The 144,179-nt window shown below is 37.7% G+C and overlaps 4 protein-coding genes across 4 annotated transcripts; all 4 read left to right on the forward strand.

Moving 5' to 3' along the window:
- The first annotated feature begins 5,875 nt into the window (after positions 1–5,875).
- On the forward strand, positions 5,876–6,811 carry LOC138916884 (olfactory receptor 4D11-like). Its single transcript, XM_070230489.1, has one exon. It carries the CDS (start codon positions 5,876–5,878, stop codon positions 6,809–6,811), a length of 936 nt encoding a protein of 311 aa, XP_070086590.1.
- A 20,001-nt stretch (positions 6,812–26,812) lies between these two features.
- Positions 26,813–27,748, forward strand: LOC138916525 (olfactory receptor 4D10-like). The gene has a single exon (XM_070229154.1). It carries the CDS (start codon positions 26,813–26,815, stop codon positions 27,746–27,748), a length of 936 nt encoding a protein of 311 aa, XP_070085255.1.
- A 23,071-nt stretch (positions 27,749–50,819) lies between these two features.
- Positions 50,820–91,661, forward strand: LOC138916885 (olfactory receptor 4D10-like). The gene is made up of 8 exons (XM_070230490.1): positions 50,820–51,117; positions 63,096–63,150; positions 71,762–71,845; positions 74,147–74,190; positions 74,831–74,971; positions 79,364–79,600; positions 88,579–88,633; positions 90,229–91,661. The coding sequence occupies exon 8, from the start codon at positions 90,454–90,456 to the stop codon at positions 91,387–91,389; it is 936 nt and encodes a 311-aa protein (XP_070086591.1). The 5' UTR covers positions 50,820–51,117; positions 63,096–63,150; positions 71,762–71,845; positions 74,147–74,190; positions 74,831–74,971; positions 79,364–79,600; positions 88,579–88,633; positions 90,229–90,453; the 3' UTR covers positions 91,390–91,661.
- Positions 64,912–65,847, forward strand: LOC138916886 (olfactory receptor 4D10-like). Its single transcript, XM_070230491.1, has one exon. It carries the CDS (start codon positions 64,912–64,914, stop codon positions 65,845–65,847), a length of 936 nt encoding a protein of 311 aa, XP_070086592.1.
- Positions 91,662–144,179: the final 52,518 nt, after the last annotated feature.

The following is a 144,179-nucleotide window of genomic DNA, read 5'->3' on the forward strand; positions in this document are numbered from 1 at the left end:
CTCTGATTAATTTCTCAAACCACTATCCTGGGAGTAAGAGACAGCTATCTCTTTTCTCCACGGTCATTTCTCTACATCCTCATAGACGCTTAACTCTATTAGAGGGAATATAGAAACAAAAAGAAGAGATGAGGTTGAACAACATGAGATATTGGGCTTGCAGACTGGGGAGAGGAATGAGGTATAAGACTAAAATCAATAACCTAATGCTATTTTGTTGTAATCTGTGACTCTCATGCCAACATACTTTACCTCACTTTTACCACCTGTAATATGGAAATAACATTGTCTCCTCACAAGGTTGCCAAGAGAGTGAAGAATTACAAATGTTGAGAGGATGATAGCTGCAAAAATTAGCATTGCTCCTGGAATTAATCAGGCATACAAACGATTTCCCTGTTATAATATTCCTAAATGTGCATATATACAGAATATGGATGTATTTCTTTCTCACATGCTTTCTCTAGTGTCTCTGAGATTTCTCTGCCTTCTCTGATTATTCCCAGTTGATTATTAAAATCACTTCTTGATTTAATATTTTGAGTACAGAATCTTCAACATATTTCAATATATTTCACCATTCTCAGATCCATTCTACTGATTTTCTCACTCAAATTAATCTCAAAAGTACTTGTACAAATTGGGGCTATATCTGCACAAAATCCACAAAGATAATTTATTTTTTGTTAACTTAAACTTCTTTATTCCCTCTATCTTCTCTCCACTTCACTCCCAGGGCTTTTATAGCTGGAGCAAAACTATAGTTTTGTCTATATATGCACAGACAATTCAAGATAAATCACTGGTAAAAAAAAAATACCTTTTCACACACTCAAGATCCATTTTTTGTAGCAGGAGAGAAAAGAAACACATTGTAGGCAGGGCCATTTAGGAATAGCCACTGGGTCTTCTTTGTAATCCACCTCTCTCCAAAGAGGACGATTCTAAAAATGTAATTATGTAGAGAGACAATAAATCTCCCTTCTCTCTTTATTCCTGCTTCAAATTCTACCCTTCAGCCTCCAAAAGTCATTAAAAAATTGGCCAAGAGGAATAAGAAATCTCAGGAAACTTCAACATATAGACCATTCTTTTGAAGTTGTTATGATGCATTAATACTTGCAAAATGGTCCTAGTAGATGACATACATTTGTGATTTTCTCTGAGTCCTACAAGACAGAGACATTGGGCCAAGACTCTTAACCACATGGCAGTGCTTCTCAAACTTTTTAAAATTATTGCCCCCCCCAAGGAGCTTTATTAGGTATTTTGACTAATTGCTTTCCCACAAGAAAATGTAATACCAAAGACATACTGTATATCTTTTTACACACCAAAGATCTTTGAAGGACCACACATCATTGCAATATCTAAGATTTTTTGGCTACCAATAACCAATTTTTGCCCTCTTGGTCACATTGCCCACACTGAGAATGAATGATAACATGGCATTAGATATTTCTATTAACATGTTTCCCCGAAATTCAAAGAATCACAGAATAAATAGCATATGTCTTCTGGGGCCTTGCAAGAATTTGGAAAGCATAGAAATGTGGGCATCTTTGTTTGTGTGTGTCTGTAAGTGCATGCATATGTATGTGTGCACATATGCGTGGATTTGTGTCCAATAATGACTTGGAAAATATTTAATAACTCCCACTGGAACTCCAACACTGTCATAAGAATGTCCATTCTATTTCCACACTCAGATATAATAAAATTCCCTTTGCTAATTCTCATATTAGGCTTGAGCCTAAGGGACTACTGTATGTGATAGGGATGCTTTGGGACCAGATGAACAGCCATGATGATGTAACTCCCTGAGTCTGCCCTTTCCAATGTGAAGTTTTAAGAGAAGATACCGAAGTCTAATGTAACTAACCTGCAGAAGGACTTCAACTTCTAACATGATATTTCCCCAGAACCATACACACTGAGGCCCAGCTATCCAGTCTCAGATGGCATAAATTCCAGCTTGGATACTGAAGGATTTGGGTAAGAATATTGAACTGTCAGAGTGTGAGACATTGTGGATTATACATGGATAGGATGTGCATGAAAATGTACCTAGTGTATAAGATATTGCAAAAATAGCTGAAAATTTTAGTAACGGAAAACAAAGAAGTAGATTTTAAATACTGGAAAAGGACGAATGTCTCCTTAAGAAGAAGGAGCCACAGAGATGGAGTCAGCATGGTAAAAGAGAAAGCAGCTCGTATTTGATGGAACAATTGAGTTGCATATAAGGAGCAGATTTTATTCTAGCTTAGGGTTTGTCCATGGGATCATGGAGCCTCTTTCCACAACATTGGTGCTTCCTTAAAAAACATAATCTTAACCTCAAATTATCTTAAAAACTGTGGAGGTTTCAAAGGCAACCCTATTTCCATACACTGCCCATGACTCACTGGGTCTCTTTAGCCTTTGATCCAGAGCCTGTCTTATTCCTGAACCCAATGACCCAGGGCTGAAGGCTCAAGTCCACTTGGTTAATTCATGCAAGTTCATGGAAACAAAAATAGTTAAGTTGGTTCAAAGAGAAGTTGTACTTCTACTGAATCACATTTTATTGCTATTCAATAGAATATTCTACATATGTCTTCATAAATAACCCTCATGATAGGCAGGTCAGATTCTGTTTTCAGGAAAAAGGGAAAGGAATCAAGTTAATTGAATGTCCACTCTGATCTTGGTACTTTACAAACATGATCATAGTTACTCCTTATGCCACCCATTGATGTAAGTGGTATGCTTCCCAGTTTGCAGAGGAATAAATTGAAGGAAAATAAAGAACTTGCTCCACGTAACAAATGAGGAAGAGGCAAAATTCCAACCCAAATTTGCCCTACCTGAAAACTCTTAACATTGCCCTACACCACATCACATTAGATTGCCCTCACATTTTACAACTGAGGATCCAAGGAACAGAGAGGCAATGGGACTTTCTCAAGGTCACAAAGGTGTTTTATAGCCTGGATCAGAAAACAAATCTCTATCTGGCATCCCTCAGGCCATGTCAAAGATGTTAACAAAAGAGTTTCTTAGCCTGTGTTCGTCAAGATCCTTCTCCCTCACTCACATTCCAATGCCAATGCTTATAAGTAATGATGTGCACTTACCAGCTAGATTTATAAATTTAAGAAACATTTATTGAGGGCCTGGCCCTGTGGCCGAGTGGTTAAGTTCATGCAATCTGCTTGGGCAGTCCAGGGTTTTGCCGGTTCAGAGCCAGGGCATGGACATGGCACCCCTCAGGCCACGGTGAGGCAGCATCCCACACAGCACAACCAGAGGCACTCACAACTGAAATATACAACTATGTACTTGGGGGCTTTGGGGAAAAGAAGGGAACAAAAGAAAATTGGCAACAGATGTTAGCTCAGGTGTCAATCTTTAAAAAAGCAACAAAACATTTATTGAGCACCTAACGCATGCCCCATACTAAGTGAAGATTTGATGATATTAGGATGGATGAAATACTCAGCAGACAGGATGAACTTGAGGTATAATAGGGAAATTATAGTGTGCTAAGGGAAAAGAGACATATAATTAGAAGAAACTGTTAAAAATACCAGAAGAGAAGTCAGTGCAGGGAATGAGTCACAAAGGGGTGTCAGGGAAGTTTTCACAGAAGAGGAGTCTCTGGACCCGAGCGTCGAAAGGTCAGTGTTTGTGAAGATGGATAGATGGGAGATTCTGAGAGTAGGGAGGATACGGTAGGTAGAGGGAGCAACAGGATCACAGATCCAAAGGCATAAGAATGTGTATAACATTTAAACACCTGAAACAGAATCAAAGGAAACAGGGCACTAGATAATATCGAAGATGGAGGGAAGTCTTAGATGCTATAAGAAAAGTTTAATCTTTATTCTATAAGCAATAGGGAACTACTAGAAATTTTCCAGCAAGGGAATAAATGGTCCCATTTATGACTTGTGAAGATATTTCTGCAAACAACAGAGAGGATGAATTAGAGAAAACTACACCGAAGAAAAGGAGACCAGTTACAGAACTCCTGCAACAATCTGAGGAGAAGCGATAAAGGTTTAGGTGAGGATGAGGAGAATGGGACAAATTGAGAGAAGTGAAAAAAGTAGTACCCTCAGGAGAGTTTTAACAGTGCCCAGGTCTCTTGCATGTGGGTGGCTCAATATAAGTCTTTTGGATAAAACATACTGCCTATCAGTACATGCTGTGGAGGTAAGTGTGTCCTCAGAGACTGAATAAACTGGGAAAACAAGACAAGTCATCAAATTCTCCAGAGCAAATGAGAGGCAACATGTGTTTTGGGCTTATTTATCCACATAGTTTTTCAAGACTCTTACCTTCCCAAAGTTTGTTTTTACACAGACCAATCATGATGCTTCCCAGTTGGGCACTGATCTGGACAGTGACCATCTATCAATAAGGTAATGCCAGGTGATTCAGGCAGATGCTTAGGCTGAGGATGGCTTTTACCTATAACTCTGAGTTAACTTTGTGACCACTGCCACCATCATAAATCTTCTTATAAATTATTGAAATGACATGGGCTGAATGTCAAAGTCTAACTCCATCACTAGCTTCCTGCGTGATCTTATACTTGTCACTTGGGCCTCTTAAGAACTTTATTTTTCCTTAATTGATCTTCAAACAACCAAGGGTTGCTTACTCCTGACTCATATGGGAAAAATACAAGGAAATAAAAATCCTCTAAGTTGGATCTGCCCCTTCCTCCTCAGCCACGACTCTATGGTAAGAGAACATACCAACCCTCAGGGATGGGGAACAACCATTGCTTCCATCTTGTGTTTATTTTACTCCATCAGAAAGTGAAAATCCCAAACTCACTGGAAACTGTTTATCTTTTATAGGAAGGGCACAGGAGGAAATTCACATTTACCTGTACTGCCTACATTTCTGTGGTAACCTTGAATTTCATGCTCGTTCTCTATGTATGCATGTCTGGACCTTTGTGAACATAATCATCTCCATCACCATCTTTGTCAACTTCTTTGTGTTAAATTCATCATTTACCCTTGACCTCTTAGTATCTATGAAATGAAATAAAACATTGAAGAGAAGATGTCATTTCTGAAAGGTCTAAAATTCCATTGATGGAAAGAGGAAATTGAGGAGCTAATAAAACTCACCACTGAAAGTTCTGTAGAGTGTTCCTTACACAAATTATTCATGGATTTATATATTTTGAAACTGGCAGGCAGTGTGGTATAATGGAAAGATCCTAGAACTAAGAGACAGAAGAAAACTGTGTTACTTTTTCTCTGCCACTGGTTTTCTGAATTACTTTGGAAAATTGGCTTATACTTATTGATTTCAGTTTTGGTATTATTAAAGTGGGAATAACAGCTTTCTCCCTAAACTCAGAGGGATATTAGGAAATTTTATTGTAATTAAGTGTGCAGTAGCTTTTAAAACAATAATATGCTGTTCAAATTGACCCATATCATCTTGTTACTGAAAGGCATTTGAGGGTTGATTTATTCCAATGGCTGTTAAGCCATAGAAACAAAGTGAAACTTGAATAAAATCAGAGCTGCTCTGATTCATGAAGATGTAGGGAACCCATAATTCCTTCCATAAAGCCTTCCTTAGATCTCTTCCTCAGCAACTTCTAGGGGTGAACTGTAAAAGATCACAAAGTCCCCAATCAAGTACGGTAGGAAAGCAAATGATCTAGCTCAAAACTCAACTTGTACTAATGAGGGAACTGAAGCAAGTAGAACTGAGTGATTTCCCTGGTAACACAGCTAGATCATGAAGAATAAGATATATTTATGTATGTTCATTTTCTGTATGAGGTAAAACTTTGATTTCATTACCTAAGTAATATTATTTCTTTCCAAGCTGTACTTGGAGGAGGAAATATCATCCAATGGCCCTGAGAAATCATACCAGGGTGTCTGAATTCATTTTTTGTGGCCTTACCCAGTCTCAAGAGTTAAGCTTGCTCTTATTTTTATTTTTAGCTGTGATTTATGTAACAACTGTGTTAGCAAATGTTGCCATCATGGTCACTGTGACCTGTGAGCCTCGCCTTCACACCCCCATGTACTTCCTGCTCCGCAATCTCTCTGTCTTGGACATCTGCTTCTCCTCCATCACTGCTCCGAAGGTCCTAGCTGACCTTCTTTCAAGGAGAAAGACCATCTCCTTCAACGGTTGCATCACACAGATGTTTTTCTTCCACCTCCTCGGTGGAGCAGACATTTTTTCTCTCTCTGTGATGGCCTTTGATCGCTACATGGCCATCTCCAAGCCCCTGCACTATGTGACCATCATGAGTAGGGGGAGATGCACTGCCCTCATTGTGGCTTCCTGGATGGGGGGCTTTGTCCACTCCATTGTGCAGATCTCCCTTTTGCCACCCCTCCCCTTCTGTGGACCTAATGTTGTTGATGGCTTCTATTGTGATGTCCCGCAGGTGCTCAAACTCGCCTGCACTGACACCTTTGTCATTGAGCTTTTAATGATTTCCAACAATGGCCTGGTCACTACCCTGTGGTTTGTCCTTCTTCTTGTGTCATACACAGTGATCTTGATGATGCTGAGAACTCAAACTGGAGAAGGCAGGAAGAAAGCCATCTGTACCTGCACAGCCCACATCACTGTGGTGACACTGCACTTTGTGCCCTGCATCTATGTCTATGCCCGGCCCTTCACTGCCCTCCCCATGGACAGAGCTGTCTCCATCACCTTCACTGTCATCATCCCTGTTCTGAACCCCATGATTTACACCCTGAGGAACCAAGAGATGAAGTCATCCATGAGAAGACTGAAGAGAAGAATCATGCTTTCTGAAAGGGGATAGCCTGATTACAGATTGTGGATCAAGCTGCAAGAATATAATTGAGATATTTTCTTAAAATATTAGCTGTCACATATTGTCATGCCTCAACCAGAAATAGACGAGTATAGCAAGATGGCACAGGCACAAAGGATCAGCTACCTGGCACAACGATATTGAGAAGGAACACCAGCAAGAAATTAAGCAGATAGAACATAGTCCTTAAAGAGCAATTGACAGCAAGCAGGGCACAAACGTGAAATACTGTAGAAGTTCTTGGTGTCCAGGCAATGGGATGAAAGATAGGACTGTGGTGTCCAGACATGCAGTAGGCAACAGGGACACAACCATTCAGTATGTGTAGAGACTTAGTTTTAAGGATCTTCATTGTCTTTCACTCCCTGTGACTTCCTAACAGTTGGATGTGACCTAGAACTTATACAGTCTTATTTTTAAAGCTCCAATATATGCCTACAGCAAGGGTAAGAATCTGGAACTACCTGTCTAACTGTTCATACTATTGCCTCAGACATAAGTTAGTTTGACTAGTTGAAAAAGGAAAAGCTGTATCTAAGCCAATAAATATTTTTTTCCTATGTGCACTTCTTTGTCATTTCCCTTACCACAGTGCATTAAAGAGCTCCAGAGAACTTAGCAGATCTAATTCTCCATTATATTCGCAGTGTCTAGAAAAGTGCCTGACCTGTAAGAAGCTATTAGTGTTTGTTCATTGAATTTGTGGCATGGAAGGAAAGGAATTTATATAAGAGTATGACATCAGTTCTACTTAATCATGGTTTTTAGAAATTGTTTATTTATTTTTATTGAAGTAACATTGGATTATAACATTATAAAACTTTCAGGTGTACATTAAAATATATTTCAAATTCTGTGTAGATTACATCATGTTCACGACCCAAAGACTAATTACAATCCGTCACCACACATGTGTGCCTAATCACCCCTTTTGCCCTCCTCCCTTCCCACTTCCCCTCTGGTAACCAGAAATCCAGTCTCTGTTGTTATCTTTTTGTTTGTCCTTTCTTTTAATCTTCTACTTAAGAGTGAGATCATAGAGTATTTGACTTTCTCTGTCTGACTTATTTCACTTAGCGTAATACCTTCAAGGTCCATCCATGTTGTCACAAATGGCCAGATTTCAACATTTCTTATGACTGAGTAGTATTCCATTGTGTATATATACTACATCTTCTTTATCCATTTGTCCCTTGATCAGGAGCTAGGTTGCTTCCAAGTCTTGGCTGTTGTGAATCGTGCTGCAATGAACATAGGGGTGCATGTATCTTTATGAATTTGTGTTTTCAAGTTCTTTGGATAAAGACTCAGCAGTGGAATAGCTGGATCATATGGTAGATCCATTCTTAATTTTCTGATTTCATAATTTTCTGAAACTCCATACTGTTTTCCATGGCAGCTGCACCAGTTTACACTTCCACCAGGAGTGTACAAGGGTTCCCTTCTGTCCGCATCCTCCCCAACATTTGCTGTTTCTTGTCTTGTTAATTATAGTCATTCTGACCAGAGTGAGGTCATATCTCATTGCAATTTGATTTATTTTTCTCTGATAGTTAATAATGTTGAACATCTTTGCCTGTGCCTGTTGGCCATTCATATGTTTTCTTTGGAGAAATCTCTGTTCAGATCTTTTGTCCATTTTTTAATTGGGTTGCTAGTTTTTTTATTGTTGAGATATATGAGTTCCTTCTATATTTTGGGTATTAACACCTTATCTGATATATGGTTTGCAAATATCTTCTCCCAATTTCTAGGTTGTCTTTTCATTTTATTGATGGTTTCTGTTGCTGTGCAGAAGCTTTTTAGTTTGATGTCATCCTGTAGGTTTATTGTTTTACTATTGTTTATCTTGCCTGGTCAGACATGGTATTTGAAAGACTGCTGGAAAGACCAATGTCAAAGAGGGTACTGAGTATATTTTCTTCTAGAAGTTTCATGTTTTCAGTTCTCACATTCAAGGATTTAATCCATTTTGAGTTGATTTTTGTGCATGGTGTAAGATAATAGTCTGCTTCCATTCTTTTGCATGTGACTGTCCAGTTTTCACATGATTTATTGAAGAGACTCTCCTCTATCCATTATATTCTCTTGGCTCCCTTGTCAAAAATTAGTTGTCCATAAATCTGTGGGTTTATTTCTGGGCTCTTGATTCTGTTCCATTGATCTGTGTGTCTCTTTTTGTGCTATTACCACGCTGTTTTTTTACTAAAGCTTTGTAGTGTATTTTGAAATCTGGGGTTGTGGTACCTCCAGCTTTATTCTTTTTCCTCAGCATTGCTTTGGCTATTCGGGGTCTTTTGTTGTTCCATATAAATTGTAGGATTCTTTGCTCTATTTCTGTGAAAGAATGATGTTGGAAGTTTGATAGGAATTGCATTGAATCTATAGATTGCTTTAGGAAGGATGGATATTTTAACTATGGTAATTCTTCCAATCCAAGAGCATGGAATATCTTTCCATTTCTTTGTATCTTCTTCAATTTCTTTCAACAATGTTTTATAGTTGTTGGTATACAGATCTTTCACCTCCTTGGTTAAGGATATTCCTAGGTATTTTATTGTTTTTTTTGCACTTGTAAATGGTATTGTATTCTTAATTTCTCTTTCTGCTACTTCGTTGTTAGTGTATAGAAACGGGACCGATTTTTGTATGTTGATGTTGCATCCTGCAACTTGACTGTATTCATTTATTATTTCTAAAAGATTTTTTAGTGGATTCCTTATGGTTTTCTACATATAAAATCATGTCATCTGCAAAGAGTGACAGTTTTACTTCTTTTCCTATTTGGATCCCTTTTATTTCTTTTTCTTGCCTGATTGCTCTAGCTGAGACTTCCAATACTATGTAAAATAAGAGTGGTGACAGTGGGCATCCTTTTCTGGTTCCAGTTCTTAGACGGATAGCTTTCCGTTTTTCTCCATTGAGAATAATATTAGCTGTGGGTTTGTCATATATGGCCTTTATTATTTTGAGGTATTTTCCTTCTATACCCATTTTATTTAGAGTTCTTATCATAAATGGATACTGTATCTTGTCAAATGCTTTCTCTGCATCTATTGAGATGATCATGTGATTTTTATTCTTCATTTTGTTAATGTGGTATATCACATTGATAGATTTGCACATGTTGAACCATCCTTGCATCCCTGGAATGAAACCCACTAGATCATGATGTATGATCTTTTTAATGTACTGTTGTATTATATTTTCTAGTATTTTGTTGAGTTTTATTTTCATCGATGTTCATCAGTGATATTGGCCTTTAATTTTCATTTTTTGTATTGTCCTTGTCTGGTTTAGATATCAGGATAATGTTGGCTTCATAGAAAGATTTAGGAAGCCTTGCCTCCTCTATAAATTTGTGTAACAGTTTGAGAAGGATAGGTATTATGTATTCTTTGAATGTTTTGTAGAATTCACCAGGGAAGCCGTCTGGCTTTTGATTTTTGGTAGGCAATGATTACTGTTTTGATCTCCATACTGGTGATTGGTCTATTCAAATACTCTACTTCTTCTTGACCCAGTTTTGGGAGGTTGTATGATTCTAACAATTTATCTATTTCTTCAAGATTATCCAATTTGTTGGCATATAGCTTTTCATAATATTCTCTTATAATCTTTTGTAATTCTGAGATGTCCATTGTAATTTCTCCTCTTTCATTTCTGATTTTGTTAATTTGAGGCTTCTCTCTTTTTTTCTCGGTGCTTCTAGCTAAAGATTTGCTAATTTGGTTTATCTTTTCAAAGAACGAGCTCTTGCTTTCATTAATTTTTTCTATTTTTTTTTTCAGTCTCTATTTCCTTTATTTCTGCTCTGATTTTTATTATTTCCTTCCTTCTACTGATTTGGGGCTTTGTCTTCTTCTTCTTTTTCCACTTCCTTTAGGTGCACTGTTAGTTTATTTGGGGTATTTCTTGTTTGTTGAGGCAGGCCAGAATTGCTATACACTTCCCTCTTAGAAGCACTTTTGCTGTACCTCATAGATTTTATCATGTTGTATTTTCATTTTCTTTTGTCTGCCAGTATTTTTTTATTTCTCCTTTGATTTCACTGACCCAATCGTTGAACAGTAGCATTTTGTTTATTCATCACATTTTTGTGGCTTTTCTGATTTTCTTCCTGTAGCTGATTTCTAGTTTCTTACCTTTGTAGTCTGAAAAGATGCTTGGTATTATTTCAGTTTTGTTAAATTTATTGTGACTTGTTTTGTAGCCTAATATGTGATCAGTCCTGGAGAATGTCCCATGTGCATTTGAAAACAATATGTATTTTGTGGTTTGGGGATGGAATGTTCTATATATATATATATCTCTACTAAGTCAATCTGGTCTAATGTGTCATTTAAGGCCAATGTTTCCTCATTGATCTTCTGTTTGGGTAAACTATCCATTGGTGTAAGTGGAATGTTAAAGTCCCCTATTATTATTGTGTTACTGCATATTTCTCCTTTTATGTCTGTTAATGATTACTTTATATATTTAGGGGCTCCTATATTGGCTTCATAGATATTTACAAGTGTTGTATCTTATTGTTGCTTTGTTCCCTTTATCATTATGTAGTGCCCTTCTTTGTCTCTTGTTATAGTTTTTGTTTTAAAATCTATTTTGTCTGATATAAGTATTGCTACCCCTGCTTTGTTTTCTTTGCCATTTGCATGGAATATCTTTTTCCATCCTTTCACTTTCAGTTTGTGAGTGCCTTTAGGTCTGAAGTGTGTCTTTTATATGCAGCATATATATGAGTCTTGTTTTTTTTATCCAGTTGGCCACCCTATGCCTTTTGATTGGAGCCTTTAGTCCACTGACATTTAAAGTAGCTATTGATAACTATGTATTTATTGCCATTTTGCTACTTTTCGTTTTCTAGATGTTTTAGTAGTTCTCTGTTCATTCTCCTTCTCTTGCTCTCTTCCCTTGTGGTTTTATGGCTTTCTTTAGTAATGTGTTTGATTTCTTTCCTCTCACTTATTTGTTCACTTATTATAGGTTTCTGATTTGTGATTACCATGAGGTTCCCATATACTATTCTACATATACAGCAATCTATATTGAGTTGATAGTCTCTTTAGCTTGAGCTCTTGTAAAATCTCTAATCTCTTACTCCCCTCCTCCCACATTTTATGTTTTTGAAATAATATCTAATTTCTTATTTTGTGTGTGTCTATTCATTACCCTCTTATTGTTGAAATAGGTAATTTTAGTACTTTTGTCTTTTAACCCTCATATTATCTTCAGAGGTGGTTGATCTGCTGCCTTTACTGTATTTTTGCCTTTACCAGAGATTTTTATTATCTGTTTGGTTTTTTGATAATTTTCTTATCCCTATTTGTGATCTTCTCTTTCCCACTTAAATAAGTCCCTTCAGCATTTCTTTTAGAACTTGTTTCATAGTAGTAAACTCCTTTAATTTTTGCATGTCTGGGAAGCTCTTTATCTCTCCTTCCATTCTGAATGATAATCTTGCTGAAGAGAGTATTCTTGGCTGTAGCTTTTTTTCCTTTCAGCACTTTAAATATGTCATGCCACTCTCTTCTAGCCTTTAGGGTTTTGGCTGAGAAGAGCACCAATAGCCTTATGGGCTTTCCTTTGTATGTCATTTATGGCCCTTCTTTGCTGCTTTTAAGATTCTCTCTTTATCTTTAATTGCGGACATTTTAACTATAATGTGTCTTGGTGTGGGTCTCTTTGGGATTATCTTGTTTGGTGTTCTCTGTGTTTCCTGTACTTGGGTGTCTGTTTCCTTCCTTAGGTTAGGAAAGTTTTCATCTATTATTTCTTCAAATAGATTATCTGCCCTTTTGTCTCTATCTTCTCCTTCTGGGACACACATAATACGAATGTTAGTGTGCTTGATATGGTCCCAAAGTTCTCTTAGACTGTCCTCATTCTTTTAAATTCTTTTTTCTTTTATGTGTTCAGCTTGGGTGATTTCCTCTAGTCTTTCATCCAGCTTGCTGATCCTTTCTGTATCATCTACTCGGCTATTAAGTCCCTCTAGTGAATTTTTCATTTCCAGTATTGTATTCTTCATTTCTGACTGGTTCTTTTTTATATTTTCTAATTTTTTGTTGATGTTCTCAGTGTGTTCATCCAGTCTTCTCCCAATATCTATGAGAACCCCTATGAGTTTTTGCTTGAAATCTTTGTCAGGTAGATTGCTTATTTCTGTTTCATTTAATTCTTTTTGCGAGGGGGGTTGTCCTGTTCCTTTGCATGGAATGTATTCCTTTGCCTACTGATTATGCCTCTTTCTCTGCACTTATTTCTATGTTTTAGGTGAGTCAGCCATGTCAACTGATCTTGGAGAAGTGGCTTTATGTAAGAAAAGCCTTTAGAGGCCCAGTAGTGTGCTTCCCTCTCATCAGCAATCCAAATGACCCATGAGTGACCCCTGTGTGTGCTATTTATGTCCTTCTGCTGTGTCAGGGTTGCTGTTACTGCAGATACTCAAGGAGTCTAGTCTTTCACTCCCTGGCCAGCTGTTTGTAAATTGGGTTTGGGGAGCCCCAGCAGCATTGGCAACAAGATCTAATAGCACACTCTTGTTGCAGTTTTCCTGTTATTTGAGTAGGTACCCAATATAGTTGGTTGCTAGGCTCAGGGGATAACAGTTGCTGTAGGCCTCAGGCTTGCAAGGCTATTGTCAGCTCTCTTAGAATCACAGTTCTGTGGGGCAGGCCCTAGGCATGGGGAGCACTCAACTGTTTCAGGCTTCAGAAGGTGGGGCAAATCTTGTTTGTGGGTTTTTGTGAAGCACAAGTCTTCTGCCACTGATAAGCCCCCCCCGCCCCCCGCCCCCAGTCCACACACACCATAAACACAGTCCTGGATCATGAATACTTCCTGATCTCCTGAAGGGTACTCTGTAACCCCACTGTAGATGCCCCCACCCCTCCACCAATGCCCCCCACAGTTCATCTGGTCCTCACACAGGCCCTGCTCCACAGAGGTGAACACACCAGCCTGTCTGTAGAGGATTAAGGTACCCAGTCTACGCAGGCTGACAAGTAGCATGAGGGCTTGTTGTTACGTGGTTCCAGTCCCTAGAGTGGGCTGCCTGCCTGGGATGAACTGAATTAAATCCATTCTTTATTGGGTGCGGGGGTGTGGCAGACCCTTGAACTAACAAGCCAGGGGAAGAACTCCAATGGCATCTGCCAGCATCTATGTCAGCTCTCCTGTACTTGGTCACAACAATGGCTGCCACTAATGTCTCAGTCTCTGGAGAGGTCTCATCACTCACTGAGATGCACCCAGAGCCTGCCAGGTGAGTCTCTTTTCACCAAAGGACTGTGGAGCTTTCTTTTTGGTGATTTTAGGTTGCTGTCTGAGATGGGTGAATCTATGTATGGGCCTTTTAAGAGCTGGATATTTCCAGCTTTCTTCTGATAGCTTTTCTGGGGTTATTCCCCATTGCAGTTAATAGCCAGTGGAGCCAGATAGTAGGAAACTTATCTCAGTTGTGCTGAGTCTGAAGGATGCTTATAGTGGTACAGTGCCCTTACTAAGGGTCCTACTTCTCCAAGGGAGGCTGCATACCTTAGGATGGCTCCCATCTGGCTGGCTGTGAAGCTCCACCACTCACAAAGGGGGCTTCATTTTCTCTCCATAAGGAATTTCTCCCTCTTCTGCCTCAGTCAGGACAGTTTCTTGTTGTGGGTGTTCTTTTAATCCACATTTCAGTTGTCTGTCTGGGATAATTTTTCCAAGAATAGCTGTGATCTGGCTGTGTTTGTGGGAGGAGGTGAGTTCAGAGTCTGCCTATGCTGCCATCTTGACGAGATCCTCCTTGGTTTTTAGTATTTAAAATTGTCTCTGTTTCTTGAACAGATATTTCATCATGGAAGTCAAAGGAAATGGAATTATTTGAATCACAGTATCTGCAACCTTATACTCAAGATCTGGGCATCTGTGTGTGTGTCTTTATGAGAACACCAAATCAAATGTTAGAGTCAATAACATTTGTTGAGACCCATGTACACCATAGAATAGAAACATCCCAGGAAAAATGAGTGTTTTGCAATATTCATGGAAAATGAATGTACAAATTCATTCAATCGGAGTTTCAATAAACCAGTGCTTTGAGTATGTCCAGACAGACACTTGAAATACCTGACAATCATATATGGGAGGATGGAATTTTTTTACTCTCTCTTTCTTCTGGAGCACAAATCCTAGTAAGATTGAGTAAGTAAACAGATTCATTGAAATGTAGCAGTAGGCTAATTATTATGATAATAATAATGATAATGTAAGACTGCATTCCTTCATTTTCATTTATTGGAAACAGCTAGATTTTTTAATTTATAATTTCTTATATTTTAGAAACATAATACAGTGCATGTATTATGTATTATGTAATTTCTCCCATGGGAAGCATCTGATACACAAACACTTTAATATTTCTGCAGGCAAATGTATGAATATTTCCACAAACATGCAATAAATAAAAACTGTGCATGGTGTCACATAAATTCAGATCAAATTTTGCAACAAAATTAATTCATGTCAGATCAGAGTTTACTGCCAAATGTATTCCTAAAAATTTTCCAGCATTCAGAGTTTTGAGATTTCAGAATGACTTGCAAAAAATGCAGAAGCTGAGTAAGAGGGAGTTGTAGTAGGAAGAGTAATCCCCCCACAAAGATATTCACATCCTAATCTTCAGAATCTGTGAGTATGCTATTTAGATAGTAAAGGAAATTAAGGTTGCAGGTGGAATTAAGGTTGCTAATGAGCTGACCTGGAAGAGGGAGATTACCCTGGATTATCTGGGAGAGGGCCAATAAAATCACAAGGGCCTTCAAAAGTGGAAGAGGTAGACAGAAGAGGAGGTCAGAGTAAGCAACGTGAGGAGTACTTGAGTTGACATGGTTGGCTTTAAAGACGGAAGTATCCACAAGCCAAGGAATGCAGCTAGACTCTAGAAGCTAGAAAAAGAGAAGAATGGGTTCTGCCTTAGAACCTCCAGAAAAGAATGCATCCTGCCAACACCTTGATTTTAGCTTTGTGAGGCCCATGTCAGATTTCTGACCTACAGAATTTTAGGACAATAAATTTGTGTTGTTTTAAACAACTAACTCTTTGTAATTTTGTAACAGGAGTAGTAGGAAACTAATATAAGAGAAATGCTTCAATTGGAGATGAAGGGGCTGTATGGACTGAAAAGGGAAAGAAAGAGAAAAATGAATAAAAAGGGTCAGAGGTGGGACAGGGCTCAATCAAGGGAAGGTGCCCACATATTTCTCCCAAAAGCCTAAGAATGAGCAACACACCATGCGCAAATCTCAAGTACAAGGGCAATGGGCTAGAGAAGCCAGTCCCAAGCTGTCACCACTTTAAAACTCTGTATAGGATGAAATCGACCTTCAAATCTGAAGTAAAGGTCTAATTTAACACTCTCATAAATTCCACATGTAATTGGCTAATAGTGAGATGACTTGATATCAATTGAAGTGCCCCTAGACTTTATGAAAAGAGACTCAGAGATGGAGTCTCAAGCATTTTGTATATTGACTATACTTACCATATTAGAATTTAAAATGTCATCCACTGTAAACTGTATTTGCCACTTTAATGACAGCTAAGTAGTAAAAATGAAGCATTTCCATATCACATGTACTCACTGATTGTAAGACAAATCTTAATTTCATGGATGTTAAAATATGAAAGAAAAGTTCATCTTAGAACTCAAGAAATTGAATATTTAAAAATACAGTCATGTGTCACATAATGGCATTTTGGTCAATTCAGACCACATTAATGACTGTAATCCTACAAGATTAATACCATATAACCTAGGTGTATAGAAGTCTGTATTATCTAGATTTGTGTGAGTACACTCTATGATGTTCACACAATGACGAAATCACCTAAAAATGAATTTCTCAGAATACATCCTCACCATTAAGCAACACATGACTGTATGAGGTAATCAGTCCCTGTCACACACACATACACATGCAAACACACACAGTCACACACAAAGACTTTTCCAAAGAGAGACAGGTAAAAAGTAAACAAGTTTTATTTTGTCAGCCATTTATTTTAGGAACACAGAAGACTGTCGTCAACTCACTAGTACAAAACAGATTTTTATAATCAAATTCTGATCGTCAATAACACATTACCTTATTTATGTGCAGTTCATCATTTTCTTGGTATTAAAATAAAGTGTGAAACTTCTATTTTTGCTCACTTTAGGGGACCAAAGATGCTACAGCTACAGTTCCTCATTTTGGAAGACATGAAGATACTTATCTTATGGGAACCTGATAAGATATTCTCTTCTAGACACCCTCCTTTTGTTTCCCAAAGATCCAGGCACATTCAGGAGTTACACTTTTCTCATTGAACATATAAACAAATGCACTCTATGGACTTGCAGCCTTTCAAGAGAAAGAAGTAAAGACTCAGTGCATTGAAATGTAATTTTTAAAATTTCCAGGATATACTAAAGTATATAATTTTCATGGGAATTATAGGTTACCAAAATGGACTAAAAGAAAGTAGAAAAATCTTAACAGAAAGTGCCCCTCCTCCTGCCCAGCACTCCAGCTCTGCCATCAGACAGACCACCGCACAGAGAGAAAAGTAGCCAGCAGCTGATGGGATCACACAGGTGAAAGAAAGTGCCCCTCCCCCTGCCCAGTGATCTAGCTCAGCAACTGGCCAGAGTGCCACACAAACAGAAAAGGAGTCTGTTTTGAGCTAGGGAGCTGCAGATTGTGGCAAGCTCAGAATACACAGTGCCTGACCCCATTCAGTGGTGGCAGTTGGAAACTGTGAACAGATAATATCATGAGGGGCCGGCCCAGTGGCACAGCAGTTAAGTGTGCATGTTCCACTTTGGCAGCCCTGGGTTCACCAGTTCGGATCCCGGGTGTGAACATGGCATTGCTTGGGATGCCATGCTGTGGTAAGTGTCCCACATATAACATGGAGGAAGCTGGGCACGGATGTTAGCTCAGGGCCAGTCTTCCTCAGAATAAAGAGGAGGATTGGCAGCAGTTAGCTTAGGGTTAATCTTCCTAAAAAAAATAAAAGATAATATCACGAGATGGAGACAAAAATCCAGGCCATCAAGCTGTATGAAGATATTAAATCTCAAGAACAGAAGGAAAATGACAAGTACCCAGCAATCAGCCCCAACAGCATGGAAATTCACAACCTAAATGACAGAGAATTCAAAATAACTATCATTAAAAAAATACTCAACGAGTAACTAGAAAATGCAGAAAGGCAGTTCAGTGAAATGAGGAACTTCTTCATAAAAGAGATTGAAACTATAAAAAGAACCAATCAGAACTGTGTGGAGATGAAAAACACAATGAATGAGATGAAGAAAAATCTGGATTCCCTAAACAATAGAGCTGATATTATGGAGGATTGAATTACCAACTTAGAGAACAGAAATATAGAAATGTTTCAGATGGAGGAGGAGAGAGAACTGAGATTAAAAAGAAATGAAGAAATTATCTGAGAAATATCAGACTCAATTAGGAAATGCAACATAAGGATTATAGGTATTCCAGAGGGATAAGAGAAGGAGAATGGAGCAGAAAGCTTGTTCAAAGAAATAATAGCAGAGAACTTCCCAAACATGAGGAAGGAGTTGGAAATGCAAGTGAAATAAGCCAATATATTTCCTAACTGTATCAATGTAAAAAGACCTTCTCCAAGGCATATATTAGTAAAGCTGGCAAAAGTCAATGACAAAGAGAAAATATTAAGGGAAGCAAGGCAAAAGAAAACAACTAACAAAGGAACCCCTAACAGGCTTTCAGAGGATTTCTCAGCAGAAACCTTACAGGCTAGGAGAAAGTGGAATGATATATTCAAAATTTTGAAAAACAAAAACTTTAAGCCAAGAATAGTCTATCAATCAAAAATATCCTTTAGATATGACAGAGAAATAAAAAGTTTCCCAGATAAACAAAAGCTAAGGGAGTTCATCACCACATGACATTCCTACAAGAAATCCTCAGTAAGGCCCTCATAGTGGAAAAATAAAAGGAAAGGGGCTACAAAGTCCTGAGCCAGGAGATAAATAGGTAGGCAATAATCAGGAAAATGCAGCTGTCTATTAGAACAGATTAGTAAACACTTAACTATAACATTAAAGATAAAGGGAAGGAAAACACCAAAATAAATATAATCTTGTCATTTTAACACAAACTCACAACGCAAGATGGAAAAAGATATGACAATGATAACCTAAAAGGGGAGGAGGAAAGAGATGGAATTGGTTTAGTCTAATGAAATAAAAGGCTATCAAAAATGCACTAGCTCATCTATAAGATATTTCTATAAACCTAATGGTAATCAGTAAACAAATAATTAAAACAGAGACATAAGGAGAAAATCATCATAGAAAACTACTTAACCCAATTGGTAATCCAAAATACATGGGACGAGAAAAAAGGGAAATGCAGAAAATAAGCAATGAGAGGGGAGCATTAAGCCCTCATATATCAATAATCACTCTAAATGTAAATGGATTGAATTCTCCAATCAAAAGACGGAGTGGTAGGATGGATTAAAAAACAAGACCCAACAATATGCTGCCTCCAGGAAACACATCTCAGCCCCAAAGACAAACACAGTCTCAGAGTGAAGCAATGGAAGAAGATATCCCATGCTAATGACAAATAAATGACAGCAGATGTTGCCATACTTGTATCAGACAAAGTAGATGTCAAGATAAAATAGGTAAAGAGACACAAAGAGGGGCAGTATATAATGATTAAAGGGACACTCCACCAAGAAGAATTAACATTTATAAATATTTATGCACCCAACACAGGAGTCCCAAAGTACATAAAGCAACTGTTAACAAACTTAAAAGGAGATATTACCAACAACACAATAACAGTATGGACCTGAACACTCCTTTTAAATCAATGGATAGATCATCCAGACAAAAATTCAACAAGGAAATAGTGGAATTAAATGAAAAGACCAGATGGTCTTTAGAGATATATATATAGAACACTCCATGCCAAAACAGCAGAATACACATTCTTCTCTAGTGCGCATGTAACATTCTCAAGGGTAGACCATATATTGGGAAATAAGGTAAGCCTCAATAAATTTAAGTAGATTGAAATAATATCTAGCATCTTTTCTGACCATAATGCTATGAAACTAGAAATCCACTAGGAGAAAAAAGCTGGGAAAGGGACAAAAATGTGGAAACTAAACAATATGCTACTGAACAACAAATGGATGATTAAAGAAATTAAAGGAGAAGTCAAAAAATACTATAGACAAAGGAAAATGAAAATGCATCAGACCAGCTTATACGGGATGCAGCAAAAGTGATCCTAAGATGGAAATTTATAGCAATAGAGGCCCATGTTAACAAACAATAAAAATCTCCAATAAGCAACCTTAAACTTCTCCTAACAGAATTAGAAAAAGAAGAACAAATAAAGCCCATACTCAGTGGGTGGAGGGAAAAAAGAAAAAGTAGAGCAGAAACAAATGATATTGAAACAAAAAAGACAGTAGAAAGGATCGATGAATCAAAGAGCTGGTTCTTTGGGAGGATAAACAAAATTGACAAACCTTTAGGGAGACTCACTAAGAAAAAAAGAGAGAAGTCTCAAATAGATAAAATTAGAAATGAAAAAGGAAAAATTACAATGGCTACCACAGAAATACAAAAGATTATAAAAGAATACTTTGGAAACCTATACGCCTACAAATTGGACAGTTTAGAAGAAATGAATAAATTCTTAGACTCTTACAACTTCCCAAAACTGAATCAAGAAGAAATAGAGAATCTGAATAGACAAATCACAAGTAGAGAGGTTGAAATAGTAATCAAAAACCTCCCCCAAAATAAAAGCACAGGAACAGATGGCTTCTATGGAGAATTCTACCAAACATTCAGAGAAGATTTATTAACTATCCTCAAACTATTCCAAAAAATTGAGGAAGCCAGAACACTTCCTAACACATTCTATGAGGCCAACATCACCCAGATACCAAAAGAAGACAAGGATAACACAAACAAGGAAAATTGCATGCCAATATCACTGATGAGCATAGACGCAAAAATCTTCAACAAAATATTGGCAAACTGAAAACAGCAATACATTAAAAAAATCACACACCATGATCAACTGGGATTCATACCAGAGACACAGGGATGGTTCGACATCTGTAAATCAATCAAGGTGATACACCACATTAACGAAATGAGGAATAAAAACCACACAATAATCTCAACAGACACAGAGAAAGCATTAGACAAGATATAACACCCATTCATGATAAAAACTCTCAATAAAATATATATAGGGGCCGGCCCCATAGCACAGCGGTTAAGTAAACATGTTCAGCTTCAGCAGCCCGGGGTTTGCCTGTTCAGATCCCAGGTGCAGACATGGCACTGCTTGGCAAGCCATGCTGTGGTAGGCGTCCCAAGTATCAAGTAGAGGAAGATGGGCATGGATGTTAGCTCAGGGCCAGCCTTCCTCAGCAAAAAGAGGAGGATTGGCAGCAGTTAGCTCAGGGCTAATCTTCCTCAAAAAAAAAAACGTTTATAGAAGGAGAGTAACTCAACATATTAAAGGCCATATATGACAAACCCACAGCCAACATCATACTCAATGGAGAAAAAATGAAAGCCATCCCTCTGAAAACAGGAACAAGACAAGTGTGGCCACTCTCACCACTCTTCTTCAACATAGTATTGGAGGTTTGGGCCAGAGCAATTAGGCAAGAAAAAGAAATAAAAGGAATCCAAATAGGCAATGAAGAAGTGGAACTCTCACTATTTGCAGATTAGATGATTTTATATGTAGAAAACCCTAAAGAATCCATTGGAAAATTATGATAAATAATCAACAACTACATCAAAGTTGCAGGGTGCAAAGTCACCTTACAAAAATCAGTAGTATTTCTATATTCTGATAATGAACTAACAGAAGAGAACTCAAAGATACAATCCCATTTAGAATTGAATCAAAAGGATAACACGCTAAGGAAGAAATTTAACCAAGGAAGTGAAAGATCTGTTCACTGAATCATAAGCCATTGATGAAAGAAATTGAAGAAGATATATATAAATACAAAGATATTCTATGCTCATGGATTGTAAGAATTAATATTGTAAAATGTACATACTACCCAAAGAGATCTACAGATTCAATGCAATCCCTATCCAAATTCCAATAACATCTTTCACAGAATTAGAAAAAGCAATTGAGAGAAAGAAAAATAAATTCGGAGGCATCATACTTATGATTTCAACCTTTATACTACAAAGCTTTAATAATCAAAACAGTATAGTCTGGCATAAAAACAGACATACAGATAAATGGAACATAATCAAGAGCTCATAAATAAATCCATGCATATACAGGCAATTAATTTACAACAAAGAAGCCAAGAATGTACAATGGGAAAGGGATACTCTCTTCAATAAATGATACTGGAAAAACTAGATAACTAGATGCATAATAATGAAATCAGACCCCTGTCTTACACAGCTCAGAAAAATTATTTGAAATGGATTAAATATTTAAACATAAGACCTGAAACAATAAAACTCCTAGGAGAAAAAGTCATGGAAAATCTCCTCAACATTGGCCTTGTCAATAATTTTTTGGATATGACACCAAAAGCACAAGCAACAAAGGAAAAACTTAATAAATGAAACTACATCAAACTGAAAGCTTCTGCACAGCAAAAGAGACAATCAAAACATGAGAAGACAACCTACAGAATGGGAGAAATTATTTGCAAATTATGTATCTGATAAGCTGTTAGTATCCAAAACACATAAAGAACTGATAAACTCAATACCAAAAACCACACAATCCGATTTAAAAATGGGCATAGGAACTGAATAGATATTTTTTTAAACAAGGCATTCAAATGGCCAATAGGTACATGAAAATGTGCTCAACATCACTAAGCATGAGAGAAATGCAATTCAAAACCACAGTGAGATATCACTTCACGCCTGTTAGAATGGCTATCATCAAAAAGACAAAAGATAAGTGTTGGTGAGGATGTGGAGGAAAGAAAATCCTTGTGCACTGCTGCTGGAAATATACATTGGTACAACCACTGTGGAAAACAGTAGAGAGGTTCCTCAAAAGATTTAAAATAAGACTACCATATGAACCAGCAATACCATCTCTGGATATATACCAAAAGGAAATGAAATTAAGGTCTTGAAGAAGTATCAGCACTTCTATGTTCATTGCAGCATTATTCACAACATTCAAGATATGAAAGCAATCTCAGTGTCCATCAATGGATGGATGGATAAAGAAGGTGTGGTCAGTCACAAAAAATAGAAAGTCCTGCCGTTTGCAACAACACAGATGGACCTTGAGGGCATTATGCTAAGTGAACTAAGTCAAACAAAGACAAATATTCTATGATCTCATATATATATGGAAACTAAAAATCTGATCTCATAGAAACAGAGTAGAATGAATGTAGGTTACCAGGTGTTGGGGATGGGGAGAAGTAAGGAGATGTTGGTTAAACTGTACAAATTCCCAGCTGTAAGATGAATAAGTTTTGGATCTAATGTAAAGATGGTGATTATAGTTAACAATATGGTAACAATACTTGAAAGTTTAAAAGAGAGTATGTCTTAAATGATCTCACTACCAAAAAGAACGAGTAATTATGTGAGGTGATGAAAGTGTTCGCTAACACTAAGATGATAAGCATTTTGCAATTATAAATGTATCAAATCAACACATTATATGCCTTAAACACACTCAATGATATATGTCAATTAAATCTCAGTAAAGCTGGGTTGGGGGAGGAATTACCCATCTCAAACACATAACCTGCATCATGCACTTTTTAATCTGTGTAGGCTAGTTTACAGTACTAAAACAAAATGGAAAAGCAAGTAAATCCAAACCCATCAGCATTCTGCAAACAGTGGAAGTTCATTTTATATAAGATCACATCATTCAATAAATTCAGGTAATCTTAAGTAACTATTATGATTTTGTAGACAGCTTTACTAACATACTTATCTAGATGTATCCAAATTGAGAGTTTCCATTTGAGTAGAGTGTTGGAAAAAAGGAAAAACGTGCATTCCCCAAACGTCATCTAAGTCTTGTTTCTCTACATGCAGAGACTTAGAGCAACGTCATGAGACTATAATCATTCTGCATATAATTAGAAACTAGACTGGTAGCAAAGGATTTGAGGTGCAGTTTTTTTTGAGATTTTTGACAATCAAAATGAAACTGATTTGTCTATACTGTCCTCTGAGCCTTACAAGCAATGAAAACTGGACCCTTTTTCTCTCTCAGGTGCAGTATTTGGCATGTTTTAACAAAGTTCTTATTGAGCTATGGATAAACAGATAGATTTCCTCTACTGCCTCTAAAGAATTTGGATATCAATCAAAATGTGTCCATCTGTGTATGCGTGAATGTGTGTTTACACATGTGAATGTTTCAGTAACTTCTTAATAACTCCCTTTGAAACTTCATCACCAACAACAGAATCAGGCACTGAATTCCACTTCCTTGTCCAATATTATTCCCTTTGCAATTCTCACATTAAGCCTGAGGCTGAGGGATTTGCACGTAAGATAGGGACACAGAGGAAGTTCTTGAAGATGTGATTCTTTGAATCTGCCCTTTCTTTCCTGAAAGGAGAATAAAGACACTAAGATATTTAGTCTTCCAAGAGGCTCTGCCTTCAGAAACAATATTTTCAAGAATTAACGTCACTAGTGTCACTAGTGTTCTATTCTGGTCTGTACCTGATGACATACAATTTGTAGTTGGAGTTTCAGGATCAAAGGTATTGGGTAAAGATGTTAAGATTTAGCTAAGGTTAAAGTTATCGATAGTGACATTGAGATGTTGTTATTGATTATACAAACTATGTATGAATAGTTTGACTTTGATATTTTCCAGGTATACTAAATGCTTCAGAGCCAAGATGATCTTCTCAGTGACAGAAACAACAAAGGTGGGTGTTAACTATTGGAAGAGAGGTGATATGTTAAGAGGGATTCAGAAATGTGGTCCACTCAGTGTGAGAGAAGGCATCATTCATTTGCTGTGATCATTTGAGTTGCTTCTTGATGAGATAGTCTCAGACTAAGCTCCACATAAATTGGGTTTCCAGAACCCCTTTCTGAAAAATTCTTATCTTCAGACAGACTTTACCAAATTTTCTTTTCTTTGTTTTGTTTCTCTGAGAAAGATTATCACTGAGCTAACATCTGCTGCCAATCCTCCTCTCTTATGCTGAGGAAGATTGGCCCTGAGCTACTATCTGTGCCCGTCTTTCTCTACTTTTCCTATGTGGGACGCCTGCCACAGCATAGCTTGATGAGCAGTGCATAGGTCCATGTCCAGGATCCGAACCAGTGAACCTGGGGCCACCAAAGCAGTGCATGCAAACTTAACCACATGGCTATCAGGCACACCCCAAAATATTCTTGTTATACAAAATGAGACCCTATATACATAAGGTTGAAGAGGCAAACAAAACAATGTTTTTTCCATCCTATTTCTATCTTTTCCTTAACTTCAGTCAAACATAGATTCACACTATATTCCATCTGAAAAACAGGAATAACATTAATACTTTCTAAAGGATAGTGGTGAAAATTCAATGTCAACATTTCATAACTCTTCACACACAGTAAACACTCAAAAAGTAGCAGCTTTTATTACTGCTAGAAATCATTATATCTCTTAGCATAGTTCCTATCCCAACCAAATCAATCTCTACTTTTCTCTTGACATTTTACATTTTATCATGCATTATGTTCATCAATTTATACAAATCATTCACTTTCGCTAAGCTGCAAACACTTTGACAATGTGGTCCCATTTGTTCATATACATTTGAACATTGCAATAAATGTTGACTTGCTAAGTATAAGGTGGAATAAGTAATAATTATAAAATTTCCTAAGAATGACCAATAACAGCTTATAAAAAATAGGTATTATTCTAATCATATCTACATCTCTCCCTCCTGTGTGAACCCTCCACTCTCTTAGCTTTGATCCACACAGAGAAAGAGGCAGAAGAGAGTGTGGTTGACAGAGTATGGATGACCTTTCAAAAGTGGGTCACTATCTTTATTCTCTCCCCCACACTCAAGCAAGGATCACAACAGTTACATGAGATGAATAAGTTCTAGAGAATTGCTGTGCAGCACTGTGGCTATACTGTATTGGCACCCAAAAATTTGTTAAGAGGGCAGCTCTCATGTTTAAGTGTTATCACAATAAAAGAAATTGAAGATATTCTTTGATATTTGTATTTATATATTGTTTCAATGTGTTTCTTAAAAATAAATTTTGAATATTTTAAAATAATTAATAAAAAGTCTGATTCATATAAGGTAATGACAAAGAAAAGCTACATATATGGAATAACAGGTGACAATTTTAAGAAATTGAACATAGAACAGCCAACAGTAAGGAAACTGACTCATGCCACAGCAACATTGCAGTAAGAAACAGAATGATACTCTTTTTTTCTTTTTAGCAAGACAAGACCCTGTGGAAGTCAACAGAAAGTTCGCTAATATGAATATTAAACTTTCATACTATGAGTCTATAGTGGCTGGAACCTCATTGTACTTATCTTTCTGTTTATGATTCAGACATTTTGGACATTCGATATATTTGGATGGAAGAAAACAATAACAAAATTTTAAAACTAAAATAAATTAATTAAATAAAAAGTTATGCAAACATCACTGCTGAACATAAAGTTTGTTCTTTTCAAAAATAGTTTTATAAGAACAGAATTATTGAATGACTTTACATGGGATAATTTGATTTGATCACCAAACTGATTGCAATCTTAAAAATTTAGACAAAACAACAAATCACAAACAGTGCAACCACGCGAGGAACATTCTGAATTGTATTCTTAGTGCTTGAGAAGAAAACAAAATAAAGAGCCAAGTCTTTTCAAATGAAGAAGCTTGAAACAAGAGAGAGAGAAAGAAGTTGACTCAATGGAGCTAAAAAACTGCACGAGGGTCAAAGAATTTATTTTCCTTGGCCTAACCCAGAATCAAGAACTGAACTGGGTCTTATTCCTTTTCCTGCTTTGGGTGTATGTGACAACTCTGCTGGGAAACCTCCTCATCACGGTCACGGTGACCTGTGAATCTCGCCTTCACACCCCCATGTATTTTTTGCTCCGTAATTTGTCTGTTGCTGACATCTGCTTTTCCTCCATCACAGCTCCCAAGGTTCTGGTGGACCTTCTGTCAGAGAGAAAGACCATCTCCTTCAATGGTTGCTTCACTCAGATGTTCTTCTTCCACCTTGTTGGAGGGGTGGATGCATGTTCTTTGTCGGTGATGGCCTTAGATTGGTATGTGGCCATCTCCAAGCCCCTGCACTACGTGACCATCATGAGTAGAGGCCGTTGCATTGGGTTAATAGTGGCCTCGTGGGTGGGGGGCTTTGTCCACTCCATCGTACAGATTGCCCTTTTGCTGCCCCTCCCCTTCTGTGGACCCAATGTTCTTGACACTTTCTACTGTGATGTTCCCCATGTCCTCAAACTCGTCTGTACTGACATTTTTATGCTTGAGCTGCTGATAATTTCCAATAATGGACTGGTCACTACAATGTGGTTTATCTTCCTGTTTGTGTCCTACACAGTCATCCTAATGATGCTGAGGTCTCAGGCAGGGGAGGGCAGGAGGAAGGCCATCTCCACCTGCACCTCACACATCACTGTGGTCACCCTGCACTTTGTGCCCTGCATCTATGTCTATGCCCGGCCCTTCCTTGCCCTCCCCACCGATAAGCCCATCTCCGTCACCTTTACTGTCATCTCCCCTCTGCTGAACCCCTTAATCTACACTCTGAGGAACCAGGAGATGAAGTCAGCCATGAGGAGACTGAAGAGAAGATTTCTGCCTTCTGACAAGGTATAGGCTGGTCTCTCATCACCTTTGAATATGTTTGTCCATCAAATAAAATGTATTGACTAAAGGATTTCTAAATAGTTTTTATATTTCTACTAAGATACACATTATTTTCAAAGATTCTGGATCAGGCTGCAATAACAATGTAAAAAGATGGGTTTAATGTTCTAAAACGAAGTAGAGAAATCAAATTGTTAGCTGGAGTGGTGTTCATTGCTTTTGCAATAGGGCCTTGCAAGAAATAAAGGAATCAGAATTGAAATAAACTCAGACAATTTTATCATATTGCAATTATTGTGGGTTTTTTCCCCAGCTCCTTTGTGATGTAATTGACAGATAAAAAAAGGTATATGGTGAAGATGTACAACTTGAAATTTTGATATACATATAGATTGTGAAATGAACATTGAGGGAAAATGGGTTAAGGTGGGCTATCTCTCTATTATTTCTTACAACTGCATGGGAATCTCCAGTTGTCTAAATAAAAATATCAATAAGAAAAAGTAAAATATATATATGCTGAAACATTCCAAGTACATTACTTGCTCCCAGGAAGGGAGCTGAGACACATATTAGAAAATAATACAGGGGGCCTGCCCCGTGGCTGGGTGGTTAAGTTCATGCATTCCACTTTAGTGGCCCAGGGTTTTGCCATTTAGGATCCCAGGCATGGACCTAACATCACTCATCAAGCCATGCTGAGGTAGTGTCCCACATAGCAGAGCCAGAACGACCTGCAACTGGAATATACAACTATGTCCTGGGGTGCTTTGGGGAGAAGAAGAAAAAGAGAGAGAAGATTGGCAACAGATGTTAGCTCAGGTGCCAATCTTTAAAATAAAAAAAAGAAAGAGAGAAAGAAAATAATACAGATTGGGCATTGGATTCTAATGGTCTTTCATAAAGTAATCAAATCTTAAGGAAGTAAACACATTCAAATTAAGTTCCTCCTCTGATTCTATTATGCGATAAATTAAATAACTATTATCTGAAGATTTTTCCGTCTAAAGCCCACAATCCAGTGATTGAGAGCAGGTGTCTTGAAGTTAGCACAGCTTGATTTAGAATACAGACCTCAAAAATTATGAGTTCTGTGACCTTGTGCAGGGTCCTTACCCTGACCTTCCTCTGAACACCACGCCTGCTTGCCACCTCTACCACTTTCCCTCAGTGCCTTGGGCTTAGCTTGGGCACAGAACTCATGACCTTGTTTCCAATTCCCTGTCCTCCTTCTTCCTATCTCCCCCAGTAGAATTATGCTTTTATTGTATCCCCAGCATCTATCACAGCAAGCAAAACATAGAAAACACTCATAAAAATTGTTGAATTACAAAACTCAATGAATGAATATCGTCTCTAACTCCTTTCTGCTCCTCAAGTCATTGGAGAATATGGTTAAGAAAACAATTGCTTCATGGTTATTATTCTCTCTTAATATGATGACCTAAAAAATGACAGAAACCTAATGAAGCTACATCAGACTATGCATATACATTCAAAAACGTTGGCTTGAGGTGGAAAACATTATTCAATATATAAGCTTGGCTTTTATTGTTTACTTTTTATGCTATTTACAGCTGCTGGGAGTTGTGTTTTTTCCTCTCACGTCTGGAGGTAGATCCCAGATGTTAAAATCTTTGAAACTAGAAACATGTTCATGTCTCAGTACAAATCTCAGTCCAAAAACCAGACATGCAAAGGCCATGAGATGGTGATGTTCCCAGAGATCCAAGAAACAGCAAGGAGGCCTTTGTAAGTGGATGAGAAGAGGAGAGGTGTAGTACTAAAGGTAAGAGATATTATGGGGCCATAGGATGACCATCTTTAGATGATTGTGAGGATTTTGACTTTCACATTAAACAAGATTGGATACATTTGGAGGGCTTGAAAGAGCAGAATAGTGATGCATGCTTTAACAGAATTGCAGGAGCTACTGTTATTAATAGACTGAAGAGGAGTGAGGACAAAAACAAGGAGATGAGGCAATAATCTCATGAAAGAAATAATGAAGACATGATTTAGGGTAGTAATTGTGGAGATGGTGAGTATTTTGAAAAACTTTGAAGGTCAAGCAAGTGGGATTTGCAGATGGATCCAGTGTGGGTACTCCGGTTGCGTGTGTATCCTGTGAGAACTGCATCACCCACTTTGTTCACCAGCTCTTTGAGAGCTCCCTCACTCTTGACTAAACAACCTCTTCAGGTCCAAGTGCTGCTTCCAAAACTTTGTGTCAAACTTCAGGAATCACCCTGCGTGCATGAAACTGCCTAAGGAAGTTGCTCAGAATCCTTAAGAATGGACATTTATTTCCCAGTACAAAAACCACTAAAAGGAAATGTCAGGAGTAATGTCAAATTCTGGCTAAACTGACCTAATAAAATTCTTGCCAAAGTCAGGTCAGGGTGATTAGACATCACTGGGGGATGGTGGAGGATGAGGAACCTGAACAGAGGGTGATAGGATATGGAGGATGGGGGATTTTGGCTAAACTGATGAAGCAGGATTTTTGTTAAAATTGGACAATGCAGAGACAAGGATGGGGTTCCAAAAGTCAAAGCCTAGTTGAAAAGTTCAGGGGAGCCTGAATATAGTCAAGGAGAAAATCTTTGTCCATTAGAAAATTTTAGACACTAGACAAAAAGTGTGTTACTAAGCATATGTGCCTGAATCACAATCACTCCCACTGAAACCACCTCACTATCAGAAGAATTTTTCCACAATCACATCCAACTATAGTCCCTGTGATAATTCTCACTCCAATCCTGGGATCAAGGAATTGGCAAATATGGTGTAGCACTGTCAGACGTTGTGAACAAACCAAGAAAATATTATCTTATGTCTGCCATTTCCCACATAAAGATAAAAGGGAAGCCACTGAAATCACTGGCTTTGAGAGGGGTATTTAACAGAATTTTACGAAGTTGAATGATTCCCAAGATACGTGTGAACATTGTTTAAGATGTTGGAGGAGAAGGTTGGAGACTTTAGGTAAGAAATATAACTCTACATGGGTGTGAATGTCTGTGGGGTCTCAGTGTCTATGCATAAGTGTGAGAAAAGAAGAGTGAGAATAATTGAACTCTAGATGTAATTGTTAATATTCATAAATACATTCTGCCTAAAAACAATGTGATAAGTACACAAAGTGCTACATTCCAGGGTGAAACTTCAGTGACAGAAAGCACAGCTAAGAAAGGTGAACAAAGAGGATATTGTGAAATGAGAGTCACAGAAATGAGTTCACTTTGGAATTGACGAGAAAGCAACTCTTTTTCTGGAATCCCTTGTATTACACAAAGAAGAGATTTCTCTCAGGCTTATTTCCTGTAGATGGATCTCCTCAGACTGAATTCTACACAGATATGTCTTATGTTAAATTAAAACTAGAGAGAAAATAAAATATGTCAAACCTTCAAAAAAAAAACTTGAAAGAATAGTGCAATGAACATCTACATACCTTTCCCTAGATTTACCAAAAAATAAAAATTTATAGCAATGATTTTCCTTCCTATGTCTTTCCATGCCTTCATATTTGTATCCTTTCTTTGCAGCCAAACTTCTGACTCGTGAGCAACTTTTATATATTCAAGAGGTCCCCTAAAGCCAGATCTCCCATTCTGTCCACTCCCGCATGCCCCAAACATAAGTGTCACCTCCTCCAAGCAGGGTTCTCTGAGCCTTTTGGTAAGTTGTCTGTTTCTCACACATGGCTCATCTGTCTTTAGACAGTCTCCATCTCTCCCATATTACTATTAGATTTCAGTTGTTTTTCCACTGGTTTGGATTATATTCTTTTGTCTTGTGTAACATAGAACACTGTCAATTTTCTATAAATATTTACTAAATAATTAGATGGATTTAAAAAATAGCAGAAACATGAAACAGAAGGTATAAGATGTTGTCTGAATTACCAAAGGTGGCTTGTGAACATGGGACCCATTCCTTTCTGACAAAGAAGCCTGACCTGGTGTCTGAGGTACCATCTACCTTCTACCATTCTGTGTAGATCATAGTCTATTATTTACATGGCATCCCTCTGGAAGGTTTTCATAACTAGGATGGACCTCCTCAATATCTCTAGTAACTATATTGAATTGATGTTTTCTGGTGATCGATTCCTCTCTTTAAACTAGTCAGAATTGATGACTCACCTATCATTACGTCAACACACTCCATTTCTTGATGAACCTCCAGTGTTAATGCTACTCAACATAGTACTAATCATAACAGATAACCAGCAATGTGTGCTGAGACTCTCCATATGTTAATTCACCTAATCCTCATATAACTTCCCTGTGTGGTGGGTATTATTAAAACCCCCATTGTATAGATGAAGGAGCAGAGACTCCGTGAGGTCTCTCACTTACCCACACACAGTGACAAAACCAGGACTTGACCCCAGATGGCTCTCAATGCAGAGAACGACACTCAACTTCTCTGGTCTGCTAAGATGATGTCAGATAATAAGCCCAACCAAGCAAGCATTCTCTTTACTACCATATACTGTCACCACCCTCTTGGCCACTCTCATTGACACTGAAAGAAAAACACTTCAGATTTCTCCCAAGACAGTATGTTCTGATGAAGCTGTTTTAGAATCCATGTTCTACGAAATGAAAGGCTTCCATAATAGATTGTCAGTACATTTAAAGAAGCTGTGTGTCTGTGACACTTACTAACCTGGAGTTTTTCTTTAAGGTAACATAAGTATAAGCACACGTCATCGGTTAGACAACACTCTAAGTATTCTTGCTTTTGCCTAGATTAATTCATTTAGTCTTTACAAAAGTCACATGAAGGAGATGTTATTGTTTCCAAATACTGATGCAGAGCCTGAGGCCAAAGGGGTAAATTAACTTCTCCCGTAGCACAACCAGTCAGTGCCCAGTTAGGAGCTGAACAGGCTGTGTGATGCCAGAGGCTTCCAAGTTTCTCCCTGTATGCTATGATACCTCTTGGTAGCTTTTTAAATTTTCCATATTAAGTAGACTTGGGGGACAAAATTGCATTCAGACAAAAGAAAACTTGAAAGGAATGTGTACGAGGTGAAAATAAATATCTTCATCTGAACTGGGAAACACACCCAAAAAATGGGAGAAATGATTTTCACCTTCTATTTCTGATTATGGCAAGAAAAGGGAGATAGACTGCAAAGAAAGAAATTAAAATCCATTTCAAAGATTCAAGAAAAAGAAAGGCATTCAAAAGCAATAAGATTATATGTTAAGTATACACTTAACATTTTAAAAAACTGACAATATGTTTTCAAAACTGGTTGCGCTGTTGTACATTCCCACCAGAATTCCATTCCTCTACATTTTTCTTGATTCTTGATATATGCCTTTTTTATTTTAGCCATTCTAATTGATGTGTACTTTTATCTCACTATGGTTTTAATTTACATTTCCCCAGTGAGAAATGATGTTGAGTATCTTTTCTTGTACTTACATGCTATCTCTGTATCTTCTAGTTGAGATGTCTGTTGAAACCTTTTCTTCATTTTTTTAAATTCATTTGTTTTCTTTCTTATTGAATTTTAAGACTTGCATCCATTGTACTCCTAGGTACTTACCCAAGAGAAATGAAAACTTATGTCCACACGAAGACCTGTATATGAATATTCATAGCAGCTTTACGTGTAATAGTCAAAAACCAAAAACAACCCCAAATGTCCATCAGCATGTGAAAGAATAACAAAATGTGGCACGCCCATACAATAAAAAAGAACAAAATATTGGTAGACCCAAAAGTATGGATGAATTCTATGAGTGAAACAAGCCAGACAAAAAAGGAGAACACATTGTAGGATTCCATTTGTAGAAAATGCAAATGAATGGATAGTGATAGAAAGAAGATCAGTGGTTGCCTGTAGAAGGATGGGAAGAGTGGACATATTACAAAGGGCCACAAGGACACTTTTGGGATGACACAAATGTTAACTATCTTAAATATAGTGATGATGTCATGGGTATATGCTTATATCAAAACATATCAAAGTGTATACTTCAAATACTTGAGTCTATTGAATGTCAATGATAGTACAATAAAAAAATAACTTTTAAAAATAAATTTGAATAATGAACAGAAGAGAAGCTCTAAGTTATCACTTTTCTTTTCATAGCTGAAAAGCTCTTCAACACCCGGGTGGTTTGATACCTAAAGTAGTTTAAGGTAAAGACAGAAACAAAGTAATCCCCTTAAGGAAGAATAGAGCAACAGAGAAGAATTCTTAGGGCTTTAAAATTTTCTAATTTTTCATAGCATTACATCTGAGTTTTAAAAAGGGAAGAGTGCTTCTGTTGAATTCAGTCCAAAGACAACCATTTTGCAAATAGGAGCTCTTAAACTATTTAAATGGAGATTTCAGTCTGGAAAAAAAACCCAACGCTCTTGTGGAACCTCAAGGAACCCCAGTCATACCAAATAGGCACTTTCTTATCCACACACCAAACTGCATCCATTTTTATATCCCTCCTTCCACAATAGTCCATCTCTGAATATTTAACACCCACTTGTTCATCTTGGACACTTAGAACGTATATGCTGAGAAAACTATTTTTATGCATTTTCTAAAATACTTATAATTTACAGAAGAAATAATGATTAAATGCATGCTCGTGTAGGGGATGTCATTTTGGACACATCAACTATAATCTCGGAACAACTCTTCATGTGCAGATAACACCTCGCCAGTATTCAGACCTAACACCTGACTCTGTAAACCTGAATATACTAAGGGAGTGTAAACCCTTTCTGAAATAACACTTTTAATTTTTTTCCAAGCTACATAAAGAAGAAATGTGATTCAATGGAGTTGGGAAATGGCTCTAGGTTAAAAAATATATATTTCTAGGACTTAGTCCAAAGACCTGAGCTTGGTATTATTTCTCTTTTTATGTTTTGTGTATCATACAACTTTGCTGGGAAACTTCCTCAACACAGCTACTGTGACTTGTGAGTCTTTCCTTCATGCCCCCATGTATTTCCTTCTCCACAATCTAACCATTCTTTACATCTTCTTCACCTCCATCACTGCTCTAAAGGTCCTAGTAAATCAGCTATCAAACATAAAGACCATATCCTATACACACAGCATGACACAGTTGTTTTTCTTCCACCTCCTCAGTGGAGCAGACATTTTTTCTTTGTCAGTGATGGTGTTTGACCACCAGATAGCCATCTCCCATCTCCTGCACTATGTGACCACCATGAGTAGGGGGTGATGCACTGCCCTCATTGTGGCATCCTGGATGAAGAGTTTTATACATTCCATCATGCAGATTTCCCTGTTGCTGCCTCTACTTTTCTGTGGACCCAAATATCTTGACACTTTTTACTGCAATGTCCCCAGGTCCTCAAACTCGTCTGTACAGACACCTTTGCACTTGAGCTCCTGATGATTTCCAACAATGGCTTAGTCACTACCCTGGGATTTGTCTACCTGCTTGTGTCCTACACAGTCATCCTAATGATACTCATGTCTTATGCAGGGGAGGGCAGGAGGAAAGCCTTATTCACCTGCGCCTCACACATCACTGTGGTAACACTGTATTTTGTGCCCTGCATCTACGTCTATTCCTGGCCCTTCACGGCCCTCCCACAGATAAGGCCATCTCTGTCATGTTCACTGGCATTTCCTCTCTGCTGGGCCCCTTGATCTACACACTAAGGAACCAGGAAATGGAGTCAGCAATGAAGAGACTGAAGAGAAGACTCAAGCCTTCTGTGAAAGAATAGGAGTCTCCAACCTCTTCATCACCAAGGACTCCTTTCATTATTCTTCACATAGAGTCATACTTATATACTCAAATATATTGTCAATAAGCCAAATACTCTTACTAGGTAGTGATTTATTTTTCTAGTTAATAGGTAGCTGGTAACTCAAGCTTCTGGTAAGCATGAAGTAACTAGCGTTATAGGATTGAACTGATTGATGTATTTCCATTTAAAGAGCAAAGGAACAGTGTGTCAATGATGACAACAATATGGCAAGTGAAGAGAATGATTGAATTCAATTCTTTTTTTCAAGAGGTAAGTAAATAGAAACCTAGAAATAGAATGATTTGCTCAAGATTTCATATCAACTTAATTACAGAGATAACTCTTCAGATACCCAATTGATTGCTCTTCTACCATTTGAATGTAACTTTTTACGTTACTGGGCCTGTCTATGCCAAACTGCAATCCAGTTCTAGAAAGATCTCATGATCAGTGCATCTGAAGTACACACATATAGGGACACATTTCCCATCACAGTTTAAGACATTTTTTCTGCTTAGTTAAACTCCAAAAGAGTTTGTGACCTTGAGGACCTCAAAGGTACATAATAGTTATCCATCTGGATTCCTATCAGGAATTACTAAGCTTTGAAAGATTTCACAAAATGGCCTAAAAGGACTGATCTGATGTAGAATTAGATGTGCCAGATTCACATTCTTGTGATAAGTTTAGACAAAGGCAGAATCTCAGGGATGCTACACAAAGAGTAAGCCATTCTCATTATTCAAGAACTGATTTTCCTGTTGCAGATTTACCAGAGCTAATCTGAGATTGACTTCATAATTGAGGATTAACATTCTTCCCACTTCCCATTTCCCAATTCCCAAAGAGACAGAGGAAAATTTGAAGAGGATAAAACTTTAATGAGTCTATTTTTCAGCCTGTTGGTTTTTGTGAACAGGAAGTACTGGCTAGTGTTTTTGTCTGGGAAAACTTGGTAAAAGTAAAGCATTATAGCTGAAAGCTCTAACTTCAGAGTCATGCATACCTGGGTCTGAATCCCATCTCTGCTATCCACCAGTGGTTGGATGTGGAGCAAGTTATTTTATCTCTTAACAGGTCACAGTTCACCTATACAAAGATACTTATAATATCCATCTCATGGTCTTGTTGTGAAGGTTAAAGTGTGATGGTATATGTGAAACATACAATGACTGGAAATTGTAAATGCTCAGGGAAAAACTAATGTCATTTTGATATCACCTGTATTGCTCTGCCTAACACACATGCTTCCCTTCATTGACCTCTTATATTCTCCTCCTATATGGCCCATACTCCTCATTATTGGGAAAGAAACTGATGGGGTAGAAAACATGGGAATGAACATTGAATTCAAAGCAGCTTTCATCCTAGAATTTCTAGCTTTCTGTAATTAAAATATGACAATAAGTTTGCTTGTTGTTTTGACAACTTAAAGAGTTATCCTGGCTCAGTGATATCAACAACATGGTAGAGTGAGTTATTCCTCTTCTCTCTCCCTCTTTTGAACTATAACTAAATAGACATTCAATGACCAATGGAGGAAGCCCACACATCACAACAGGAGGCCTGAGAGACACTCGGAGCTATACATCTGAGGGTGGATGGACCGGCCCCCTGGGAAGTGGCAGAGATAGGTGAGCACATGCTGCTCTCCACCAGTAGCCCTATGCACACACATGAATACTTTCCAACCTGGTGCAAACACTTGGAAATTGGGAACATGCAGCAGGGCAACTGTAAGAAGAGGAGGTGGTAACCCTTATCCCGCACTAGTGGTCACTATCCCAGTGGAGAGAGGAAGCCCACCACACCCTTGTGTTGTAAAGGAGCAACCATAGCTGGGGTTCCAGCAAGGAAGCCCTGCCCACCAAGCACAGTGGCCTGTGGACTGTGGATAATAAACAGGGACCTCAACAGATTCCTGCACTGGGGCAAACACTTCCCAGGCACACGGAATGCTCACAGTGCAACTGCGCTCCCACAGAGCAAACTGGTAAGGGCTACTGTGGGAATAAGAGTGGCACCTTTGAACCCACAGGCGCTCACTTTCCTGGCAGGGAATGGGAGCCCATCGTGTCCCAGTGCTGTCAAAGAATAACAATAGCTCAGGTCCCACAGAGGAAGCCCTGCTCACCAAGCACAGTGGCCCCATATATTGTAGAGTGTAAACAGGGACCTCAGCAGATTTCCATGCTGGAGCAAACACTTTCTAGGTGTGTGCTAACGCTCACAGTGCAGCTGTGCTCCCAAAGAAGGAATGGGTCTGGGCAGCTGCAGGAATAAGCACAGGAGCTTTGAGCTCACTGGTGATAACTTTCTGGTGGGGAGGGGGAGCTCAGAGCACCCCCTAAGCTCCAAAGAGTGGCACTGGCCTAACAAGGAAGCCCTCCTGACAAGGACAGCCCACATCAGTGCCTGAATGCATCCCAAGCTGGGGCAAGCACCCATAATACCCCCACAGCTTCCAGCAGATTGGGTGGGGCCAGAAATACTGCTCCTGCTCCCCCCTAGTGGTAACAGGGTGAATCAGCATCCTAAGAATACCACAAAGGATTAGTTCATCAAATACCATGAGAAACTGCAGCAAAAATTCAGACCAGAAGGAAAATGACAATTCTCAACAAACTAACACTGAAGACACAGAAATATACAACCTAAATGACAGAAAATTCAAAATAGCCATCATAAGGAAACTCAATGACTTGCAACATAACACAGAAAGACAATTCAAGGAGCTCAGCAATAAAATGAATCTCTTCACCAAAGAGATTGAAACTGAGAAAAAAATCAAGCAGAAATTCTGGATGTGAAAAACACAACTAATGAAATAAATAATAATCTAGAATCATTAAGAAACAGAATTAATCTTATGGAGGAAAGAATTATCCTTCTTGAGGATAAAAGTGTAGAAATTCTACAGGTCACCACCTGTAGAGGTGACAGAACTAAGATTTTTAAAAAATGGAGGAATTCTTCAAGAACTATCCAACTCAATTAGGAAAAGCAACACAAAGACTATACGTATCCCAGACAGCAAAGAGAAGGAGAAAGGAGCAGAGAGCTTGTTCAAAGAAATAACTGCTGAGAACTTCCCAAACATGAGGAAGGTTTCAGATTTACAGATAAATGAAGTTAATCAAATGCCCAAATTTATGAACCCTAAAAGACCCTCTCCAAGGCATATAATAGTAAAAATGGCAAAAGTTTGGGATAAGTAAAGAATATTAGTAGCAGCAAAGCAGAAGAAAATAACTTACAAAGCAAACCCTATCAGACTTTCAGTGGATTTCTCAGCAGAAACCTACAAGCTAGGAGAGAATGGAATGATATAGTCAAAATACTGAAAGACAAAAACTTTCAGCCAAGAATACTCTATCCAGTGAAACTTTCCTTCAGGTACAATGGAGAAATAAGCTTTCCTAGATAAACAAAATCTGAGGGAGTACATTGCCGCAAGACTTCCCCTACAAGAAATAATTAAAGATTCCTTCACACTTGCAACAAAAAGGTAAAGGTCTACAAATCTCTGATCAAGGAGATAAATAGACAGACATGACCAGAAACTTGCAGCTCTCTACTATAACAAGTAGGCAAAGGCTCAACTACAACTTAAAAGAGAAAGGGAAAGAAAGGATCAAAAGTAACAATAAACACTTCAACTTAACCACAAACTCACAAAATTAAAAAGAGAACAATGCGTAACAGCAATTACTCAGAAAGGGAGAGGAAAGGGAAGGAACCTACTTATGGTAATGGAGATAAGAGGCTATAAGAAAATGGACTATCTCATCTCCAATATCTTTCATACAATCCTCACAATACCACTAAACAAAAGATCAGTGCACAGCCGCAACTCACAAACTGAGAAATCCCTCTCAGAAAACCAACAAAATGAAACAGCACTCAGAAATACAAAGGAAAAGAAACAGTGGGAACATAGAACAACCAGAAAACAAGAGATAAAATGGCAGCATTAAGCCCTCATATAACAATAATCTCTCTAAATGTAAATGGACTGAACTCTCCAATAAAAAGACACAGAGTAGCTGGATGGATTAAAAAATAAGACTCAACAATATGCTGCCTCCAGGAAACACACCTCAGCTACAAAGACAAACATAGGCTTAGTGTGAAGGGATAGAAGAAAATACTCCAAGCTAAGGGCCAACAAAAGAAAGCAGGTGTTGCCATACATTTATCAGACAAAGCAGACTCCAAGTTAAAAAGACAATGAGAGACAAAGAGGGGCAGTATTTAATGATAAAAGGGACATTTCACCAGAGGACATAACACTTATTAATATACATGCATCTAACATGGGGTACGAAAGTACATAAAGCAATTATTAACAGACGTAAAGGGAGAAATTAACAGCAACACAATAATAGTAGGGGACCTCAACACTCCACTTAATTCAATGGACAGATTATCCAGACAAAAGTCAACAAGGAAATAGTAGATTTAAATGAAACACTTGGACAGATGAACTTAATAGACATATATAGAGCATCCCATCCAAAATCAGCAAAATATACATTCTTATCAAGTGCCCATGGAACATTCTCAAAGATAGACCATATGTTGTGTAACAAAACAAGCCTCAATAAACTCAAGAAGATTGAAATCATCCCAACCATCTTCTCTCACCACAATGCTAGGAAGCTAGAAATCAACCACAAGAACAAAACTGGGAAAGTCAGAAATATGTGGAGATTAAACAACATGCTTTTTGAACAACCATTGGATCATTGAAGAAATCAAAGAGTAAATTTTAAAAAACCTGGAGACAAAGGAAAATGGAAACACAGTACACCAACTATTATAGGATGCAGCAAAAGCAGTCATAGGAGGGAAATTCATAGCAATACAGGCCTAGCTCAACAATCAAGAAAAGTCTCAAATGAGTAATCTTCAAATGCATCTAACAGAGCTAGAAAAAGAAGAACAGACAAAGCCCAAAGTCAGCATAAGGAGAGAAATAATAAAAATAAGAGTAGAAATAAATGAAATAGAGACTTAAAAAACAGTAAAAAGGATCAATGGAACTACGAGCTGGTTCTTTGAGAAGATAAACAAAATTGACAAACAGTTAGCCAGACTCACCAAGAAAAAAAGAGATGCAGCTCAAATAAATAAAACTAGAAATGAAAGGGAGAAATTACAACAGATATTGCAGACATACAAAGGATTATAAGATAATACTATGAAAAACTATATGCCTGCAAATTCGATAACCTGGAAAAAATGGATGAACTCCTAGACTCATGCAACCTCCCAAAACTGAATCAAGAAGAAATACAGAATCTGAATAGACAAATAACAAGTACAGAGATTGAAACAGTAATCAAAAACCTCCTAAAAAACAAAAGTCCAGGACCAGATGGCTTCTATGGATAATTCTACCAAACATTCAAAGAAGATTTAGTACTTATTCTTCTCAAACTATTACGAAAAAGTGAAGAAGACGGAACATTTCCTAACCCATCCTACGAGACCAACATTACCCTGATAGCAAAACCAGACAAGGACAACACAAAGAAGGAAACTACAGGCCAATATCACTGATGAACATTGATGCAAAAATCCTCAACAAAATCTTGGTAAACCAAATACAGCAATACATTAAAAGAATCATACACAATGATCAAGAAGGATTCATTCCAGGGATGCAAGGTGGTTCAACACCTGCAAATCAATCAATGTGATACAAGACATTAACAAAATGAGGAATAAAAATCGCATGATTATTTCAATAGATGCAGAGAAAGCATTTGACCAAATTCAACATCCATTTATGATAAAAACTCTCAATAAGATGGGCATTGAAGAAAAGTACCACAACATAATAAAGGCCATATATGACAAACCCACAGCCAGCATCATATTTAATGGTGAAAAACTGAAAGTCATCCCTCTAAGAACAGGAACCAGACAAGGATGCCCACTGTTACCACTCTTATTTAACATAGTATTGGAAGTCTTAGCCAGAGCAATCAAGCAAGAAAAAGAAATAAAAAGGATCCATATTGGAAACAAAGAAGTGAAACTGTCACTCTTTGCAGGCATGATTTTATATCTAGAAAATCCTAAAGAATCCACTAAAAAACTTTTAGAAATAATAAATGAATATAGTCAAGTCGCAGGATGCAAAATGAACATACAAAAATCAGTTGTGCTTGTATACACTAACAATGAAGTAGCATAAAAAGAAATTAAAAATACAATCCCATTTACAATTGCAACAAAAAGAATAAAATACCTAGGAATAAACTTAATCAAAGAGGTGAAAGATCTGTACACCCAAAACTATAAAACATTGTTGAAAGAAATTGAAGAAGACACAAAGAAATGGAAAGATATTCCGTGCTCTTGGATTGGAAGATTTAAGGTAGTTAAAATGTCCATCCTTCCTAAAGCAATCTATAGATTCAACGCAATCCCTACCAAAGTTCCAACAACATTTTTCACAGTAATAGAACAAAGAATCCTAAAATTTATATTTAACAACAAAAGACCTCAAACAGCCAAAGTATTCCCGAGAAAAAAGAACAAAGCTGGAGGTATCACACTTCCTGATTTCAAAATATACTACAAAGCCATAATAACCAAAACAGCATGGTACTGGCACAAAAACTGACACACAGATCAATGGAACAGAATCTGGAGTCCAGAAATAAACCTACACATTTATGGACAGCCAATATTTGACAAGGGAGCCAAAGAGCATACAATGGAGAAGGGAGAGTCTCTTCAATAATTGGTGTTGGGAAAACTGGACAGCCACATGGAAAAGAATGAAAGTAGACCATTCTCTTGCACCATACTTGAAAAGTAACTCCAAAGGGATTAAATATTTGAATGTAAGAACTGAAACCATATAAATCCTAGAAGAAAATATAGTCAGTATATTCTTTGACATTGGTCTTAGCCACAGCTTTTCAAATACCATGTCTACTCAGGTAAGGGAAACAAAATTAAAAGCTAACAAATGGGACTACATCAAACTAAAAAGCTTCTACAAAGCAAAAGAAACCGTCAACAAAATGGAAAGACAACCCACCAATGGGAGAAAATATTTGCAAATGGTTTATCAGACAAAGGGTTGATATGCAAAGTATATAAAGAACCCACATAACTAAAAAATAACCCCACAAACAACCCAATCAAAAACTGGGCAGAAGATATGAACAGACATTTTTCAAAGGAAGATACACAGATGGCCAACAGGCACATGAAAAGGTGCTCAAAGTCACTAATCATTTGGGAAATGCAAATCAAAACTACCATGAGACATCACCTTACACCAGTCAGAGTGACTGTAATTACCAAGACCAATGACAAAAAATGTTGGAGAGGATGTGGAGAAACTGGAATGGTCATGCACTGCTGGTTGGAATGAAAACTGGTACAGCCACTAGGGAAAACAGTATGGAGATTCCTTAAAAAGCTAAAAATAGAAATATCATATGACCCAGTTATCCCACTACCTGGTATCTACCCAAACAACTTGAAATCAACAATCCAAAGTAACATATGTACCCCTGTGTTCATTGCAGTACTATTCTCAATAGCCAAGACATAGAAACAATCCAAGCGTCCATTGACTGATGATTAGATAAAGAAGCTGTGGTATAGATATACAATGGAATACTACTCAGCCATAAAAAAGACCGATTCATCCCATTTGCAATAACATGGAAGGACCTGGAGGAAATTACGCTAAGTGAAATAAGCCAGTCTGAGAGAGACAAATACCAGATGATTTCACTCATATGTGGAATATAAACAAGCAGACGGACCAAGAAAATAGTTCAGTTGTTACCAGAGGAAGGGAGGTGGAGGGTGGGCACAGAGGGTGAAGGGGAGCACTTATGTGGTGTCAGTCAAGAAATATTGTACAACTGAAATCTCACATTGATATAAACTATTATGAATTCAATTAAAAAAATAAAGAATAACAGATAAGAAAAAACGTCTCCTTCAATGGCTGCATAGCTCAAACGTTCTTCTACCATCTGGGAGGTGCAGATGTTTTTTTCTCTCTCTGTGTTGGCATTGCATTGCTATACCATTTCATTACCATCTCAATACCCTCCATCATATGACTATAAGGAGTAGGCAACGATGCACTAGCCTAGTTGAGGCCTCCTGGGTGGGGGTCTTTGTCCACTCCATCGTCCAGATTTCTTTATTACTTCGCCTCCCCTTCTGGGGACCCAATGTTCTTGATCCATTCTACTGTGATGTCCCCGGAGCACTCAAACTAGCCTTCACTGACACCCTCACTCTGGAGCTCCTGATGATTTCCTATAATGGATTACTCAGCTGTTATATATTCTTCTTTCTCCTCATATACTACACAGTAATCCTGAGGATGCTGAGATCTCATTCTTGAGAGGGCAGGAGAAAAGTCAATACACCTGTACCACACACATCACTGTGGTGACACTAAACCTGGTGCCCTGCACCTATGTTTATACCTGGACCTTCACTGCCCTCCCCCCAGGCACTGCCATTTCAGTCACCTTCACTGTCACCTCTCCTTTGCTCAATCCTATGATCTTCACCTTAAGAAATCAGGAAATGAAGTCAGCCATGAGGAAACTAAAGAAACAAGGCATTAAGAAATAACCCAAATTCTATGAGGATGAGATAACACTTAAATTTAAAGATAGATTTTAAATATCGCTTTCTCAAAATGGAAAGAGATCAACTTAATGCAAAAAACAAATGAGCATCTATGGATACCATGGAGTCTTAAGAGAGGCCTGTCCTACAGTATGTGCTGGGGACCTATGGGTGATGCTATTTAAGGTGAGACCCATTCATGTCTTCCACTACCCACTTTCAATTATTCACCCCACATATATTGACAGGACACATGTTATGTGCCTGACAGTGGTAGGATTCAGACTTCTTCAGGACGATTAAAGATAGTCACTGACCTACATGCATACTCCAAGACGCTTTAATGAAGATATGAACAAGGTGCTGTGGAAACATTGTAGGCACTTTACTTGAGAACTTCAGAAGACACTTGAGCATGAGTAGATCTTTTCAAGGGAAAAAGGCAGAGAGGAGCAATCTAAGGAATCACTATGTGCAGAGGGAGAGAATAGTATAAAAGTGTGCCACATTATGCAACAGTCAGCTCATTGGAGCCATGAAATACTACACTCATGGAGTCAATACCTGTATTTGACATTCAAAAGGAAAGTTCAGAAAGAAGAGCTCCTTCTGTGGTCCCCTGAGCAAAGCAAATCCATGATTTCCTCCAGGGAGAGAAGATTCCCAAATCATTCCAAAGCCATGATTACCTCCTGGTCAGAAGGAAGTAGTGCTATAGGTGGGAGTATTGATAAAGAAATAACACTGATGTGTAGATGTTGTGACAGCTCACATGGATTTATGAAATGCTTAAGCAAACATAGATGCTAAGCACTCTCATGGGAAACAACTGACTCCCCATTATGTAGCAGAATTATACCAATCACAGAATGGACAGGCCAAAATTTCTCATTGTTTCTGTTTTTTCATTTTGGGTTTTTTCCAGCTTTGTGGAGGCATAATTGACATGTAACATTGTGAAACTGAAGCTGTACAACATGCTGATTTGATAAACACACATATTGTAATATGATTACCACCACAGCATTAGCTACCACCTCAATCACATCACATAATTAACATTTCCCTTTTGTGGTGCTTGTTGTTTCTCACATAGAGACCTCACAACTTTTTTGCACTTCCCACTCACTCCATTAGAGGGAAAAGAAAGAGTAATGAAAATCATGCAGGTTTACTCAGTGAATCAGAATTTGCTAGTCTCTGTGAAATGAGAATGGTTCTAGGAGAAGGTTTATATAACAATCCAGCTGGTATTTTGATGGGATCTATTGACTTTACTGCACAGTGTCTCCCATTATAGAGCTTAAGCCATAGAAGCTGGCATTCATGTATTAATTGGACACATCAACACGGGGACAAAAATGTTCGCTGGTCTTCAGAAACAGCTGTTCCATGTAGTCATTTAGAGAAACAGACTTCTGTTTCTTCTGTCTTAGCCTCTACCTGTCTCTAGATCCCCAGAATCCTTTCCATTCATCCAGCAAATGGAGAAAGGGAGAGAAGATTAAGAACTATGCGGAGAAAGGGGGCAGAGTGATTATGGGCCAGTCCTGAAAGTAATGTGTATCACTTTCGACCACATTTCACTGGCCATCTCTTAGTCATATGGCCCCAATTAACTGCAAGGGAGTCTGGAGAATGTAATCCTGCTCTGTCCCCAGAATAAAGAGGAGAACATGAAAAACTATGAACTCTGCTGGTCTTTTCCACAGATGTGACTCATTACTAGGAAATCACAATGGGATTAGATGACAAGGACTGAGAGTCTCTAAAAGGATTCACTTAATACATAAAACTGTTTGCTGGAAGTACTACTGGTCCCTTGGAATTCACAGAGAACCAAAGTGAAATGAGAGAGATATGGAGAAAGGAAATGTAATTGAAAAGAAGAGAAAGTTGATCAAGGTAAGCCTAGGAACTAGGATGACAATAGACTAGAAGGACAGGCTCCAAAACATAGAACACTGGAAGAGAGTGTTCAAAGAAGATTGGTCAAGGAGACAACCCTCACTTATCCTCGTACTTTCTACAGGCAAGTTGTAAATAAACATTTAATCATGCAGATGCTCCTGTAAAGATGAGTGTCATCTTCTTTGTTGATTGTTTTTTCGTGTGTTCTATTTTATGCCCATCAATAAAACATTTCCTGAATTATTTTCTAATATTAGGCATACTTGCTCAAGCATAAAACTAAATAAAGATGTACATTTGTCTTTAGCTGCATCCATCTGCAGACCACATGACCACTTACTCCCTCACTGAATGTTTCCTCTGGCATTACTGTTCTTCAGATCGTGCCTACTTTTCACAAGTATGCCTTTTTCTTATTGCTTTGTTGAATTGACCTTGAGCAAACCTTTGTGACTGGGAAAATTTTAAGTAACCAAAGATCAATACAATCAGAGTTTATGTTCCCAAGTGTAGGACCGTGCAAATGACAGAAACCCAGCAAAAGCTGCCCAGGAAGCTGCCTTGGACTGTTTACACATGCAAAACAACCTGATCACACACAGTGATGAAAAGCAATGGAATTCAGGGCACCATTAAATTTACTTCTCTTTCAATGTGGCACCAAATAATTATTTGGATTAATCTATATTTTTCTCTACGTAGAGCTTTTTCTTAGAGAACTATTAGATATTAAACTGATTATAGTTTATCCTAGAAATGTCCCATATACTTGGTCCTACCATCCCTGATTTTTTTCTATAAAAGGTTGTTTGGTTTTAAACTTTTACAATATTTTTCATAAGCAAATCAATGTATATAAATACACAAACTGACTTGTTTAGGAGTGATCCTGCCATTCTGGACTTATTTGAGAAATTCAAAGAAGGTTTTGGTTGTTGAAGCTTAATTTCTAACATTCTAGGTTAGTCAGCAAAACAGGAACTATATTTAGGCATCCATGAAGCTCCAGTCACAAGACACTACCCTGGAGGGATCTGAAGAGTTTTCTTGTTCTTATTGTTGTTGCATATCTGGTCTTTCAAGTCTAAAATGGAATGTCATCCACATTGCTCTTATTCAATAAAGTAAACTATTAATTTAGTACTGTATTAGTAACATATTGCTGCGTTACAGATGAAGCCAAATCATAGTGGCTTAAAATAACACACATTTCTCAAGTCACAGTTTGTGTGGGATGGGAATCAGGCAAATCTTAGCTAGGTCTTCTGCTTGATAGTCTCTCACAAAGCTATAGTCAAGGCGTCAGCTGGGAGCTGCAGTCTCATCTGAAGGTTCAACTGGTGAAAGACCCACTTCCAGGCTCACTCACATGATTGTTGGTCAGAATCAAGAGCTATCGGTCTGAAGTCTCAGCTCCTTACCAGCTGTTGGCTGGAGGCCTTCCTCAAGTCCTAGACTTGTGAGTCTCTCCAACATGGCAGCCTACTTCATGAAAGGTAACAATCAAAGAAAAAGAGAGTGTGTCAACAGGATAAAAGCCATAGTCTTTTATAGCCTCATCTTGGAAGTTACATCTTATCACTTTTTCTACATTCTCTTCTAAAGAAGCAAGTCACTAAATCCAATATACACACAAAGAGAAGGAATTGTGCAAGATTTTGAATATCAGGACAGAGACTGCAAAGTTCTAGAAGTAAACTATTGCAAAAAATCATTGCAAATTATGAAAGAAATGCAAAAGTTATTTATTCAAGATGGGTTACAAAAGACCAAAAGAAGGAAGAGGGCATAAGGGAGAGGGTCATAGATAATTCAAGGAGAATGATAGTGCCTGCTACAAAAAGGAAGTACTTAGTTCTTGAAAATGATAATATCGATTTTAGACATTTTAAGTTAGAGGTGTGCAATATAACCAAGTGAGACTATCCATAGATCTATGGTGAAACAAGGTTTCAAAAATGACATTGGGACTGAGACAAGGGGGAAAATGGAATTCGTTGCTTTTAGCATCTCTGAAACCAGAGGGTCTAGAACATGGAGGTGGTCAGTAAACATATCACAATTTAATACTTGGTGAATAAATAGTACCACCACAACCTTTGTCTGCCTTTATCCCTTCTTCATGAAAGCAGTTTTGCGGAAAACAGGAGCAAATGCATTTTTCAGTCTTTCTGATGTTTCTGATTACGTATCTTAATAGAATAAAAAGCAAACTGTCTGCCTAGAAAAAAATGGAATGGACTGCTACACGGGGGCTCTATTCATTTTTCCTCAGCTCCTATCTCCTAAGGAGACAGATTCCTATTTCTCCCCTATGATCTCTTCAAGCAAAGATATCTGCACTTTAAGTACAAGGTTCATGAAAATTCATCTTCTCCTTTACATTAAGGGAATTTCAAAACCAAAACGTACATGTTTGCACACATCTTCCAGTGCATGTTTGACTTCTCAATAACATTCAAGGGAGCATCACCCCGAATGGAAATTCTGAATACTCAAGCTCAATAATCACATCCAAAAATATTCCCTTTGGTGATTCTTCTACCAGCTCTGGGGCTGACAGACTGGTAGTCATGGCAGGGGAACCTTGCAGCAGTGTGGTAGGACCATGCATAGACAATTAAGCATAGCAGGATGGTGCAGACACAAAGGATCAGCAACCTGGAACACTGACGTTGAGAAAGAACACCAGCAGGAAATTAAGTATATAGAACATAGTCCCTAAAGACTAATTGAAAGAAAGCAGGACACAAATGTGAAATATAACAGAAGTTCTTGGGTGCCCAAGCAATGGGGTAAAGGATAGCACTATGATGTGCATACACACAGTAGACAACAGGGACATCTATCTCAACATAGCAGATATCCAGCAGCTAGGTCTAGCTTCAATAACAGTTACCCTATGACTACTTATTAAGCATATACTACATACCAAACACTGTTTTTAAACATTCTTCTATATTACTTCTCTTGTGAAAGCAACTTTGCAGCTTCTTTTTCATTGATTCACCTATAAAATACATGGCACAAACTCTAACAACCATTCAGTCTATGTAAAGAGCCTTAGCTTTTAAAGATCTCCATTGCCTTTCACTCCCAATGACTTTGTCCAAGTTGGATGTGACCTGGGACTTATAAAGTCAGACTTTGTAAAGCCCCATTACATTACTAGAGTGATGGCCACAGTCTAGAACTACCTGTCCTACTGTTCATACCACTGCCTCAGGCATAGGTTAGTTTGACAAATTGAAAAAGAAAAGTATTTAATGGCAGGGGCACCTTGCAGCAGTGTGGTATGACCATGCATAGACAATTAAGAATGGCATTATTAAATACTTTTGTTTTTCCTATGTGAAACACTTTATCATTTCCTTTACTACAGTATATTGAATACCCCATAAAACTGCAAGTAGATCTAATTCTCCTTTATATTTTCAGCGTCTACAATAGTGTCTGACATGTAAGAAGCTATAAGTAAGTGTTGGCTGAATCTGTGGAATGGAAGGGAATGAATGTATGTAAGAAAATGATTCCAAATTCTACCTAATCTTGGATTTTAGTATTTAAAATTGACTCTATTTCTTGAACTTCTACATGCAAGCCAAAGAAAACGGAAATTATTGAGTCAAAGTGTCTGTGATTTTATATTCAAGACCTTGGCATCTGTGTGTATGTTTATGATATCACAAAATCACGTGTTATGTCCAAAAACATTTGTTGAGACCCATGTACACTATAGAATAGAAACATCACAGGATAAATGAGTGTTTTGTGATATTCATGACAAATGAATGTACAAATTTATTCAAACAGAGTTTCAATAAACCTGTGCTTTGAGTATGTCCAGCTAGACATTTGGGATGCCTGGTAATCATATATGGGAGGATGGCATTCATTTCCTCTCTTTTCCTTCTGGAGCATGGAACCTAGTAAGACTTAGTAAGTAAAATGATTCATTGTAACATAACTATATGCTAATTATTATGATAAGAATAATAATACAAGACCACATTCTTTTATTTTGATTTATTGGGAACAGATAGGTTTCAGAATTTAGAATTTCTAGATTTTAGATTGATAGTGCAGTGTACGTATTGTATATTACATCATTTCTCCCATGGGAAGCATCTGATACCCAAACATTTTAGTATTTCTGTAAGAAAATGTATGAATATTCCCACAAAAGCAATTTAAAAAATTGTGTATGGCCTCACATTAATTCAGATCAAATTTTACCACAAAATTAGTTCAGGTCAGATAAGATTTTACTACCAAATGGCTTTCTAAAAATCTTTCAGCATTCAGAATTTGGATATTTCAGAATGACTGCCAACAAATACAATAACTGAATAAGAAGGGCTTGTAGTAGGCAGATTAACCCCCGACCAGGATATTCAGATCTTAATCCCCAAAATCTGTGAGTATGTTACATTATATGGCAAAGGAAAAGGAAACTAAGGTTGCAGATGAAATTAAGGTTGCTAATGAGCTGAGCTTTAAATAGGGAGATTATCCTGGATTATCTGGGTGGGCCCAATGTAATCACAAGGGCCCTTAAAAGTGGAAAAGGTAGACAGAAGAGGAGGTCAGGGTAATGCAATGTGAGGAGTACTTGACTTGACTTGGTGGCTTTAAAGATGGAAGCATTCACAAGCCAAGGAATATGGCCTTTAGAAAGTAGAAAAAGGAAGATAGTGGATTCTGTCCTAGAACCTTCAGAAAGGAATGCAGCCTACTCACAATGCGTCTCACAGAACACATCTCCATTGTTAAGTAACACATGAGTGTACCAAGTAATCACTTCCTGCAACATACACATATACACACAAGCACACACTCACACACAAACACTCTTCCAAAGAGAGGCAGAGAAAAAGTAAATAAGTTTTGAAGAGGTGATGTCATCAACATGGGGGAGTGAGCTGTTCCCTTTATCTCACCCACTTAGAACCAAAACTAAATGGACATTCATTGATCAATGGAGAATTCCCGAAACAGTACAACAGGATGTCTGAAAGACCCATGCAGCTATACATCTGAAGGTTGAGGGACTACCACCAGGAAGGTTGCAGAGATAGGTGAGTAGTCTCTGGCCACCCAGCAGCCCTTTGCATGTGTACAACTTCTTCCCCTGCTGGAGCACCCATAGTACCGTTGTGGCCCCAAGGGTGGGAGTGCACCACAGTGTGACTGTAGGAACAGGTGATGGCAGGCCTGATCCCCCACGTGATAGGTTTCACATCCAGCAAGAGAGCCCACAGTGCCACCATGGAAGTGGCTTAGGCTCAAAACCAGTAGGAAGCCAAGCACAATGGCTCGTGAGACCAAGGAGGAGACAGTGGTAGATCTGCACACCCAGGCGAATGAGCTTCCAGCTGCTGTGAATAACCACAGTACTGCTGTGGACCAGAATGAGGGAGTGTGTCATGGCAGTACTGTGGGAGCAGGTGGTGGCAGCCCTGAACCCGCATGTGATCACTTTATCTTTGGTGGAGGAGCCTACAGGGCCACTGCAATCCCAAGGAATGGCTCGGGATCAGATAGACACAGCTGATGTGGATCACGGCAGGTTCAGAAAACACAGCTCCTCCCTCCCAAGTGGCAGCAGGTGAAATCAGCCACCAGATACTATCAATATGCAAAGGGACAAATCCACCCCATCAAATATTATGTAGAGGTATATATAATCCAGACAAGAAGGAAAAGACAAACACCCAGAAATCAATCCAGAAGACACAGAAACTTACAATCTAAATGACAGAGAATTCAAAATAGCTATCATAAAAAGATTCAATTAGTTACAAGAGAACTCAGAAAACAGATTAATGAAATCAGGAATAAAATTAATGAACAGAGAGAATTCTGCACAAACGAGATTGGAACATTAAAGAAAAAAGCATCAGAAATGTTGGAGATGTAAAACACAATGAACAAGATAAAGAGAAACCTGGAGTCTTTAAACAACAGAGCTGATATTATGGAGGACAGAATTAGCAATTTAGAGGATAAAAATATAGAAATTCCTCAGATGCAGTAGGAGAGACAATGAAGACTAAAAAGAAATGAAGAAATTCTCTGAGAAATATTCAACTCAAGTAGAAAATGCAACATAAGAATTATGGGTATTTAAGAGGGAGAAGAGAGAGAGAATGGAGCAGAGAGCTTGATCAAAGAAATAATAGCTGAGAACTTCTGAAACCTGGGGAAGGAGCTGGAACTACAAGTAAAAGAAGCTATTAAAACTTCTAGTTACATCAATGTAAGAAGACCTCCTCCAAGACATATATTAGTAAAACAGGCAAAAGTCAATGACAAAGAAAAAATACTAAGGGAAGCAAGGAAGAAGAAAACCTACAAAGGAACCCCTATCAAACTTTAAGATTTCTCAGCAGAACTCCTACAGGTTAGGAGAGAGTGGAATGATACATTCAAAATTCTGAAAGACAAAAACTTTCAGCCAAGCATACTCTATCTAGTGAAAATATCCTTCAGATATGATGGAGAAATAAAAACTTTCCCAGATAAACAAAAGCTGAAGGAGTTCATGGCCACAAGACTTCCACTACAAGAAATTATCAAGAAGGCCCTCATATCTAGAAAAAAAAAAAAAAAAGCACTTACAAAGCCTTGAGGAAAGAGATATAATAGGCAGACAACATCAGAAAATTACAACTCGCTATCAGAACAGATTAGCAAACACTTAATTAGAAAACTAATGATAAAGGGAAGGAAATCATCAAGAATAAACATAATCCCTTCATTTTAACCACAAACTCATAATACAAAATGGGATAAGTTGTGACAACAATAAGTTAGACGGGAAAAAGAAAGGATGGAACCTGCTTGGACTGAGGAGATAAGAGACAATCAGAAAATAGACTCAAGATCTTTTATACAAACTGCATGGTAATCACTAAACAAAAAATCAGAACAGAGACATAAAGGATGAGTAACGAGAAAATCATCCTGGAGAGCCACTAAACTGAATTGATAGTCTGAAATACACAGAATGAGAAACAAGGGGAATACAGAAAAATTGTAAATCAAGTAATAAAACGGCAGAATTAAGCTCTCATCTATCAAAAATCAGTCTAAATATAAATGGATTGAATTCTCCAATCAAAAGACACAGCTTGGTTGGATGGATTAAAAAACAAGACCCAACAGTAGGCTGCCTCCAGGAAACACACCTTAGCTCTAAAGACAAACATGAGCTAGAGTGAAGGGATGGAAAATGATATTCCAAGCTAATGGCACACAAAAGAAAGCAGGTGTTGCCCTACTTATGTCAGACAAAGCAGACTTCAAGATAAAAAAGGCAGAGAGACAAAAAGGGGCATTATATAAAGATAAAAGGGAAACTCTAGCAAGAGGACATAACTCTTATAAATATATACGCACCTAACACAGGAGCACCAAAGTATGTAAAGCAACTATTAATTGACCTAAAACAACATATTAAATGCAACACAATAACATTAGGGGACCTGAACACCACACATACACCAGTGGATAGATCATCCATACAGAAATTCCATTAGACGGTGATTAGGCACATATGTGTGATGATGGATTGTAATTAGTCTTTGGGGGGTGAACATGATGTAATCTACACAATAATTGAAATATAGTGATGGACAAGTGAAATTTATATAATGTTATAAACCAATGTTACTGCAATAAGAATGGAAAGCCATAAAAAGATTATAAAATAGAAAAAAGAAAGTCAACAGGGAAATAGTGGAACTAAATGAAAAACTAGACAAGATGGACCTAATAGATATAAAAATAACACTCCATCCAAAATCAGCAGAATACACATACTTCTCAAGTGCACATGGAACATTCTCAAAGATAGAGCCTATATTTGGAAACACAGTAAACCTCAATAGATTTAAGAAGATTTTCCAACCATATCAACCATAATGATATGAAATTAGAAATCAACTCCAAGTAAAAAGCTGGGAAAGACACAAATGTGTGGAGACTAAAGAACATGCTACTGAACAACAAATGGATAATTGAAGAAATTAAAGGAGATGTCAAAAAATATCTGGAGACAAATGAAAATGGAAGTACACCACACCAACTCACTTGAGATGCAACAAAAGCAGTTCAAAGAGGGAAATTCATAGCAATACAGGCCCACATTAACAAACAAGAAAAATCTCAAATAAATAATCATAAACTATACCTAACAGAACTAGAAAAAGAAGAACAAACAAATCCCAAAGTCAGAAAGATGGAAATGATAAAAGTTAGAGCAAGAACAATTGAGATTGAAACCAAAAACACAATAGAAAGGATCAATGAAACTAAGAGTTGGTTCCTTGAGGAGAGAAATAAAACTGACAAATCTGTAGCAAGACTCACTAAGAAAAAAAGAGAGAAGGCTCAAATAAATAAAATTAAAAATTAAAGAGGAGAAATTACAATGGATACCGCAGAAATACAAAGGATTATAAGAGAATACTATGAAACTATGTACCAACAAATTGGATAACATAGAAGACATGAATAAATTCTTACACTCATACTTCCTCCAAAACTGAACCAAGAATAAATAGAGAATCTGAATAGACCAATCACAAGCAAAGAGATAGAAACAGCAATCAAAAAAATGCCAAAAAATAAAAGTCCAGGACCACATGGCTTCTCTGGAGAATTCTATCAAACATTCAAAGAAGATTTAGTACCTAGCCTTCTCAAATTATTTCAAATAATTGAAGAAGACTGAACACTTCGTAACACATTTTACAAGGCCAACATCACCCTGATCCCAAAGCCAGAGAAGGACAACACAAAGAAAGAAAATTACAGGCCAATATCACTGATGAACATAGGCACAAAAAGTCTCAACTAAATAATGACAAACCAAAAACAGCAATACATTAAAAGGATCATAGACCATGATGAGGTTGAATTTATACCAGGGACATAGGCATTGTTCAACATCTGCAGATCAGTCAATGTGATACACCACATTAACAAAATGAGGAATAAAAATCACATGATCATCTCAATAGTTGCAGAGGAAGCATTTGACAAGATCCAACATCCATTTATGATTTAAAAAAAACACTCTCAACAAAATGGATATAGAAGGAAAGTACTTCAACATAATAAAGGCCATATATGACAAACCCACAGCCAACATCAAACTCTGCTGAAAAAATGAATACTATCCCTCTGAGAACAGGAACAAGACAAGCGTGCCCACTCTCACCACTCTTATTCAACATAGTACCGGAGGGTTTGGCCAGAGCAACTAGGCAAGAAAAAGAAATGAAAGGTATCCACACTGGAAAGAGAGAAGTGAAACTCTTGCTGTTTGCAGATGACATGATTTTATATATAGGAAACTCTAAAGAATCTATCAGAAAACTATTCAAAATAATCAACAACTAGAGCAAAGTTGCAGGGTACAAAATCAATTTATGAAAACCAGTGCATTTCTATACTCTAATAATGAACTAACACACAGAGAACTCATGAATGCAATCCCATTTACAATCGCAACAAAAAGAGTAAAATATCTAGGAATAAATTTAACCAAGGAGGTGAAAGACCTATACACTGAGAATTATAAGACATTATTGAAAGAAATCAATGATGACATAAAGAAATGCAATGATAGTCCACGCACATGGATCAAGAATAAACATGGTTAAAATGTCGATATTACCTAAAGCAATATACAGATTCAATGCAATCCCAATCAGAACCCCAATGACATTCTTCATGGAAATAGAACAAAGGATCCTAAAATTCATATGGAGGAACAAAAGACCCAGAATAGCTAAAGCAATCCTTAGAAAAAAGCACAAAGCTGGAGACATCACAATCCCTGACTTCAAAATCCACTACAAAACTATAGTAATCAAAACAGCATAGCACCAGTACAAAAACAGACACAAGATCAATGGAACAGAATTGAAAGTGCAGAAATAAAACCACACTTCTATGCACAGCTGATCTTTGACAAAGGAGCTAAGAACATATAATGGAGAAAGGAAATTCTCTTCAACAAATGGCGTTGGGAAAACTGGACAGCCACATACCAAAGAATGAAAGTAGACCATTACTTTTACACTGGTCTCTAGGTAAAAATTAACTCAAAGTGGATTAAAGACTTGAAAGTAAGACATGAAACCATAAAACTCCTAGAAGAAAACATAGGCAGTACACTCTTTGACATCCGTCTTAGAAGTACCTTTTCGAATACTGTGTCTAATCGGGGAGGGGAAACAAAAGAAAAAAAACAAACAAACGGTACTTCATCAGACTGAAGAACTTCGGAAAGGCAAAGGAAACCATGAACAAAAAGAAAAGACAACCCACCAACTGGGAGAAAATATTTGCAAATCGTATGTCTGACAAGTGGTTAATCTCTAAAATATATAAAGAACTCAAACAACTCAACAACAACACCAAAAATCCCAATCAAAAAATGGGCAGAGCATATGAACAGACATTTTCCAAACAAGATGTACAATGGCCTAACAGAAATATGAAAAGATGTTCAACATCGCTAGTCATCAGGGAAATGCAATCAAAACTACAATGATATATCGCCTTACACCTGTTAGAATGGCTACAATTACCAAGACAAAAACAACAAATGTTGGAGAGGTTGTGGAGAAAAGGGGACCCTCACACACTGCTGATGGGAATGCAAACTGGTGCAGCCACTACAGAAAATGGTATAGAGACATCTCAAAAAATTTAAACAATAGAAATGCCATAAGACCCAGTTATCCCACAACTGGATATTTATCCAACAAACTTGAAATCAACAATTCAAAGCAACTTATGCACCCCTATGTTCATTTCAGAATTATTCACAATAGCCAAGATGTGGAAGTAACCCAAGTGCCCTTCTATGGAAGAATGAATAAAGAAGATGCGGTGTATATATATAGATAGATGTGGTGTGTGGGTATATATATATATAATGGAATACTACTCGGCCATAAAAAAGACAAAATCATCCCATTTACAACAAAATGGATGGAAGTTGAAGGTATTATGTTAAGCAAAATAAGCCAGACAGAAAAAGATAAGCACCGTATGATTTCACTTATATGTGGAAGATGAAAAAAAAACAAAGACAAAGAGAATAGTTTAGTGGTTACCAGAGAGGAAGGGGTTTTGGGGTGGGCATATTGGGTAAAGGGCCACATATATATGGTGAGTGACAAATAATAATGTACAACTGAAATTTCTCAATGTTATAAACTATTATGACCTCAATAAAATTTTTAAAAGAAGAATAAAAAAACAAAAAAAAAAGGAAACAAGTGTTATTTTGTCAAGCACATGTTTTAGGAACACGTAAGACTGCAATCAACTCACTAGTACAAAACAGATGTTTTTATAATCAAATTCTGATCATTGACAACACATTACATTTTTTATGTGCAGTTCATCATTTTCTTGGTATTAAAAGAAAGTTTGAAAATCCTATTTTTCTTCACTGTAGGGGAGCAAAGATGCTACTGCTACAATTCCTTATTTTGGAAGCCATGAAAATACTTATCTTATGGGAACCTGATAAGATACTCCCTTCTAGACACCCTCCTTTTTTTTCCAATGATCCAGGCACATTCAAGAGTTACACTTTTCTGATTGAACATGAAAACAAATGCACTCTACGGACTCACAGCCAACTAAAAAAGAGAAGTAAAGTCTCAGTTCATAGAAATGTAATTTTTAAAATTTACCGGATAGAATGGAGCATCTAATTTTCATGGAATATAGGTTATGAAAATGGACTAAAAGGAAGGGAAAACAATCTTAACAGATCAATAATTATAAAAGAATTGAAAAGGTTGTCAAAGACAGACCATTTAAAAAGGCATCAGGCTCAAATTTGTTGTGGGTGATTTCCAATAAATATTTAAGGAGCCAGTAACTTTCAATTTTCTTACGAATTTTAGAAAGCTCTTAATACTATATATGGACAGCATAACTATATCTGCAAGCTAGATGTTAGCATCAAATATACCTAATAATATCACACATCTAATAAATGTACACACAAAAATCACATCTTTGAACAAAGACATAAAGATCTTATACAATATTAACAAATTACATAGCAATGAAATACAGCAATGTCAAATAATTAGTGAGAAGTGTTTATTCCAGAAATTCAAAAAGAAATAATGCTGAATATTAATATTATCATTATATTAATATTCAGCAGTAATATTGTTCCCAAAATAATAGATTAAAAGGATAAACAATGTGATTATCTAAGTGTTGCAGAAGATATTCAATACAATTTAACCCACATCCTTGTGGAAAAAAAGCACCTAACAGCTCAGGAACTGAAGAAAAAACATATCTTGATAAAGAACATCTTTATTCTTTATCAAATAAGATAGAGAAGATAAGGAATAAAGATAAAGAATATCTACAAGAACCATATAGTAAACATTATACCTAATGATTAAAGATTAAAATAATTTCCATTATTATCCATGACTACACATTGATGCACATCATCACCACTAATATTAATCTTTAAACTTGAATTCACTTACACTTCAAAAACACAAGAAAAAAATAAGAAAGTATATAAGTTTTGGAAAGCTGGAGGAAAAAGTTATTCCCAGTTATTGAAAATATGTTCTCTAAATAATATAAAGGAATTCACTGAAAAACTATTGATGATAGTAAAAGAATTCAATTAGGCGCTCACACATTAAATCAAATTGCATACAACATTGGTTTCCTACACACCACTGATATCCACGGAGAAAATGTAATAGAGCTATTTCAGGCAATATGAAAGACCACATATACTGAAATAAAGTCCTGGTTTAAACACTCACACACAATAGAAGTGCTTCTAGCAAACATCCACTTAAGTGTATGTCAAGACTCACAGGAAAGGAAGGGAAAGGCTCAGGACCAAAAGCAGATAGAGGGCAGGAAACCAGAAAATTGAATACTCCTCCATCAGTGAAAGGGTAAACTGGAAAAAAAAATCCACCGACCAGCAAAGAAGATAAGAGTAAAACTTATCTGCCTCAATCTGGGCTTTGAGTGGAATAAAGATAATCTCTTCTGACAATTGAAAACCCTGGTGCGAGTTTGGGGTTCAATTTTGTAATGGCTACATGGAATGGGAAGCCCCAAAGTGAAAAATTAACTAAGAGTGATGCAGTGTTAGTAATGCCCTATGATGCCCAAAAGAAACAAATATTTGCCCTCTCTGAAGGAATGCACGCTGAACCCAAGCCTTCCAAGATTTACACATAAATAGCTCAGCATAAATTCATAATTCAAAACAGAAAAAGCATGAAGAAACAAGTCCTTATTAGCAAGAATCAAAAGACACAACCAAAACACAATCAGGCTCTCAAGGACTTTGACTACTGGCATAACCAGATATATAATATAATATAAATATTAAAGCTAAAAGAAAAAAATTTAAAGGAGATATTTTTAAAACATGAGCAAGAAACAAGGTGATAAAAGAAAAGAAGGAGATTTGTAAAAAGATAAAACAGAACTTCTAGGGATGAAAACTATAAAGAACTGAAGAAACTCCCAGAAATGGATCATATACGTGATGGAATACGTGATAGAATACCTGAGAACGGTGGTTAGGAGACATGGAAAAGAAAACAAACTAGTTCAATTAATGATATATGTGACATGAGTTTCAGGAAGAAAAAATGAGGAGGAAGAGTCACTATTTTATGAGATATAACTGAGAAATTTCCACAACTAATGAAAAATACAAATTCTCAGATTCACAACATATCATGACAGAATACATAAAAAGTAATCCACATATACTCATATTGTAGCAAAATTGAAAATCATCAAAGACAAAAAGTTAATCATCTCTATACACTAACAATGAACTATGAGAAAAAGAAATTAATAAAACAATGTCACTTACAATTGCAGCAAAGGAATAGCATACCTAGAAAGAAATTTAACCAAGGAGATGAAAGATCTGTTCACTGAAAACCATAAGACACTGATGAAAGAAATTGAAGAAGATATATATAAATGCAAAGATATTCCATGCTCATGGATTAGAAGAATTAATATTGTAAAAGGTCCATGCTACTCAAAGACATCTACAAATTCAATGCAATCCCTATCAAAATTCCAATAGCATTTTTCACAGAAATAGAAAAGGCAATCCTGAGAAAGAAGAACAAAGCTGGAGGCATCACACTTATGATTTCAAACTATATACTACAAAACAGTAGAATTCTGGCATAAAAACATACATACAGACCAATGAAACAGAATCAAGAGCCCAGAAATAAACTCATGCATATACAGTCAGTTAATTTACAACAAAGCAGCCAAGAATATACAATGGAGAAACGATACTTTCTTCAATAAATGATCCTGGGAAAACTGGATAACGACATACATAATAAAGAAATCAGCCCTCTATCTTACACAACTCACAAAAATTACTTGAAATGGATTAAAGATTTAAACATAAGACCTGAAACCATGAAGCTCCCAGAAGAAGAAACAGTGGAAAAGCTCCCTGACATTGGTCTTGCCAACAATTATTTGGATATGATAACAAAAGCACAGGCAACAAAAGCAAAAATAATAAATGACACCACATCAAACTAAAATCTTCTGCACAACCAAAGAAACAATCAACAAATGAAAAGACTAGCTACAGAAAGGGAAAAAATATTTGCAAATTACATATCAGATAAAATATGTAAAGAACGAATAAACTCAATATCAAAAAAATACACAATCAGATTCAAAAAGGGACAGAGGAACTGAATATTATTTCAAACAAGACATTCAAATTTAATAGGCACATGCAAAGGTCCTCAACATCACTAAGCATGAGAGAAATGCAAATCGAAACCACAATGAGATATCACTTCACACCTGTTTGAATGGTTATCATCAAAAAGACAAGAGATAACAAGTGTTGATGAGGACATGGAGGAAAGAAAACCCTTGTGCACTGTTAGTAGAAATATACGTTGGCACAACCACTACGGGAAACACTATAGAGGTTTCTGAAAAAAATAAAAATAGGACTACCATATGATCCAGCAATCCCATCTCTGGGTATATGTCCAAAGGAAATGAAATTAAAGATCCTGAAGAGGTATCAGCACTTCTATGATCATTGCAGCATTATTCACAATATTCAAGATATAATAACAATCTATATGTCCATCAATGGATAGATGGATAAAGAAGATGTAGTCAGTCATAAAAAATAGAAAATCCTTCCATTTGCAACAACATGGATAGACCTTGAGGGCATTATGCAAAGTAAACGAAATCAGATAAAGACAAATACTGTATGACCACATATATACATGGAATCTAAAAATCTGAACTCATAGGAACAGAGTAGAGGGAATGGAAGTTACTAGGTCCTGGGGAGTGGGAGAAGTGAGGAGATGTTGGTCAAAGTATACAAACTCAGGTTATAAGATGAGTAAGTTTTCAAGATCTAATGTACAGATAGTGATTATAGTTAACACTGTGGTAACAATACTTGAAAGTTGCTAAGAGAGTATATCTTAAATGATCTCACCACCAAAAAGAACAGTGAGGTGATGAAAGTGTTAGCTAACACTAAGATGATAATCATTTTCCATTTAAAAATGTACCAAATCAGGGCATCCAGTGATGCAGTGGTAAACTTTGAACGCTCTGCTTGGGCAGCCTGGAGTTGCAGGTTCAGATCCTGGGTGCAGACCTACACACAGCTCATCAAGCCATACTGTAGAGGCATCCTGTTTACAAAACAGAGGAGGATTGGCACAAATGCTAGCTCAGCAACAATCTTCCTCAAGCAAAATGAGAGGATTGGCAGATGTTAGCTCAGGTCCAATCTTCTTCGCACACAAAAATGTATTAAATCAACACATTGTATACCTTAAACACACTCAATGATATATGCCAATTATATCTCAGTAAAGCTGGGGGGAGAAGGAATTACCCACCTAAAACACACAACGTGTTTCAAGCAGTTTTAAATCTGTGTAGACTAGTTTAATGTACTAAAACAAGATGGAAAAGCAGGTAAATCCAAACCCATCAGCATTCTGCAAACAGTGGAAGTGCATTCTACATAGGATCAAACCATTCAATAATCTGAGTTAATCTTAAATAACTATTGTGATTTTGTAGACAGGTTTACTAACATACTTATCTAGTGGTAATCCAAATTGAGAGATTCCATATGAGTAAAGTGTTGGAAAACAGGAAAAATGTGCACTCCCCAAAGTCATCTAAGTCATGTTTCTCTACATGTGGAGACTTGTAGCAACATCAGGGGACTATAACAATTCTGTGTGTAATTAGAAACTGGAGTGGTAGCAAAGGATTTGAGGTCCAGTTCTCTACTATTTTTTTGGCAATCTAATTGAAGCTCATTTATATATAGTGTCCTTTGAGCCTCACAAGCCATGAAAACTGGACCCTGGTACTCTCAGGCACAGCATGTGGCATGCTTTAACAAAGTTCTGATTCAGCTATGGATAAGCAGATAGATTTCCTCTACTGACTCTAAGTAGTTTGGATACTAATCAAAATGTGTCCGTCTGTGTGTGTGTATGTGTGTTTACACATGTGCATGTCTCAGTAACTTCCTAATAACTCCCGATGAAACTTCATCATCAAAAGCTGAATCAGGCACTTGACTTTTGCTTCCTTGTCCAATATTATTCCCTTTGCAATTCTTATATTAAGCCTGAGGCTGAGGGATTTGCACATAAGACAGGGACACCGGAAGTTCAAGAAGATGTGATTCTTTGAATCTGCCCTTTCTCTCCTGAGAGAAGAATAAAGACACTAAGATATCTAGTCTTCCAAAAGGCTCTACCTTCAGAAACAATATTTTCCAAATTAACATTACCAGTGTTCTGTTCTGCTCTGTACGTACTAACATACAATCAGCAGTTGGAGTTTCAGAATCAAAGGTATTAGGTAAAGATGTTAAGCTTTAGCTAAAGTTAAAGTTATGGATAGTGACATTGAGATGTCGTTATTGATTACACATAAATAGTTTGACTTTGATATTTTCCAGGTATATTAAATGCTTCAGAGACAAGATGATCTTCTCAGTGACAGAAACAACAAAGGTGGGTGTTAACTATTGGAAGAGAGGTGATGTGTTAAGAGGGATTCAGAAATGTGGTCCATTCAGTGTGAGAGAAGGCATCACCCATTTGCTATGATCCTTTGAGTTGCTTATTGATGAGGCAGCCTCAGTCTAAGGTCAACATTTATTGGTTTTCTGGAGCCCCTTTCTGTGAAATTCTTATCTTCAAACAGGCTTTACCAAATACTCTTGTTATGCAAAATTAGACCCCATATAAATAAGATTGAAGGGGGAAACAAAACACTGTTCCTTCCATCCTTTTTTCCATCTTCCCCTTTGTTTCAGCCAAACATAGATGCATAACATATTCCATGTGAAAAAAAAGAATAACATTAATACTTCCTAAAAGATGGTGGTGAAAATTCAATAAATCAGCATTTCATAATTATTCACACACAGTAAACACTCAAAAAGTAGTAGCTTTTGTTACTGCTGGAAGTCATATCTCCTAGGTTCGCTCCTATCTCACCCAAATCTACCTCTACTTTTCTCTTGACATTTTACATTTTACCATGCATTATGTTCATCAATTTATGCAAATCATCCACTTTTGCTAGGCTGTAACCACTTTGGCAATGTGATCTCATTTGTTCATATACATTCGAACACTGCAATAAATGTTCACTTTCTAAGTGTAAGGTGGAGTAAATAGTAATTATAAAATTTCCTGAGAATGATCAATAAGAGCTTATAAAAAATAGGCGTTATTCTAAAGATGTGTACATCGCTACCTGCTGTGTGATGCCTCTACTCTCTTGGCTTTGAATCACAAAGGGAAAGAGGCAGAGGAGAGTGAGGTTGATACTGTGTATGCACCACCTCTCAGAAGTGAGTCACTGTCTTCACTCTCTCCCCCACATTCAAGCAAGGATCACATCAGTTATGCAAAATGAATAAGTTTTAGAGAATTGCTGTACAGCTCTATGGCTATACTGTATTGTGCACTCAAAAATTTGTTAAGAGGGTAGCTCTCGTGTTTAAGTGTTTTTATCACAATAAAAGGAATTAAAAATATTCTTTGAGATTTGGATTTACATATGGTTTCAATGTGTTTCCCAATAGTAAATTTTAAATATTTTAAAATACTTATTAAGCAAATAATCTGATTAGTATAAGGTAATCACTATGACAAGTTACATACATGGAACAATAGGTTGCAATTTTAAGAAATTCAACACAACACAGTCAACAGCAAGGAAACTGACCCATGTGACATCAACGTCGCAATGAGAAAGAGTGATATCTTTTTTTTTAGCAAGACAAAACCCTGTTGAAGTGCAACACAGAGTTTGCTCATATGAATATTAAACTTGTAGACTATGACTCTACAGTGCCTGGAACCATGTTTTACTAATCTTTGTATTTATGCTTCAGACAGTTCCTGACATTCAATCAATTTGTGAGTAATACATAAAAAATAATACAGTTTACAAATGAAAATAAACTAATTAACTAAAATGTGCAATGTAAACATCACTTCTTAACATAAATGCTTATTCTCTTCAAAAATAGTTTTATAGGTAAAGAAATATTGAATGACTTTTCATGTTATATTTTGATTTGATCACCAAACTGATTGAAATCTTAAAAATTTGGACAACTCAACAAATTGCAAACACCACAATCACATGAAGAAGATTCTGAATTTCATTCTTAGTGCTCAGGAAGAAAACGAAATAAAGAGCCAAGTCTTTTCAAATGAAATAGCTTGAAACAAAAGTGAGACAAAGAAAATGACTCTATGGAGCTGAAAAACTGTACCAGGGTCAAAGAATTTATTTTCCTTGGCCTAACCCAGAATCAAGAACTGAACTGGGTCTTATTTCTTTTCCTGCTTTGGGTGTATGTGACAACTCTGCTGGGAAACCTCCTCATCACGGTCACGGTGACCTGTGAATCTCGCCTTCACACCCCCATGTATTTTTTGCTCCGGAATTTGTCTGTTGCCGACATCTGCTTTTCCTCCATCACAGCTCCCAAGGTTCTGGTGGACCTTCTGTCACAGAGAAAGACCATCTCCTTCAATGGCTGCTTCACTCAGATGTTTTTCTTCCACCTCATTGGAGGGGTGGATGTATTTTCTTTGTCACTGATGGCCTTAGATCGGTATGTGGCCATCTCCAAGCCCCTGCACTACGTGACCATCATGAGTAGAGGCCGTTGCATTGGGTTAATAGTGGCCTCGTGGGTGGGGGGCTTTGTCCACTCCATCGTACAGATTGCCCTTTTGCTGCCCCTCCCCTTCTGTGGACCCAATGTTCTTGACACTTTCTACTGTGATGTCCCCCAGGTCCTCAAACTCGTCTGTACTGACATTTTTATGCTTGAGCTGCTGATGATATCCAATACTGGACTGCTCACCACATTGTGGTTTATCTTCCTGCTTGTGTCCTACACAGTCATCCTAATGATGCTGAGGTCTCAGGCAGGGGAGGGCAAGAGGAAAGCCATCTCCACCTGCACCGCACACATCACTGTGGTGACCCTGCACTTTGTGCCCTGCATCTATGTCTATGCCCGGCCCTTCACTGCCCTCCCCACTGATAAGCCCATCTCCGTCACCCTCACTGTCATCCCCCCTCTGCTGAACCCTTTAATCTACACTCTGAGGAACCAGGAGATGATGTCAGCCATGAGGAGACTGAAGAGAAGATTTGTGCCTTCTGATGAGAGATAGACTGGTTGCTCACTCCTCCTCACCACCTTTGAAAATGTTTGTCCATCAAGTAAACTGTATTGCGTAAAGGATTTCTAAATAATTTTGATATTTCTACCAAGATAACACATGACTTTTGAAGATTCTGATCAGCATGCAATAATAATGTGAAAAGATAGGTTTCATGTTATGAAAGAAAGTAGAGAAATCAAATTGTTAGCTGGAGAGGTGTTTATTGCTTCTTCAATACAGTCTTGGAAGAAATAAAGAAATCAGAATCGAAATACACTCAGACAATTTTATCACATTGGAATTGTTCTGGGGCTTTTTTTCCAGCTCTATTGTAGTGTATTTGAAAAATAAAAATGGCATATATATATAAGTACAACAATATTTTGATATACGTATAGACTGTGAAATGATCATTGGGGGAAACAGATTAACTTGGGATCTGTCTCTCTGTTCTTTCTCTTTTTTTTTTTTTTGAGGAAGATTAGCTCTGAGCCAACAGCTGCTGCCAATTCTCTTTTTGCTAAGGAAGACTGGGCCTGAGATTACATCCATGCCCATCTTCCTCCACTTCATATGTGGGACACCTACCACAGCATGGTTTGCCAAGTGGTGCAAGGTCCGTAACCAGGATCCAAACCAGTGAACCCTGAGCCGCCGAAGCAGAATGTGCACACTTAACTGCTGCGCCACTGGGCTGGCCCCTCTCTGTTCTTTCTTAAAATTGCATCAGAATTTCTAATTGTCTAAATAAAAGTATCAGTAAGAAAAGTAAAAATATATATACTCAGACATTCCCACTACATTCCTGTTACCAGGAATGGAGCTGAGACACATATGAGAAATAATGCAGCTTGGGCATTAGATTCTATATGGTCTTTCATGAAGTAATCACATCTTAGAGAAGTAAACAATCCAAATTAAGTTCCTCCTCTGATTCTATTATAGGATAAATTACATAACTATTACCTGAATATTTTTCCATCTAAAGCCCACACTCACGTGGTTGAGAGCAGATGCCTTGAAGTTAGCACAGCTTGAGTTAGAATATAGACCTCAACAACCATGAGTCCTGTGACCTCATGAAAGGTCTTTACCCTGACCTTCCTCTGAACCCCAGGCCTGCTTGCCATGCCTTCATTGCTTTCCCTCAGTGCCCTGGGCTTAGCTTGAGTACAGAACTCATGACCTGGTTTCTAATTCTCTGTCCTCCTTCTTCCTGTCTCCCTCAGTAGAATTATGCTTTATTTATTATATCCCCAGCATCTGGCCCAGAAAGTAGAACAGAGAAAACACCATAAAAATTGTTGAATTACAAAACTCAGTGAATGACTATCACCTCTAACTCATTTCTGCTCAAGTCATTGGATAATATGGTTAAGAAAACAATTGATACATTGTTATTATTTTCTGTTAACATGACACCCTAAAAATGACAGAAACCTATGAAGCTGCTTTCAACTGTGCATTTGCATTCAAATAGGTTGATATGAAGTAGAAAACATTATTCAATATATCAGCTTGGCTTTTATGGTTTACTTATTATGCCATTTACAGCTGCTGGGAGTTTGGGGGTTTTTTCCTCTGATTTCTGGAGGTAGATTCTAGATTTTAAAATCTTTGAAACTAGAAATATGTTCATGTTGCAGTACAAATCTCAGTCCAAAAATCAGACATGCAATGTCCATGAGAGGGGGGTGTGTCCAGAGCATCCAAGAAACAGTAAGCAGGCCTCTGTAAGTAGATGAGAGGAGGAGAGAGGTAACAGTTGAGGTTGGAGACATAATGGGGCCATAGGTCCAGGTCTTTAGGAATGTTTAGACCACTGTGAGGATTTTGATTTTCACATTAAGTAAAATGGGATGCATTCGGAGGACTTTGAAGAGCAGAGCAATGATGCAGGTTTTAACAGAATTGCAGGGGCTACCATTATGAATAGACTGATGAGGGATGAAGACAAAAACAGGGAGACCAATTAAGAGGCTACTGCAATAGTCCCGTGAAAGAAATAGTGAAGACATGACTTAGCATAATAATGGTGGAGGTGTTAAGAATTGTCTTTCATGAAGTAATCACATTTTAATGAAGTAAGCACACTCAAATTAAGTTCCTCCTTGGACTCTCTTATATGAATAAATTAAATAACCATTACCTGAAGATTTTTCCATCTAAAGCCCACACTCCAGTGGTTGAGTGCAAGTTCCTTGAAGCTAGCACAGCTTGAGTTAGAAGGTGGACCCCAATAACTGTGGGTTCTGTGACCTTGTGTGGGTCCTTATCCTGACCTTCCTCTGAACCCCACACCTACTGGCCACACTTCCATGACATTGCCTCAGTGACTGGGGCTCAGCTTGAGCACCACACTCAGGACCTTGTTTCCAATTCCCTGTCCTCCTTCTTCCTATTCCTCAAGTAGGACTACGCTTTCTTTATTGTGTCTCCAGCACCTGGCACAGCAAGTATAACAGAGAAAACTGTCCAAAAAACGGTTGAATTAAAGACCTCAGTGAATGAATATCGCCTCTCACTCATTGCTGTTCCTCAAATCATTGGAGAGTAGGGATAAGAAAACAATTGATTTGTGATTATTCTCTGTTAACACGACTCCCTAAAACTGACAGAAACCTATGAAGCTGCTTCAGACTATGCATATACATTCAAAAACATGGGCATGAACTGCAAAACATTATTCAACATATGAGCTTGGTTTTGATTTGTTTATTTTTCTGCTATTTACAGCTGCTGGGAGGTTTTCTTTTTTGCCCATCATTTTTGAAGGTAGATCCTAGATCTTAAAATTTTGAAACTAGAAAAATGTGCACATCCCAGTACAAATGTCAGTTCAAAAATCAGACATGCAAAGGTCTTCAGGTGGGGATGTGCCCAGGCCTTTGTAAGGGGATGAGAGGAAGCAAGGAGGAGCCAGGTAATGATTGAAGTCAGAGAGATAATGAGGCCATGGGACCAGGTCTTAGGACCTTTTAGACCATTGTGAGGATTTTGACTTTCACATTAAGTAACATGTGATGCATTTGGAGGGCGTTGAAGAGCAGAATAGTGATGCATGTTTTAACAGCAATGCAGTGCTTACTGTTATGAATAGACTGAAGTAGGGCAAGGACAAAAACATGGAGACCAATTAAGAGGTTACTGCAATAGTCCCATGAAAGAAATAATGGAAACAAGATTTAGGGTAATAACAGTAGAGGTGGTGAGAATTTCAAACAACTTTGAAGGTCAAGCAAGTGGGATTTGCTGATGGATCCAGTGTGGATTTTCTGGTTACATGTGTATCCTGTGAGAACTCCATCACCCACTTTGGTCATCAATTCTTTGAGAGCTCCCTCAGACTCGCCTTCATAACCTCATCAGGCTACTTCCAATACTTGAGTCACACTTCAGGAATCACCCTGTGTGCATGAAACTGCCTAAGGAAATTGCTCAGAATCCTTAAGATTTCACATTTATTTCCCAATAGAAAAACTACTAAGAGGAAGTATTAAGAGTAAGGTGGAATTCTTAATGGAATGCTAAACTGACCTCACAGGATTATTGCTAAATTCAGGCCAGGGTTGTCAGACATCACTGGGGAGATGGTGGAAGGTGAGGAACCTGAATAGAGGGTGATACGATATGGAGGATGGGTAGTTCTGCCTAAACTAGCTTAGCAGGGTTTTTTTAAAATTGGACAATGCAGAGACAAACATTGAGGTCCAAAAGTAGCAGCCCAGTTGAAAAGTTCAGGGAAGACTGAGTAGAATATGGTCAAGAAGAGAATCCTTGTCACTGCTAGAAAATTTTAGACCTAAGACAAAAAGCGTTTTCCTAAGCATACGTGCCTGAGTTACATCTTAATTACTCTCGCTGAAACCACCTAACCCTCAGCAGAATTTTTTCACAGCCACAACCAATTACATTCCCTCTGATACTTCTCACACTAGTTTGGACATCAAGGAATTGGTGAACATGATGGAGCACTGTCAATCAGTGTGGGCAAACCAAGAAAATATTATTTCCTGTTTCAGCCATTTTCCACAGAAAGACACAATGGAAGCCACTGAAATCACTGGCTTTGACAGGGATATTTAACAGAATTTTCTAAACCTGAATGATTCCCAAGGTGAACATTATTTAAAATGTTGGAGAAGGAGGTTGGAGACTTTAGGTAAGAAATATAACTCTACATCAGTGTGAATGCCAGTGATGTCTGGAAGTCTATGCATAAGCATGGGGGAAAAGTGAGAATAATTTCACTCTACATGTAATCATTAATATTTATGAATGTAAAATAATGTAATAAATAAACAAGATGCTACATTCCAGGGTGAAACTTCAGTGACAGACAGCACAGCTAAGAAATATAAACAAAGATGATCTTGTGAAGTGAGAGTCATGGAAATGAGTTTAGTTTGGAATTGGAAAAAAGGCAACACTTTTTTTCTGGAATCCCTTGAATTACACAAAGAAGAGATTTTTCTCAGGCTTATTTCCTGTAGATGGATCAGACTGAAATCTATAGAAGTATTTCTCACGCTAAATTTAAAACTAGAGAGAAAATAAAATATGTCAAACCTTCAAAAAACGTTAAAAGAATAGTGCAATGAACACCTATATACTCTTCTCTAGATTTACCAAAAAATAAAAATTTATAGCAATGATTTTCCTTCCTATGTCTTTCCATGCCTTCATATTTGTATCCTTTCTTTCCAGCCAAACTTCTGACTCGTGAGCAACTTTTATATATTCAAGTGGTCCCCTAAGGGCAGATCTCCCATTCTGTCCACTCCCACATGCCCCAAACATAAGTGTCACCTCCTACATGCAGGTTTCTCTGAGCCTCTTGGTGAAAAGTCACAGTTTTCTCACGCACAGCTCATTTGTCTTTAGACAGTCCCCAACACTCCCATATCACTATTAGATTTCAGTTCTTTCTCTACTGCTTTTGGATTATATTCCTTTCTCTCAAATAACCTAGAACTCTTCCAATTTTCTATCAATATTTGCTAAATAATTAGATGGATTAAAAATAGCAGAAAGATGGAGCAGAATGTGGAGGATGTTGTCCAAATTACCAAAAGTAGTTTGTCAACATGGGACCCATTCCTTTCTGACAAACGAGCCTGACCTGGGGTCTGAGGTACTGTCCACCTTCTACCCTTCTGTGTAGACCATAGTCTGTTATTTACATGCAGTCCCTGTGGACTGCTTTCATAACTAGATTGGACCTCTGCTATATCTCTAGTAACTATATTAAGTTGATGTTTTCTGGTGATCGTTTCCTCTCTTTAAACTAGTCAGAATTGATGACTCACCTACTGTTTAGTTCAACACAATCCATTCGCCATTGAGCTTGCAGTGTTAAGGTTACTCAACATAGTACTAATTATAACCAATAACTAGCCGTGTGTGCTGAGACTCTGCATATGTTAATTCACCTAATCCCCATAACTTCCCTGTTGGGTGGGTATTACTATAACCCCCATTCTATAGCTGAAGAAGTAGAGACTCCATGAGGTCTCTCACTTACCCAAGTCACACAGGGACAAAGCCAGCACTTGATCCCAGATGGCTCTCACTGCAGAGATCTGCATTTGACTTCTTTGGTCTACTAAGATGTTGTCAGATAAGAAGCCAAACCAAGCAAGCACTCTCTGTACTACCATACACTGTCACCACCCTCTGGGCCACTCTCATTGACACTGAAAAAAAAACACTTCTGATTTCCCCCAAAATAGTATGTTCTGATGAAGCTGTTTTAGAATACATCTTCTGGGAAATGTACAGCTCCTCTAAAAGACTGTCAGTACATTTAAAGAAGCTGTGTATCTGTGACACTTACTAACCTGGAGTTTTTCTTTAAGGCAACACACGTATAAGCTCACATTATTGATTAGGCAATAATCTAAGTTTTGATGCTTTTTCATAGATTCACTCATTTAATCTTCACAAAAATCACTCGAGGGAGATGCTGTTGTTTCCAAATACTGATGCAGAGCCTGAGGCCAAAGAGGTAAACTAACTTCTTCTGTAGCATAACCAGTCAGTGCCCAACTAGAAGCTGAACAGGCTGTGTGATGCCAGAGGCCCCCATTATCTCCCTGTATGCTATGATGCTCTTGGTAGCTTTTTTAGTTTTCCATATTAAGTAGACTTGGGACAAAATTGCATGCAGACAAAAGAAAACTTGAAAGGAAAGTGAGCTAAGTGAAAAGAAATATCTTCATTTGAACTGGGAAACACCCAAAAAGTGGGAGAAGTGATGCTCAACTTTTGTTTCCGATTATGGTGAGAAAAGGGAGATAGACTGCAAAGAAAGAAATTAATGTTTATTTCAAAGATTCAAGAAAAAAGAAAGGCATCCAAAAACAATACGATTATATGGTAAGAATACGCTTAACATTTTAAAAAACTGACAAACTGTTTTTGGAAACTGGTTGCACCGTTGCACATTCCCACCAGAGTTCCAATTCTTCTACATTTTTGTCAACTCTTGATACAAGTCTGTTTTATTTTAGCCATTCTAATTGATGTGTACTGTTATCTCACTATGGCTTTAATTTATATTTCCTCAGTGATAAATGATGTTGAGTATCTTTTCTCGTACTTGTATGCTATCCCTGTATCTTGTTGTTGTCTATTCAGACCACTTGTCCCTTTTTTTATTCAGTTGTTTTTTTCTTATTATTGAATCTTAAGACTAACAGCCATGCTATTCCTAGGTACTTACCTAAGGGAAATGGAAGTTTGTGTCCACACAAAGATCTGTACACAAATATTCATAGTAGCCTTATCTGTAATAGTCCAAACCAAAAAATAATCCAAATGTCCAGCAAAAATGGAATGAGTAAACAAAATGTGGCATGTCCATACAATGAAAAGGAACAAAATATTGGTACACACAAAAACATGGATGAATTCTATGAATGAAACAAACCAGACAAAAAAGGAGTCCGTACTGTAGGATTCCATTTGTAGAGAAATGCAAATGAATGGATAGTGACAGAAAGCAAATCACTGGTTGCTTGAAGAAGGATGGGCAGAGGGCACATTTTACAAGGGTCACAGGGACACTTTTGAGGTGACATAAATGTTAACTATCTTAAAAATAGTGATGATGTCATGGGTATATGCTCATATAAAAATGCATCAAAGCATATACTTCAAATACATGAGCCTATTGAATACCAATGATAGCATAATACAAAAATAACTTTTAAGAAATAAATTTGAACAATAAACGGAAGAGAATCCCTGAGTTACCGCTTTCCTTTAATACCTTAGGAGCTCTTCAACACCCAGGGGTTTTGCTACCTAAAGTAGTTTGAGGTAAAGACATAAATAAAGTAATCCCCTTAAGAAGAATGGAGCAACAGAGAGGAATTTTTTGGCTTTAAAATTTTCTAATTTTTAATAGCATTAAATTTCTGACTTAAAAAAGGGTGGAGTGGGGGCCTGCCCTGTGGCCAAGTGGTTAAGTTCACAGGCTCCACTTTGGCTGCCCAGGGTTTCACTGGTTAGGATCAAGCCATGCTGAGGCAGTGTCCAACATAGCACAATCAGAAGGACCTACAACGAGAATGTACAACTATGTACTGAGGGGCTTTGGGGAGAAGAAGCAAAGAAAAAAAGAAGATTGGCAATATATGTTAGCTCAGGTGCCAATATTTAAAAAAAAAAAAAAAAAAAAAAGGAGTGCTGCTGTGGAATTCAGTCCAAAGAGAACCATTTTGCAGATATGAGTTCTTCAACTATTTAAAGGGAGAACTCAGTCTGGAAAAAAAAACCCACACTCCTGTCGAACCTCAAAGGACCCCAGTCGTACCAAATAGGCACTGCCTTATCCATACACCAGCTGCATCCATTTTTATATCCTTCATGCCACAATAGTGCATTTCTGAATATTTACAATTCACCTGTTCATTTTTTGATACTTAAAACTTACATTCCAAGAACACTGTTCTTATGCATTTTCTAAAACATTTGTAACTTACAAAAGAGATAATAAATGCATGCTTGTGTAAAAGATATCATTTTGGAAACATTAGCTACAACCTCAGAACAGCTCTTTTTGTGGTGGTAACACCTCACTAGTCTTCAGACCTAATACCTGACTCTAAACCTGAATCTATTAGGACAGAGTAAACCCTTTCTGAAATAACACTTAATTTTTCCCAAGCTACATGTGGATGAACAAATATGACTCAATGGAGTTGGGAAATGGCCTGAGGATAAAAGAATTTCTATTTCTGGGACTTACTTGGTCCAAAGACATGAACTTCGTCTTGTTTCTCTTTTTCTGTTTTGTGTACAGGACAACTCTGCTGGGAAACCTCCTCATCATTGTCACTGTGACCTGTGAGTCTCACCTTCACATCCCCATGTACTTTCTTCTCCACAATCTAGCTATCCTTGACATCTACTTCTCCTCCATCACTGCTCTGAAGGTCCCAGAGACCTGCTGTCAAAGATAAAGACCATCTCCTATACAAGATGCACGACACAGATGTTTTTCTTCTACCTCATTGGTGGGGCAGACATTTTTTCTCTCTTGGTGATGGTGTTCGATTGCTAGATAACAATCTTCAAGCCTCTGCACTATGTGGCCATCACGACTAGGGGCCGATACACTGCCTTCATTGTGGCTTCCTGGGTGGGGGGCTTTGTCCATTCCATCATGCAGATTTTCCTCTTGCTGTCCCTCCCTTTGTGTGGACCCGATGTTCTTGAGAGCTTCTACTGCAATGTCCCCCAGGTCCTCAAACTCGCCTGTACAGCCACCTTTGCACTTGAGCTCCTGATGGTTTCCAACAATGTCTTAGTGACTACCCTGTGGTTTATCTTCCTACTTGTGTCCTACACAGTCATCCTAATGATACTCAGGTCTCAGGCAGGAGGAAAGCCATCTCCACCTGCACCTCACATATCACCAGGGTGACCCTGCACTTTGTACCCAGTATCTATGTCTATCCCAGGCCTTTTACTGCCCTTTCCACAGATATGGCCATCTCTGTCACCTTCACTGTCATTTCCCCTCTGCTGGACCCCTTGATCTACACTCTGAAGAAGTGGAAAATGAAGTCAGCCATTAGGAGACTGAAAATAAGACTCACGCATTCTGTGATAGAACACTTAATAGGTAACAATTTAGTTTTCCAGTTAAGTTAATAGGTTGCTGATAACTCAAGCTTCTGGTAAGCATGAAGGAACTAGTGTTATAGGATTGAGCTGGTTGATGTATTTTCATTGAAATACCAAAGTAACCATGTGTCAGTCAGGAAACTATAAGGCAGGTGAAGAGACTGCTGAATCCAATTCCTTTTCAAGAGGTAAGTAAATAGAAACCTAGACATAGGTTTGCTTTGCTCAAGATCTCATATCAACTTAATTACAGAGATGTCTTCCGAAACCAAATCAATTTCTCTTCCACCAATTGAATGTAAATTGTTACATTACATGTCTATGCCAGACTGAAATCCTGCTCTAGAAGGATCTCCTGATCAGTGCATCTGAAGTACATATATATGGGTATATATGGCCCATCACAGTATAAGACATTTTTTCTGCTTCAACTCTAAAAGGTCTGGTGACCTTGAGACCCTCAAAGGTAGATAATGGTTGTCTGTCTTGATTCCCATGAGTAATGACGAAACTTTGAAATATTTTCCGTAATGGCCTAAAGAGATTTATCTCATGTGGAAATAGGTGTGCCAGATTCAGATTATTGTGATCAGTTTAGACAAAGGCAGAACCTCAGGGATCCTCCACAAAGAGCAAGCTATTCTCATTATTCAAGAACTGATTTTCCAATTACAGCCTTACCAGGGCCAATCTGAGACTGGCTTCCTCATTGAGGATTTGCACTCTTCCCACTTTGCATTTCCCAGAGAGTGAGAGGAAGGGTTAGAGAAGATAAAACTCTAATGAATCTAGATTTCAGTCAGTGGGTGTTTTGAACTGGAAGTACAGGCTAGTGTTTTTGTCTAGAAAACACAGTAAAAGTAAAGTATTACAGCTGAAAGCTCTAACTTCAGAGTCATACAAACCTGAGTCCAAATCCTATCTCTGTCATCCACGAGCAGTGAGATCTGAAGCAAGTTATTGTATCTTTTCACAGGTCATAGTTCACCTATACAAAGATACTTATAATATCTATCTCATAGAGTTGCTGTGAAGGTTAAAATGAGATGGTATATGTGAAACATACAATGTCTAAAAATAGTAAATGCTTAGGGAAAAACTAATGTCATTTTGATATCATCTGTATTGCTCTGCCTAACACACATGATGTCCTTCATTGACCTGTTTCACTCTCCTCCCATGTGGCCCATACTCACCATTACTTGGAAAACACTAATGAGGTAGAAAATATGGGAATGCACATTGAATTCAAAGCATCTTTCATCTTAAAATTTCTAGCTTTCTGTCATTAAAATATGACAATAACTTTGCTTGTTATTTTTACAGCTTGAAGAACGATCCTTAAGCTGATGAGATAAAGCATAGGAGAGTTTCATATCTAGATAAAATCTTGGCTTTTAGAGTAGAAGTAAAAGATCAGAGGAATATGTCAAATCCCATGGGACAAAAAAGAGCTCAAGGAAAGTTAACCAAAGGATACTGAGTGTTGAGGACAAACTTCACTTGTGTCCCACATTGAATCTGGAATGGCCCCAGAAGCATTCATTAACTAACTGGTTCAATTGATTGCCATTTCCTGTCACCTGGTCAATCCATTCTACTTTTTACAATATTAACCTAGCTCCCCTGACATGAAAATTCTAACAATAATTCATACATGTTAAATCACCATTCACAGGGTCCTGCTACCTTTGCTCAGGTATCTCTGGTCTCAAGTTCCTGAACATTTCTATGTGAAATTGCCTATGAAAAATGCACACCAAAACCCACTTATACCCTATTTCATGCCAATGTGTCATTTCCTTTCCTTCCTAGATCTTGTGGCTCACTCTAATTAGATTTTTATCACTATGTCAGAATTGGATGGCACCAAAGATCTCTAGGGTCTGAATCACTGTGTCTCAGAAGCATAATCCCAATGGCGCAAGAACCCAGGAACCCCGTCACTGAGACTTTCTCAAACCACTTAAACACACAACACAATCTGATTCATTAATTTAGGTGAAGGGGAAAGAATTGTATCTGACTGCACAAGCATATATCATTTATCTGGATGACATAAAATCAAAACCTGCGCTGCATTTTTTTCCAACTAAATCAACTTTTACTATTTTTTAAGCTCTGCTGCTAAGAGCCAGAAATGTCAACTGGCGCTGGGCACACAAGCCTTTCATACTATCCTCTCCAACATTGCTCCCTGAATCAAACATTTCAATGATCAACATCTCTGGGTAACCATGAACCCAATAACATAAAATAATTCTGAAGTAATTAAACTGATGAATATCAAGAGCTGTCACATGCTTCCTCCCTGGATTCTAAGTGTGCTGTGGATCTTAGAGATGTAGATTAAAATAATTGATTAGTGTCAATGTATATATTGCATTAAACAGAAACTGCACATATAAATCTACAACATTCAGTCTCTGTGAGCTGCCCTGACAGCAGCCACAGAACTTTGATTTTTCCATTGCTACCATTTTATTCAAGTTTTATTTCCAAGTTGATTGCCAGCAAACTGATTTTGGTCAAGCGAAAGACTGCACAGTCCATGGTGTGCATGACACCTCCTTCTTGAGTCAAGAGGGATAAATGCACTGTCTAGAGAAAAAGATAATGACTGAATGTACACCGGTGCGTCTGTATTTACTTATGAGACGGAACAGAGAGGAGATAAGTGCAAGAGAGTAGGAGAGCTTGATGCCATTTTAATGACTCCCATGGGAACTCCATTGAATTGGACACTCAGCTTCCACTTTCATACCCAACAATATTCCCTTTGCTAATTTCTTTATTAGGCTTTATGAAGGACTAATAGTGATGGCTGAGGCACTGTAAGTCAAAGCGTAAGAATCAAAATTGATTGATTCCCTGAGGTTGGCTTTTCCCATCTGAAGGAAGAAGATAACAAATCACTAGCCTTGAGGTAGGCTTTTCATTAAACATAGAATTTCCCCAGAATCCAGTTCCTTTAAGGTGCAGTTGGAGCATCATAAGAGGATCAATTTCTCACTAGGAGACTGACGTCAGATAGTGTTGGAGTTTATGAACGTCTGAAACTGAAAAGTGGTTAGAGTTGATTTTTCAGAAATACTGCAATTGCATGAAATGTTCCTATTGAAAACAAAACTCTTAATGAAGCAAACAGAAGAGGTAGTTTTTCAATACTAGGAAGAGGGGAAGTGTGGCTTGCAAAATGTTGGAAGAAGGTCAGTTGACTCCAGGGGATGTACTGCATTCTACTTGGAAGGATGGTGATTTTGGAGGGGTTCTGAAGGCAGTTTAGAGTTTGCTAATATCCCTAGCTCTCAGGAGGGTGATTGCCTTGGAAAAACAGCACTCAAAGACAGAAATTCCTGAATTCAGTAAGTGCAGCCAATCAGCTCTGCTTCTTGGCTGGGAATGGAAGTTTGGGGGCTTTAAGCAAGGTGTTTTAACGGCTAGCCTATCTGTGCCCTTATGTGCTACTGAATATGAATAATGCTCTTAAAACTTTTAGGGATTCAATCAAGAGCAAAGGCTTTCCAATAATAATAAAGAGAAAAAGGAGCAACATTTGCTCAGTGGGAAGCTGGGGTATGGGGATTACACTCAGTTTGCAGGTTGTTTCCAAGATGCTTGATAAGCTTGTTTCCAAAGGATGGTCCCCTTTAGGGTGATTTCTAAGAAATCCTTGTGATCTGTATTTTAACCTTACAATAACACATCAAATAGTATTTCTTTATCCATTTCCCCCCTCTCCCTCTGAGGTGCATGAGTTTCAATGCAATGTGCATAATCATGTACTTTAAAAGTATTCTTCCTACTCTTTGTAAAAAGACAGCATCCATAGGAACAGACCAGATCCAGTATATTCAAGAGGAGTTCATTTGAGATAATGCTACTCAGAACTAATTTCTGCATCTTGCCATTGGAGTGCTACGTAATTAACCCAGGTTCTTGGTGGAGGTGCCTCTAAAGACTGCAAAGTTTGCTTTTCAAACTCTGCCTTTTTCTTTTTTCAATGTCACCTCTGATATCCTCTCATGCTAACACACTTTCGGTTACACTTCTCTTACCATGTGCTGGCTTCTTAAACCCACATACACATAGGAATCATCCCATAAATGTTTGCTTAAAGCAGGAAAAAATAAGCAAAGCAGAGCTCCATTATTATGCCCACATTTCCATAATGTTGAGACCTTGAAAGTTGTGTGGACACCCCTGGAGCCTGATGTCCAGATGAACGTATTTGTTAATGAGGATTATAATTTATTTTCTTTGTGTAAATGTTTATAATATAAATATATTTATTTACAACTCCATTAAAACATTTATTTATGTTTATAAGCAGGTTTGTGATACAATACTTTGATTTTTTTGAACATATGTATTACCTCAAACCCCTAAGGGAAAAGGAAAATATCCCCAAAGGAGAGATCGCATTTGCCACTTACCCCAAGTGTTGAGAAGAGGGAGTTGAACCACAGGGTCAATAGCAAGATGAGCCACTCTCAGACAAGCCCCCACAGATGAACCTGGCATTTGTAACAAAAGAAGCACTCACCTCGGGCTGAACAGATTGGCAACATCAGAATCCTCAGCTTCTTTCAGTTTCCAAAACAGACATAAAATATCATCGTATGAGGTAGGTCTTATTATCATCATATTGTGGGTAACGTATAATACTGCAGGCTAAGAACTGACTCCAAGCCCTGCCCTGTGAACCTCACATGTATTTTTCATTGGTTTGGTACAATTATGGAGTAACTTACCCAAGGTCACACCAACTAGGAAGTGGTAAAATCTAAATTGCTTAAATGCTCCAGATGATGCACATATGTGTATCCAAAATGCAAGGGTGGGACGTGATACTGTTCAGCACACCTCCTGGATGGAGTTTACCAACATTATATGCCCAAATGGGACTATTTTCCTATACATCCCCATGATTTTGTAACTCCTCACTTTTCTTTCTGCTGACTCCACAGCCTGCAACACCTTTATTGGCTTAACTGTAAAATTCCTAAGGAAAAGATCTGTTTGAGTCACATTTCCCTCAAAAAGACCATCTCAATGACATTATGATGGTTTATTTTATGTGTTATCTTGATGGATGACAGGGTGCCAAGATTAAGCATTATTTCTGGGTGTGTCTGTGACAGTGTTTCCAGATGAGATTAGAATTTCAATTGATGAGCTGAGTAAAACACATTAATTGCCTCCCCAACAAATGCAGACATCATCCATTGAGGGCCTAAATAGAACAAAAGGTGGAGGAAGGAGAAATTCACCCCCATTTTCCTGCCTCATTGTTTGAGCTAGGACATCTCATCTCATCTTCTGCCTTCAGACTAGGATTTACACCATTGACTCCCCTGGTTTTCAGGCCATCAAACTAAGATTCAACTACACCACCAGCTTTCCTGAGTCTCCAGCTTGCAGACTGCAGATCATGGGGCTTCTCAACCTCCATAATCACGTGAACCAATTCTTCATGATAATTTTCCTTTATATATCTGTATATATCCTATTAGCTCTGTTTCGCTGGTGAACCCTAATACAGTCATAAAAATGGTATCTAGAGGAAGGAACACAGAAGGAAATAAAGTAGGAAAAGTAAAAGAAACAGGAAAGAGAAAGAAAAGAGGAAGAGAGAGGACAGGTGACACAGGAAGCTGTTAGGCTTGTCACAGTGGTTTCCTGAGTAGGATATTTGAAAACCATTGACTTATCATTCCAATATCCAAAAGAAAGATTCTAGAGTGGGCTGCTGTCATTCATTAAAATATATTTCTACATGCCAGATTAACCGAAGACTCCTTTGGGGATGATTTCTCCACTTTCAAGCCATGGCAATTATAGTGTGGGGAATTCTTACTTCTGGGATTCTAGAGACCTGAAATCTCCTACGTTCATTACTCTGCACATTCATTCTTATCACTCGATTTTGTTGACATAAACATCAAAGAGGGAGAGATTGAGATGAATCCTAACTGATGGCAAGGGAGTCAGAAATGGGGCTCCTATCTTATTCTTCTGTGTGAGCAAAACGGAGATTGCTGGTTGGAGAAACGTGATCTCTTAAAGATATTTTCTAAGATTTAAAGAGCAAAATGAAAAAAGTAGAGAAATTGAAACCAGAATCTGAGAAAAAATTACTAGTGGACAGCATGGCAACCTGAATAACACAATAATTTGAGAGGACCTAAAGTCTGTAGGTGAGAGAAAGAAAAACATAATTCTCAGGTTGTAACTGGTAAAGACTGTAACTATATAACTATAAAGGTAACCACTATGAAGTGGTGGTCAATTAAATTTCACTTTAAATGAAAGTCATTTTTCACATGAAATTAAAATGTTATGATCACCATGTTAATTATTCTTAATATTCTACTGAAGGATGATGTACATACATACAGAAAAATGCACATAAGTGTACAGCTCAATGAATTTTCCCCCGAGCAGATTATATTTTGTAACAAGCGCTGAGATCAAGAAACAGAACATTATCGGTACCTGAAAAGCCTCCCTCATATTCCCTTTGGTTTTGTAATTTTTTCGTTCTTTATGTGAAAAAAAATAAGAGATTTCACACTCTTTTGTGCCTGGACTATTTGACTTGACATTGGGTTTTTGAGATTCATTTGTGTTGTTTCATGTAATATATGTAGCTCATTCCCATTGCTGTGTAGTATTCTATGAATTTAACAAGCTATTTATTTTTTCTACTGTTGGTAGGCAATTGTGCCGTTTTCCATTTTGACTCAATTACAAACAATGCTGCTAGGAATATTCTAGGATATGTCTTTTGGTGGACATATCATATCTACTTATTTCCTGGGGGTGATATAGATTGTTGTTAGGATGGAGATATACACACACACACACATGTATATATACATAAATATGTATTATGTATATATATATAACAACACCAACAACTGAACAAACAATTTATATGTATATATATAGACATCTACCCTAAGATAGATGATTAGATTGATACAGATATACATACCAATATACATATGTAGATAGATATACATATATATGTAGATATAGATATATAGCATCAGTCAATACAATCAAACAGCAACACGGTTATCCCAATTTTACAGACCCACCAGCAGGCTATGAGAGTACCAATTGTTCCACGTCCTCACCATCTCTTGATATTTTTCATTTTTTCAGTTTAGCCATTTTGGTAGGTAGGTTGTAGTTTCCTGCTATAATTTTAATTAACATTTCCCTGATAATTAATGAAATTTAATTGGCATTTGAATATCTTCTTTTGTAAAGTTTGGATCGTGTCTTTTGCCATTTTCTGGTTTGTTCATCTATCTTCTTTTTACTGATTTGTAGGAGTTCTTTATATATTTTGGATGTGAAACATTTCTCAGCTACATGTATTGTAAATATCCTCCCATTTGCAGGTTATCTTTAATTCTCATAATGGTGTCCTCTGTGAACAAAAATTTCTCATGTCAAATTTATGCTTATTTTTTTATTGTTTTAAGTGTCATATTTTAGAGTAAAAGGAGAATTGAACAGGTTCAAAGACCTGTCAGCCGCGTTTCAGGGGCCACAGTGATAGAACCTACCTGTTTAGGTGACTGAGTGAAAAACCTGAGTATCTTCTATCTAAGGGTAGCATACAAAATTGTAGACATAGGGCATGCATAAAAAAAATCCTCCCCACTAAAACACCAAACTCAAGTAACAGAACAGACTACAGTAGATTTAATATCCCATTCTTTAACTGCACTGTACTTTCTTCCAGAGATATGCTTCAAAAAGAATTTGTGACCCAGTGGTTCAGGGAAATTATACTAGAGTGAAAGAATCAATTTTCCTGGGAATTACCAAGTTTCAAGAGCTGAGCTGGGTCTTATTTGTCTTCTTGGTTTTGGTGTACATGACAACTCTTATGGGAAACCTCCTCATCATGGTTACAGTTACCTGCAAAGCTCACCTTCACACTCCCATGTACTTCCAGCTCCACAGTCTATTTGTTCTTGACATCTGCTTTTCCTCCATCACAGCTCCTAAGGTCCTAGCTGATCCTCTATCAGAAACAAAAACCATCTCCTTCAATGCCTGTGTCACTCAAATGTTCTTCCACCATCTGGCAGGTGCAGATGTTTTGTCTCTCTCAAATGGCATTTGATTGCTATGTAGCCATCTCAAAACCCCTCCATTATATGACCATAGGGAGTAAGCGATGATGCGCTAGCCTGGTTTCAGCCTGCTGGTTGGGGGCCTTTGTCCGTCCTATCATGAAGATTTCTCTGTTGCTGCCCCTTCCCTTCTATGCAACCAATGTTCCTCACACTTTCTACCGTGATGTCCCCCAGGTTCTCAAACTCACTTGCACTGACACTGTCACTCTGGAGCTCCTCATAATTTCCAATAAGGGATTAATCAGTTGGTTTTTACTCTTCTTTCTCCTCATATCCTACACAGTCATCTTGAAGATATTGAGATCTCATACTGGAGAGAGCAAGAGGAAATTCAACTCCACCCGCACCACACACATCACTGTGGTGACGGTGCACTTTGTGCCTTGTGTCTATGTTTATACCTGGCCCTTCACTGCCCTCACCACAGATACTGCCATTTTGATCACCTGCACTGTCATCTCTCTTTTGCACAATCCTATGATCTACACCCTGATGAATCAGGAAATGAAGTCGGGCATGAGGGAACTAAAGAAATGACTAGGACATTCAGAAAGGATCTAAATTCTATAAGGATGACATAGCACTAAAATTTAAAGATAGATATCAAATTTCACTTTCTTAAAATGGCAAGAGATCACCTTAATGCTAAAAGCACAGGGGCATCTATGGATACCATGGAGTCATAAAAGAGGCGGGTCCTATATTATGTGCTGGGACTTATAGGTGATACTGCCTTAAAGTGAGGCCTAATCATGACTTTGGGTACCCACTCTCACTTATTCATGCCTCAAATATTGACAAAACACATATTACGTGCCTCACAATGGTAGGACTAAGACTGCTGCAGGAAGATTAAAGATAGTCACTGTCCCACAGTCATATTCCAAGATGCTTTAAGAGGATATGGTCAAAGTGCTGTGGAAATATTGTAGGCACTTTACTTGAGAACTTCAGAAGAAATTTGACCATAAGTAGATGTTTTCAAGGGGAAAAAGGCAAAGAGGGGCAATCCAAGGAAAGAAATCAATATGTGCAGAGGGAGAGAATAGTATAAAAGTGTGCCACATTATGCAACAGTCAGCTCATTATAGCAAGGAACTAGTACATTCAAGGAGTTAATACCAGTATTTGATATTTAAAAAGAAATTTCAAGATGAAGAACTCCATCTATGGTCACCTGAGCAATGCAAATCCATGACTTCTACAGGGGAGAGAGGATCCCCATACTCACTCCAAGGCTATAGTTTCCTCCTGGGCAGAAGGAGGCAATGATGTAAGAGGGAGTATTCAGAAAGAAATAACACTGATGGGTACAGGCTGTGGAAAACTCACACGGATTAATGAAAGGCTTAAGGGAAGACAAATACTAAGCATTTGGGAAGCAGCTGACCGTTACATAGCAGGATTATCCCAGTCGCAGACTGGACAGGCCTAAATTTCCGCTTTGTTTCTGTTTTTTGGTTTTTTGGAGGTTATTTCCCAGATTTGTTGAGATATAGTGGACATGTAACATTCTGTAAGTTGAAGTTGTACAACATGCTGATTTGATAAATTTGTATAACACAATATGATTACCACCATACCATTAGCTACCACCTCCATCACATGGCATCACATAATTAACATTTCCTTTTTGTGGTCCTCATTGTTTCTGCACTTAGAGATCTCATAACTTTATGCTTCCCACTCAATCCACGAGAAGGTAAAGAAAAGATATAAAAAGCACAAGGATTTAATCAGTGGATCTGAGAATTTGCTAGTCTCTATGAAATGAAAGGAATGAAAATGGTGCTAGGAGAAGGTTTATCTAACAATCCAGCTGATATTTCACTGAGATCTATTGTTGGCTTTACTGTACAATGACTCCCACTATGATAAAGCTCAAGCCATAGAAACTGGAACTCATTTATTCATCTGAGTAAATAAACGCTGTGACAAAAAAAAGTTCAAAATGGAAGTAGTTAAAAACAGTAAAAGTTTGTTTCCTGCTCATGTCAAAGGCCAGAACTGGTCTTCAGAAAGAGATGTTCCACGCACTCATTTAGAGAGACAGGCTTCCGATGCTTCTATCTTGGGCTCCACCTCTTTCTAGATTCTCAGAATCTTCTCCATTCATCCAGAAAATGGAGGAAAGGAGAGAGGATTAAGAATTATGGTGAGAAAGGAGAGATGGTTATGGGCCAGTCCTGAAAGTAATGTGCATCCCTTTTGACCACATTCCATTGCCCTGCTCTTAGTCATATGGCCTCAGTTAATTACGAGGGAGTGTGGAAAATTTAATCCTGCTCTGTCACCAGAAAAAGGAAGAGAACATGGAAGACGATGAACTCCAACAATCTCTTCAACATACGTAGTTCATTACTAAGAAATTACAATTGGATTAGATGACAAGGACTAAGACTTTGTCTCTAAAATGATTCTCTCAATACGTAGAAACATTTGCTGGAAGTACTACTGCACCCTTGGAATTCACAGAGAACCAAACTGAAATGAGGGAGATATGGGGAAAGGAAATTTAAATAAGAGGAAGAAAAAGGTGATCAAGGTAAGCCTGGGAACTAGAATGACAGTAGGCTAGAAGGTCAGGTCCCAAAACATAGTACACTGGAGGAGAGTGTCCAAAGAAGACTAGTCAAGAAGACAACCCTCACTTATCCTCATACTTTCTATAAGCTAGTTGTAAACAAACATTTAATAGTGCAGAAGCTCCTGTGGAGATGCGTGCCATCTTCTTTGTTGATTACTCCTTCATGTGTTCTATTTTATGCCTATCACACTTATGACTTCGAACTATATATAAAGCCATAACAATCAAAACAGTAGAGTACTGAAATAAAAACAGACATATAAACCAATGGAACAAATCAAGACCCCAGAAAGAAACCCATGCAAATACAGTCAATTACTTATCAACAAAGAAGCCAAGAATACACAATGGGGAAAGGATACTGTCTTCAACAAATGGTACAGGTAAAACTGGATAACCACATGCTTAATAAAGAAATCAATCTCCTATTTTACCCTATTCACAAAAACTAACTAGGAATAGAGTAAAGATTTAAACATAAGACGTGAAATGATAAAACTCCCAGAAGAAAAAATAGTGTAAAGTTTCCTTGATATTGATCTTGGCGATAATTTTTGATATGACACAAAAAGCACAAGCAATAAAAGCAAAAATTAATAAATGGGACTACAACAAACTAAAAAGCTGCTGTACAGCACAAAAATAAACAACAAACGAAAAGACAACCTACAGAATGAGAGAAAATATTTGCAAATCATAAATCAGATAAGAGGTTAATATCAGAAATATGTGAAGAACTCAAACAACTCAATAGCAAAAACACAAACAATTCAATATAAAAATGGGCAGAGGACCAGAATAGATATTTTTCCAAACAAGACATATAAATGCCCAAAAGTTATGTGAAAAGGTGCGCAACATCACTAACCAGCAGAGAAATGCAAGTCAAAACTACTGTAAGATATCTCTTAATATCTATAAGAAGGTCTATCATCAGAAAGACAAGAAATAACAAGTGTTGGGGAAGATGTGGAGAAAAGGAAACTCTTGTGCACTGTTGATGGGAAAGTGAATTTGCACAGCCACTATGTAAAATAGTATAGAGGTTTCTCAAAAAATTAAAAGTAGAACTATCATATGAGCCAGCAATCTCATCTCTGGCTGTTTATCCCAAAGGAAATGAAACCAGGATCCTAAAGAGGTATCAGTACTCCCATGTTCATTGCAACATTAGTCATAATATCCAAGATATGGAAACAGTCTAAGTGTCCATCAATGGATGAATGGATAAAGACATGGTATATATATACAATGGAATATTATCAGTTATAAAAAAGAAGGAAATCCTGCCATTTGTGACAACTAGATGGACATCGAGGGCATTATGCTAAGTAAAGTAAGTCAGACAGAGAAAGACAGATACTGTATTATCTCATATATCTGTGTAAACTAAAACTCTAAGCTCACAGAAACAGAGAGTCGTATGGGGGTGCTGGGGGTTTGGTGAAATGAGATGTTGGTGAAAGGGTAAAACTCTCAGTTATAAGGTGAATAAGTTTTGGAGATCTAATGTACAGATGGTGATTATAGTTAACAATACTATAATGATACCTGAAAGTGGCTAAGAGAGTATATCTTAAATGATCTCATCACATACAAAAAAGTGGTACTTTTGTGAGGTGAGGAAGCTGTAAATTAACACTATGATGATAACCATTTCGCAACATATAAATGTATCAAATCGACCATTGTATACCTTAAACATAAGCAATGATACATGTCAATAATATCCCAGAAAGCAGGGAAAAAAGAAAAGAATTACCCATCCCAAACACACAACCTGTATCATGAAGTTTTTAATCTGTATAGACTAGTTCAATGTACTAAAAAAAATGGAAAAGCAGGTAAATCCAAACCCATAAGCATTCCGGAAACAGTGAAAGTGCGTTCTACATAAGAAAAAACCATTCAATAATTTGAGTTAAGCGTGAGTAACTATTGTAATTTTGTAGACAGCTTTACTAACATAACTTATCTAGCAGTAATCCAAATTGAGAGATTCCATATGAATACAGTATTGGAAAACAGGAAAAAATTGCATTCCTCAAAGATCATCTAAGTCATGTTTCTCTACATGTGGAGACATATAGCAACATCATGAGACTATAACAAGTCTGCGTATAATTAAATACTGGACTAGGAGCAAAGGCTTTAAGGTCCAGTTCTCTTCTAGTTTTTTGAGAATCGAATTGAAACATTTATATATAGTGTCCTCTTAGCTTTACAAGCGATGAAAATTGGACCCTTGTAGTCTCTTGGGCACAGAATTTGGCAGGTTTTAAAATAGTTCTGATTGAGCTATGGATAAACAGATAGATTTCCTCTACTGCCTCTAAATAATTTGGACAGAAACCAAAATGTATCTGTCTATGTGTGTGTGTGTGTGTGTGTGTGTGTTTACACATGTGCATGTCTCAGGAGCTTCTTAATAACTCCCACTGAAACCTCATCACTAAGAGCAGAATCAGACACTGACTTCCCCTTCCTTGTCCAATATTATTCCCTTTGTAGTTCTTATATTAAGCCTCAAACTGAGAGATTTGTATGTAAGACAGGGACACAGTGGAAATTCTTGAAGATGTGATTCTTTGAATCTGCCCTTTCTTTCCTGAAAGGGGAGATAGACACTAAGATATTTAGTCTTCCAAAGGCTCTGCCTTCCAAAACAACATTTTCAAGAATTAAAGTCACCAGTGTTCTGTTCTGTACTGTACCAATAACTCACAATTTGCAGTTGGAGTTTCAGGATCAAAGATATTAGGTAAAGACGTTAAGCTTTTAGCTAAGGTAAAGGTTATGGATAGTGAAATTGAGATGTAATTATCAATTATGTATAAATACTTTGATATTTTCCAGGTATATTAAATGCTTCAGAGTCAAGATAATCTTCTCAGTGACAGAAACAACAAAGGTGGGTATTAACTATTGGAAAGAGAGATGCCGTGTTAAGAGGGATTTAGAAATGTGGTCCATTCTGTGTGAGAGAAGGCATGATACATTTGTTATATCCTTTGAGCCACTTATTGGTGAGGCCACCTCAGACCAAAGTCAATGTAAATTGGGTTTCAAGAGCCCCTTTCTGCCAAATTCTTATCTTCAGACAGACTCTGTCAAACATTCCTGTTATACAAAATTAGACATTATACATATAAGATTGAAGCAGGAAAAAAACACTGTTTCTTCCATCCTATTTCCATCTCTTCCTTCCTTTAAACCAAATATAGATTCATCATATATTCTGTAACAAAATCAAGTATAACAATAATACTTACTAAAATACGGTGGGGAAAATTAAGTAAATCAACTTTTCATAAGTCTTAACACATAGTAAATACTTAAAAAATAGTAGCTTTTGTTACTGCTGGAAACCATAATATCTCCTATCCCCCCCAAATCTACTTCTATTCTTGTGACACATTTCACATTTTATCTTGCATTATGTTCATCAGTTTATAAAAATCATCCACTTTTGTTAGGCTACAAACACTTAGACAACGTGGTCTGGTTTATCCATATACATTTGAAATTACAAGAAGTGTTCACTTTCTAAGAACAAGGTGGAGAAAATAATAATTACAAAATTTCCTAAGAATTATCAATAAGAGTTTGTTAAAAATAGACGTTATAGGAGCCAGCCTTGTTGCACAGTGGTTAAGTTGGCTCACTCCACTTGAAAACAGATGTTAGCTCAGGCCAATCTTCCTCACACACAAAAAAAGGCATTATTCTAATGATACCGTTATCTCTCCTTACTGTGGGACACCTCCACTCTCTTGATCCACAAACAGAAAGAGGCAGAGGAGAGTGTGGTTGATACAATATGAACCATCTCTCAAAAGTTGGTCACTATCTTTATTCTTTCCCCACACTCAAGCAAGGATCACATCAGTTATCCAAGATGAATAAGCTCTAGAGAATTGCTCTACAATATTGTAACTATACTGTATTGTGCAATTAAAAATTTGAGAGGGTAAGTCTCAAGTTTAAGTTTTTTCTCACAATAAAATAAAGATATTTTTTGTGATTAGAATTTACATATTGTTTCAATCTGTTTCCCAATAATACATTTTAAATATGTTTAAATAATTATTAAGCAAACAATCTGATTAGTACAAGGAAATCACAATGACAAGGTACCTACATGGAATAATCAGCAGTTTTAAGAAATTCAATGTAAAATGGCCAACAGCAAGGAAACTGACTGATGCCACACAACATTGCAATAAGAAACTGAATAACATCCTTTTATTCAGAAAAACAAGAGCCTCTTGGAGTCACCAGAATATTTGCTAATATGAATTTTAAACTTGTAAACAATACGTCTACAATGACTGGAGACAGTTCTAACTTATCTTTGTATATAATGCTTCAAATGGTTCAGGAAATTCAATAAATTTGTGTGGAATAAAAAATATTTATAAAATTTTAAAACAAATAAATTAATTAAATAAAATATGCATTGCAAATGTCTCTGCTGAATATAAATGCTTATTCTTTTCAAAATAGTTTTATAGGAACAGAATTATTGAACAGCCTTGCATGTGATAATTTGATTTGATCACCAAACTGATTGCAATCTTAAAAATTTGGACAACTCAACAAATTACAAAGACCACAGTCACATGAAGAAGATTCTGAATTTCATTCTTAGTGCTTAGGAAGAAAATAAAATAGCCAACACTTTTCAAATGAAGCAGCTTGAAACAAAAGAGAGAGAAAGAAGATGACTCAATGGAGCTGAAAAACGGCACCAGGGTCAAAGAATTTATTGTCCTTGGCCTAACCCAGAATCAAGAACTGAACTGGGTCTTATTTCTTTTCCTGCTTTGGGTGTATGTGACAACTCTGCTGGGAAACCTCCTCATCATGGTCACGGTGACCTGTGAATCTCGCCTTCACACCCCCATGTATTTTTTGCTCCGTAATTTGTCTGTTGCCGACATCTGCTTTTCCTCCATCACAGCTCCCAGGGTTCTGGTGGACCTTCTGTCAGAGAGAAAGACCATCTCCTTCAATGGCTGCTTCACTCAGATGTTTTTCTTCCACCTCATTGGAGGGGTGGATGTATTTTCTTTGTCAGTGATGGCATTAGATCGGTATGTGGCCATCTCCAAGCCCCTGCACTACGTGACCATCATGAGCAGAGGGCGATGCACTGCCCTCATTGTAGCCTGCTGGCTGGGGGGCTTTGTCCACTCCATCGTACAGATTTCCCTGTTGCTGCCCCTTCCCTTCTGTGGACCCAATGTTCTTGACACTTTCTACTGTGATGTCCCCCAGGTCCTCAAACTCGCCTGTACTGACGTTTTCATGCTTGAGCTGCTGATGATTTCCAACAGTGGACTGCTCACCACATTGTGGTTTATCTTCCTGCTTGTGTCCTACACAGTCATCCTAATGATGCTGAGGTCTCAGGCAGGGGAGGGCAGGAGGAAGGCCATCTCCACCTGCACCTCACACATCACTGTGGTGACCCTGCACTTTGTGCCCTGCATCTATGTCTATGCCCGGCCCTTCACTGCCCTCCCCACGGATAAGCCCATCTCTGTCACCTTCACTGTCATCTCCCCTCTGCTGAACCCCTTAATCTACACTCTGAGGAACCAGGAGATGAAGTCAGCCATGAGGAGACTGAAGAGAAGATTTGTGCCTTCAGACAAGGTATAGACTGGTCATTCACTCCTTGTCACTGCCTTTGAAAATGTTTGTACATCCAATAACCTGGATTGTCTAAAGGATTTCTAAATAATCTTGATATTTCTACTAAGATACACATGACTTTCGAAGATTCTGATCAGTATGCAATAATAATGTGAAAAGAGAGTTTTCATGTTACAAAATAAAGTAGAGAAATCAAATTGTTAGCTGGAGATTTGCATATTGCTTACGCAATGCAGACTTGGAAGAAATAAAGAAAACAGAATCGATATATACTCAAACAATCACATTGAAATTGTTCTGGGTTTTATTTCCCTATTCTATTGCAGTATAATTGAGAAACACAAATGTTGTTTATTTCAGATGTACAACTTGATGTTTTGATATACATATAGATTGTGAAATGATCATTGGGAGAAAATGGGTTTAGGTGGAGTCCTTCACTGTTGTTTCCTGCAACTGCATGGGATCTACAACTGTCTAAATAAAATTATCAATAAGAAAAAGCAAAAATATATGTACTCAGACATTCCCATTATATACACGTTACCAGGAAGTGTGCTGAGATACATAGGAGAAACACAATGCGTCTTGGGCATGGATTCTATAAGGAATTTCTTGATGTTATCACATTTTAATGAAGTAAACACATTCAGATTACATTCCTCCTCTGACTCTCTTATATGAATAAATTACTATTACCTGAATATTTTTCCATCTAAAGCCTACACTCCAGTGGCTGAGTGCAGGTTCCTTGAAGCCAGCACAGCTTGAGTTAGAATATGGACCTCAATAACCATGAGTTCTGTCACCTCATGTAAGGCCCTTACTCTGGCCGTCCTCTGAACCCCACACCCGCTGTACATACTTCCACCACATCCCTTCAGTGACTTGGGCTCAGCTTGAGCACATAACTCAGGACCTTGTTTCCAATTCCCTGTCCTCCTTCTTTCCATCCACCCCAAGTAGGACAATGCTTTCTTTACTGTATCCCCAGCACCTGGCACAGAAAGTAGAACATAGAAAACACTCATAAAGATGGTTGAATTACAAAACTCAGTGAAGGAACATCACCTCTCACTCGTTTCTGTTCCTCAAGTCATTGGAGAATAGGGTTAACAAAACAATTGATTCATTGTTATTCTGTTAACATTGCTCCCTAAAAATGACAGAAACTTATGAAGCTGCTTCAGGCTATGCATATCCATTCAAAACGGTTGGCATGAGTGAAAAACATTATTCAATATATGAGCTTGGCTTTCTGCTATTTACAGGTGCTGTGAGGTTTTCTTTTTTGCCCCTCATTTCTGAAGGTATATCCTAGATCTTAAAATTTTTGAAACCAGAAAAATGTTCATGTTGCAGTACAAATCTCAGCACAAAAATCAGACATGCAAAGGTCCTCAGGTTGGGATGTGCCAGGTGTTTGTAAGAAGATTAGAGGAAGCTAGGAGGGGACAGGTAATAATTGAAGTCAGAGAAATAATGAGGCCATGGGACTAGACCCTTAGGACCTTTTAAACCACTGTGAGGATTTTGACTTTCACATTAAACAAGAAGGGATGCATTTGAAGGGCTTTGAAGAGCAGAATAGTGATGGATGTTTTAACAGAATTGCACAGGTTACTGTTATGAATGGAATGAAGAGGGGTGAGAACAAAAACAGGGAGACCAAATAAAAGGTCACTGCAACATTCCCATGAAAGAAAAAATGAAGACATAACTTAGGGTAGTAATGATGGAGGTGGTGAGAATTTTAAAAAGTCTGAAAGTTGAGCAACTGGGAGTTACTGATGAATCCATTGTGGATTTCCTGGTTACAAATGTGTCCTGTGAGAACTCCATCACCCAGTTTCTTCATCCGCCCATTGAGAGCTCCTTTACTCTCGTCTACATAACCCTTCCAGGTCCAATGGCTCCATCCAATACTTGTGTGTCACACTTCAGGATTCACTCCCCATGGGTGAAACTACCTAAGGAAGTTGTTCAGAATCCCTAAGAATAGACATTTATGTCCCAATAAGAAATCTACTAAGAGAAAACATCAGAGGTCGGGTAGGATTCTGGCTAAATTGACCTAACAGGATTCTTGCTGAAGGCAGGCCAGGGTGATAAGATATCACTTAGGGGATGGTGGATGGTGAGGAACCTGATTAGATACTGAGGGTGATCAACATGGAGGGTGGGGTATTTTAGCTAAACTGAATTAGCAGGATTCTTGCTAAAATTGGACAATGCAGAGACAAGCATGGAGGTCCCAAAGTTGAGGCTTAGGTGAAAAGTTCAGGGGAGCCTGAGTAGTTTGGTCAAGGAGAGAATCTTTGTCACTGCTAGAAACTTTTGGACCCTACACAAAAAGTATGTTCCTAAGAACATGTGTCTGAGTCACATCTTGAATACCATCACTGAAACCACCTCACCATCAGCAGAACTTTTCCACAGGGACGTCCAACTATATTCCCTCTGATAATTCTCACACTTGTTCTGGGATTAAGAAACTGGTACATACGATGGAACACTGTGAATCAGTGTGGAAAAGGCAAGGAAATATTATTCCCTGAGTCTGCCCTTTTCCACATAAAGATAGATGGGAAGCCACTGAAATCACTGGCCTTCAGAGGGGTATTTAACAGAATTTTCTGAAGCTGAATGATTTCCAAGGTACATGTGAACATTACTTAAGATATTAGAGAAGGAGGTAGGAGATTTTAGGAAAGAAACATAACTCTGCGTGAGTGTGAATGGCTGTGGTGCCTAGGTGTCTATGCATAAGCATGAGAACAAAAGAGTGAGAAAAACTGAATCTAGATGGAATCGTTAATATTTATAAATATGCTTTGACTAAAAACAATGAAATATATACACAGCATGCTACATTCCATGGTAAACATTTACAGACAGACAGCACAGCTAAGAAATATGCACAAAGAGGATATTGTGAAATGACAGCCATAGAAATGAGTCCAGTTTGGAAGCAGGGAAAAGGAAGCTCTTTTCTCCTGGGATCCCTTGAATTGAACAAACAAGAGATTTTTCTCAGGCTTATTTACTGTAGATAGATCTCCTCAAACTGATATGTACAGAGGTTTTTCTTATGCTAAATTTAAAACTAGAGAGAAAATAAAATATTTCAAAAAAGTTGAAAGAATAGGACAATGAACACCTACATACCCTTCCTTACATTTATAAAAAAATAAAAATTTTATAGCAATGATTTTCTTTTTTATGACTTTCCGTACACACGTTTGCCTTCTTTCCAGCCAAACTTCCAATTCAGAAGCAATTTTTGTATCTTCAAGCGGTCCCCTAAAGCCAAATCTCCCTTCTCTCCACCCCCATGTGTCCCAAACATAAGTGTCACCTCCTCCCTGCAGGTTCCTCTGAGCCTCTTGGTGAGAAGTTGTCCTTTTCTCACCCACAGATCGTCTGTCTTTAGATGATCCCCATCACTCCCATAATACTATTGGATTTCAGTTATTTTCTACTGGTGTTGGATTATATTCATTTCTCTCAAATAACCTAGAAATCTGACAATTTTCTATCAATATTTGTTAAATAATAAGATGGATTACAAATAGCAGAAAAATGGAGCAGAAGGTAGAGGATGTTGTCTGAATTACGAAAGGCAGTTTGTGGCTACTTTTCTGAAAATAAGCCTGACTTGTGGTCTGAGAGACTATACCTTCTACACTTCTGTGTAGACCATAGTCTATTATTTACAGGGAGTCCCTATGGAAGCCTATCATAACTAGGTAGGACCTCCTCATTACCTCTAGTAACTGTACTGAGTTGATCTTTTCTGCAATTATTTCCTCTCCTTAACTAGTCAGAATTGGTAGCTCAGCTACCACTTAGTTCAAAACACTCAATTTCCTGATGAACATCCATGTTAAGGTTACCCAACACAGTATTAATCATAACAGATAACCAACCATGTATGCTGAGACTCTGCATATGTTAATTCACCTAATCCTCATAACTTCCCTGTGACGTGGGTATTATTATAATCCCCATTCCAAAGTTGAAGTGGAGACTCCATGAGGTCTCTCACTTACCCAAGTCACACAGGGACAGAGCCAAGACTTGAGCCCAGATGGCTGTGACTGCAGAGACCTGCACCAGACTTCTCTGGGCTGCTAAGATGTTGTCAGAAAAGAAATCAAACCAAGCAAGTGCTCTCCTTACTACCAAACTCTGTCACCACCCTCTGGGCCACTCTCATTGACAGTAAAGAAAAATACCCTCTATTTTCCCCAAAAAAGTATGTTCCGATGATGTTGTTTTAGAATACATCTTCTGGGAAATGTACAGCTCCTCTAAAAGATTGTCAGTACATTTAAAGGAGCTGTGTGCCTGTGACAGTTACTAACCTGGAGTTTTACTTTAAGGTAACACACACATAAGCACACTTATTATTGATTAGGCAATGCTCTAAGTATTGATGCTTTTGCATAGATTAATTCATTTAATCCTCATGAAAATCACACACGGAAGATGCTACTGTTTCCAAATACTGAGGCCAAAGGGGTAAAGTAACTTCTCCTGTAGCGTAACCGGTAAGTACCCAGCTGGGATTGCAACAGGCTGTGTGATGGCAGAGGCCCCAGGTATCTGCCTGCATTCTCTGATAACTCTTGGTAGCTTTTGTAGTTTTCCATATTAATAGACTTTGGACAAAATTGCATACAGAGGAAGACAACTTGAATGGAAAGTGAGCTGGGTAAAAAGAAATATCTTCATCTGAACTGGAAAACACACCCAAAAAAGTGAGAGAAGTCACTTTCACCTTTCTTTTGTTTCTGATTATGATAAGAAAAAGGAGATAAACTGCAAGGAAAGAAATTAAGTCCATTTGAAGGATTCACCAAAAAAAAAGAAAGAAATTCAGAAGCAAAATGATTATATTGTAAGCACACGCTTAACGTTTTATGAAACTGACAAACTGTTTTCAAAAATGCTTGCATCATTGTACATTCCCACCAGAGTTACAATTCCTCTACATTTTTGTCAGCTCTTGACATATCCATCTTCTTTATTTTAGCCATTTTAATAGATGTGCTGTTATCTCACTATGGCTTTCATTTGTATTTCCCCAGTGATAAATGATGTTGAGATTCTTCTTACGTGCTTATCTGCTATCCCTATATCTTCTTGTTGAAGTGTCTGCTCAAACCATTTGCCCATTTTTTTCAATTGTGTTGTTTGTTTTCTTATTGAATTTTAAGACTTACAGCCGTTGTACTGCTAGTTACTTACCCAAGAGAAATGGGAACATATGTCCACACAAAGACCTTTACACAAATATTCATAGCAGCTTTACATGTAATAGTAAAAACCTAGAAACAACCCAAATGTTCATCAACAAGTGAACTGATAAACAAAATGTGGCCTATCCATACAATAATAAGGAACGAACTATTGGTACACACAAAAACATGGATGTATTTTGGAAGTGAAAGAAGTCAGACAAATAGAGAGTACATATTGTAGAATTCCATTTATATAAAATTCTAGAAGCTGCACACTAATGGATAGTGACAGAATGCAAATCAGTGGTTTCCTGAAGAAGGAGGAGCAGAGAGAACATATTACAAAGGGTCACAAGGACACTTTTGCCATGATAGGTATATTAACTATCTTAAACAAAGTGATGATTTCATGCATATATGCTTATATCAAAATTTATCAAAGTGTACACTTCAAAGACATGAGTCTACTGTATGTCAATGATAGTGCAATAAAAAAATAACTTTTAAGAAATAAATTTGACCAATGAACAGAAGAAAAGCTCTGAGTCCCCAGTTTTCCTTAATAGTTGAGGAGTTATTTAACATCCAAGGGTTTTGGTACCTAAAGTAGTTTAAAGACAGAAACAAAGAAATTCCCTTAAGCAAGAATAGAGCAATAGAGAAGAATTTTATAGCTTTAAAGTTTTCTGATTTTTCACAGCATCAAATTTGTGATTCAAAAAAGGGAGGAGTGCTTCTGTGAAATTCAGTCTGAAGACAACCAATCTACAGATAGGAGTTCTTAAACTATTTAAATGGAGCACCCAGTCTGGGAAAAAACCCACACTCATGTGGAACCTCAAAGGACCCCAGTTGTACCAAATAGGCATTGTCTTATCCACACACCAAACTACATCCATTTTTGTATCCCTCGTGCCACGATCATCCCTTTCTGAATGTTAAACATTCACCTCTTTATCTTGGATCCTTATAACTTATATTCTGAGAACATTATTTTTATGCATTTTCTAAAATACTTATATTTAACAGAAGAAAAAAATAGTTAAATGCATGTTTGTGTAATAAGATGTCATTTTGGACATGTTAACAATAACCTTGGAAAGGCTCTTCATGTGGTGATAACACCTCACTAGTTTTCAGACCTAATACCTAACTCTGTAAACCTGAATCTATTAAGCGGGAGTAAACCCTTTCTGAAATAACATTTCAATTTTTTCCAAGCTACACGAGGAAAAAGAAACATGATTCAATGGAGTTGGACAATGACCCCAGGGTAAAAGAATTTATATTTCTAGGACTTATTCCCAAGACCGGAGCTTGGTCTTATTTCTTTTTTTGTATTTTGTGTATATGACAACTCTGCTGGGAAACCTCCTCATCATGGTCACTGTGACCTGTCAGTGTCGCCTCCACACCTCCATGTACATCCTGCTCTGCACTCCAGCCAGCCTTGACATCTGCTTCTGCTCCATCACTGCTCCAAAGGTCCTAGAAGACCTTCTGTCTAAGATAAGGACCATATCCTATACAAGCTGCATGACACAGATGTTTTTCTTCCACCTCCTTGGTGCAGCAGATATTTTCTCTCTCTGTGATGGCTTTTGATCAGTACACAGCGTCTCCAACCCCTGCATTATGTGACCATTATGACTACGGGGCGATGCACCGCTATCATTGTGACTTCTTTGTGGGGGTGGGGGCGGTTTGGTCCCTCCATCACGCAGATTTCCTTTTTGCTGATGCACCATTTAGGTGCTCCTATGTTCGGTGCATAGATAATTATAAGTGTTATACGCTCTTGTTGGATTGTTCCCTTTATCGTTATTTAGTGCCCTTCCTTGTCTCTTGTTAAAGTTTTGCTTTAAAGTCTATTTTGTCTGATGTAAGTTTGTTCCCTCAGCTTTCTTTTCTTTGCCATTTGCATGGAGTATCGTTTTCCATCCTTTTACTTTCAGTCTGTGAGCATCTTTAGGTATAAAGTGTGTCTCTTGTATACAGCATACATATGGGTTTTGTTTTTTAATCTAATCACCCTATGCCTCTTGATTGGAGCATTCAGTTCTTTGACATTTAAAGAAGCTATTGATAAGTATGTACTTATTGCTATTTTGTTACCTTTTTTCTGGGTGTTTAGCAGTTCTTTCTTGTGGTTTTATGGCTTTCTTTGGTAATACGTTTGACTTCCTTTCTCTGAAACTTTTGTGTATTTATTATAGGTTTCTGGGTTGTCATTACCGGGAGGTTCATATATAATAATAACCTACGTGTATAGCAATCTACATTAAGTTGATGGTCTCTTTCGTTTGACCTCTTTCTAAAAGTTCTACTCTTTTACTCCCCTCCCTCCACAATTTCTGGCTTTGATATCATATCTAACCTCTTTTTCTCTGTGTGTACATCCATTACCCTTTTATCTTGGAAATAGGTAATTTTAGTTATTTTGTCTTTTCACCTTCATATTTCTTCATAGGTGATTGATCTGCTACCTTCACTTTATTATTGCCTTTATTACTGATTTTATTGCCTTTTTAAAATCATTTTCTTATTCCTATTTGTAGTCTTCTCTTTCCCACTTAAACCCCTGTAGCATTTCTTGTAAAACTGGTTTCCTGATTATAAACTCCTTTAATTTTTGCTCGTCTGGGAAACTCTTTATCTCTCCTTCCATTCTGAATGATAACTTTGCCAGTTAGGGTATTCTTGGCTGTAGGTATTTTTGCTTTCAACACTTTAAATATATCATGCCACTCGCTTCTAGCCTGTAAGGTTACTGCTGAGAAGTTAGCTGATAGCCTTATGGAGTTTCCTTTGTATGTTGCTTGCTGTCTTTCTCTTGTAGCTTTTAGGAATCTCTCTTTATCTTTACTTTTTGATATTTTAATTATAATGTGTCTTAGTGTGGGCCTCTTTGGGTTTATCTTGTTTGGTGCTCTTGGTGCTTCCTGTACCTGGATGCCTGTTTCCTTCCTTAGGTTAGGAAAGTTTTCAGCTATTGTTTCTTCAAATAGATTCTCTGCCCCATTGTCTTACACTTCTCCTTCTGGGACACCTATAAAACAAATGTTAATGCACTTGGTGTTGTCCCAGAGGTCTCTTAGACTGTTTCATTCTTTTTGATTCTTTTTTCTTTGATCTGTTCAGCTTTAGTGAATTCCTCCAGTCTTTCATTCAGTTCACTGATCCATGCTTCTGTATCCTCTACTCTGCCATTGAGTCCCTCTAGTGAATTTTTCATTTTCAGTATTGTGTTCTTCATTTCTGATTGGTTCTTTTCTTGTATTTTCCAATTCTTTGTTGACGCTCTCACTGAGTTCATCCATTCTTCTCCCAAGATCAATGAGCATCCTTATGACTGTTAGTTTGTACATTTTGTCAGATAGATCATTTATTTCTGTTTCATTTGGTTTCTTTCTGGTGTTTTGTCCTGTTCCCTGACATGGAACATATTCCTTTACCTCCGCATTTTACCTGTTTCTCTGTGCTTATATCTATGTATTAGGTGAGTCAGCTACATCTCCTGATCTTGGAGAGGTGGTCTTATGTAAGAGATGCCTTTTGAGGCCCATCAGCGTGCTTCCCTCTCATCACCAGTTCCAAATGTTCCAGGAGTGACCCTTGTATGGGCTACATGTGTCCTTCTGTTGTGGAAGGGTTGTCCTTGCTGTAGGTGCCAAGGGAGGGTAGGCTGTCCTCCTAGCCAGCTGGTTGTAATGTTCAACTCTGTGTGGCTGCTATGGACACTTCAATCAATTTATCTTGTTTGGGGAGCCCCAGAACAGTTGGCTGCAAGGTCTAAGAGCACATACCTGTTGTAGTTTTTCTGTTAAGTGAGCAGGCCCCCAGAGTGGCTGGTTACTCGGTTCAGGGCTTACGATTCCTGTAGGCCTCCAGCCTACAGTGGGGCTGGCCCCAGGCACAGAAGCACTCAATTGTTTCAGGCTTTGGAAGGTGAGGATTATCCCCTATGTGGTTATTTGAGAAGCACAAGTCTTCTGCAGCTGACAAGCCCAACTGACCACAGGACCACACACACTGGCAACAGAGTCCTGCCCCATGCACTGCCTCGACACCCTGATGTGGACCCATTTGCCCCGCTTCAGAGGCCCCACACACTCTACTAACGCCCCACACCCTCCAATTGCTCTTTGTACATGCCCTGCTCTGCAAAGGTAGACCCACTCACCCAGCTTCAGAGGATCCAGGCACCCAGCCTACCAGGCTCACAAGTTGCCTAATGGCTTCTGTTGGGTGGGGGCTGTCCCTAGGGCAGACTGCCTGCCTTGGCTGTGCTAGATTAAACTGATGCTCTAGAGAGTGTGGCAGACCCTGTGCTATCAGGCCAGGGGAAGAACTCCAATGGTGTCTGCCAGTGTCTGTGTCAGCACACCCGTACTAAGTCACAATAGTAGCTGCTGCCCATGTCTCAGTCCCTGGAGAGGTCCCACCTCTCAGTAAGATGCACCCAGAGCCTATAAATTGAGTCTCTTTCCACCAAAGAACTGTGTACCTTTCTGTCTGGTGAATTTAGGTTGCTTTCCAAAAGAGTTGAGTTTGTGCATGTGTCCTTTAACAGCCAGCTTTTTCCCCTTATGTTTGATAACGTTTCTGGGAGTATTCCCCAGTGTTGTTAGTAGCTAGTCAAACCAGATATGATGACACTCTTCTTGGTTGTGCTGAGTCCAAAAGATGCTTCTAGTGGTAACATTCCCCCACTCAGATCTCACACTCCTCCAGGGAAGGCTGCGTACCTTAGGATTGCTCCCAATTGGCTGTGAAGCACCATGGCTTGTAAAGGTGGATTTTTTTTTCTCTCCAGAAAGGAATTTCTGCCTCTTCCCCCTTAGTCAGAACTGTCCCTTATGGAAGGGGTTCCTTTTTATCCAGTTCAGTTCTCTCTCAGGGGTAACTGTTCCTACAGAAGTAGTAAATTTTTCGTGTCCATGGGAGGAGGTGAGTTCAGAGTCTGCCTATACTGCCATCTTGACACTTCTCTGCCCTGAATTATTGAATCAGATTGTGTTGTGTGTTTAAACATGGCATGAGGAAGTCTCAGGGACTACGATGTGGCAGGAGTTCTTGCATTCTTGGCCTCTTGGGATTATGCTTCTCAGATACAGTCAGTGATTCAGGCCCCATAGATCTTGGGTGCCATCCGATTCTGACATACTGATAAAAATCTGATTGAGTGAGTCACAAGAGATAGGAAGGAAAAGAAGGAAGCATTTGCATGAAATAGACTACAAAGTGGTTTGTAGTATGCATCTTTCATAGGCGATTTCATATAGAGAAGCTTGGAGACTTGCAACCAGAGCTACCTGAGTAAAGGTAGCAGGACCTTATGAATGGTGACTTGACAAATGTGAATTATTCTTAGAATTCTCATGCTAGAGAAAGTAGGTTGATATTGAAAAAAGTAATAATTGATTGACGAGGTGACAAGAAATGGCACTCAATTGAGCTGATAAGTTAATGAATACTCATGGTGCCATTCCAGATTGAATGTGGGACATAAGTGAAGTTTGTCCTCAACACTCAGTATCCTTTGGTTAACTCTGCTTGGGCTCTTTTCTACCTCACCAGATCTCATTTCTTGTTCTGATCTCTCATCTCCACTCTAAAACCCAAGGATTTGTCTTTGACCTACTACATTCTTTTAATATGAAACTCTCCTATGCTTTATCTCAACAGCTTCAGGATGACCCTTGAAGCTGTATAAATAACAGGTAAAACTATTGTCATGCTTTAATGACAAAAAGCTAGAAATTTTAAGATGAAACATGCTTTGAATTCAATGTACATCCTCATGTTTTCTACCCATCAGTTTTTTCCCAATAATGAGGACTATGGTTCCTATAGGAAAAGAGTATAACAGGTAGATGGAGGTTAGGATTAGGTTTAGGGTCAGAATGTGCACTAGACGGATCAATAAGGATGAGATTAATAATGACATTAGCCTTTCACTGAGCATTTACTATCTGCCAGGCATTGTATGTTTCACATGTACCATCTCATTTTAACCTGCACAACAATTTCATGAGGTGGATATTATAAGTACCTTTTTATAAGTGAATTGTGAACTGTGAAGAGATAAAATAACTTGGGCAAGATCATACAACTAGTGGATGGCAGAGATTGGATTTGGACCCGGGTCTGTATGACTCTGAAGTTAGAGCTTTCAGGTATCATGCTTTACTTTTACCATGCTTTCCCAAACAAAAATAATACCCTACATTTCTTCTCAAATACCAATAGTTTGAAAAAGATACTGATTAGAGTTTTCTCTTCTTTAATCTTTCCTCTCTCTTGGGAAGTTGGAAGTGGGAAGTGGGAAGAGTGTAAATCCTCAATGGTGAAGCCAATCTGAGATTGGCCCTGGGAAGGCTGGACTGGAAAATCAGTTCTTGAAAAATAAGAATGTCTTGCTCTTTGTGTAGAATCCCTGAGGCTCTGCCTTTGTCTAAACTTATCACAAGAGTGTGAATCTGCATATCTAGTTCTGCATAATATAAATCCCTTTAGACTATTACGGGGAAATCTTTCAAAGCTTCTTCATTCCTGATAGGAATCTAGGAGGACAACCATTATGTAGCTTTAAGGTTCTCAATACATCATAAGCCCATATGAAGTTGAACTAATCAGAAAAAATTTCTTTATCTGTGATGGGCTATATGTACATATGTGCACTTCATTTGCAGTAATCATGAGATCTTTCTAGAACAGGATTACAGTTTGGCATAGACGGGTCCAGTAATGTAATAAATTACCTGCAAATGGTTTAAGAGCAATCAGCTGGGTATCTGAAGACTTATCTCTGTATTTAAGTGGATGTGAGATCTTGGGCAAATCACTCTACCTCTAGGCTTCTGTTTATTTACCTCTGGAAACGGAGCTGGATTCAATCAATCTCTTAACCTGCCATATAGTTTTCCTGATTGATATATTGCTACTTCACTCTTTGGATGGAAACACACCAGCTCAACTCTATAACACTAATTACTTCATGCTTATCAGAAGGTTGGGTTACCAGCCACCTATTAACTTAACCAGAAAAATAAATTGTTACCTACTAAGTATAGTTGGTTCATTGACAATATATTCGAGAATATAAATAGGACTCTGTGGGAAAAATAACGAAAGGACTTCTTGGTGATGGAGAGCTTGGAGATTTTTATTCTGTTTCATCACAGAAGGCATGAGTTTTCTCTTGTCTTTTCAAGGCTGACTTCATTTCTTGGTTCCTCAGAGTGTATATTATGGGGCTCACCAGAGGGGAGATGGCAGTGAAGGTGATGGACCTGGCTTTATCTGTGGGGAGGACACTGAAGGGCTGACATAGACATAGATGCAGGGCACAAAGAGCAGAGTCACCACGGTGATGTGTGAGGTGCAGGTGGAAATGGCTTCCCTCTTGCCCTCCCCTTCCTGAGTCCTCAGTGTCATTAGGATGACTGTGTAGGACACAAGCAGGAACAGAAACCAGAGAGTAGTGACTACGTCATCTTTGGAAATCATCGGGAGCTCAAGTGCAAAAGCATCTGTACAGGTGAGTTTGAGAATCTGGGGGACATCACTGTAGAAGCTGTCAAGAACAAAGTGTCCAAAGAAAGGGACTCTTCCTTTTGTGGAGATTAAGCAAAAGGCTACTGAACAATGATTAGATCAGTGAAGAAATTAAAGGAGAAATCAAAAAATACCTGGAGACAAATCTTAATAGATCACAGAAATAGAAAAAAAAAACCCTAAAATTTGTGTAGTATCACAAAAGATCCCTAACAGCCAATGCAATCCTGAAAAAGAAGAACAAAACTGGAGGCATCACACTTCTGATTTCAAACTATATACTACAGAGATATAATAATCAAAACTTTATAGTACCAGCATAAAAACAGACATGTAGACCAATGGAACAGAATCAAGAGCCCAGAAATGGACCCATGCACATACATTCAATTAATTATCAACAAAAAATGTCAAAAATATACAATGGGGAAAGCATAGTTTCTTTAATAAGTGATACTGGGAAAACTGGATAACCACATGTATAATAATGAAATCAGACCCCAATCTTACATCACTCACAGAAAGTAACTTGAAATAGATTAAAGATTTAAACATAGACCAGAAACCATAAAATTCCTGGAAGGAAAAATAGTAGAAAATCTCCTCGACATTGGTCTTGGCAATAATATTTTGGAAATGAAACTAAAAGCACGAGCAACAAAGCAAAAATTAATAAAATGAGACTACATCAAACTAAAAAGCTTCTGCACAGTGAAAGAAACAATCAACAAATGAAAAGACAACTCACAGAATGGAACAATATATTTTCAAATGATATATCAGATGATGAGTTAGTATCTAAAATATGTAAACAACTCATAAACTCAAGCAAAAAACACACAATCAGATTTAAAAATAGGCAGAGGAACTGAGTAGAAATTTTTTCAAACAAGACATTCAAATGACCAACAGGTACGTGAAAAGGTACTCAATATCACTAAGCATCAGAGAAATGCAATTCAAAACCACAGTCAGATATCACTTCACACATGTTAGAATGGCTCTCATCAAAAAGACAAAAGATAGCAAGTGTTAGTGAGGATGTGGAGAAAAGAAAACTCTTGTACACTGTGGATAGAAATATATATTGCTATGGTCACTATGGAAAACAGTGCAGAGGTTCCTCAAAAAATTAAAAATATGACTACCATATGATCCAGCAAGCCCATCTCTGGGTGTCTACCCAAAGGAAATGGAATTATGATCTTGAAGAGGTATCAGCACTCCCATGTTCACTACAGCATTAGTCACAACATCCAAGATACAAAAACAATCTAAGTGTTCATCAATGGATGAATGGATAAAGATGTGGTATGTGTGTACATATGTGTGTGTGTGTGTGTGTGTGTGTGTGTGTGTATAATGGAATATTAGCAGTTGTAAAAAAAGAAAATCCTGCCATTGCGACAACATGGATGGACTGTGAGGGCATTATGCTAAAGTGAAATAAGTGAGACAAACACAAATATTGTACGATCTCATGCATATGTGGAATCCAAAAAACTGAACTCGAAGAAACAAGAGTAGAATGGTTTTGCCAGGCGCTGGGGGTGGGAGAAACAGGGAGATTTGGGCAAAGGGTATAAACTCCCAGTTATAAAATGAATAAGTTTGGGGTATCTAATATACAGCATAGTGACTAGAATTAACAATACTGTAATAATACTTGAAAGTTACTAAGACAGTAAATCTTAAATGATCTCACTACAAAAAAGAATGGGTAATTTTGTGAGGTGATGAAGGTGTTAGTCAACACGAAGATGATAATCATTTTGAAGTATTTAAATGTGTCAAATCAGTGCATTGTATATCTTAAATATATACAATGATGTACGTCCATTATATCTCAGTAAAGCTGGGGGGAAAAATTGCCCATCTCAAACACACAACCTATCTCATGCAGCTTTTAATCTGTATAGACTAGTTTAATGTACTAAACAAATTGGAAAAATAGGTGAATGAAAGCCATCAGCATTCTGGAAATAGTGCAAGTGTGTTCTATATAAGATCAGACCATTCAATAATTTAAGTTAATGTTAAATAACTATTGTAATTTTGTAGACAGTTTTACTAACATACTTATCTAGCTGATCCAAATTGAGAGATTCCATGAATAGAGTGTTGGAAAATAAGAAGAATGAGCATTCCCCAAACACCATCTAAATCATGTTTCTCTACACGTGGAAACTTATAACCACAGCATGAGGCTAAAGCCATTCTGTATATAACTAGAAACTGGACTGGTAGCAAAGGATTTGAGGTTCAGTTCCCTTCTAGTTTTTTGGCAACTGAATTAAACTCATTTGTATATAGTGCCCTCTGAGCCTAACAAGCCATGAAAATTGGACATTTGTACTCTCCTGGGCACAGTACTTGGCACTTTTGAACAAAGTTTGATTGAGCTATGGATAAGCAGATAGATTTCCTCTACTGTTTCTAAATAATTTAGATGCCAACCAAAATGTTTCCATCTCTGTGTGTTTGTGTGTACACATGTGCATGTCTCAGTAACTTCTTAATAAATCCCTCTGAAACTTCATCACCAACAGCAGAATCAAACACTTGACTTCCACTTTCCTGTCCAATAATATCCACTTTTTAATTCTTATATTAAGCCAGAGGCTGAGGGATTTTCACATAAGACAGCGACACAACGGAAGTTCTTGAAGATGAGATTCTTTGAATCTGTTCTTTCTCTCCTGAAAGGATAGCAAAGACACTAAGATATTTAGCCTCCCTAAAGGCTCTGCCTTCAGAAACAAAATTTTTTGAAGAATTAATGTCACAAATGTTCTGTTCTGCTCTGTACCTGATAACTTGCAATTTGTACTTGGAATTTCAGGATCAAAGGTATTAGGTAAAGATGTTACATTTTTAGCTAAGATTAAAGGTGTGGATAGAGAGACAGAGATGTCATTATTGATTATGCATAAATATTTTGACTTTGATATCTTCCAGATGTATTAAATGCTTCAGAGCCAAGATGATCGTCTCAGTGCCAGGAACAACAAAGGTGGGTGTTAACCATTGGGAAAAGAGATGATGTATTAAGAGAGATTCAGAAATGTGGTCCACTCAGTGAGAGAAGGCATCATGCATTTGTTGGGATTCTTTGAGTTGCTTATTGGTGAGTCCACCTCAGACCAAGGTCAATGTAAACTGAATTTCCAGAGCCCCTTTCTGCCAAATTCTTATCTTCAGACAGACTTTATCAAACATTCTTGTTATACAAAATTAGATCCCACATATACAAGACTGAATGGAAAAGAAGCACTGTTTCTTCCATCCTATCTTTTCCTTTCCTGCAACCAAACATAGATTCAAAATATACTCCATGTGAAAAGCAAAAATAACATCAATACTTTCTAAAGGATGGTGGTGAAAGTTAAATAAATCAACTTTTCATAACTCTTCATGTACAGTAAATGCTCAAGAAATAGTAGCTTTTCTTACTGCTGGAAATCATGATATCACCTATCGTGTCTCATATCCCACCCAAATCTGCCTGAACTTTTCTCATGACACATGCCACATTTTCTCACTCGTTATGTTCATCAATTTATACAAATCATCCACTTTTGATAGGCTGAAAGCACTTTGACAATGTGATCCAGCTTATCAATACACATTTGATTATTGCAATAAGTGTTCACTTGCTAAGTATAAGGTGGAGAAAATAGTAATTATAAAATTTGCTGAAGATGATTAATAGTGGCTTATGAAAAACAGGCATTATTCTAATGATACCAACATCTCTCCTTTCTGTGGGATCTCTCCACTCTGTTAGCTTTGATCCACAAAGGTTGGTACAGAATGAACCACTGCTCAAAAGTAGATCACTATCTTTATTCTCTCCTCCACACTCAAGCAAGGATGATATCAGTTACGTGAGAGGAATAAGTTCTAGAGAATTGCTGTGCAACACTGTGGCTATACTGATTGTGCACCCAAAAGTTTGTTAAGAGGGTAACTCTCATGTTTAAGTGTTTTTATGACAATAAAAGAAATTAAAGATATTCTTTGAATTAGATTTACATATTGTTTTAATCTACTTCCAAACAGTAACCTTTAAATATTTTTAAATAATTATTAAGCAAACAATATGAGTAGTGTAATTTAACCACAATGACAAATTAACTGTGTGGAATAATAGGCTGCAATTTTAAGGAATTCTATATAAAACAACCAAGAGCAAAGAAACTGACCCATTCCACAGCAACTTTGCAATAAGAAACAGAAAGATATCGTTTTTCCACCAAGACATGACTCTGTTGAAGTCAACACAGTACTTACTATTATGAATATTTAACTTGTGGAATATGTCTACAGTGTCTGAAACCATTTCTTACTTATCTTTGTATTTAATGTTTCAGACAGTTCCTGAGATTCAATAAATTTGTGTGGAATACAAAAATAATGATAAAATGTAAAATCTAAAAGAAATTAATAAAATATGCTCTGTAAACATCACTACTTAACATAAATGCTTAATCTTTTTATAAATAATTTTATAGGAAACGAATTATTGAATGACTTGCATGTGATAATTTGAATTGATCACAAAACTGACTGCAATCTTAAAAATTTGGACAACTAAACAAAAAGAAAACATCATGGTCACATGAGGAACATTCTGAATTGCATTCTTAGTGCTTAGAAAGAAAACAAAATAGAGAGCCAAGTCTTTTCAAATGAAGTAGCTTGAAAAAAGAGAGAGAGAAAAGATGACTCAATGGAGCTGAAAAACCGCACCAGGGTAAAAGAATTTGTTTTCCTTGGCCTAAGCCAGAATCAAGAACTGAACTTGGTCTTATTTCTTTTCCTACTTTGGGTGTATGTGACAACTCTGCTGGGAAACCTCCTCATCACAGTCACTGTGACCTGTTAATCTCGCCTTCAAACTCCCATGTATTTTTTGCTCTACAATTTATCTATTGCCGACATCTGCTTTTCCTCCATCACAGCTCCCAAAGTTCCAGTGGACCTTCTGTTACAGAGAAAGACCATATCTTCAATGGCTGCTTCACTCAGATGTTTTTCTTCCACCTTGTTCGAGGGGTGGACGTATTTTCTTTGTCAGTGATGGCATTAGATCGGTATGTGGCCATCTCCAAGCCCCTGCACTACGTGACCATCATGAGTAGAGGCCATTGCATTGGGTTAATAGTGGCCTGCTGGGTGGGGGGCTTTGTACACTCCATCGCGTATATTTCCATATTGTTCCCACTCCCCTTCTGTGGACCCAATGTTCTTGACACTTTCTACTGTGACGTCCCCCATGTCCTCAAACTCGCCTGTACAGATAATTCTATTCTTCCGCTCCTGATGATTTCCAGTAATGGACTACTCACGATTCTGTGGTTTAACTTCTTGCTTGTTTCCTATACAGTCAACCTAATGATGCTGAGGTCTCAGGCAGGGGAGGGCAAGATGAAAGCTATCTCCACCTGCACCTCACATATCTCAGTGGTGACCCTGCAGTTTGTGCCCTGCATTTATGTCTATGCCCGGCCTAGTTGAAAAGTTCAAGAGAGCCTAGGTGGAGTTTGGTCAAATCTTTGTTGCCTCTAGAAAACTTTAGACCCGAGAAAAAAATGTGTGTTCCTAAGCATATCTTCCTGAGTCACATCTTAATTACTCCCACTGAAACAACCTCACCATCAGCAGAATTTTTCCAAAGCCACATCCAACAATATCCCCTTTGATAATTCTCACACTAGTTCTGGGATTAGGGACTTGATAAATATGATGGAGCACTGTCAGTCAGTGTGGAAGAGCCAAGAAAATGTTATTTCCTGAGTGTACTCTTTTCCATATAAAGATAGAAGAGAAGTCCTGAAATCACTGGCCTTTGGAGGAGAATTTAACAGAATTTTTTGAAGCTAAATGATTCCCAAGGTCCGTGTGAATATAATTTAAGATGTTGGAGAAGAAAGTTGGAAAATTTAGGTAAGAAATACAACTAAAGAGAGTGAATACCTGTGGTGTCTGGGTGTCTATGTATAAGCGTGAGAAAAGAAGAATGACAATAATTGAACTCTAGATGTAATCATTAATATTCATAAATACATTCTTTCTAAAAAATAATGTAATAAGTATGCAAGATGCTACTTTCCAGGGTGAAACTTCAGTGACAGACACCACAGCTAAGAAATATGAATAAAGAGGATATTGTGAAATGAGAGTTATAGAAATGAGTTTAGTTAGGAATTGGGGATAAGGCAGCTCTTTATTTCTGAGATTGCTTGAATTGCACAAAGAAGAGAATTTTCTCACCTCTATTACCTATAGATGGATCTCCTCAGATTGAAATCTGCACAGCTATTTCTTATGCTAAATTTAAAACTAGAGAGAAAATGAAATATATTAAACCTTCAAAAAAGTTGAAAGAATAGTACAATGATCACATACATACCCTTAAAATTTACCAAAAAATAAAAATTTTATAACAATGATTTTCTTTCCATGCCCACATATTTTCATCCTTTCTTTCCAGCCAAATGTCCCAATACTGAGTACCTTTTATATATTCAAGTGGTCCCCTAAATCCAGGTCTCCTTTGCTCTACATTCCCATGTGCCCCAAACATAGGTATCACCGCGTCCATGCACGTTTCTCTGGGCCTCTTGACAAGAAGTCATCCTTTCCTCACACACACCTCATCTGTCTTTAGGTGGTCCCATTTAGTTCAACACAATCCATTTCCTAATGAGCTTCCAGTGTTAAGGTTACCTGACATAGTACTAATTAGATAACCAGCCATGTGTGGTGAGACTCTGTGTATGTTAATTCACCTAATCCCCATTACTTCCCTGTTAGGTGGGTATTATTATAATCCCCATTCTATAGCTGAAGAAGTATAGACTCCACAAGGTCTCTGACTTACCCAAGCCACACAGTGATCAAGCCAGGACTTGAGCCCAGATGGCTCTTCCTGAAGAGACCTGCACCAGACTGGTCTGCTAAGATAGATGTTAGATAAGAAAACAAACTAGGCATTCTCCTTGCCATCCTCTCACCATCCTCTGGGCCATTATCATTGACAATAAAAGAAAAATACCTCTTATTTTCCCCAAAACAATGTGTTCTGATGAAGCTGTTTCTGAATACATGTTCTGGGAAGTGTACAGCTCCTCGAAAACATTTTTGGTACATTCAAGAAGCTGTGTGCCTGTGACAGTTACTAACCCAGAGTGTTTCTTTAAGGTGACATACATACAAGCACATATTATTGGTTAGGCAATGCTTTAAGCATTGATGCATTTGCACAGATTAATTCATTTATTCCTCACAAAAGTCACATGAGAGAGATGCTATTGTTTCCAAACACTGATGCAGAGGCTGAGGCCAAAGGGGTAAAGTAATTTCTCCTATATGCATAAGCAGTAAGTGACCAGGTGTGATTTGAAGAGGCTGTGTGATACCAGAGGCCCCAAGGTATCTTCCTGCATGTTCTGATACCTCTAGGTAGCTTTTTTGCTTCTCCATATTAAGTAGGCTTTGGACAAGATTGCATGCAGAGGAAAGAAAATTTGAATGGAAAGTGAGATAGGTGAAAGGAAATATCTTTATTGGAACTGGAAAGCACGTCCAAAAAGTGAAAGAAGTAAATTTCACCTTTCTTTTGTTTCTGATTATGGTAAGAAAAAGGAGATAAAATTTAAAGAAAGAAATTAAGGTCCATTTCAAGAATTTGCCAAAAAAAAGAAAAGAAAGAGATTCAAAAGCAAAACGATTATATTTTAAGCACATCTTAATTTAAGAAACTGACAAATTGCTTTCAAAAGTGCTTGCTCTGTTGTACATTACCACCAGAGTTCCAATTCCTCTACATTTTTTGTCAACTCTTGATATATCCATCTTCCTTATTTTAACCATTCTAATAGGTGTGTACTGTTATCTCACTGTAGTTTTCATTTACATTTCACCAGTGATCAATGATGTTGAGCACCTTTTCACGTACTTATTTCCTATCACTATATCTTCCTGTTGAAATGTCTGTTCAAACCATTTGTCCCTTTTTTGTAATTGGGTTGTTTGTTTTCTTATTGAATTTTAAGAGTTACAGCCATTCCACTCTTACATACTTATGCAAGAGAAATGAAAACATATGCTCACACGAAGACCAATATATGAATGTTCATAACAGACTTATGTGTAACAACCAGAAACTAGAAACAACCAAAATATTCATGAAAAAGTGAATGGATAAACAAAATGTGGCTTATCCACACAAAAGAAAGGAACAAAATATTGATATACACAAAATCATGGATTAATTTTGTGAGTGAAAGAAGCCAGACAAGAAGAGAGTGCATATTTTAGGATTCCATTTATAGAAATTCTAGAAAATAAAAACTAATCTATAGTGACAGATGCAGGTGAGTGGTTACCTGAAGAAAGAGGGGCAGAGGGGACATATTACAAAGGGTCACAAGGACACTTTTGGGGTGATAGCAATATTAACTATCTTAAACATAGTGATGATGTCATGGGTATATGATTACATCAAAACTTATCAAAGTGTACACTTCAAACACATGAGTCTGTTGTGTATCAATGATAGCAAAATTTTAAAAAATACCTTTTAAGAGATAAATTTGAGGGAGATCTTGTCAAGATGGCAGCATAGGCAGACTCTGAACTCACCTCCTGCCATGAACACAGCCAGGTTACAATTATTTTTCGAAAAAATACCCTGAAGAGAAAACTGAAAACTGAATAAAAAGAACCCCCACAAGGGAGAGTCCTGACTGAGGCCGAAGAGGCAGAAATTCCTCCTGGAGAGAAAAAAAGCCACCTTCACAAGCTACAGACCTTCACAGCAGGCTGGACGGAAGACACTCTAAGGTATGCATCCCTCCCTGGAGCAGTGGGATCTTGAGCAAGGGGCCCATTACTGCTATACGCATACTTCAGACTCAGCACAACTGAGATGAGTATCCTACTATCTGGCTTTTCTGGCTATTAACTGTAACAGGGAATACCCCCAGAAAAGCTATCGGATGAAGGCCAAAAGAACCCAGCTCTTAAAGGGCTCATGCACAAATTCACTCATCTCAGAGAGCAAACCAAAATCACCAGAAAGAAGGCTGCACAGTCCTTTGGTGAAAAGAGACTCATTTGGTAGGTTCTGGGTGCATCTCAGGGAGAGGTGAGACCTCTCCAGAGACTGAGACATTGGTGGTGGCCATTCTTGTGCTCTGGTACAGATGTTCTGACACAGATGCTGCCAGATGCTGTTGATGCTATCCACTGTCCTGTTAGCCCAGGGATATGCCACACTCACTAGAGCACAGATCTAATCTGGTTCAGCCAGTGCAGGCAGCCTGCCTTAGGGACCGGCCTAACCCAACAGCCAGCTCTCAGGCTACTTGTCCACCTGCATTGATTGGGTGCCTTGATCCTCCATAGGTAGGCAAGTGTGTCTGCCTCTGTGTGAGGACCAGGTGAACTGTGAGGGGCATTGGTAGAGGGGTGGGGGCCTCTGCAGTGGGGTGACTGGGTAGGCTCCAGGGGGTTGGGAAGTGTGCACAGATGAGGACTGTGTTGGCAGTGGGTGTGGACCTGTGGGGGGTTGGGGCTTATCAGTGGCAGAAGATCTATTCTTCACAAAGACCATCAGCCCCACCTACGAAAGCCTGAAACAGTTGGGTGCTCCCTGTGCCTAGGGCCAGCCCCACTCAGCTGCAAACCTAAGACAACTGACAACAGCTTTGCAAGCCTGAGGCCTACAGCAACTGTGAGTTCCTGAGCCTAGCAACCAGCTACACTCACTGCCTAACGAATTGACAGGGAAATCGCAACAGGAGTGTGCTATTAGACCTTGTAGTCAAAGGTCCTGGGGCTCCCCAAACCCAATTTATAAACAGCCAGCCAGGGAGGGAAAGACTAGACTTCCTGGGTACCTGCAGTAAGAGTAACCTTGCCACAGCATAAGGACACAAGTAGCACACAGGGGTCATTCCTAGATCATTGGGACTGGTGATGAGAGGGAAGCACACTGCTGGGCCACAAAAGGCATCTCTTACATAAGGCCACTTCTCCAAGATCATGAGACATAGCCAACTTATATAATACATAGATATAAGCGCAGAAAGAGGCATAATGACTCCTCAAAGGAATAGCAAAGGAACAGAATAAAACCCCAGAAAAAGAGCTAAATGAAACAGAATGAGGTAGTTCACACAAAAACTCATAAGGATGTTCATGGATATTGGGAGAATACTGGATGAACACAGTGAGAACATCAACAAAGAATTGGAAAATATAAAAAAGAACCAACCAGAAATGAAGGTTACAATACTGGAAATGAAAATTTCACTAGAGGGACTCAATAAAAGAGTAGATGATATAGAAGAATGGATCAGCAAGTTGGATGAAAGACTAGAGGGGATCACCAAAACTGAACAGATAAAAGAAAAAAGAATTTAAAAGAATGAGAACAGTCTATGGGAACTCTGGGACAATCATGTGCACTAACATTCATATGATATGTGTCCCAGAAGGAGAAGAGAGAGACAAAGGGGCAGAGATTCTATTTGAAGAAATAATAGCTGAAAACTTTCCTAATCCAAGGAAAGAAACAGACATCAAAGTAAAAGAAGCACAGAGAGCACCAAACAAGAAAAGCCCAAAGAGGCCCACACCAAGACACATTATAATTAAAATGTCCAAAATTAAAGATAAAGAGAGAATCCTAAAAGCAGCAAGAGAAAGACAACAAGTGACATACAAAGGAAAACCCATAAGGCTATCAGTGGACTTCTCAGCTGAAACCCTACAGGATAAAGGAATGTGGCATGAAGTATTTAAAGTGCTGAAAGGAAAACACCTACAGCCAAGAATATGCTATCCAGCAAAGTAATCATTCAGGATGGAAGGATTTATAAACAGCTTCCCAGACAAGCAAAAGTTAAAGGTGTTTATCACCAAGAAACCAGTTCTACAAGAAATGCTGAAGGGACTTATTTAAGTAGGAAAGAGAAAACCACAAGTAGGGATAAGAAAATTATCAGAAAAAAAAATCAGGCAATAAAATCACTGATAAAGTCAAAAACATAGTAAAGGTAACAGATCGCCCACCTATGAAGATAATATGAAGGCTAAAAGACAAAAGTATTAAATTACCTACTTCAAGGAAAAGAGGATAATGGATAGACACACACAAAATGAGAGATTAGATATGATTTCAAAAACATAAAATGTGGGAGGAGAGGAGTAAAAGAGTAGAGCTTTTAGAAAGAGGTCAAGCTAAAGAGACTATCAACTCAATGTAGATTGCTATATACGTAGAATATTATTTAAGAACCTCATGGTAATCACAAGCCAGAAACCTATAATAAGCAAACAAATATGTAAGAGGAAAGAAATCAAACATATTACTAAAGAAAGTCATCAAATCACAAGGGAAGAGATAAAGAGAAGTAAGGAAAAGAGAAGAACTACTAAAACACAGAAAAAAGTAACAAAATGGCAATAAATTCATATTAATCAATTGCTACTTTAAATCTCAATGGAGCAAATGCTCCAATCAAAAGGCATGGGGTGTTCTATTGGATAAAAAACAAAACCCATATGTATGCTGCATACAAGAGACACACTTCAGACACAAAGACACTCACAAACTGGAAATGAAAGGATGGAAAAATATACTCCAAGGAAACAGCAAAGAAAAGAAAGAGCAGGTAGTAATACCTATATCAGAGAAAATTGACTTTAAACAAAAACTGTAACAAGAGACAATGATGGGCACTACATAATGATAAAGGGAACAATACAACAAGATATAACACTTGTAAATATCTATGCACCCAACACAGGAGCACCTAAATATATAAAGCAAGTATTAACAGACATAAAAGGAGAAATAGACAATAACACAATAGTAGGGAACTTAGACACACCACTTACAGCAATGGATAGATCATTCAAACAGAAGATCAATAAGGAAACACTGGCCTTAAAGGACACATTAGACCAGATGGACTTAGCAGATATATCTAGAACATTCCATCCAAAAACCACAGAATACACATTCTTTTCAAATGCACATTGAACATTCTCCAGGATTCAACACAAATTAGGCCACAAAAAAGTCTCAATAAATTTGAGAAAACTGAAAAATACTGTGAATCTTTTCTGACCACAAAAGTATGAAACTGGAAATCAACTACAGAAAGAAAATCAGAAAACCCATAAATATGTGCAGATTAAACAAAATGCTACTGAAAAACGATTGGGTCAATGAAAAAAATCAAAGGAGAAATAAAAAATACCTGGATACAAATGAAAATGAAAATATGACATACCAAAAATCTATGGGATACAGCAGAAGTGGTTCTAAGAAGGCAGTTTATCGCACTTCAGGCCCACCTCAACAAACAAGGAAAATACCAAATAAACAATCTAACTGTGCACCTAAAGGAATGAGAAAAAAAAGAACAAACTAAGCCCCAAATCATCAGAAGGAAGGAAATAATTAAAATCAAAGCAGAAATAACCGAAAGAGACGAAAAAAACCACTAGAAAAAGTTAATGAGACAAAGACCTGGTTCTTTGAAAAGATAAACAAAATTGACAAAACTTTAGCTAGACTCATCAAGAAAAAAGAGAGAAGGCCCAACTACATAAAATCAGAAATGAAAGAGGAGAAATTACAACAGCCATCTCAGAAATAAAAAAGATTATAAGAGAATACTATGAAAAGCTATGTGCAAGCAAATTGGATAATCTGGAAGAAATAGATACATTCTTAACATCATACAACCTTCAAAAGGGGACCAAGAAGAAGTAGAGAATTTGAATAGACCAGTCCCCAGGAAGGAGATTGAAACAGCAATAAAAACATCCCAATAAATAAAAGTCCAGGACAAGATGACTTCCCTGGTGAATTCTACCAAACATTCAAAGAAAACTTAATACTATCCTTCTCAAACTATTCCAAAAAAAATGAATAGGAGAGGAGGCTTCCTAATTCATTCTGCGAAGCCAACAATATCTTGATACCAAAGCAGATAAGGACAACAGAAAAAAAGAAAACGACAGACCAATATCACTGATGAACATCTATGCAAAAATCCTCAACAAAATGCTAGCAAGTCGAATACAACAATACATTAAAAAGCTCATAAATCGTGTCCAAGTGGGTTTTATTCCAGGGATGCAGGGATGGTTCGAGATCCACAGATCGATCAACGTGATATACCACATTAACAAAATGAAGAATAAAAACCACATGATCATCTCAATAGACACAGAGAAAGCATTTGACAAGATATAGTAACCATTTATGATAAAAACTCTAAATAAAATGGATATAGAAGGAAACTACCTCAAACTAATGAAGGCCATATATGACAAACCCACAGCTAATATCATTCTTCATGGAGAAAAACTGAAAGCTAGCCTTCTAATAGCAGGAACTAGAAAAGGTTGCCCACTTTCATCACTCTTATTTAACATAATATTGGAAGTCCTAACCAGAGCAATCAGGAGATAAAAAGATATAAAGTGATCCAAATAGGAAAAGAAGGAAACTGCCACTATTTGCAGATGACATGATTTTGTACACATAAAGCCCTAATGAATCCACTAAAAAAATCTTTTACAAATAATAAATGAATACAGTCAAGTTGCAGGATGCAAAATCAACATACAAAATCAGTTGCGTTTCTATACACTAACAACGAAGTAGCAGAAAGAGAAATCAACAATACAATCCCATTTACAATTGCAACAAAAAGAATAAACTATTAGGAATAAACTTAACCAAAGAGGTGAAAGATGCGTACACTGAAAACTATAAAATATTGTTGACAGAAATTGAATAAGACAAGAAGAAATGGAAAGATATTCCATGCTCTTGGATTGGAAGAATTAACATAGTCAAAATGTCCATACTTCCTAAAGCAATATATAGATTCAATGCAATCCCTATCAAAGTTCCAACAACACTTTTCACAGAGATAGAACAAAGAATGCTACAATTTATATGGAACAACAAAAGACCCTGAATAGCCATAGGAATCCTGAGGAAAAAGAACAAAGCTGGAAGTATCACACTCTCTGATTTCAAAATATACTACAAAGCTATAATAACTAAAACAGCATGGTGCTGGCACAAAAACAGACACACAGATCAATGGAACAGAATTCAGAGCCCAAAAATAAACCCACACATTTATGGATAGCTTATTTTCAACAAGAGAGCCAAGAGCATACAATGGAGAAAGGAGTGTTTCTTCAATAAATGGTGTTGGGAAAACTGGACAGTCACATGGAAAAGAATGAAAGTAGACCATTATCTTACACCATGCACAAAAATCAACTCAAAATGGATTAAAGACTTGAATGTAAGACCTGAAATCATGAGACTTCTAGAAGAAAACATAGGCAGTACGCTCTTTGACATCATGTCTGACAGGGCAAGAGAAACAGAAAAAATGAACAAATGGGACTACATCAAACTAAAAAGCTTCTGCACAGCAAAGGAAACCATCAACAAAATGAAAAGGTAACCTAACAATTGGGAGAAGATATTTGCAAGCCATATATCAGATAAAGGGTTTATATCCAAAATATACAAAGAACTCATAGGTCTCAACAATAAAAAGAAACCAACAACCCAATTAAAAAGTGGGCAAAAAATCTGAACGGAGATTTCTCCAAAGAAGATATATGGATGGCCAACAGGCACATGAAAAGATGTTCAACATCATTAGCTATCAGGAAAATGCAAATCAAAACTACAATGAGGTATCACCTCACTCCGGTGAGAATGGCTATAATTAACAAGACAGGAAACAAGTGTTGGAGAGGATATGGTGAGAAGGGAACCCTTGTACACTGCTGCTTGGAGTGCAAACTGGTGCAGCCACTGTGGAAAGCAGTATGGAGTATCCTCAGAAAATTAAGAATAGATCTACCATATGATCCAGCTATTCCACTGCTGGGTATTTATCCAAAGAACTTCAAAACACAAATACATAAAGATACATGAACCCCTATGTTCATCACAGCATTATTCACAATAGCCAAGACTGGGAAGCAATCTAGGTGCCCATCAAGGGGTGAATGGATAAAGAAGATGTGGTATTTATACACAGTGGAATACTATTCAGTCATAAGAAATAATGAAATGCGGCCATTTGTTACAACATGGATGGACCTGGAGGGTATTACGCTAAGTGAAACAAGACAGAGGAAGAAAGACAAATACCGTATGATCTCATTCATAAGTAGAAGATAAAAACAACGACAAACACATAGCTACAGAGATTGGATTGGTGGTTACCAGAGAGGAAGAGGGGAAGGACGAAGGTGAAAGGGGCGATTAGGCTCACATGTGTGGTAATGGTTTATAATTAGTCTTTGGGTGGTGAACAAGATGCAATCTACACAGAATTTGAAATATATTATAATGTACACCTGACAGTTATATAATGTTATAATCCAATGTTACCACAATAAAAATTTTAAAAAACAAAGAAATTTGACCAGTGAACAGAAGAGAAACTCTGAGTTGCCACTTTTCTTTTCATAGCTGAGGAGCTATTGAGCACACAGGGGTTTTGGTACCCAAAGTAGTTTAAAGTAAAGAGAGAAACAAAATAAATACCCTAAAGAAAAATAGAGAATAATTTTATGGCTTGAAAATGTTCTAATTTTTCATAGCATTAAATTTGTAATTTAGGAAAGGGACAGATGCTCCTGTAGAATTCAGTCCGAAGAGATACATTCTGCACATAGGAGTTCTTAAACGATTTGAATAGAAAACCCAGTCTGGAAAAAACCCCACACTGCTATGGAACCTCAAAGGACCCCAGTTGTACCAAATAAGCACTGCCTTACCCACACACCAAACTGCATCCATTTTCATATCCCTCATGCCACAATAGTCTGTTGCTGAATATTTAACATCCAACCGTTTACCTTAGATACTTGGAACTTGTATATGAGAACATGGTCTTTATGCATTTTCTAAAATATTTATAATATACGGAAGAAAAATAATTAAATGCATGCTTCTGTAATAAGATGTCATTTTGGACTCATTTGCTATAATCTCAAAACTGCTCTTCATGTGGTCATAACATCTCACTAGTCTTTGGACCTAATACCTGACTATGTCAACCTGAATCTATTAAGGGAGATAAACCTTTTCTAAAATAACACTTTAATTTTTTCCAAGCTGCATGAAGAAGAAGAAATATGATTCAATGGAGTTATAAAATGGCCCCAGGGTAAAAGAAACTATGTTTCTTGGACTTAGTCCCAAAACCTGAGCTTGGTCTTATTTCTTTTTTCGCGTTTTGTGTACAAGACAACTCTGCTGGGAAACCTCCTCATCATAGTCATTGTCACCTGTGAGTCTAGCCTTCACACACCAATGTACTTCCTGCTCCCCAATCTAGCCATCCTTGACGTCTGCTTCTCCTCCATCACTGCTCTGAAGATCCCAGTAGAACTTCTGTCAAAGATAAAGATCATATCCTATACAGGCTGCATGACACAGTTGTTTTTCTTCCACCTTCTTGGTAGAACAGACATTTGTACTCTCTCTGTGATGGTGTTTGATTGCTAGATAGCCAACTCCAAGCCCTTGCACTTATGTGACCATCATGAGTAGGGGGTGATGCACTGTCCTCGTTGTGGCTTCTTGGGTATGTGGCTTTGTCCACTCCTTCATGCAGATTTCCCTGTTGCTGCCTCTCTCATCCTGTGGACCCAACGTTCTTGACAGCTTCTATGATGATGTCCCCCAGGTCTTCAAACTTGCCTGTACCTTTGCACTTGAGGTCCTGATTGTTTCCAACAGTGGCTTAGTCACTACCCTGTGGTTTTATTTCTGCTTGTGTCCTACACAGTCATTCTAATGATTCTCAGGTCTCAAGCAGGGTGGGCAAGAGGACAGCAATCTCCAGCTGCACCTCACACATCACTGTGGTGACACTTCACATTTTGCCCTGCATCTATGTCTATACCAGGCCCTTCACTGTCCTCCCCACGGAGAAAGCCATCTACGTCACCTTCACTGTTATCAGTCCTCTGCTGAACCCCTTGATCTACACTCTGAGGAACGAGAAAATGAAGTCAGCCATGAGGAGACTGAAGAGAAGACTCATGCCTTCTGTGATGGAACAGAGTAAGAGTCTCCAACCTCCTCATCACCAAGGACACCTATCATTATTTTCCTGAGAGTCCTATTTATATACTCAAATATATGGTCAATAAACAGACTACACTTAGTTGGGAATTTAATTTTCTAGTTACATAAATAGGTTGCTGATAACCTAAGCTTCTGCTAAGCATGAAGTAACTAGTGTTATAGGATTGAGCTGATTGGTGTATTTCCATTCAAATAGCAAAGTAACCATGTGTCAATCAGGACAACTATATGGCAAGTGAAGAGATTGATTGAATGCAACTCCTTTTCATGAGGTAAATAAACAGAAGCCTAGAGATAGAATGATTAGCTCAAGATCTCATATCAACTTAATTACAGAGATAAGTCTTCAGATACCCCATTGATTGCTCTTATGCCATTTGAATATAACTTATTACATTACTGGACCTGTCTATGCCAAACTGCAATTGTTTTCTAGGAAGATCTCACAATCAGTGCATCTGAAGTACACATATAGATGGGATACATATGTCCCATCGAAGTTTAAGACTATTTCTTCTTAAAGTTCAAATGGGCTTGTGATCTATTGAGAATCTCAAAGGTACACAGTGACTGTCCTTCTGGATTCTTATCAGGAATGAAGAAGCTTTGAAAGATTTCCCATAATTGCCTAAAGCGATTTATCTGATGAAGAACTAGACATTTCAGATTCACAGTCTTGTGATCAGTTTAGACAAAGGCAACCCCTCAGAGATCCTACACAGAGAGTAAGAAATTCTCATTCAAGAACTGATTTCCCAGTTGTGGACTTAGAAGGGCCAATCTCAGATGGGCTACACTATTTAGGATGTACATTCTTCCCACTTTCCACTTCCCAGAGAGAGAGAGGAGGGTTTAAGGAAATTAAAACTCTAATAAATGTATTTTCAGTCGGCTGGTGTTTGTGAAGAGGAAATACAGGCTAGTGTTTTCATCTGGGAAAGAATGGTAAAAGTAAAGCATTATAGCTGAAAGTTCTAACTTCAGAGTCATACAGACTTGGCTGCAAATTCCATCTCTGCCATCCACTAGCTGTGTGATCTTGACCAAATTATTTTATCTCTGCACAGGTCATGGTTCACCTATACAAAGGTGTTATAATACCCATCTCATGGAGTTTTTGTCAGCGCTAAAATGAGATGCAATATGTGAAACACACAGTGCCTGGCAGATAGTAAGTTCTCAGTGAAAGGCTAATGTCATTATTAATATCATCCTTATTGATCCGCCTAATGCACATTCTTACCCTAAACCTAATCCTAAACCCCATTGACCTGTTACACTCTGCTATATGAACCATACTCTTCATTATTGGGAGAAAACTAATGGGGTAGAAAACGTTGGAATGTACATGGAATTCAAAGCATCTTTCATCTTAAAATTTCTAGCTTTCTGTCATTAAAACATGATAATAGGTTTGCCTGTTGTTTTTACAGCTTAAAGTGTCATCCTGAAGCTGTTGAGGTAAAGCATAGGAGAGTTTCACGTTAAAAGAAGGTAATGGGGGGCCGGCCCAGTGGCATGGCAGCTAAGTTTGCATGTTCCCCTTCAGCATCCCGGGATTCACTGGTTCAGATCCTGGATGCAGACCTACTCACTGCTTATCAACCACGCTGTGGCAGGCGTCCCACATATAAAATAGAGGAAAATGGTCACAGATGTTAGCTCAGGGCCAATCTTCCTCAGAAAAAAGAGGAGGATTGGCAGCAGATGTTAGCTCAGGGCTAATCTTCCTTAAAAAAAAAAAAAAAGGTAATGGGTCAAAGATATACCGTTGGCTTTTAGAGTAGAGATAAGGCATCAGAACAGGAAGTCAGATATCCCAGGATGGAAAAGATCCCAAGCAGAGGCAGCCAAAAGATATTGAGTGTTGGGGACAAACTTCACTTATGTTCTACATTGGATCTGGAATGACACCATGAGCATTCATTAACTAACTGGCTCAATTCATTGCCATTTCTTGTCATCTGGTCAACAAATTCTAACTTTTTTCAATATTAACCTACTTCCCTTAGCATGAAAATGCTAAGAATAATCCACATTTGCCAAGTCACCATTCATAAGGTCCTGCTACCTTTGCTCAGCATTGGTCACAAGTCTCTAAGATTTTCTATATGAAATTGCCTATGAAAAATGCATAAAACAAACCAATTTGTAGTCTATTTCATGCAAATGTGTCCTTTTCTTTCCTTCCTATCTCTTGTGACTCACTCAATCAGATTTTTATCACTATGTCAGAATTGGATAGCACCAAAGATCTATGGGGTCTGAATCACTGTATCTCAGAAGCATAATCCCAAGGGTGCAGGAACTCAGGAACTCCTGCTGCATCACTGTCCCTGAAACATCCTCAAAGTACGTTTAAACACATAACACAATCTGATTCAATAATTCAGGGGAAGGGGAAAGAATTACACTTGATTACATAAACCTATATCATTTATCTGGATGACATAAAATCACAAGCTGGGCTGCACTTTTTTCCAATTCAATCAGCTTTTATCATTTTTTAAGCTCAGCTGCTAAGAGCCATGGAAAAGTCAACTGGCTCTGGTCACACATGTACCTATCAAACTAATCTTTCGTATATTGCTCCCTGGATCAAATGTTTCAATGATCAACATCTCTGAGTACCCATGAACCCATAACATAAAATAATTCTCAAGTAAACTGATGAATATCAACAGCTGTCACCATGCTACCTTCCTAGATTCTAAGGGACCTGTGGATCTCAGAGATGTAGACTAAGATAATTCTATATGTACAATGTGTATATTGAATTCTACAGAAATTGCATATATATCTCTACATCATTCATTCTGTGATAGCTACCCTGATGGTAACCAGAAAGATTTGATTTTTCCATTGCTACCATTTTATTTAAGCTTTACTTCCTAGCCCATTAAAGCAAAGCGATTATTGTTAGAAGGAAGACAGCACAGTCCTTGGTGTGGTTTAACACATTTTCTTCATAAGCCAAGAGGGTTATTGCATGGCCTAGAGAAAAAGATATGGACTGAATGTGCACTGATGCCTCTGCATGTACATGTGAGATGAGCAAGAGAGAGGAGGGAGAGAGAGAGGAGGAAGGTTTGATAACATTACAATAACACCCACAGGAACTCCATTGAATTAGCCACTCAGTTTCCATATTCATACCCAGCGATATTCCTTTTGCTGATTACATGATTAGGCTTTTTGCTGAGGGATTATTAGAGGTGGCCAAAGCACTGTAAGGAAAAGTGGAAGAGCCAAATGATATGGTGCCCTGAGGTTGCCTTTTCCCATTTGAAGGAAGAAAATAACAAAATCAGTAGCCTTAAGGTAGGCTTTCCATTAAACATAGGATGTACCCAGAACCTAAGTCTTCTAAGATGCAGTTGGAGCATCATAAGAGGGTCAATTTCCCACTTGAAGGCTGGTGTCAGTTAGTGTTGGTGTATGTGAACTTCTGAAATGGGAAAGCTGTTAGTGCTGATTTTTCAGAAATGCTGCAATTGTGTGAAATTGTCCTATTGAAACCAAAACACTTAATGAAGCAGAGAAAAGGGATAGATTTTCACTACTAGGAAGAGGGGAAGTGTGGCCTGCAAACTATTAGAAGAAGGTCAATTGACTTCAGGGGATGGGATGTATTCTACTTGGCAGGATCTTGAGGCTGAAAGTGATTTCAAAGAAGTTGAGAAGATGCTGATATCCCCAGCTCTCAGGAGGATGATTGCCTTGAAAAACAGCACTCTAATGACAATTCCTGAATTTAATACATGCTGCCTGGCCAGCTGTGCTTCTTGTCTAGAAATGGATGTTTGGGGCTTTAAGTAAGGAGTTTTAATGGCTAGCTTATCTGTGTCCACATGTGCTACTGAATATGAATAATGCTGCTAAAACTGCTATGGATTCAATCAAGAGTAGAGGCTTTTCAATATTAGGAAAGAGAAAAAGGAGAAGCATTTGCTCAGTGGGAAGCTGGAGTATAGGGATAACACTCAGTTTGTAGGTTCTTACAAGATGCTTGATAAGCTTGTTTCTGAAGGATGGTCCCCATTGGGGTGATTGTTAAGAAATCCTCGTGATCCTTATTTTGACTCTGCAAAACATATAATTATATTTCTTTAGTCATTCCCCACTCCCGCTCTTGTGTGCTTGAGTTTCAATATAATGCGCATAATCTTATACCTTCGAATTATCCTTCCCACTCTTTGTAAAAAGACAGCATCCGTAGGAACCCACCAGATCCATTATTTTTGAGAGTTCATGTTTGAAGAAATGCTATTCAGAACTCATTTCTTCCCCTGCCACTGGAGCACTATGAAGTTGATCCACATTGTTGGTGGAGGTACCTCTACAGGCTACAAAGTTTGCTTTTTCAAAGTTTTGGTTTCTTTCAAAGTTACTTCTGACATCATCTCACACTAAGGCACTCTCAACCACACCTCTCACTCACCATGTGAAGGCTTCTTACATCCGTATACTAATTTCACTTGATTTGAAAATATATTCCTGAGCCTTTTCCTTTTCAGGATTTTCTGGGAAGGGCTTATCAACACTGTGAAGAAGTATAATTGCAGTAGTTAAGAGAATAAGTCTTTGGAATAAGACAAATTTCGATTGAGACACCTAAAGTCTGTAGGTGAAAAAAGGATAAAAATGTAACCCTCAAGTTGTAGCTGGTAAAGTCTGTAACTACATAACTATAACAGTAACCATTATGAAGAGGATGGCCAATTAAATTTCACTTAAATGAAAGTCATTCTTTAGACATGAGAGTAAAATGTTATAATCATCATGTTAATTATTTTTAACATTCTACTTAGGGATGATGTACATACATACATAAAAATATACATGAGTGTACAGGTCAGAGAATTTTCACACAAACTGAATATATTTTGTAACAAGCACCCAGATCAAGAAACAGAACACTGTCAGCACCTCAAAAGTCTCCGTCATATTCGCTTTAGTTTTGTATATTTTTTGTTCTTTATACGAACAAAATAAGTAAATGCACACTGTTTTTGGCCTGGATTGTCTGACTATACATTACATTTGTGAGATTCATTTATATTGTTTCATGTAGTGTATGTAGATCATTTCTATTGCTGTATAGCATTGTATGAATTTAACAATATATTTATCTTTTCTGCTGCTGATGGACATTTGTGTCATTTACCATTGGGGCAATTACAAACAGTGCTGCTATGAATATTCTAGGATATGCCTTTTGCTGGACATAACATATGTACATGTGTACATACTTCCTAAGAGTGAAATAGATTATTCTAAAGATGGAGATAGATCTCCATCCTAAGAACAATCTATACATACAATTGAATGAGAGAAAAAATATATATATATCCATTCTAAGATAGATGATTAGATAGATATAAACATAGATATGGATATGGATATGGATATGGATATGGATATAGATATGGATATACGACAATACCAGATATAATCAAACAGCAAAGTGGTTATCCCAATTCTACACACCCACCAGCAGGCTATGAGAGTTCCAATTCTTCCACATCTTCAACATCATTTCATATTTTTCATCTTTTTCAGTTTAGCCATTTTTGTACATAGGTAAAAGTTTCTTGCTGTAATTTTAATTTGCATTTCCCTGATAATTAATGAAGTTCAATTGGCATTTGAATATCCTCTTTGGTAAAGTTTTGCTGCCTGTCTTTTGCCATTTTCTATTTGGCTGTCTATCTTTTTTGCTGATTTGTAGAATTCTTTACATATTTAGAACTTAAATCTTATCTTACTATACGTATTGTCAATATCCTCCCATTTGCAGGTTATCTTTTAATTCTCATAATGGTGTCTTTTGTGAACAAAACTTCATGTCAGCTTCATGCTTATTTTTTACTATTTTAAGTGTCATATTTTGTAGGAAAAGTAGAATTGAATAAGTTCACAGAATTGTCACCTGTGTTTCAATGGCCACAGTAATAGAACCTACCTGTTTGGGTGACTGAGTCAAAAACAAGGGTCATATTCCATCTACTGGCAGCATACAGAATTGCATACATAAAAAATGAACTTCCTCCCCAGGAAAACACCAAACTCAAGTGACAGACAAGACAACAGTAGATTTCCTAATCCATTCTTTAACTGCACTGTTATTTCTTCCAGAGATATACTTCAAAAAGGATCTGGGACCCAATGGAGCAGGGAAATTATACCTCAGTGAAAGAATTTCTTTTCTTGGGAATTATCCAGTCACAACAGCTGAGCTGGGTCTTACTTGTCTTCTTATTTTCTGTGTACATGACAACTCTGGTGGGAAACCTGCTCATCATGGTTACAATTAACTGAATCTCACCTTCAACTCTCAGGTACTTCCTGCTCCACAATCTATCTGTTCTTGACATCTGCTTTTCCTCCATCACAGCGCCTAACGTCCTAGCTGATCTTCTGTCAGAGAGAAAAACCATCTCCTTCAATGGCTGTGTCACTCAAATGTTCTTCTTCCACCATCTTGGAGTGTAGATGTTTTCCTCTCTCTGTGATGACATTTGATCACTACAGAGCCATCTCAAAACCCTTCCATTGTATGACTATCATGACTAGGGGACATGCACTAGCCTAGTTGTGGCTTCCCAGGTGGGGGAATTTGTCCACTCCATTGTGCCGATTTCCCTGTTGCTGTCTGTCCCCTTCTGTGCACCCAATGTTCTTGACACTTTCTATTGTGATGTCCCCCAGGTGTTCAAACTCACCTGCACTGACACGTCAACTCTGGAGCTCCTGATGATTTCCAACAGTAGGTTACTCATTTGGTTTATATTCTTCTTTCTCCTCATATCCTACACAGTCATCTTGAAGATGCTAAGATCTCATACTGGAGAGGGCAAGTGGAAAGTCATCTCCACCTGTACCTCACACATCACTGTGGTCACCCTGCACTTTGTGCCCTGCATCTATGTCTATGCCCGGCCCTTCACTGCCCTCCCCACAGATACCGCCATTTCTGTCACCGTCACTGTCATCTCCCCTTTGCTCAACCCTATGATCTACACCCTGAGAAATCAGGAAATGAAGTCAGCCATGAGGAAACTAAAGAAATGACTAAGTCATTCATAAAGGATTTAAATTCTATGAGGATGAGCCAACACTAAAATTTAAAGATAGATATTAACTTTCACTTTCTCAAAATGGCAAGAGATAACCTTAATGCCAAAAAAACAAAGGGGCATCTATGGATACCATGGTTCCTAAAAGAGGCTGGTGCTATAGTACATGCTGGGGACCTATCAGTGATACTGCTTTAAAGTGAGACCCATTCATGTCTTCCACTGCCTACTTTCAATTATTCATTCCACAAATATTTACAAAGTGTATATTATATGCTTGACAGAGGTAGGATGCAGACTGCTGCAGAAAGATTAGAGATATCACTGTCCTACAGCCATACTCCAAGATGCCATAAGAGGAATGTACAAAGTGCTGTGGAAATATTGTAGGCACTTTACTTGAGAGCTTCAAAAGACATTTGACAGTGAGGAGACCGTTTCAGAGGGAACGTGGTAGAGAGAGACAATACAAGCAAAGAAATCAATATTTGCAGAGGGAGAGACTGGTGTAAAAGTGTTCATGTTCATGCAACAGTGACCTCGTTGTAGCCACAAAATAATACAGTCATGGAGTCAATACCAATATTTGACATTTGGAAAGAAGAACTCTATCAGTGGTCTCCTGAGCAATGCAAATCTGTGATTTCTATTGAGGAGAGAGGATTCCAAAGTCACTCCAAGGCCATAGTTTCCTCCTGGGCAGAGGAAGGTGACACCATAAGTGGGAATATTCATAAAGAAATAAAAATGATGGATAGAGGCTGTGGACAGCTCACCTGGATTCATGAAATGTTTAAGCAAAGACAGATGCTAAGCATTCCCATAGGAAGCAACTGATTCCCCATTAGAGAGCAGGATTATCCCAATCACAGACTGGACAGGTCCAAATTTCTCATTGTTTCTGTTTTTTGTTTCTGGGGAGATTTTTTCCAGCTTTGTCGAGATATAATTCACATGTAACATTGTGTCAGCTTAAAGTGTACAATATATTGATTTGATAAACTTATATATTACAATATTATTACCACCATAGCACTAGCTACCACCTCCATCACATCACATCATATAATTGGCATTTCTTTTTTGTGGTCCTCATTATTTCTGCCCTCAGAGACCTCACACTTTCTTCACACTTTGCACTCAATAAATCAGAAGGTAAAGAAAAGATAATAAAAGGCATGAGGCTTTAATCAGTGAATGTGAGAATTTGCTAGTCTCTGTGAAATGAACGGAATGAGAATGGTGCTAGGAGAAGGTTTACCTAACAATCCAGCTAGTATTTTGCTGGGATCTATTGACTTTACTGTACAATATCTCCCATTATGATAAAGCTCAAGCCATGGAAGCTGTCACTCATGTATTAATCAGACACATCAACATTGTGACCAAAAAAATGTGCAAATTGAAGGAGTTAACCACAGGAAAAGTTTATTTAATACTCATTTCACAGTCCACTGCTGGTCTTCAGAAAGAGGTGTGTCACACAGTCATTTAGAGAGACAGCCTTCTTTTTCTTCCATCTTGGGCTCTTCTTCTCTCTAGAGACTCTGAATCTTCTCCATTCATCCAGAAAAAAAGAGAAAAGGAGAGAGCACCAAGAATTATGGGGAGAAGGGAGGGAAGGTTACAGGCCAGTCATGAAAGGAGGGTGTATCACTTTTGACCACATTCCACTGGCCAACACTTAGTCATATGGCCTCAACTGACTGCAAGGGAGTCTGGAGAATGTACTCCTGCTCTGTTACCAGTAAAAAGAGGAGAACATGAATAATGATGAACTCCAGCCATTTCTTCCATACGTTTAACTCATTGTTAAGAAACCATAATTGGATTAGATGAGAAGGGCTAAGACTGACTCTAAAAGGATAATCTTAATACATAGAAATGCTTGCTGGAAGTACTATTGGATCCCTGGAATTCACAGAGAACCAAAATGAAATGAAGGAGACATGAGGAAAGGAAATTTAATTGAAAGGAGGGGAAAGGTGATCAAGGAAAGGTGATCATGATGAAAATAAGCTAGAAAGTCTGGTTCCAAAACATAGAACCCTGGAGGAGAGTGTCCAAAGAAGTTTGGTCAAGAAGACAACCCTCACTGATCCTCATCCTTTCTATAAGCTAGTTATAAACCAATATTCAATCACGCAGAAGCTCCTGTAGAGATGAGTGTCATCTTTCTTGATTGTTCCTTCATGTGTTCTATTTTATGCCCATCACTCAAACACGTGCTGAATTACTTTCTAATATTAGACATGGTCCCCCAAGCATGAAAGTAAATAAAGACATATATTTGAATTGAGCTGTATCCATCTGCAGTCCAAATGACACTTACTTTCTGGATCCATGTTCCTCTGGTGTCCTTCATATGCTCCCTACTTTTCACAATGATGCCTTTTTCTCATCTCTCTGTTGACTTTACATCAAGCAGAACCTTTGTGACTGGACAGAATTTTAAGCAGCCAACAATCTATACAATCAGAGTTCATATTCCCAAGTGTAGGACACTGCAAATGACAGAAACCCAGCAAAAGCAGCCCAGAACGTTGCTTTGGACTGTTTACACGTGAAAAACAATCTGCTCACACACAATAAGGAAAAGTGATGAAATTCAGAACAATAGAATTAAATTTATTACTCTTTCAATATGACACCAATTAATTATTTGGAGTAATCTATATTTTTCTCTAGGTGGAGACATTTTCTTTGGAACTGTTACATCTTAAATTAATTCTAGCTTATCCTACACAGGTCACATATACTTGGTCCTACCATCTGTGATTTTTTTCTATATAAGGAAGATTAGTTTTAAACCTCCACAGTGTTGTTCATAAGCAGATAAATGTATCTATATACACAAAGTGGCTGGTTTAAGAGTAATCCTGCCATACTGGACTTCTTTGAGAAATTCAAAGAAGGTTCAGGTTTTTGAAGCTTAATTTCTAAGACTCTAGGATAATCAGCAAAACAGAAATTATATTTAAGCATCCATGAATTTCCAGTCACAAAATACTATCTTGGAGGGAGCTCCAGAGTTTTGTTTTGCTATTGTCAATGCATGACTAACCTTTTAAGTCTGAAAGGGAATGTTGTCAAAAGCGCTGTTATGCAATAAATCAAACTATTGGTTACTACCGTATTAGTAATCTATTGTTGTGTAACATATTAACCCAAAACATAGTGGCTTAAAACACCACACATTTCTTAAGTCACTGTTTGTGTGGGATGGGAATCAGGCAAGGCTTAGCTAAGGCTTCTGATTCAGGGTCTCTCACAAGGCTATAGTCAGGGTGTCAGTTGGGAGCTGCAGTCTTATATGACGGTTCAACTGAGGAAGGGTCCACTTCCAGGCTCACTCACATGATTGTTGGTCAGGATCAAGAGTTATTGGACTGAAGGCTCGGTTCCTTACTGGCTGTTGGCTGGAGGCCTTCCTCGGGTCCTAGCCTTGTGAGCCTCTCCAAATGGCAGCTGACCTCATCAGAGGGAGCAATTAAAGCCAAAGAGAATGTGATAGAAGCCACAGTCTTTTATAGCCTCATCTTGGAAGTGACATCCTATGACTTTTTCTATATTCTCTTCTAGAAGCAAGTCACTAAGTCCAGTCTACACACAAGAGGAAGGAATTGCACAAGATTGTGAATATCAGGGCAGGCACTAGAAAGTTCTATAAGTAAACTGTGAAAAGTCATTGAAAATCATGAAAGAAATCTAATTGTTGATTCAAGAAGGGTTACAAAAGACCACGAAAAAGAAAGAGGGAGTAAGGAAGAGTGTCAGATATAATTTAGATATACTGAGCCCTTGTGACAAGGAGAATGATAGTGCCAGTTACAAAAGAGAAGCATTTAGTTCTTGATAACAATGCTCAGATCGATTTTAGACATTTTAAGTTGGAAATGTGCAATATATCCAAGTGAAACTATCCATAGACCTGTGGTGAGACAAGGTTTCAAAAGTGACATTGGGAATGAGACAAGCCATGATGCAAGCCCCAGGCAAGGAAGAGTCAGCATCATGGCAGAGTGAGCTTTCCTAGTAATCTCTCCCCTCCACCATACAACAAAAAGGACATTCATACTCCAACAGAGGTTTATCCAAACACAACACAGGATGTCTGAGAGACCTATGCAGCCATACAACAGAGGGTGCAGAGGCTGGAGCCCTCCTCAGAGAAGGTGGAATGGGGTAAGAGAAAACTTCATGCACTTGCCCAAAAGACAGGGATCTGGGACCTTGGGCAGCACTGAGAGGGAAGGAACAGAGGAGGAACCGTTCATTCAAGGGACCATCAAAGATCCCCAAGGGCCCTCACAGCCTAGGGGAAAGCCCCTATGGAGGTGAAAGCTACTGCGGGGGTGGCCTCATCAGGCCAACACTCCAGGAGAGCAGTTATCAAGGGCAGAGTGAGAAAACCCTGAAAGCATGCAGAAAAAAGCACTCCTCACTTCAACCCACCAAGTGCTGCCTCCAGCACCTGGGATCTCACCAGAACGCAGAGGACACAGAATACATAGCTCTTGACCCCCACCCAGAGGTGACAGGCAGTAACTGTGACCAAATAATACTACACTGCACAAAACAGAGCCATGCCCTCTAGCAGTATCAAAACGTATTTTAAATCTCCAGACCAGAGAGAAAATGACAAGTACCCAGAAATCAGTCCTGAGGACACAGAAATATGCAATCTGAATGACAAAGAATTCCACATAGCTATCATCAAAAAAATCAACAAGTTAAAAAAGAATGTAGAGAAATAATTCAACAAGTTCAAGAGCTGCTTCGCAAAAGAGAATGAAATTATAAAGAAGAATCAGTCAGAAATATGGAAGATGAAAGACACAATAGAAGAGATAAAATAAAATATGGATTCCCTGAATGCTCAAGTGGATATCATAGAGGAGCAAATGAGCATAATCGAGGATAGACATGTTGAAATGCTCCAGGTAGAGGAGGAGAGAGAACTAAGACTAAGCATAAATGAAGAAAATCTCCAAGAAATAGCCAACTCAATTAGGAAATGCAACATAAGAGTTATAAGTATTCCAGAGGGAGAAGAGAAAGAGAATGGAGTAGAAAGCTTGTTCAAAAAAATAATAGCAGAAACTTCCCAAGCCTTGGGAAGGAGATGGAAATCCAAGTGGAAGAAGTTATCAGATCTCCTAAATATGTCAATGTAAAAATGACCTACTGCAAGGCATATAGTAGTGAAACTGGGAAAAGTGAATGACAAAGAAAAATACTAAGGGCAGCATGGTGGAAGAAAATAACCTACAAAGGAACCTCTATCAGGCTTTCAGAAGATTTCCCTGTAGAAACCTCGCAGGCTAGGAGAGACAGGAATGACATATTCAAATCTTTGAAGGAGAAAAACTTTCAGCCAAGAATACTCTATCCAGCAAAAATATCCTTCAGATATGATTGAAAAATAAAAACTTTCCCAGATGAACAAAAGCTAAGGAAGTTCATAGCCATAAGAGGCTCCCCCTACAAGAAATCCTCAAGAAGGCCCTCATACCTGAAAAAAAAGGAGAAAACAGTTACAAATCATGAAAGAAGGAGATAAAAAGGTAGACAAAATCAGAAAATTGTAGCTATACATCAGAACAGGTTAGAAAATACTGAAGAATAGCATTAAAGATAAAGGGAAGTAAAACACCAAAAACGAAGATAATCTTTTCATTTTAACCACAAGCTGACAACACAAGATGGAATAAGATGTGAGAAAAACAACTTAGGAGGGGAAGAAGAAAGCAATTGAATCAGTTTAGTCGAAGAAAAAGAGACCATCAGAAAATGTACTATCTTATCTACAAGATTTTGAATACAAACCATGATAACCACTAAACAAAAAAGCAGAACAGAGACGCAAATAATAAATAAGGCGAAAACAAGGAAACACAACATCAAAAACTACGTAACTCAATTGGTAGACCCAAATACACAGGAGGAGAAACAAAGGAAATGCAGGAGAACCAGAAAACGAGTGATAAAATGGCAGCATTAGCCCTCATATATCAATAATCACCCTAAATGTAAATGGATGGAATTCTCCAATAAAAAGACAGAGTGGCAAGACAGATTAAAGAACAAGACCCAACAATATGCTGCCTCCAGGAAACACATCTCAGCTCCGACCACAAACGCAGGCTCAGAGTGAAGGGATGGAAGATGATACTACAAGCTAATGGCAAACAAAAGAAAGCTGGTGTTGCCATACTTCTATAAGACAAAGTAGACATCAAGATAAAAAAGCCAATGAGAGACAAAGAGGGGTAGTATATAACAATAAAATGGGCTGTCTATGAAGAGGACAAAGCACATATAAATATATATGCACCTAACACAGTAAGACCAAAGTACATAAGGCAACCATTAATTGACCTAAAAGGAGATATTAACAGCAACACAATAACAGTACGGGACCTGAACATCCCACTTACATCAATGGAAGGATCATCCAGACAGAAAGTCAACAAGAAATAGTGGAACTAAATTAAAAACTAGACCAGACGGACTTAATAGGTAAATATAGAACACTCCATTCAAACTCACCAGAATACACATTCTTCCCAAGTGCACATGGAACATTCACAAAGATAGACCATATGTTGGGAAACAAAGCAGATTTCAATAAATGTAAGAAGATTGAAGTCATATCAAGAATCTTTTCTGAACATAATGCTATGAAACTAGAAATCAACTACAAGAAAAAAGATGGGGAAATGACAAACATGGAGACAAAACAACATGCAACTGAACAATGAACAGATTGCTGAAAAAATTAAAGGAAAAAACAAAAAGTATCTGGAGACAACTGAAAACGATAATATACCATACTAATTCACATGGGACGCAGCAAAAGGTCCTAAGAGGGAAATTCATAGCAATACAGGCCCACATTAACAAATAAGAAAAATCTCAAATAAGCAATCTTAAACTATACCTAACATAACTATAAATAGAAGAATAAACAAAGACTGAAGTCAGTAGAAGGAGGAAAATAATAAAAATTAGAGCAGAAATAAATGAAATTAAAACCAAAGAAAACAATAGAGAGGGTCAATAAAACTAAGAGCTGGTTCTTTGAAAAGATAAGCAAAATTGACAAACCCTTAGCTAGACTCACTAAGAAAAAAAGAGAGAACTATCAAATAAATAAAATTATAAATGAAAGAGGAGAAAATACAATGGATACCAGAGAAATACAAAGGATTATAAGAGAATACTATGAAAAACTATGTACCAACAAATTGGACAACCTAGAAGAAATGGATAAATTCTTAGACATAAAACTTTCCAAAACTGAACCAAGAAGAAATACAGAATCTGAAAAGACTAGTCACAAGTAAAGAGATTGAAACAGTAACCAAAAACCTCCCAAAAGATGAAAGTTCAGGACCACATGGCTTCTGTGGAGAATTCTACCAAACATTCAAAGAAGATTTAGTACCTATCATGCTCAAACTGTTCCAAAAAATTGAAGAAGATGGAACACTTTCTAACACATTTTACAAGGCCAACATCACCCTGATCCCAAAGCCAGACAAGGATAACACAAAGAAGGAAAATTACACGCCAGCATGGCTGATGAAAATAGACACAAAAATCCTCAAGAAAATAATGGCAAAACGAATACAGCAACACATTAAAAGGATCATACACCATGATCAAGTGAGGTTTATTCCAGGGATGCAGGGATAATTCAACCTCTGCAAATCAATCAATGTGATACACCACATTAATAAAATGAGGAAGAAAAATCAGTTGATCATCTCAAAAGATGCAGAGAAAGGATTTGTCAAGATCCAACATCCGTTTACAATAAAAACTCTCAACAAAATGGATATAGAAGGAAAGTTCCTCAACATAAGAAAGGCTATATATGACAAACCCACAGCCAACATCAAACTCAAAAGGGAAAAACTGAAAGTCATCCCTCTGAGATCAGGAAGAAGACATGGGTGCCCACGCTTGCCATTCCTGTTCAATATAGTCCTGGGGGTTTTGGCCAATGCAATTAGGCAAGAACAAGAAATGAAAGATATCTAAACTGACAAGGAAGAAATGGAACTTTGCTGTTTGCAGGTGACATGATTTTATATACAGAAAACCCTAAAGAATCCATCAGAAAAGTATTAGAATTAATCAACAACTGCATTAAAGTTGCAGGGTACAAAATCAACTTACAAAAATCTGTTGAATTTCTATACTCTAATAATGAATTAAAAGAAAGAGAACTCAAGAATACAATCAAATTTACAATTGCAACAAAAATAATAAAATATCTAGGCATAAATTTAACCGAGGAGGTGAAAGACCTATACAATGAAAACTTCATGGAAATAGAAGAAAGAATCCTAAAATTCATATGAGGCAACAAAAGACCCTGAATAGCTGAAGGAGTCCTGAGAAAAGAGAGCAAAGCTGGAGGCATCACAATCCCTGACTTCAAAATATACTTCAAAGCTATAGTAATCAAAACAGCATGATACTGTACAAAAACAGACACACAGATCAATGGAACAGAATTGAAAGCCCAGAAACAAAACCACACATCTATGGACATCTAATCTCTGACAAAGGAGCTAAGAACATACAGTGGAAAAAGGAAATTCTCTTCAATTAATTATGTTGGGGAAACCGGACATCCACAAGCAAAAGAGGGAAAGTAGACCACTATCTTATAACATACACAAAAATCAACTCAAAATAGATGGAAAACTTGAAAGTAAGACGTGAAACCATAAAACTCCTACAAGAAAATATGGGCTGTACACACTTTGACATCAGTCTTCAAAGGATCTTTTTGAACACAATTTCTACTCAGGCAATGGAAACGAAAGAAAAAATAAACAAATGGGTCTTCATCACTAAAGATCTTCTGCTTGGCAGAGGAAATCATTAACAAAACGAAAAGACAACCCATCAATTGGGAGAAAATATTCACAAATCATATATCCAGCAAGGGGTTAATCTCCAAAATATATGAAGAACACATTCAACTCAACAACAACAAAAACAAATAACCCAATCAAAAAATGGGCAGAGGGTATGAACAGACATTTTTCCAAAGAAGACATACAGATGGCCAACAGGCACATGAAAAGATGTTCAACGTCACTAACCATCAGGGAAATGCAAATCAAAACTACAATGAGATATCACTTTACACCTGTGAGAATGGCTATAGTCACCAAGGCAAAAAACAACGAATGTTGGAGAGGATGTGGAGAGAAGAGAACCCTCACACACTGCTGGTAGGAATGCAAACTGGTGCTGCTACTATGGAAAACAGTATGGAGATTTCTCAAAAAATTAAAAATAGAAATTCCATGTAACCCAGCTGTCCCACTACTGGGTATTTATCCAAAGAACTTGAAACCAACAATTCAAAGAGGCTTATGCACCCCTATGTTCATTGCAGCATTATTCACAATAGTCAAGATGTGGAAGCAACCCAAGTGCCCATCGACTGATGAATGGATAAGGAGATGTGGTATATAAATACAATAGGATACGACTTAGCCATAAAAAAGACAAAACTGCCCCATTTGCAACATGTATGGAACTTGAGAGTATGATGTTAAGTGAAATAAGCCAGACAGAGAAAGACAAGCACCATATGATTTCACTCATATGTGGAAGATAAACAAATACATGGACAAAGAGAACAGATTACCAGAGCAAAGGGGTTTAGGGGTGGGCATAAGGAGTAAAGGAGCACATATATATGGTGACTGACAAATAATAATGTACAACTGAAATTTCACAGAGTTATAAAATCCTATGGCCTCAATAAAATTTTTTGAAAAGAAACACAAAAGAGCAATAGAAAAAGGAAAACAAGTTTTCTTTTCTCCACCCCCATGTGTTTTAGGAACACATAAGACTGCCATGAACTCACCAGTACAACATAGATTTTTCATAATAAAATTCTGATCATTGATAACACATTACATTTTTTATGTGCAGGTCATCCTTTTCTTGGCATTAAAAGAAAGTTTGAAACTCCTAATTTTCCTCACTTTAGGGGACCAAACATCCTACTGCTACAGTTCCTTATTTTGGAAGCCATGAAAATCCTTATCTTACGGGAATCTAAGATACTCCCTTCTAGAAACCCTCCATTTGTTTCCCAAAGATCCAGGCACATTCAATAATTACGCTTTCCTGATTGAACATATAAACAAATGCACTCCATGGACTTCCAGCCAATTAAGAGAAAGAGGTAAACGCAGTTCAGTGAAATGTAATTTTTAAAACTTACAGGATACAATAGAGCATATAATTTTCATGGAAATATAGGCTACCAAAATGGACTAAAAAAAGGGGAAAAATCTTTTTTTTTTTTTTTGGAAGATTACCCCTGAGCTAACTACTGCCAGTCCTCCTCTTTTTGCTGAGGAAGCCTGGCCCTGAGCTAACATCCATGCCCATCTTTCTCTACTTTATACTGGGACGCCTACCACAGCATGGCGTGCCTAACAGTGTCAGGTCTGCAGCCGGGATCCGAACCAGCAAACCCCAGGCCACCAAGAAGAGGAATGCGCGAACTTAACCACAGCACCATCAGGCCAGCCCCAAGGGAGATCATTAATTGTAAATGAATTGAAAAGGTTGTCAAATACAGACCATTTTTAAAGGCATCAGGCCCAAATTGTATTGTGGGTGATTTCCAATAAACATTTAAGGATCCTGTAACTTTCAGTTTTCTTATGAATTTTTCTTAACTCATTCTGTTAGGACAGCATAACCTTCTCTGCAAACCAGATAATAGCACCTAATATATCTGATAACATCACACATCTAATATATGTATACACGCCAATCACATCTTCGAATATAGATGTAAACTTCTTATAAAACATTAGAAAATTACATATCAATGAAATAAAGCAATGAAAAATCATTATTGGGAAGAGTTTAGTCCAGAAATTCAAGGAGAAATATTAATGCTGAAATAGCAGATTTAAAAGAAAAACAATGTGGATTACCTCAGTGATGCAAAAAGTATTCAATACAATTCAACCCAAATCCTTGTGAGAAAAAAACACCTAAGAAGCCAGGAACTGAAGAAAAAAAGTATTATCTTGATAAAGAATATCTGCAAGAACTATATAGTAAACATTATACCTAATGAATAAAAAATAAAATACTTTCCATTACCATCCATGGCTAGACACTGATGCACTTTATTACCACTAACATTAATCTTTAAACTTAAATTCACTACAGTTCAAAAGTCACGAGAAAAAATGAGAAAGTATATAAATTTTGGAAAGCTGGAGAAAAACAAATCATTGTTCCCTGGTATTGAAAGGATATATCCAAAATAATTTAAAGGAATTCACTGAAAAATTATGGAAAATGATAAAAGAGTTCAGTCAGGTGGTAACATGCTAAATCAAATTATATACATCATTAGTTTCCTATACACCACCACTATCCATGGAGAAAATGTAATAGAGCTTCCTCAGGCAAAATGAAAGACCATGTATCATAAAATAAAGTCATGATCTAAATGTGCACACACACATTAGAATTGCTTCTAGCAAACATCCACTTAAACACATGTCAGGAATCACAGGAAAGGATGGGAAAGCCTCAGGACCAAACATAGATTGAAAGCAGAGAAGTTAATACCCGTCCATCAGTGAAAGGGTAAACTGGAAAAAAATCCACCTACCAGCAAAGAAGATAACAGTATAACTTGTCTGCCTCAGGCTGGGCTTTGAGAGGAAGAAAGATAATCTCTTCAGAGAATTCAAAATCCTGATGTGAGTTTGGGATTCAAGTATGCAATGCCTACATGGAATGGGAAGCCCCAAAGTGAAAAATTAACTAAGAATGATTCAGGGTTAGTAAAGCCCTATGATGCCTGAAAGAAACAAATATCTGCCCTCTCTTAAGGAATGCACACTGAACACAAGCCTTCCAAACTTTCCACATAAATAGCTGAGCATAAATTCATAATTCAAAATAACAAAAAGCATGAAGAAACAAGCCATTATTAGCAAGAATCAAAAGAGACAACCAAAACACAATCACACTCTCAAGGACTTTGAGTACTGGAGTAATCAGATAGAGCATACAGTATAAATATGAACGCTAACAGAAAAAGTCTAAAGGTGATACTTTAAAATCATGAGCAAGAAACAAGATATTATAAAAGAAAAAAAGGAGATTTGTAAAAAGAATAAAACAGAAATTCTAGAAATAAAAACTATACTGAACTAAAGAAACTCCCTGAAATAGATCACATACAAAGAGAGAGAATACACAAGAAAGGTGGTTAGGAGACATGGAGAAGAAAACGAATGCATTTAATAAATATTATATGTGACATGAGTTTCAGGAGGAAAAAATAAGAATGAGGAAGAAGTACTATTTTATGAGATATAACTGGGAAATTTTCACAACTGATGAAAAATACAAATTCCTAGATGTACAACACATCCTGACAGAATACATAAAAAGTAATCCACTTATACTCACATTGTAACAAAACTGCACATCACCAAAGACAAAAAGCACATCATTTCTATACACTAGCGACACTCAGAATAAGAAATTAAGAAAACAATACCATTGTGCCCCGCCTGGTAGTGTAGTAGTTAAGTTCACGTGCTCCAACTCAGCCACTGGAGGTTTGCCTGTTTGGATCCCAGGCACGGTCCTAGCACTGAAGGTCAAACCATACTGTGATGGCATCACACATAAAATAGAGGAAGATTAGCACAGATGTTAGTTCGGTGACAATCTTCTTCAAGCAAAAAGAGGAAGATTGGCAACAGATGTTAGCTCAGGGACAACCTTCCTCACCAAAAAAAAAAGAAGAAAAAAGATACTAGAAAAAAATCTATCTTTAAATTTAAAAGGAAAAGAAAAGAATGCCAATCACAATTGCATCACAAGAATAATATGCCCAGGAAGAAATTTATTCAAGGAAGTGAAAGATCTGTTCATTGAAAACCTTAAGACATTGATGAAAGAAAGTGAAGACGATATACATAAACGCAAAGATATCCCATCCTCACGGACTGAAAGAATTACCATTGTAAAGTATACATGCTACCCAAAGAAATCTACAGATTCCGTGCAATCTCTTTCAAAATACCAATGGCATTTCTTACAGGAATAGAAAAAACCATACTGAGAAAGAAGAACAAAGCTGGAGGCATCATACTTATGATTTCAAACTATATACTACAAAGCTACAATAATCAAAACAGTATGGTACTGGCATAAAAACAGACATACAAACCAATGCAACAGAATCAACAGCCTAGATATAAACCCATGCATATACAGGCAATTAATTTACAACAAAGTCAAGAATATACAACAGGGAAAGGATACTCTCTTCAATAAATATTGAGAAAACTGGATAACCTCATGCATAATAATGAAATCAGACCACTATCTTACACAACTCACAAAAATTGCTTGAAATGGATTAAAGATTTAAGCATAAGAACTGAAACCATAACCTCCTAGAAGAAAAAATAGTGGAAAAGTTCCTCAACATTGGTCTTGGAAATAATTATTTGGCATTGATAGTAAAAGCACGAGCAACAAAAGCAAAAATTGATAAATGACACTACATCAAACTAGAAAGCTTCTGCACAGCAAAAGAAACAGTCGACAAATGAAAAGACAACCTACAGAATGGGAGAAAATATTTGCAATTTATGTATCAGATAAGGTGTTAGTATCCAAAATACTTAAACAACTGATAAAATCAATAGCAAAATAGAACAAAATCAGATTTTAAAATGGGCAGAAGAATTGAATAGATATTTTTTCAAACAAGGCATTCAAATGACCAATAGGTACATGAAAAGGTGCTCAACATCACTAAGGATGAGAGAAATTAAAATCAAAACCACCGTGAGATAATCACTTCGCACCTGCTAGATTGGCTATCATCAAAAAGACAAGGGATAACAAGTGTTGGTGAGGATGTGGAGAAAAGGAAACCATTGTGCACTGTTGGTAGAAATATGCATTGGTACAGCCACTGTGGAAAACAGTATTGACATTCCTCAAAAAATTAAAAATAGGACTACCATATGGTCCAGCAATACCATCACTGGGTACATACCCAAAGGAAGTGAGGTTAAGATCTTGAAGAAGTATCGGCATTCCTATGTTCATTGCAGCATTATTTACAATATCCAAGATATGAAGACAATCTAAGTGTCCATCACTGGATGGATGGATAAAGAAGATGTGGTCAGTCATAAAAAATAGAAAATCCTGTCATTTGTGACAACAATGGATGGACCTTGAGGGCATTATGCTAAGTGAACCAAGTCAGATAAGACAGATATTGTATGATCTCAAATATATGTGGAATCTAAAAATCTGAACTCACAGAAACAGAGTAGAATGAACATAGGTTACCAGGTGCTGGGGAGTGGGAGAAGTGAAGAGATGTTGGTCAAAGTGTACAAACTCTCCGTTATAAGAAGAGTAAGTTTCCGAGATCTAATGTACAGATGGTGATCACAGTCAACAACATGGTAATACTTGAAAGTTGCTGAGACAGTACGTCTGAAATCATCTCACTCTAAAAAGAACTGGTAATTAACATGAGGTGATGAAAGCATTAGCTAACACTAAGATGATAATCATTTCGCAATTATAAATGTACCAAATCAACACATTGTATACTGTAAACAAACACAATGATACATGTCAATAGTATCTCAGTAAAGCTGGGGGGTGGAAAGGAATTACCTGTCTCAAACACACAAGCTGTCTCATGCAGTTTTTAATCAGTGTAGACTAGCATAATGTACTAAAACACGACAGAAAAGCAGGTAAATCCAAACCCATGGGCATTCTGCAAACAGTGGAAGTGCATTCTATATAAGATCAAACCATTCAATAAATTCAACTAATCTTAAATAACTACTGTAATTTTGTAGATAGCTTCACTAACATGCTTATCTAGCTGTATCCAAATTAAGAGATTTCATATGAGTAGAGTGTTGGAAAAGAGGAAAACTGGGCAAGCATTTTTCCCCAAACATCATCTGTTTCTCTACATGTGGAAACATATAGCAACATTATGAGACTATAATCATTCTGCATATAATTAAAAACTGGACTGGTAGCCAAGGATTTGAGGTCCAGTTCTCTTCTAGGTTTTTGGCAATCTAATTGAAACTCATTTGTATGTTGTGCTCTCTGAGCCTTACAAGCCATGAAAATTGAGCCCTTGTACTCTCTCAGGCATAGCATTTGGCATGTTTTAACAAAATTCTCTTTGAGCTATGGTTAAGCAGATAGATTTCCTCTACTGCCTCTAAATAATTTGGATACCAATCAAAATGTGTCCGTGTGTGTGTGTGTGTGTGTGTGTGTTTCCACACGTGCATATCTCAGTAACTTCTTAATGACTCCCACTGAAACTTCATCACCAGCAGCAGAATCAGACACTTGACTTCCACTTCCTTGTCCAATATTATTCCCTTTGCAATTCTTATATTAATCCTGAGGCTGAGGGATTTTCACGTAAGACAGGGACACAATGGAAGTTCTTGAAAACGTGACTTTTTGAATCTGCCCTTTCTTTCCTGAAAGGGAAGTAAAGACACTAAGATGTTTAGTCTTCTAAAAGGCTATACCTTCAGAAACAATATTTTCAAGAATTAATGTCACCAGTGTTCGTTCTGCTCTGTACCTAATAACATGCAATTTGTAGTTGGAGTTTCAGGATCAAAGAATTAGGTA

This window comes from Equus caballus, chromosome 12, assembly GCF_041296265.1.
Source record: "Equus caballus isolate H_3958 breed thoroughbred chromosome 12, TB-T2T, whole genome shotgun sequence".
Lineage (NCBI taxonomy): Eukaryota > Metazoa > Chordata > Mammalia > Perissodactyla > Equidae > Equus > Equus caballus.

What these genes read in the sequence shown, in the direction of transcription:
- LOC138916885 (XM_070230490.1), top strand. Translation starts at nt 90,454, where the DNA reads ATGGAGCTGAAAAACGGCACCAGGGTCAAAGAATTTATTGTCCTTGGC.
- LOC138916886 (XM_070230491.1), top strand. Translation starts at nt 64,912, where the DNA reads ATGGAGCTGAAAAACTGTACCAGGGTCAAAGAATTTATTTTCCTTGGC.
- LOC138916884 (XM_070230489.1), top strand. Translation starts at nt 5,876, where the DNA reads ATGGCCCTGAGAAATCATACCAGGGTGTCTGAATTCATTTTTTGTGGC.
- LOC138916525 (XM_070229154.1), top strand. Translation starts at nt 26,813, where the DNA reads ATGGAGCTAAAAAACTGCACGAGGGTCAAAGAATTTATTTTCCTTGGC.